This window comes from Ixodes scapularis, unplaced genomic scaffold (genome assembly GCF_016920785.2).
Source record: "Ixodes scapularis isolate PalLabHiFi unplaced genomic scaffold, ASM1692078v2 PGA_scaffold11__112_contigs__length_91849675, whole genome shotgun sequence".
Taxonomy (NCBI): domain Eukaryota; kingdom Metazoa; phylum Arthropoda; class Arachnida; order Ixodida; family Ixodidae; genus Ixodes; species Ixodes scapularis.
Window position 1 is genome coordinate 89,381,893 of NW_024609837.1, and position 144,179 is coordinate 89,526,071.

The 144,179-nt window shown below is 46.1% G+C and overlaps 2 protein-coding genes and 2 pseudogenes across 2 annotated transcripts; 1 reads left to right on the forward strand and 3 right to left on the reverse strand.

Moving 5' to 3' along the window:
- Window positions 1–8,146: 8,146 nt before the first annotated feature.
- LOC120848156 lies at window positions 8,147–102,347 on the reverse strand (annotated as a pseudogene).
- Window positions 102,348–103,204: 857 nt separating this feature from the next.
- On the reverse strand, window positions 103,205–107,842 carry LOC121835109. The gene is made up of 3 exons (XM_042289052.1): window positions 104,302–107,842; window positions 103,633–104,007; window positions 103,205–103,359 (listed from the first exon to the last, which is right to left on the reverse strand). The coding sequence occupies exons 1-3, from the start codon at window positions 107,840–107,842 to the stop codon at window positions 103,205–103,207; spliced, it is 4,071 nt and encodes a 1,356-aa protein (XP_042144986.1).
- Window positions 107,843–107,845: 3 nt separating this feature from the next.
- Window positions 107,846–109,008, reverse strand: LOC121835110 (annotated as a pseudogene).
- Window positions 109,009–117,731: 8,723 nt separating this feature from the next.
- Window positions 117,732–119,204, forward strand: LOC120842414. Its single transcript, XM_042289053.1, has 2 exons — window positions 117,732–117,870; window positions 118,138–119,204. Exons 1-2 carry the CDS (start codon window positions 117,732–117,734, stop codon window positions 119,202–119,204), a joined length of 1,206 nt encoding a protein of 401 aa, XP_042144987.1.
- Window positions 119,205–144,179: the final 24,975 nt, after the last annotated feature.

Sequence of the window (144,179 nt, forward strand, 5' to 3'; positions counted from 1 at the left end):
AACTTCGCCGGTGCTGTAAACACTACAGGAACGCCGAAACGTCCGGTTATCTTTTTGAGATTGTGGGACAATCTGTGAATGTACGGCAAAACCGCCACTTTCTGCTTATTCTGCGTGATGCCTTCCGATTCACTTTCTCTTTTTTTCCACACGAGGCTTTCTGCGATTTCCACAAGACGTCCTTCTGGATACCCCGCGTTTTGTAGGCGGCAGACTTGGGTGAGGAAGCTTGAACCAACAGCGTGTTTACATGATTTTTCTAGCGCTGCGAGCATTAATGAAGTTGCCACTCCTCTCTTTACCAACTTCGAGTGTGCAGAATCGACGGGAAGCACACTTCTTTTGGATCTTGCTCAAATTTCCGGCAGACATGATTTTTCTGAAACTTCAAATTCAAATCCAAAAACTGGAGGTGACCATTTTTCATTCCTTCTTGCGTGAAAGTCAACCCATTGGCATTGTTCGAGATTACTTCTAACGCGCGTTTTATGGACTCTTCATTTGCACTCATGGGCCGATTCACTAAAACCAAGAAATCGTCCACATACCTGAAGATTCTAAAGCCCCCAGTTTCCACTAGCTCCATGCTGATCCCTCTGTCACATTCCGCCAAAAATATGTCACACAAGACCGGGGCAACCCGGGACCCAATACATATGTGAACAGTGCAGTTCGTCCACAGTTCTGTGTTTGTACGAAGTTAACCACGAAGCACGAGAGCTACTCTTCCTTTCATGTGTCAGTAGGTGAAAATGGTTTCGATAAGATTCGAAATGCTGAGTTGTGGCCCGCGCGCTCGCTGTTCAGGCCATTTATTGGCATTCGAAGACCGAGCAGTGACACCCCAGGCCGTGATAGTATGCCTCCGCAGTCAAATGGAGCATCCTCCTCTTTAGGCTCCTAAATTTGAATGCTCGTAATCTGCTAAACAAAGCAACGGCGCTAGAGGCCGTTTTTCTGACATACGAACCAGAAGTGGTCGTCGTCACAGAGACTTGGCTTAATGAGCAAGTGACCAATGATGAGGTGTTTCCTTCTGGTTACAAAATTTTTCGAAAAGATCGTTGTTCGAGAGGCGGGGGTGTGGCTATCGCTGTGAAAGATAGCATATCATGCTCTATTGTGAGCTGTACTTTCGATGCTGAAATGATTTGGGTAAAACTTCTTTTTTCAACGACGTCAATCCGTGTAGGTGCTTTTTATCGGCCGCCTCATGCCGACGTTTCACACCTGCTGGCACTACAAGACTTTATATCTGCATCTTACCATCGTTACAGTCATGTTATACTAGCGGGTGACTTTTATTTACCACATATTGATTGGGATCATATGCAACCACTGCAAAAGTGTCAGCACTTTCATTTGTTGGTTGACGTCGCTTCTTCATGCAATATGACTCAAGTCGTTCGTAGTTCGACACGTGTTACTAATGCCAGTGAAAGCCTTCTTGACATGGTTTTTGTTTCCTCTAAGATTGCACGACAAGGTTCCCAGTGCGCAATAGTCGAAGGTATCTCTGATCACTCTTTAGTAGTATGCACTCTAACGTTGGCTTGTCAGTTATCAAATACTATAGACATTAAGCGGTACCGTGACTTTAACAATGCGGATGATGTCGATATTTTAGACGTTCTGCAGGAAAGTTATTCGCTTTTTTACAATATGTATGATCCTGTTACAAATACTACCAATGAGTTGTGATTACGGTTTAGGGGTATAGTTCAGCACTGCATTCAGAAGTTTGTTCCATTGCGTATTAGGAGAGTGAAAAAGTTTAACCCATGGATTACACGTGACATTCTATATTTGAAGTGTAAAATACGGCGAGTTCGTAAATTTGGTAACAGGATAACATTTCGTCTTTACCGTCTTTGCGCAGACAGATGAGGTCGTCTGTTAAAAATGCTAAACACCGTTTTTTTAACGTCAACTTGCATAACTATCTGCTTAGTGATCCTCGAAAGTTTTGGAGGTTTTTGAAACGAAAGAAATGTTCTTTCTCGGACATGAAACTGTGCAATATCCTAACAAATAACAAGCAGTTAATTTCAAACGCTTTCAACGAGTACTTTACGTCTATTTTACTGTGGAAACGGGAATAGTTCCAAGTTATGAGAGTTCTAGAATAGCGATTCCGGACATCAGCATTCCTGAAGAGGGAGTTTTTGCGGCCCTCCTTAACCTTGACGTTAGGAAGAGCCACGGTCCCGACGACATTCCGAATGTTTTTTTGTTCAGATATGCTGAATGGTCGACAAAGTTTTTGCATTTGATTTATTGCCACAGTCTCGATACGGGAGACGTGCCTGATGAATGGAAAAAGGCAAGGCCGATACCAATATTTAAATCGGGTGACAGTCAATGCGTCGAAAACTACAGACCTGTTTCACTTTTGTGTACAGCCAGTAAAGTTCTTGAACACTTCGTATTCAAACATCTTATAACATTTTTTTGAAGACAGTATGTTTTTTCAGGAGGAACAGCATGGATTCAGACGGGGTTTTTCCACTGTAACACAACTTGTTCGTACAACACACGAACTTGCGGTTGTCATTGATATCGGCGGACAGACAGATGTTATCTTTTTAGATTTTGCGAAAGCGTTTGATCTTGTCTCGCATGACAAACTACTGCATAAGTTACGCTTCATCATCAGTAACGAGAACATATTACGATGGCTCGATTCCTATCTTACTAACCGTGCGCAGTGTGTTAGTATTGACTCTGTTTTTACCCCCGAGTCACCCGTTTTCTCGGGCGTGCCCCAGGGCTCGGGACTTTGGGCCGCTTTTGTTAATTTTTATTAACGATTTAAAGATACAACACCCGAATATACAAAGTCGATTCTTTGCTGACAATTGTGTTTTATTTGCGAAGGTAAACAACCCGTCTGATCAAGAAAAATTAAATTATTGTCTACCTTTGGTTCATGCATGGTGCATAAAATGGAATATGGTTCTGAACTGTAAAAAGTGCGTTCAATTGAACGTGACGCGGAAGAACAACCCTTTGCTTTTTATATATTTTATCAATAAAGTACCACTCGATACTGTTAACCAATATCAATACCTCGGAGATTTAATTACCTCTGATTTGTCATGGAGTGCAGATATTGAGTTTATAGCTCGTAAAGCAATGCGGAAGCTCTGGTTTTTGAAACGAAATATTAACCTCTGTTCACCTGAAACGAAACTGACTGCTTATAAAACCATCATAAGAACAATGCTAGAATATGCATGTATTGCATGGGACCCTCATACAAAGGTGTCAATCGATATGTTAGAAACTATATCCCTACCGAAAAATCCGGTATAACTTTTCGCTGTCCGGATTATGGAACCGGAAATCTATCTGGATTCTATCTGGACTCTATCTGGAATTTAGGTTTTCAGAAATTATTCCTTTGTCTGCAATCTGGATTTCGGGTTTCCAGTAACAAATTTCCGGTTCCATATTCCGGATAGGGAAAGTTATACCGGAGTTTTCGGTGCAAAAAAAAGCATTGTGGTTTGTGTACAACCGTTATGGTTTTATGTCATCCGTTTCAGATTTGTATCCGAGATCGGGATTGAGTGATTTAGCAACCCGGAGAAAAAAATAACGGCTGTAGTTTCTTTATAATATGATACAAGGTAATTTGCGACTGCATCTCTGTGATTACACTTCGTTTAACGAAACAAGGCCCACGCGAGGCAAACACAAACTAACACTTGTCGAACCATTGTGTCGAACCACTTTGTTTAAAGTATCCTTTTTTCCTAGAACCACGTGTGAGTGGAATAAGCTTCTTGAAAGTCTTGTAAACTTGAGATCCATAGATACTTTTAGTGAAGCCCTACTCTCGCACTTTGTTGAGTAGTAACTTTGTCTGTTTGTTTGTACTGCTTCCGCTTGTTCTTGAATATTGTTTTTGTACACCTCCTGCCTGGGCCTTCTACAGAATGCTGGCATCACCAAATAAATAAATAAATATCCCATATTTTTGGCGGATTGTGACGGAGGGATCAGCAGCAGGGAGCTAGTGGAAACGGGGGGCTTTAGAATCTTCGGGTATGTGGACGATATCTTGGTTTTAGTGAATCGGCCCATGAGTGCAAATGAAGAGTCTATAAAACGCGTGTTAGAAGTGTTCTCGAACAATGCCAATCGGTTGACTTTCACGCATGAAGAAATAAAAAATGGGCACCTCCACTTTTTGGGTTTAAATTTGAAGTTTGAGGAAAATCATGTCTGCTGGAAATATGAGCCAAGATCAAAAAGAGGTGTGCTTCCCTTCGATTCTGCACACTCGAAGCTGGTAAAGAGAGGAGTGGCAACTTCATTGATGCTCGCAGCGCTAGAAAAATCATGTGAACACGCTGTTGGTTCAAGCTTCCTCACCCAAGTCTGCCGCCTACAAAACGCGGGGTATCCAGAAAATTATCTTGTGGAAATCGCCGAAAGTCTCGTCTCAAAGTGGAAAAAAAAAGAAAGTGAATCGGAAGGCATCACGCAAAATAAACAGAAAGTGGCGGTTTTGCCGTACATTCACAGATTGTCCCACAATCTCAAAAAGATAGCCGGACGTTTCGGCGTTTCTGTAGTGTTTACAGCACCGTCGAAGTTATCCAGATTATGTCCAAGGGTGAATAACAAGTCACGCAAGGCGGAAGCATGCAGAAAAAAGCATGCCAAAAAATATGTACAATGCGAAACAGGGGCGGTTTACGAGATACCAACGTCATGGCGGGAGAACGTATATTGGGCAGACGGGGATGTCCGTCAACGAAAGGGCCAGGGAGCATGACCTTTCTGTTAGGCAAGCACCCTCGGGAAACTTGGCCGTTCATTGTGATCGGTGCCCATGTTCTCCTGCACTCGATGAAACGCAGGTTTTGGGAAGATATAAAACAAAAACAGAAAGAGAAATCTTCGAGGATTTTAAAGTCAGATGAAGGGCGATGCATGTATCAGCACTTCCTCAGTCCTTTTTTCAGATAAGAAATTTTAATTCATCTCACGAGAAGTTTGATTAAAGCAAACGGTTGCTTAGGTGTGTATATATATGTTTGTCTTTCCGAATAAAAATTCAGTTGACAGTAGCGCATCGTTTCGTCTATTCTTTCTGTTGTCCTTGTTTTCTGGCGCTTTTTTAATCTAAGTTGTACCAACTTGCCCAACTCCAGATTCTTCTACGATTTCTTTTCTTTGTTTTCTCAAAAAGCAATTTTTTATTTATTTATTTATTTTTTATTTATTTAAATACCCCAAGGTCAAGCAGCATTAAAGAGGCGTGTGGGACTAACAAAATAACACACAAAAAGAAAGAAAAGGGCATAGCACATAAGGTATCATGGCGGCTCAGGACAGTAAAGTGTGTTTATAGCATTTTTAAACATTTGGGTATCAATAATATAAAGTACAGAAGTCGGACGTTTTAGGGACGAATGATAGTAGAAATGCGTTGGTATTACATTTACAAATTCCAACTTTTAGGTGATGATCGATGCGAGGTGAAATTTAAAACGGTGGGATGAAACGGCGTTGCTTTGTACGGGTTGGCTTGCTAGATCTTGTGAACGAGACACAAACGAGCAACTTTGCGTCGGAGAGAGAGGTTAGCCAGGGAAAGGTGATTTTCATGGATCACCGTACTGGCAGTACGGTGATAGTCACCTAGAATAAAACGGGCAGAACGGTTTTGGACCGCATCCAGAACATTAATTAGATTAGACTGACTGGGGTCCCGGATAGAAAAAGCATACTTTAATTTGGAGCAAACGATAGATTTATACAGCGTTAATTATAAGGCTGACGGTGCGAGAGCAAAGTTTCTTTTCAGGTAGCCTAGCATGCGGCTAGCGTTATTGATTACATATTCAACATGCAGTTTCCATGAGAGGTTACAAGTAATGTGAACGCCCAAATAATTTTAAGAAGAAACACGGGTCAAAGAAACGTTGTTGAGATAATAGAAGGGCACATTAGGACTATTACGTGATATTCTTATAACTTTACATTTAGTAATGTTAAGTTCCATATTTCAATATTCACACCAGTGGTAAACAGCATTGATATCTGTCTGGAGCTTTAGAGCATCAGAGTCGTTAGAAGATTTAGTATATATTACACAGTCGTCAGCGAAAAGATCATTTAATGATGAGACGCAATTAGGTAGGTCATTAATATAAATGAGAAACAGTAGTGGGTCTAATACGGACCCTTGAGGAACACCGGATGTGAAGGAAGTGAGGAGAGACGCGTTCTCATTAGCAGTAACAAACTGATATTGGTTAGTTAAAAAACAGGCTATCCAGGCTACTACGTTAGGATCAATACTTAATTTGTTAAGTTTTAATAGAAGTAACTGTCGAGGACCTTTATCAAAAGCCTTGCTTAAATCTCGAAAAACACAGTCAACTTGGGACCCACAATCAAGGATAAAATTGAAGATCGCTAGTAAATGAAAAAAGCTGCGTCTCACAAGAATGAAATTTGTGGAAACCATGTTGGCCCTTGTTTAAAAAAAAATTATTCCAGAAAACTAATCAGTTGCGAGTATATTATATGCTCTAGTAATTTACATGGTATGCTGGTAAGCGAGATTGGACGATAGTTAAGGAGGGAATGCTTATCACCTCTTTTGTGCAATGGAATCACCCTGGCTACCTTCCACTCGTCAAGTAAAATGCCAAGTTCGAGCAACTGAGAAAATAGTTTAGAAAATATAATAGATGAATGCATAATTAAGTTTTTTCAAAACTTGGCGTTAATATTATCAGGACCAGCTGAAGACAACAGTGTTAAATTTTCTATTAGTATAACAATACCAGTGGGGTCAATAACAATGGGGTCGGTCCATAGGTATAAAATTATATTCCTGGAGTAAGCTAGATGGCGGATTAACAAGACTTTAAAATGAGTCCGCAAAAACATTGTTCAGGATCTCCGCAAATAGATCACTGGGGATCGCACAACCGTCAACACAAAGCGAAATAGACGACTTGCCTTTACTGTTAACAGTGTTCCAAAATTTTTTAGGACTAGTGGCACTGGCTAGTAATGTCGGCAAGGTGATATTAAAGAAAGAATGTTTGGCGCTTCGAATAGCAGATTTGTGCTCCACAAGAGCGTCGTGATAGGCTGAGCAGCAATCCGGTTTGTTAGAGGACTTAGCTGCCCTAAAGAAGCGATTTTGTTTATTGGAAAGCCGCTTGAGTTGGACACTGAACCAAGGACAATTAGTGTGGGATGTTATCGATCGAAGCGGAATGTGTGTATCCGTGAGTGATTTAACAATATTTTTAAGATGGTTCCAATTTTCTTGAACTGACCGTTGTGAAAAAGGATCGATGTAGCCATCCACAAAGAGAGCGAGTTCATTGTTAATGGCGTCAAAATTCGCTTTCTTATAATCTCAACTGAATTTGATTACTTTCGGGGGAGTAACTACAGGTAAATTTAAGGTGATATGTAACGTACAATGATCGCTGAGCTCAGGAGGATGAGGAATGTCAGACACAGGATCGGGTGAGGAAGTTAATACAAGGTCAAGCTAACTGGCAGTTCTGGCTGTAACACGTGTAGGCTTTGTGACAAGCGGAGTTAAGTTGAAATCAACGCATACATTTAGAAAATCGAGACATTCTGAGGGATTTGGGGCAACAGAGGGGGACACACCAGTCCACGCAATACTAGGATAATTAAAATTTCCCAAGAGAAAGACGGGAGAGTCAGGAAACCTGGAAAAATCAAATTAAGAACGTCGTGTAGCTCATTGAGGAAGGTAGCAGAATAATTCGGCGCTCTATAACAAACACAAAAAAAAAAATACGTTTACGGCTTGCATTAACGCATGCACAAAGAAACTCAAGGTTTATTGAAATGTTCGCACAGAAAGATATCATATTTTCATATACAGCAATTGACACACCTCCACCGGATCTGAATTCCTTATCATAGCGGTACAAATTGAAACGCTTACCACACGAGAAAATTTTGCTCTCACATATTTTAGCAGAGAGCCGCGTTTCTGTGAGAATAACTAAATCAGCATATGATGATTCTAAAACGGCATTAAGTGAGTCATGGGTTTTTTTATGACACTCCGCATATTAGTAAAAATAATCGAAGCTTGTTCAAAAGGCGGACGATGGCTGTTAATCTGCTATGACGATGTTTGTGCAAAGCTAGAAGATGACCTATTAGTCCAAGCGCTCGCCACGGCCTCCTGATGACCCCCAAGCTGAACGGCGGAGTCAGTTTCCAAACAATAAACGAAGACCTTTTTGTTGACTTAAAGCTTGTTCTAACGCAAAGTAAATGCAACATTAGGATACGTACCGTTCGCGAATTCGATTAGCTTACGTCGAGTGCGTGACGGCTTGCCGGCAAAAAGTCCTCGTTTACAAAAACGCAGCTATTTTTTAGTACTGATTTTGAATTCAAAATATCACGAGCCTTTAGGTTTGCAAATTTTACAATTAGCGGACGACAACGGCTAGAAGAGAAGGCACCTATTCTGCGCGCCCGAGCAATACATTCCACGTTCATCTGCAAGTTCGTGGCTCGAGACAACGCCGTTTTTATCTTCTCCTCCGATTGAGCCCATGTTTCACGATCGGAATCCTCAATTGCGTGAAAGATTAAGTTATCTCGCCTGTTTCTATCTTCTAATTCGTCAAGGCGCGAGCGCAGGAGAGTATTTTCTTTCCTGGCTTCATCGGCAACGCGCTGCGTGGCTTGAAGTTCGCTCTGCCATTCGTCGAGCTTCAACGCTTTCGTTTCTACATTGACGAGTTTTTTATTCACGTCAGCTAGTTTCTTTTCAAACTGACTGCTGGCTTTTTCTTACTTTATCAATGGAGCTGATTAAGCTGGCTTGACCTGACTTGCTCTGGTTGTCCTTACTCGGGTTTTCAGCTACGGAAGTCGTGCGAGGGCGAAGGTTAAGCTCGACATCTCCGCTCATAAGTAGCACCAAAGAGCAGATTGCATCAAAGCAATCAGCTAATACAACACTGTACTTCTGGGCGAGGCATTACTGCAGTGCAATGATAATCCGATTTCACTTTTGAAAAATTTTGTAGTTTACCCCTCTGCGGCAGAAACAGCACAGGGGTTAGATTGCGACCGGATTCTCTCCAAGCTGCCTCGCGCACTGGCGATTTCGGTGCCAAGGGGTGGGAGGGGGTGGGGTGGGGTTGTCGTGAAGGTTCCGTCGATGTCGATGGCGATGAGATGACGTACCGTTTAAGAGGAATCGAAGCAGAAAAGTTCAGGTAAACTAAATAATGTTCGCTGAACAGGTCACAAATCAGGAACGAAGTCGGTGGTCGAGGCAGGCATCCTGGGAAGCTGGTCCGGCTGAAGACGTCCACCGGCAGCAGGAAGGACGTAAAAATCTGCAGCAGAAACAGTACGGGGTTAGATTGCGACCGCATTCTCTCCAAGCTGCCTCGCGCACTGGCGATTTCGGTGCCAAGGGGTGGGAGGGGGTGGGGCGGGGTTGTCTTGAAGGTTCCGTCGATGTCGATGGCGATGAGATGACGTACCGTTTAAAGGCCGACGACCAGTTCGCGCTTTCCACTTTTGCCCCGCTTCCTCCTCTCCCCGTTCTACCCTGTCCATCGCTGCCGGTTTCTCCTTCCCCATGGTAAGGAGGATCTTCTGCCTTGTAGAATCTCGAGTCTGGTCGTCGGCCTTTAAGAGGAATCGAAGCAGAAAAGTTCAGGTAAACTAAATAATGTTCGCTGAACAGGTCACAAATCAGGAACGAAGTCGGTGGTCGAGGCAGGCATCCTGGGAAGCTGGTCCGGCTGAAGAAGTCCACCGGCAGCAGAAAGGACGTAAAAATCTGCAGCAGAAACAGTACGGGGTTAGATTGCGACCGCATTCTCTCCAAGCTGCCTCGCGCACTGGCGATTTCGGTGCCAAGGGGTGGGAGGGGGTGGGGCGGGGTTGTCTTGAAGGTTCCGTCGATGTCGATGGCGATGAGATGACGTACCGTTTAAAGGCCGACGACCAGTTCGCGCTTTCCACTTTTGCCCCGCTTCCTCCTCTCCCCGTTCTACCCTGTCCATCGCTGCCGGTTTCTCCTTCCCCATGGTAAGGAGGATCTTCTGCCTTGTAGAATCTCGAGTCTGGTCGTCGGGTGGTAAACTAAATAATGTTCGCTGAGCAGGTCACAAATCAGGAACGAAGTCGGTGGTCGAGGCAGGCATCCTGGGAAGCTGGTCCGGCTGAAGAAGTCCACCGGCAGCAGAAAGGACGTAAAAATCTGCAGCAGAAACAGTACGGGGTTAGATTGCGACCGCATTCTCTCCAAGCTGCCTCGCGCACTGGCGATTTCGGTGCCAAGGCGTGGGAGGGGGTGGGGCGGGGTTGTCTTGAAGGTTCCGTCGATGTCGATGGCGGTGAGATGACGTACCGTTTAAAGGCCGACGACCAGTTCGCGCTTTCCACTTTTGCCCCGCTTCCTCCTCTCCCCGTTCTACCCTGTCCATCGCTGCCGGTTTCTCCTTCCCCATGGTAAGGAGGATCTTCTGCCTTGTAGAATCTCGAGTCTGGTCGTCGGCCTTCAAGAGGAATCGAAGCAGAAAAGTTCAGGTAAACTAAATAATGTTCGCTGAACAGGTCACAAATCAGGAACGAAGTCGGTGGTCGAGGCAGGCATCCTGGGAAGCTGGTCCGGCTGAAGAAGTCCACCGGCAGCAGAAAGGACGTAAAAATCTGCAGCAGAAACAGTACGGGGTTAGATTGCTACCGCATTCTCTCCAAGCTGCCTCGCCCCATCACTAATACCACTAAATAAACTATCTGATTATGATCCAAATAAAATTTAATCAGGGGACTACCGGTATTTTATATGAGTACATTGGCATGCGGTCTCCATTGCTGTGGTCAGGACAGCTGTTCAGGGTGGTTAAGGTGGTACTGGGAGTTGGGCGTGGCAGCGCCCTCGGCGGCTAAAATAGAATCCCATTAATTTTAAGCGACAGCAAATGCCGTAAGGCAGGCCGAGCTCGACCGTTGCTGTTCCTTTAAACAACTTCTTACTTTATGATAAACTTACTTATCGTTTATATATATATATATATATGTATATTTTTACCTTAAGTTCGAGCGCCACGACGCTGCGACCCAAGAAAGCCCATCATGCGGTACCAAAAGCGCACTGTCAGGGCGTTCGTAATATTTTTGTATGTTTGCTATCAACGGATAAACGAATCAAGGACAGCGAATGAGCTGTGAAATTTTGCCGTTGTTTTGTGTGTATGTGGCTGTAATTTTCCCAGCCCCCCGACTGCGCTGGGATTATGATAAAAAGAAGTGCAGGGACGTCTCGAGAAAACGAAATTGTGTCCTTCGGACCGGATAAATAAACTAGGCATCGCAGAAGGCTCATTCTCAGTGGGAATGTGACGCTACCGGTTCGGATAAAACGAGAAAGTTTTTAGAATATGATGTTACCTGCATTAAAAGATAATTGACATGAAATTTCTCTACGAGCCGAGACTACTATCGTCAAAACAAGGAATGCTCCTAGTTCAGTAAAAAATCTTGTCTGCAAAAAAAACATCATTATCTTTCTTGCTGGCACAAGTGTTTTTTGCTCATATAAAGTCCATAAGCGTTCACAAAGTCATTTTATTTTAATTTTATTTAGAGCATACTACAGGCCATTGAAGGCCCAAGTAGGAGTGGGGTACAACATATGCGGTTGGTCATGGTTAAAAACCCCGAGACTGCGGGTAAACGACACAACACTAAAAAGTCTCTATAACATATGCGTTCGCACATACAACAACAAACAAATAACGCGACATTAAAAAGGTTTACAAAAATACACCAGCAAATATAGAGGATATATAAGAAAGGGGGTGGAGAACAGCAACCATCAAGCAGCATGGAATGCAACCATGCAATAAGACAAAATGAAGTACGAAGGTTTATACAATCTTAAAGGGATACTTCAACGACATTTGAAATATTCCCATCGTGTTCAAAAATAGGTTGAAAATGATCCACATTATCCGTAAATGACAATCGCACCTTTTATTTTGAGCCTGGTGGCTGTATTTTTCGTTATAAACGGCCCACTTTGGCAAGCACTTGGAGAAGGCCCAGCGGAGACCACGTGACATCCACCGAAATCGTGACATAGGTCGTTTAGGGACGAGCAAAGCTACGGCGAGGCTGACATCGAGAGGACGGACTAGTCGTTCCAGACACCGAAACGGCTGCTTTTGTACGAATTTTGAGTGACGGGTTAATCTTCTATAATCTTGTAGGGGGACAATAGCGACTTCCGTGACACACAAAAGTCATTCTCGGGAAGAGGGGAGTTCCTCCTTCCCTTGTTCCTTCGTCGTGTCTGGAGGCGAGACACTCACCGTCACTAGCCGTGAAGGTTCCTAGACGGGCATTACAAGCGAGGCGTTAGCGACATCCCCCAGGTGCTCTTTGCTAGTCGTTTAATTCGTTTCGTTTTAAAATTCCTTTTCGTGACTTTTTCTAACAAGATATTGGTATGCTCGATGTGATACTGCTCCTTTGAACACATATAGACGAAACAATGAGCGCCGAAATTTCGTTGTAGTATCCCTTCAACTTGAATCGGAGCGTCTTTCAGCTTTCCTCTAATGAAGCCCAACTTCCTGGATGCCGAGGCGCAAATATGGTTTATATGAGGAGACCATGAAAGTGTGTCTGATATAATTAACCCAAGATATTTACATTCCCACTCCACAGTAGCCGGAGTGTCCGCGATCTCGTAAATGTTTTTAAAGGGTTGCTTTTTTTGGCAATACGTAAAAGTGTTCGTTCACCAGAATCAAGCTTCATTTTCCAGGTATCCACCCTGATACAACTGACCGCAAACTACGGTCGAGGAATAACTGATCCGAGCTCGACTTTATTTCTGTGAAAATAATGCAATCGTCGGCAAAAAGACTTATATAGACACCTGTGTCAATCATTGAAACAATATTGTTTATGTACACCAGTAACAAAAGAGGACCTAAAACGTTCCCTTGGGGGACCCCTGACATTACAGGCAAAACTGGAAAGAGACGGACTCCGACGGACACAGACTGTGTGCGATGTGATAAGTATGCAGCAATCCAGTTAAGAAAACCATGGGGAAGACCAGGTTGCTCAAGTTTAAAAAGCAGTTGTTCATGAGGCACCGTATCGAAAGCTTTCCTGAAGTCCTAGGAAAGCACATCAATTTGACTCCCCGTGTCGAGAATTTGCGCAAACTCATGGATGGTAGTAACGAGTTGGGTCGTAGTTGATAAGCCTTTGCGAAAGCCACGTTGAAACTGTGTTAGAACATTACAGCTATCCAGCAGCTCATTGATTTGACAACATATTATATGCTCTACCAATTTACACGAAGAAGTTACGGAAATGGAACGGTCGTTCTCAACTGCTAGGCAATCACCTCTTTTGTGCAGTACGCCAGTATTCTGGCAGCGAGCTGTTCGAGTTTGATGTACAAAAAATAATGAGAAGGAAACGGGCTAGGGAGTCAGCGTAGCGTCGTAAAAAACCTGTTTGGAATCTTATCAGGACCAGCACATGTTTTCGTTTTGAGTGACAACAAAACAACTTTGCTGTGATACGTTATGACCTCAGAATGACAGTTTGATACGGTAGAAAGGACATAATAATGATTAAAGTGATCGGAAAAAACGACTGAAAATATTCATTCAAATGGCATGCTGCAGGGTCAGTAGAGACTGTGCCTTTCACCATTATTTGCTCAACGGGTTTATTTGTTTCAGTCACGTAGCGCCAAAACTTTTGAGCGTCCTGTTTTAGAAATTTTAGAAGCGTATAAAAGAAGTAGTTGTCCCTATCCTCAGTAATTAGGCTACGAAGATTGTTCTGCAAATTAGTGGCATCACAGTTAATCGGCCTTGCTTTTTTTCGCTCGTTTTATTCTGCATTTGAGATGTATAATTTTTTTATTAATCCACGGATTATCACGATTAAGGCGCTCTTATTTCGTAGCTACAAATTTGTCAAGGCAGTACTCACAGAAGTACATAAATTTTAACCAGAGGGCATCAACACTTTTACCAAGGAAATGATCAAGGTTTATGTCAAGATAGTCGAGTATGCTAGTATCGTCAGCTTGTTAAAGGTCTTTGAAAGGCGAATACATAACTCTTTTTTATGTAAAAAGCGCTTAAGCAAACATGTCAAGAGGACCGAATAGTGATCAGACGTACCTTGTTCAACAGATATGGTGCAATCAATAAGCGAATTGTTTACGAAAGCAAGTTCAAGAATGGAGTGACCGGTACCACATACACTGGTTGGATCCTGTACTAATTGCTTCATATCAAAGGCGAACATCATACCAAACATAATTTCTCTTTGAGAAGATGAATTACAAGTATTCGCCCAACCAACGGACAACAATCAACAATTAAAGTCACCAGCCAGGATTATTTCATTGCTGCTAAATTGAAACAAATGGTCAAATAATTTGCACAACTAGTCAGGAGTCAAAAAGTCAAAAGTCAAATTTGGGGGTTTTACGTGCCAAACCTACGACGGGCATCTGGCACGCCTCAGCGGAGGACTGAGGATTAATTTCGACCACCTGGGGATCTTTTGACGTGCAACCGAAAGCTCGGTTACACGGCGCCTTTTCCGCAATAAGCCTCCGTCATATTGCGGGCAGCTCGGTCGAGATAACTAGTCAGGAGCACCCGAGGGGGGTCAATAAACAGCTCCAAGGATAACTGTGTTGCCCCAGCAGGAAACGCCTAAAAACAAGCTTTCGCCATTTTCTATTTGGGTTTCCAGAACCGCTTCGATGTCTGGTTTGAGTAAAACAGCCAGTTCGCCACCCCTTCCGTCACGACCTTAGCGAAATACATTGCACTGATCTGGAAAAACCTCTCCGTCACTGATGTAATCAGTGAACCAGGTTTCGGTTATAACACAAGCATGTGGGTCATGCACAAGAAGGATAGATTCAAGTGCATGCGATTTGTTGACGACACTTCGTGCATATAAGTTCAAAAGTCGAAACTGTTTACGATTAGGTGCAAGCAGACTTGTACACGTTACTGAAGAATAGTAAGGAATTACAGTTACAATTACTCAAGGCTAAATTGTAATTTTTTACAATTAAAATTACCTTCTCATAAAAGTAACTGACCGTTACCCCCAAAAGTAATTCGTTACTTTCGTGGCGTTACTTTTAACAATATTTTCCTCAATTAAGAAACAAAGGGAAGAAGGTTATTCAAGTTCTTATTGTTGCCAACTGTTCCATTCATTGACCTTGAGTATTTTGAGTAGCAAGTGACTCTCGAAGGTCTCGTCAGACATATTGCGTTATTTCTTACTGAAGATGTCGACTGCTACGCTGATCACCCTTTGTGCCATATTGTGCCTCACGAATATTTAATGCTTTGCAATGAGCTTTTTCAGCGAAGCAATGGAAGTACTATTTAGCTCGAAAATAGAGCAAAGCTTCATCGTTGCAGCCATTGCCTGATATTCGAGTTTTAGTAGAGTTGGTAACATTAAGGTGATAATAAAATAATAAATAAGACTTGGCTGGATATTGTTTTCTTTGGTTCTGAACAGGTTTAAACTCGGTTGAGACGTTGGTGAATAAGAGTTTCCAAAATATAAATATAAGTAATCAAGCAAAAAAAAAAAACCAGGACACTCAGAACAACAATTAATTATAACGTTGGTGAAAACAAGGAAATGTAAACTCACGTTTGCTGCGTGTACCTTCCTTAGTGCCGATCAAAAGCGCACGGACCACGGACCGACTGCAGTTTACTCCGGTGTTGTCCAGACAGACTTCCGCTGATGCCACGGGCAGTGAAGGGTAGAGTACTAATTAAGCCACACCATGGCTCACGAGTTTCACTCTCCCCACAAGCCCAGAATACCAAGTCTACGTCAGCCGCCATTATGTTTTATTTGTAAAAATATCTGCTTGAGATGAGATGCGTCAGGCAGTAAAAGAACAGAAAGAAGAAAAAAAGAAGACCATTACAATTTTCCAAGTGCTCGCAAAAAGGTGACTCACAAAAATGGTGACTGAGACGCAGATAACCTGGCTGGAATTCACAAATAAAGTTGGCCAACCCTAGAAGTTGGACTACAAAAAAGTAAGTAGCTTTTAAAACAGTGTCAAATAAGGTGAAAGAAGCAAAAAACAAATCCTGTTCCCGAAAAGATGATAAGTGTGCAGAAATAAACCAGGATGCTTGTGGCAATAACACCTTCACATATCATCACATCTCTTTTAGTTGATGTTAGGACTTGCGCTCCCTCCCTTTTTCTTTCTTCTTTTTTTTTAGGAATACTTGTTTGGATTTTTTTACAATGTTGTTAGGGCCTAAAAAATAGATTCAGGGGCTTGGTGTTGCAAAAAAAAAAGGGGGGCTTTGGGGGAACCAAAGAGTGTCAAGCCTCCTTTTGCGTTGGTCAATTCGCGTGACAGTGACACTTCGCTCGACTTTACCAAAATAAAAACAACCCTTTCTTTAGAGGGGGGTTGGTCCTGAAAACAAATTGTAACGGATTGCAAGGAATTCGTTACGTAAAAAATGTAAGGGAATTATTTTAAAATTACTCTAGAAAATATGTAATTATTCCGTTACTAAATTACCGATAAATGTAAGGGATTACAAGTAATTTCGTTACTTGTAACGGATTACGTACAAGTCTGGGTGCAAGCCAGTCAGAAAAGGGAGGGCGGTTATATGGGTTGAAATACTTCCGTACATTTTTGTTTTTGTCCCGTACAGATACGTCGTCAATCACGTGAAGCTTATCATTAAAAAGGTAAACACGGGCGCCTTCATTTCTATCGTGCCTGGCACTCTCCCATAACATTTTTTTTCTTTTCATAAGTGTAGCCTGTGAGTAATCATTGTTTATAAACACCTTCGAGCCTTTCAGTTTTTTAGCATTGCGCAGAACCTCTGTTTTCTCATTGTAATGCTGAAAGTATAAAATAATTGGTCTTTTGGAACCACGTTTACCAAACCTATTAGCACGCGCCATGGACGAGCACGCAACGCCCAGTTTATCTTGAAAAAGGTCAACGAGTACTTTTTTTTTAATTGACCATCAGATTCGATAGACATTTCGGGAATGCCGTGGACTAGAGGGTTAGAACGGCGACTCTTGTCCTCAAGATCAGTATTTTTTGCATTTTGTTTCATAATAATTTGCTCAAGAGTTGTTACAGTTTCTTTCAGATAATAAATTTGCATTGTCTTTTTTTTTTTTTTTTCGGTCAGAGTTTTCTTGATACCCGTACATGTAGACGTTAGGTTTTCCTTTTTTTTCTTGTCATTACGTTTGTGTCGAGCCCTGAGTGAGGATATTTTATTTTTAATCGTGGTTCGGTCATCAATGATTGTCTTAAACTTTTCTTCAGTTGTAGGCCCCGGGTTTGAATCCACATCTCCACGCAGAAGAAGCGTACATACTAACAAACAGCCATGCGCGATAACACACAAAGACCGTGGGCATGGCGCAACTACACTCGTGATATCATTACATCTAAATGATCCGAATGAATAACCAACTTGTAGGAAGAGCCAGCAGAAGTTAGACGTCATGTTCGCTCGACAATCGCCGCGCCCACAGAAGATGAAAGGCTGTGGCAGCTCCCCTTGTAGGTGTCTCACAGGTGACGTAACCGCGGAAGCGGAAATCGATCCAAGCGCTGCGATGACCGTGGTGGACTTCAGCACGTGAAGGTGACTGGCGGCCGGCACGAAATTACTGAGCGTCATTGTAGATGCCAGGTGGCTGGTGATGTTGCGTTCCCCGTTGAAGCATCCGTTGAAGTATGACAGCGCCTGTAGGAAGAGCCAGCAGAAGGTAGGCGACATGTTCGCTCGACAATCACTGCGCCCACTCTTTTTGTGCCCACGCCCACTCGGTTCTTGTTTTGGTCATATTAGGCTTGGGCGGACGTCGGGTCATAAAACTATTTCGTCTTTTTCAATTGCCTCTTTATCCGGGTAACCGTCATGTTCTCAAACTTTCACAATATATCCCAACCATTAGCGCCACACTCTCAGGGGGTTTGAGCTATTTGCGGTGGGTGGTTAATTTACCCAGATCGAAACACATGGTTATCTTTTCTCAGGAACGTCCGGTAAATATAGTAAATTTCAGCGTCCCTAACTCGTCCTGTAGAGGAGTTGTATGCCTGTATCAGCCCTCTCGCTTCTTCTGTGCCTCTCAAAACAAAATGAAACCAAAACGTAATGAATTCATTATTTCGTCACCCGAACCCAAATAAAGAAGAAAAAAAGAAACGAAAAAAAAGCTAGTTACAAGTAACGCGTAACGCACATGTCCGCCTCCGACGTCTTCACTTATTCTTATCGATTGGAGCGGCACCGGCGTTCCTTGAACCGGTGGTGGGGGCCCCTGCTCCCAGTCCGGAAATATTGCTCCCGTCAATGTCCTTCACAAAAATATAAAAAAAATAAATATGTAATGCTCGCGGCCAGGACCTTGCTCTTTTGTTCGCGCCCCGTACGCCCTTTGTTGTGGGAACGACACGCCCCTTTCCCCGTCTCGCCAAGACCGTCCAGGCAGGACGGACTTCTTCTGCATGATTGATGGCCTCTCCCTGGGGACTCGGGGGAGAAAGACGCGCCACGTAAGAACATAACGAAGAAGCGAGGGAAGCGTCTTTTTCTTTTTGCGATATCCCATTTTATGATGGACCGCTCGCGAACACTACGAGAAGGCTGCACGGGTGGCCGGGTGTGTTAACGCTCTGCGGCTCGGAGCACAGGGTATCGAAAGTTTGTGTTGCAGAACCCAGGGGATCCTTCACAGAACCCCCACCACTTCCTGTTTCCGGCTGAAATGATCATAGTACCGGCGTGGGATCGGGTATCGCTAACTGCGGGATGCCCCTTGGAGAGCCCGGCCAGTGGTACTGTACTATCATAACACCACCTAGAATTATGGAGAGCCGCGAAAACCCTCCCCTTCCCGGACGAAACCTTATCACAGTCGTGTAAGGTGCAGACGCAGCAATTCGACCCGAGCGCGATACGGAGCGTCCTTCGACGCGTTGATTCGGCACGACGCCCAACCGAGCGCTACCGCAGTTTCGGTATCCAGTCTGCGTCTTTGCTCGATCTCGCTGTGTGATGAGGTCAGAATTTCAACAGAGTCGCGTTATTCTAGGCGGTGTTGCGGGAGGTCGTGTTTCTGCAGTGTGTGATGCACGTCAAATACTCCAGGCTATGCGGAGCGCAAGTTCGTCCGCTTCCTGCACGGGGGTTGCGATGATGTCACAACGCCGAGTTCTTATTGACTGAGTGAAAAAAAATTTATAGTGGATAGACCTCAAGGCATCTAGCATTGAGGTCTACCCACTATCATTTCAATCAAAGCCAATCAGAGATTGGCATCGTCTTCACGTCACCTTATCTCCTGCGCTGGAAGCAGACGACTTGTTTTCCGCACAGGCTTCAGACGGTAAGGATGTTGCCATGAATTTTGGCGCGCTAACCTGACGCCGTTTAATCATACAACGACTGATTTTTTCACGCTACGAGACATCAGAGGCTATCCAATGCTGCGTCAGTGTCACGTGACATCTGTGGTGGGGCGCATAGCCACGTGACATATTCACGGCGCTGGATTGCTGGGATGGCTCGCAGCTTCTGCTGCGGTCCATCATAAGACGACGCGAAGCGTTAAGGTGGCTTCTCCTTTTGGCAAGAGCGGTTTTTGCTTTCCGTTTCTCGAATGTTTGGTGATGGAAACGGCACGTGTGCGTCCGAGGAGGGGGCCTAGGATTGATGCGGAACTAGGATGAGGCGTCGAACCCCAACTTTTGGCAGTTGAGTACAGAAGTTGGCGCATGAATTTTCCGAAACCGGAACTTCTCGTGATCAAAAGATTTAGCTGTTCGTTCTTCTTGTTTCCTAAACTTTGATGTATGCTGCGTAAAAAACAAAACAAAAAAATATCATTTTGTGTTTTTTTTTTGTGTGTGTTAAGATTACTTTTGTATGGTATCAGTGTTTTTTTATCATGAAAATTGACAATAAAGCGCAATACAAGGCAACTCAACGAAACCTCTAGTTCAAAGATGTATGTTGCTATAGGCATTTCATAGGGTGGAGAGCAGGACATGAGCAAATGCTTCATAGTCTGAGAAGCGAGTCCCTATCATGCACAGTCCAAACGCCTACCCTCGAACGATGAATGTTTTCTTGGCGGGGTCCAACTGAATGAGATATATATTTTTTCCCGGCTCCTGGGTATGTATGGACTCGTTGTTTTTGCCTTCTGCTTCTAACTGTGGGTGTAAAGTTTGGTTCTTTGGAAACTAATTGGTATAGTTTGACAGATGCTGGGTGCTTCACATCAAATCCTACAACGATGGCTCAGGTGACGAAAATTTTCGTCATTCTTGTCCAGCTCGCTTGCTCGTTTGCAATAATTGCATTATACTGATGGATCAGGTTTTTTTTTAAGTTGCGTAAAAATAAATGTGATTCCCATGTTCTTGGGATCTGCTGTCAGCTACATATTAACGCCGCAGCTAGCTTTCTTGCAGATATATAAAATTTTAAAGCTCCAGACTGCAAATTGCCAAGGTTTCACTTTGATACATCGCACAGCCTTCAATTTCACGGCCAAGCATGTGCGTAGCAATAATTTTTCTTACTTATTTTATGTAAAGTTTGCATGTAGAAAAACTAATAAAAATTACAAAATAAATTCATCTGCAAAGAAGATATCAAACACGTCAACTAAATATTTCTTGGGGACAGATTCACCAATGATCTAGCATGCTTTATATGAACAGACGAAAAATGTATTACACTTAGAATATTTATTGTATTATGCAAATATTTACAAATGACATGCTTAGCTATTATTGTATTTCTCTAAATATGACAAAATTACACGTCAATATGAAAAAAAAAGTTTTTGTTTTATTTCTTTGAAACTCTCCCTAATTGTCTGCAGTCCCTTGAACTAACTTGTGATGGGAAAACACTCAGTAACATATGACCTCCAAACGGGAAAAACGACAACGAATTATTACTCAATTTGAGTTAGCTTGTCTTCATTATGTGGGCTTTGCCTCACGACGTCGACTAGAAATATCTTTAGAGCCGACAAAAGTTGTACAGCGATGCTGCTCTATTATAGGGTGTAATAAGCCCTGGAGTCCCTAGCTTAGTGTTATATTTGTGTTTCTTTTGCTCTGCCTCCTACACCCTTTTGAAAACGCGTCCAAATTCAGTGTCCTTTTATTTTTTTATTTTTTTAGAACCGCACCATTGTTGCGTATTAAGTTTATCTTTACATTGTAGGTTGACTTAATAGGTTGCGATGATGGCCACCAAGTTCCTAATTGAAATGATACTTTAGATAGATTTAATTACGAAGTCAATTAATAAATGTAACTATTAACCTAACTGTATCAAACACTGTTCTCTTCATAAATTTGCCCTTTGGCCGGGATGAGTTGTTACTATATCACTCTTTTTTTCTGTGCTAAGCGTACTTTCAACAAGAACGAGTTGGCCTACGTTTTGTGAAACATCCGGTTTCCGCATATGAGTGCATCTCTCAAGGAAATGCCTTTCATATAACACATATTTTACAGGAAAATACAATACACGCTCCATACCATTCTTGTATTAACTGACGTCGAAACACCCAAGAATAAAAACGTTGTAGTTATCAACTTGTATCTGTATTCCGTTGTATGGTATACGCATCGATACTAAGATAAAGTAAGCTGGTTTGTTATCTGTCGCACTACATCCCTAGCATTACTTTCGCAGTGGCACTGCATCTCGTGTGGAGGCTTTACGTTTTACGTGAAGGGGTTGTGTGTACAGTCCTGAACTGTCGGCAGCGGTAACGTCCACCGAGAGTCCTTCGTAAGCAAAAAGCCAAGGGATTGTTGATGAGCGGGGTGGGTGGAGGGGGGGGGGGAGGGTTTAATTGGTGTCGCAATGAAATACAAATATCTAAGCTAGAGATAGCACGACTTCCTACACCCTACGATTGAGAAGTAACGCTGCAGAGCATTTTTCGGCTGTAGATGATGTCACTTTGGAGCCAAAGTCGTGCGTAGAAGCCCCTATAACGAAGACAAGCTATCTCAATTTGGGGAAGGCTTGTTGTCGTTTTTTTCTCTCGTGGAGACCAAATGTTACTAAATATTTTGCCATCAGAGGGTAGTTCAAGAGACTGCGGACGCTTGAGGAAAGTCCGAAAAAAAAGAGCAGTGAATATCTAGACGTCCACTTTCAAAACTATTTTAGATATTATTTTAACGTCCGCGACTCCCCACTTCCAAAAACTTGTAGATATACTCAAAATTATTTTGAAGTCCCACGTCAAAAAAACATATTTTGACATCTTACACTTGGAAATTTGGAGCTTTGGAGTTCGTAATAGAAGCTTGATCAAAAATGGAGGTCAAACAAATAGTTTATTTGCATGCGGCGTCGCGAATCAACACGCATTACAAAAAAAAAATACAGTACACTGCAGTTTATTATCTCTTGAGTGATCTGGAATGGCGGATCGCAAAACAACTTATGAGAGTAGTACGTCAGCTGTCAGGCCGCATGCAAATGCTTGCTTTGCTGTGCCCAACATTGCATAATGCAACAGCGTTGTTTTTAGTGTTTATTTCCCGTGTTTTATACAAAGAAAAGAGCTGAGTCTCGTGTCATAAAATTTAGTTGATTGAAAAATTCGTGTATTTCGTACAACCGCCAGAAACTTCGTCCACTCGCATCGGTCAAGAAACATTAAAGCGGCCATATTTTCATTCACAAACTTCATTGCTTTTGTCTAGCATCCCGACCGTTTCTTGGTTAACCCACTCGTGAATACGCACCATAAAAAAGTCTAAACTAAAAAAGAAACTCAGAAAACACGAGTAAAAGCATGGTGAGAGCCAAATGCCAAGCCAGACGGCAACCTTGCGAGAACGCGTTCGCACGATATGGAGGCACGAAAATCGTGCCGAATTTTTAGTGCTACGTAGTGTACGCAGTTACATTTTTTACATGCAGTCAATAATACGAAGGAATATTCAGCTCGCCATTGTTGTATATTTTAAATTTTAAGTGAGACGCGTGCTGAAATGGCCGGCGAGCTCAGAACAACTCCACCGACCGTGCCGCGTCCGAAAGGATCAACTTTCGAGCCAGTCCGCCAGTCCCACACACACGCTGAAGATATTTATACCATTTTCACAGCTAACTAGGAACGAAACGTCTTACGCACGCGACGCATGACTCCGTCCACACGTCAACATAACACTGACAACACCATCAGAAACTAAACAGAAAGACACACGGAACCACGAAACGCTAGTGCGGCGGCTGCATCGATGGTGGACGTCGAAATAATAAAACCACTACTTTGATGTTATGAGGAAATGACGTCAGAAACGTCCTAGTGAATTTATAGATATTTTAACGGTGGACGTCGAAATAGTCACTTCCTTAAAAGAAATGAGAGACGTAGCTTTTAAATATTGGCACGCAATGTTTCCACATTAAACAAAATATATAGTTCAGCTTCTGCATCATTAACGCAACAACAATAATGGCTAAACGTATACTTATTTCTATATTCGTAAAAGTAATTTAAAGACACAATATTTTTACATTTTGTGCATTTTTATCTGAAGTAGTATGTAAATATTTCCGCACCTCTCAAAAATGGGTTTTCTTTACCTGTTTCGTCGCTTTTTCCGTGTATACTAATTTGTATTGTAAATTATAATATTTTCGGCGCATCCTGTAAAGCTTTCATAAAATAAGTATGAAATATTACCGGTACGTGCATTCTTTGCTATAAAGCGATACCAGGGGCGCCTCGCCATGGCGTAAATTCGCCGTAATTAGCCGTTCGCTCATCCCATCGTGCTGCCAGTAGCAATGGCGAGGACCGCGTAGAGGTATTCTGGATGTTGGAAAACTGTGATCATGTTTTTTTACGTAGCGGAACTTTCTCAACAAAGGTTGCTTGTGTGTCACGTCTCCAGAGTGGAGGAATAATAGTCCAGGCATAAGAACATGTGTCGTCTGCGGAGTGCGTCTCGCAGGTGCAAGACAGCGTCGACTGTAACATCCTCCTCAAGACAAATGCACTTTTTCTTCGCGGTTTCGCTTGCTCTTCAAAGTCAGGGCTATTCGGACGAAGATGAGGATCCAATATTGTCTCAATTGCCTTTTCGCGCACAGGTGCGCTGTCGCATGCACTCCTTGAACTCACGTCAGTGATCTTAGAAACTTGGAGTTCCCGGCTGCCGGAAGCATGCCGCGCCTGTTCTAATTCATCCGAATGAAGTTAATTTTATTTATTTATTTATTTAATTTACCTCAAAGCGCCCTTTCGGGCTTTGTATGAGGGGAGAGTACAAGGTTTTCGACAAAAATATTGAAACGATACATATTGTACATATTTGCTTAATAAACAAGAAACAATGCAATACACCCACTCGAAACGAATACACTCTTACACAAACAGGAAACAACGTGCCAACCAGGCTACAAAAAGAGAGAGAAAAGACCATCTTTGCACATGAAAAACAAGAAAGACGCCATCCCGCGATTCATTCCATGGAAAAGTGAAACAAACGTTCACATGATGATTTGAATTCATTTTTGTCTATGATATCTACAACGTGGTGGGGCAAAGAGTTCCATTCTGCAATGGCAAGCTGTAATGGCGAGTTGCGAAACTGGTTAGTGCGACAATTTGATAAACGAATTTTGTGAGGGTGATCATGTCTGGGAAAGATGCGATGAGGGGGGGGTAATAAGAGTTCCTTAAGGCTAACATTATAGTAGGGTGATTTCAGATAAGATCGACCAAAGGGTGGCTGGTCGACATTTTTAAATCAACTGATATTTTTATATGACATTGTCTAGTGTCTGGTATAAACGAATCCACACTTAGTTTTGACCAGAAAAAAAATTTGGAGACAAGAAAAATCGTAAGGCAGGGAGAGGTGGACAGTTGCAATAATGCGCACTGATGGAGGGGGCAAGTTTGAAAGTGAATAATTAAAACAATAAAATTAGGAGAATTTTAAAACTTTTTACAAAAAAACTATGGGTACAACTTGCTTGTAATATAAAGTAATAATATTTATTAAAAATTTATTTAGTTTTCTAAAAATTGCCAAACATGCCTGCTCGAACGACAAATGGCAAACTTTGGAAATCTGTATCTCATGAAATAATTTAATCATTATTACATAACTTGCAGACATTATTTTACTAATATATGGCTATTATCGAAAAAAATAAATAAGGTATCTGAGTGAAACAATAGTTACAATATATTTAGGCAAACATGGGAAAAAAATCAAACAAAGAAAAATTCCAATGCGAATAAAAAAAAAACACCACCTTCGATTTTTTTAAAATTTGGGTACCCTGTTATACTCTATTTCGGCATTCATTTCTATTAAAAACACGTTGCATCATTGCACTGTGAAAGAAGAAACAACTCCCCAAAGTAGGGTCCTTTTTCAAAGCCTACACTTAGCAGTGTCCTATACAAGAAGTGACTCTGAGTTCCAGTTTCATGAAACTTGCACAAATCTTTTATATACATTTATTCAGATGAGGTCATTGATAAAAAGAGCGATCGGTCACACAGTAAAAGGGAGGAGAAACTATATACAGCATTTTACATAAGCGTACAAAGTGGTATCATATTAGAGACTAATGATTTGAGAAAAGATGATGCAGTGTGAAGTTGTACCTTCCGGTATATTTTACATCTAGAGTAAAATAAAGAACTTTACTTCCACACACAAAACCAAAGATATAATAGTAAGATATTTAGGTTGGCTGTGTATTTACGATTACAAACAATTTCAGGTGACGGATGCCATAGTGCCTAACTGGAGCAGCTTCGATGCTCTCGGTGTATGAATGAATCGTGGCAAGCCGATATATTTTATCCTGCTCGAGGATAACATTTTGGGATTTTTTTTTTATAGTGATCAGATAAAAATTATTAGTAACCACCAACAAAAACAGTAGGTTAAATACCCCGTGAAGAAAAATGTGATAAATAAGATGTCCCTGCATTCAAAATGAGCAGTCCTTGGGAAATCAAATTCGGCACTTTACGCTAAGGTTTTCCTCGCTGTACCCATTTAATAAAGTTGCTTCCAAGCAGATCCGACTGTCCGTGCTACATATACGTCACAGGTCCCTTCTGTTGATGACTTGCTGAGCCGCCACGCGTGCCAAGACTAAATGCCAGGGAAGGCGCGCACCGTCAGCCACTCTTCTTTTTTTTGTTCATGATACCGAACAACCTCATTTTCGTCCAGATATACAAGATGCACGCCTTTCAGTTTCTTTGATAGAACGCTCACCATTGTCCTGGCCGTCTGAATTGCGCTTACTGAACGTTCTCTCAGGTTGTTCAGCGTGGCCCGGTGCTTCACGATTCCGCCAACTCCGTCACATGCATTTTTCCCATGTCCAGATGCAGAAAATAACCACTGGGCTTGTGGGCAATCGTCCTTTGCAAATTGGGGAAGCTGGTAGCGATTCTTGAAATGACTGGCGGCGCCGTCACTTACGTACGTCACGTACGAGTATACCGCAACGTTGTCTTCAACCCACTCCTTCACGTTTTCTAGAGCCAAGCAAGCGTGAGCGGCGTCGTGACACAGGTCCTCACTGATGATGGCAAAGCTGTTTGTAGATTTTCTTGTCGTCACTACACATGTAAATATCGAAACTTGTTTTTTTTTCCAGTGATATGCTTGCACTTCGTCAGGAAGCACGATGGTCCAGTTTTCAGCAAAGTCAAAATGAAAGACAATGCTCCCGCGTTGCATGCACTGTTTTTCATCGTAGATCGCTTTACCTTGCGTATGCCGGATATGGTTGTGAAGTACCCAACTTCCAACCGTCACTCGGATGACTTTTAGGAAAGTCTCAGGTTCCAAAGTTTTTTTCACAAGGTCGCCGGACTCCCATGTTGCAAGCACCATCTCTTCATCCTCCGGGATATCAAGTTCCTGGAGTGTAAGAAACTGGCCTTTTGGGCAGTGATCACAGTCTCCTTGAAGGCACAGTTCTGTTGCTGGGTCGCACAGAAATGCCGAGTTCATTTCACCAGTGTTGAATGTTGAGCCTGAAACGTTCTCTAGAGCGGCAATACAAAGATAATAATTGGCGCAGCGCACACAAACGCACACTTCCTGGTGTGGAATACATTGGACCCATCTAGGGCGCAACGAATAAAATTTCGTTAGCCCAACGCCGGAATCGGGATGCTTGTCTTTGTATATACGGAAGGCCTCTCGTATTGAGCGTGTCATGACGCGCTTTGGCACGAACGTTTTCTCTCCGTTGAGCTTGACAGAGATGACGTCCTTCTGGTTGGGACTTTGGCGCGAACATTGTAGCTCGTCTTTCGTGAAGTACTCTAGGGCAGCAGGCAGGTTCTCAGGGCTCACCTTGCACCTCGTGTAAGGATCCGGCTCATACCACACGCCATGCTTTTCCTTGAGTTTTCGGGATTTACTGATGAGGTACATTGAGGCCTGTGGAATCATCTTTTGAACCTCATTCTTCGTCAGTGTTGACGGCAGGAGTGTAAGCAGTTGACAACGTTCCCGGAGAGAGGTGGCGGTTTCAAAGGCCTGCCGAAAGTTGTCCACCCACTCAGTGCATGTGGAGCATGTTGGTTCGGACGACCCCAATGGTGCGTCCCTGTCGTACGCAATACGTAGCCTTGAGCGTATATTCTTGACAGCAACCTGCTCCAGTTCTGTCTGCTCTCTCTTGACATAGGCAGGCCTGTCCCGACTTCTTACGACGCTTGGTTGTCTCAGCGGCGACACATCTGTAGGTAGTATGCTGCGATTTAGATCTTCAATTGCTTCTTCAGCTGGCACAAATATGTCAGGGCACTGCTCTGAGCTTCGCATCGAGATCTCCTTAGTGATGTGCATGAAGCAATGGTAGCACAGGTAGTCCGTCGCACTCACTTTGGTGGAAAAGTCAGGCGGAAGAATTTGCTTCAACGAGTTTAGGTCCAACTCGCCAACACTTCGAAAATTCCGCTGCTTTGGTATAGTCTTTTTGTGTTTGCAAAAGTAATCTGCACAAAACACTCGTTCGGAGCTCCAGGACGTCTTCATAATGTATACATAAATAATAGAAATTAAACCCCAACTGATGGCATATAATTGCCAAGTGAAAGAAGTACTGAATGCACATGTGACAAGTCCGAGGCTGAGGAGCTCACTCACTGCAAACGTACATTTGAAAAGAGAGGTCACAACTGAGGCTGTCGGCAAAGCTTGATCCACGTCAAAGGAAGAAAGAGGGAAAGTCTCCAGACAAAAAATTGTGGTCAGCGGCCTTCGAAAAAGACTTTCCGGAATCGCACTGTCGTCCATCCACGCGCTGATATGAAAGCACCCGAGCTTCTACCACGTGGTTCATGACACAGCCTGAGCCATGTCGGCGACCGGTTCGCGAGGGGTTGGCGGTGGGGTTACGTTGATGGTCACTCGGATTAGCCCTTGCTGTACTGAGCTACCGCCTGCAGTGCCTTATCGCCGGCTGGTGTCAACAACGAGAACACAGACACCCTGTCTACACCAAAACTACAAGCGTTCACCGCACACGCGTCGCCGCCGCTTTTAAGCTTTTGTGAAATTGCTTTCTTTTGCCGCGGAGAACCGCCTTATCTTAACTACGCGCCTGAAATCCTTCCAGGCGGGCGTACACAATATCAAGCGTTTCGAGAAATGCCCGTGGAGTAGAACTATGGGAAAATTCGGAGCCCGCGATGTCGATATCGTCGCCGTTGTGTTAGTACGCCGTCGCGTACTGCAGTCCCCCGTTGGGGGAGGGGGGGGGCGGTCTTACTACGATAACATGGCGACAGCGTTTACACTCTATGTATTTACGCGAGGCTCGAGTATTTGGGGATAATGCTGCCGGTTGGTGTGCCCCTTTGTGCCTGATATTATCGCCCGTGACGCCAGCGAGTGAGACGGCGACAGGCATGACTGCTCAGTAAACAGGCGTCGGCGGCCATGTTTTGCTGGTTGAAGCGAACCCCCTTGTCCTTGACAGCGAGCGGGGAAATGCGAAAAACAGATTGTATCGGCCGTTTTGCCAGAACTAGCGACGAGTGTCGTCTGCGGTTTCCGGCAACTATTTTGCCATAATCGTGAGCTCAGCGAGGAAATGATTTTTGCTAGCCACAGAACACTATCACGCAGAAAGGGAATGCTTGAACATGTTTTTGTTCTGGATATATATCAGGGATATATATGAGAGAGAGAGAGAGATGAAGGTAGAGCGGAAGAGGGAATAGCATATAGTGTCGCAGGAGAATAAAGTAAACAAAGTTCCTAGTGGCCGATGGCTGCATGATCTTTTCTCGGATCACTAGTCCGTAATATGATACCTCTTTGTACACAGTAGTTTCTCCTTAATTTAAGTGTGTGAACGATTTCTTTAGTTATCATTGGCCTCATCTGAATAAAAATATATAAAAGATGTGTGTTGGTTTCTTGAAACTGGAACTCAGAGTCAGTTCTTGTATAAAACACTGCTAAGTGTAGGCTTTGAAAAAGGACCCTACTTTGGGGAGTTGTATATTCTTTCTCAATAAAATGATCCAACATGTTTTAATGGAAATGAATGCCGAAATAGAGTATAACAGGTTACCTAAATTTAAAAAAATCGAGGGTGGTGTTTTTTTTTTTTATATTCGCATCGGAATTTTTCTTTGTTTGATTTTTTTTTCATGTTTGACTAAATATATCCTAACTATTGTATCACACAGATACCTTAGTTATTTTTAAATATTAGCTATGTATTAGTAGAATAATATCTGCAAATTATATCATAATGATTAAATTATTTCATGAGATACAGACCTCCAAATTTTGCCATTTGTCGTTCGAGCAGGCATGTTTGTCAATTTTTAGAAAAATAAATAAATTTTAAATAAATATGATTATTTTATATTACAAGCAAGCTATACCCATAGTTTGCGCCTAAAACGTATTAGAGTTCTCCTAATGTTATCGCTTTAGTTATTCACTCTCAAACGGGCCCCCTCCATCAGTGCGCGTTAATGCAACTGTCCACCACCTCATGCCTTACGATTTTTCCTGTCCCCAAGTATTTTTTCTAGTCAAAACTAAGTTTGGATTCGTTCATGCCAGACACTAGACAATAACATATAAAAACATCAGTTGATTTGAAGATGTCGACTAGCCATCCTTTGGTCGATCTTATCTGAAATCACCCAGTAATAAATATTGAGAATGAAGGTAGACGGGAGACTTTGTGCCTGAATTTTAATAAAGGTAAATTAGCCCTTTGTTTCAGTGCCGAAACGCTCGTGTAAGGTGAATAGTCACTAAATATAAAGCGCGCGGCTTTGTTTTGAATTCTTTCAATTTGGTCAATCAGGTAGTCCTGGTGGGGAGACCATATGATGGTGGCGTATTCGAGCTGCGATCTGACAAAGGACATAAAAGCTAGCAACCGAGTTTCGGGAGGAGCTAAAAACAACTTCCGCCTGATGAATCCTAAAGAACGATTTGCTTTCCCAACTAAGTAGTTAATATGGTCATACCAATTAAGACTATCGGAAATAAAAACACCCAGATACTTATATCTATTTACCTTTTCCAGAGGGACACCGTTGATAGAGTAGCTGCAATTAATTGATGTTTTCTTTGTTGTCACGGTCATATATTTGGTTTTATCTATGTTAATTCGCATTTGCCACTTGTCGCACCACGAAGCAATAGAGCTCAGATCGGTTTGAAGTGTCGAGGTGTCGCCTATATGTACTATCTCTTTATACAATGCACAATCGTCTGCGAAGGGTCGAATCGTTGAAGAAATGCTAACAGGGAGTTCGTTTATATATATAAGGAAGAGAAGGAATCCCAGAACAGAGCCCTGGGGCACGCCAGACTTAACGTCAGTGGACGATGACAACTGATCAGAAATTACAACGGATTGAGTTCTGTTTGTAAGGAATTGTCTAATCCAAAATATCAGTGAGGGGTCTATATTCAACGTTTCAAGTTTTTGTAATAACCGCTGATGCGGTACACAATCAAAAGCCCGGGAAAAGTCTAGAAATATCAAGTCGGTCTGTTGGAGCGAATGAACGTTATCATAAAGATCGGTTACAAGCTCGAAAAGTTGAGTCTCACGCGATTTGCCTTTTCTGAAGCCGTGTTGTCCCTCAAAAAGAATGTTGTTCTCCAAGACAAAATTAATAATATGACTATATATGATATGCACTAATATTTTACAAGGGATGCTCGTTAACGTTATAGGCCTGTAGTTATTTAAGCGTGACGTGTCACCAGACTAGTGAACCGGAATTATTTTTGCATGCTTCCAATCACTCGGCAAATGCCCATCTTCGAGGGATTGCTGGTACAGTAAAGCTAGTATGTCGCTAGAGAATGGCTGCGTAAGTTTCAATAGTTTAGTGTTAATGCCATCTATGCCTGGCGAGGAACGATAAGGAAGGTCTTCGATGAGTTTACTTACACCACGTGAACAAACAGTGATCTTTTCCAAGAAAGCGTGCTCATAGGTCAATTCACAAGAAGGTAACGGAAACGATTCGTTGGTAAAAGCTTCACTAAAACATTCATTAAAATTGTTGGCAGTTTCAAGGTCAGTGCATCTATTTCCCTCCGCATCCGTAAAGTTATGATTACAACTTGTTTTGGGTAGATTTATGCAACTCCAGAATTTTTTTGAATTTGACTTCAGAAGGCCATTTAGGTCATCTCTGTAGAATGTTGTTTTCGCTTTTTTAATTTCGAAAGCACATATAGATGAATGGTAATTATACAAGTCCCGAGACAAATTAGTGTTCTTTTCCACAGCCCTGTTGTACAAGCGTTTCTTTTAGTTCAAAACAGACTTAAGATTTTAGAAAACCACGGACGTAAAGGTTTGTTCGGAATTTTGATTCTTGGAACGAAGTTTATGAGGATAGAATTCAGCTGATTTTTAAATGCGATCCAGTTTTCTGATGACGATGCATGCACAGCCTGATCGCAACTCTGGGTCAAGTTCTAATAAAAAAACAAAACCGAACGTCAATAAGGCCACCGCTCACCTGTTCCCAAATATTTTGAACGAATCAAAAAACAAAATAAAAAATAAAAAAACTCCTACATTAGACTGTTTTGTCGTGGGTAGCGCCATTTTGACAGCGAGAGAGAAAAGGGGAAAGGGCTACCGGCTCTTTTATTCTCGCTGGTTCAGTAGAAAGACTGAAAGTTCTTGATGAGACACTTAGCCGGTGTTGGGTGTATTCAGTGCCCGAACTTCGTTCGCGCTTTCTTCTTTGTTTTAAACTCGCAAACTTAATTAAATCCACGGGCTTCAATGGCGACAGTCCCCCAGACATCGGGACACCATTGCTGGGTGATAAGGTGCACGAATAACGACAGAAAGCCTCAAATATTGTCCGATTACCTCTGGAGCTTGCATGGAATCCGGCAAGGCGAGTGTGGCTCCGATTTTTTTAAGCTCCATCGCTTTTCGCATGACTGGAACTGATGAGCAATTCATCATTTTTTTGCTTGCAAAGCTCCTAATTAAACGTAGCCGTTTTTAGTAATCAACCGACGATACGCGACACGGAACTTCAATTAACTTTTGGAAACACCCGTAGGTGCTGCCGTTCATTTTGCTGCGCTGCTTTTATCTTGCAGGTCCGTGTTCTTATATTCCCTTGTGGATGAATGAATGATATGAGTATATATGAATGTACTCATATCGAACTGCAGAAAGCCTCAAAGCAGCCACAAATTATTTTACTTTTTGATGCTGCATTTTGAGTACTCACCTCCGATCTCTATCGCTGGCGCTTTCGCTGCCGCTGTTCCCCCCGTCGCCGCACTGGCAAATGCCATGACTCGAAGAAAAAAACGTGCACAATGGGCTAGAAAACGCAGATCGGAACACACGAGAGGTACCCTGCAGCAACTATCCAGCGCTTCAAAGCGCCCAATCAGGGGAAACAACTCACCAGCGACACTCCGAGGAGCGCTTTTGCCGGCTCTCTGGTACCACCCCAGGAGATCGCGATTCAGGAGAACCGATAGAACTAAATTTCAACGATTTCCAGCCACACCCGGCGGCGGAAATAAGCTGTCAACTAAGGGTTGTGGATGATAAAATCGAATCAATGTGACTACTGCAAAATATCAATATTAAGATGAATTCAGTTACAACATTTTAGAAGCTGAAAGATCAATTATTCCGAGAAAACTCGCACGCACCTTTCGAGTGTACCCCATGTTCATCGGCGGTACAGGGTTCAATGAATGCTCTATTCACAAGATGTTCCGAACACAGTCGAGAGGATGCGGTTGAGTAAACGTTTTTTCGGCTTACGGACGCAATCCACTGCCGCCGGAGACCGGGGTCATGTGGAAAGCTCTCGCCTTGCCGGATTCTTTGCAAGCTACATAAATCCTCGGTAAGGAATAGACGCTTTCTGTAGTTATTCGTGCACCCTATGACCGAGCTATGGTGTCCCGATGACTGGGGGACTGTCGCCATCGAAGCCCGTATTCCTCTAATTAAGTTTGCGAGTTTAGAACAGAGAAGAAAGACGAACGAAGTTCGGGCACTGCAAACACCCAACATCCGGCAAGCCTCTCATCCGGGACTTTCACTCTTTCTACCGACCCAGCAAGGTGGAAAGCGCCCCCTAACCCTTTTCTATTTTCTCTCTCGCCCCCTTTCTGTAATAAAGTCTACATTGCCTCGCGCGCAGCTGGCCAAGTAGGCAGCGCGCGAGTGGCCTAAAGGTAATTGTGCCTGCCTTCCACGCGAAAAGCCATGGTTCGATTCCTGCGAGCGACGCATCTTTTGTATATTCCTGCAATTTAGTGCTCTGGTAAATTCGAGAATCCTGTTGCTTGTTCTAGGTCCGAATGTTCTGCGCGTCGAACCTCGATCATTCCAGAAGCCCCCGCGTGCACATAAAGGGCTCCGTTTGGCGAGCCAGTCAGTTTCGCCTCACCGTTCGACCCTGTTGTCTCGCCGACTTCGACGCCCGCGACGCTCTGTTGCTATCGTCTTCTTTTTTCTTTTGGGCGCAAGTTCACCCCATTAAACGTTTAGTTTTCTGAGTTATTCTGTGTTTTATTAGCTCTTCGTTCGTGACAATATGCTGCGACACCCTGCTGTGCTGGGGCACATCTGCCGCTGCCGTCGTAGCGGTAGAATCGCAATTCATGATGTACGTGCTTCAGTAACCCACTTATTAGTTACTAGTTATTAGTGAGAGAGTGATCTCCAATCGACTTGCATTTGCGTCGTAAAGCGTCGCCTTTTTTAACCTATTTTTATGTGACTGCAGTATTATAATTTTGAACACTGTTGTGGTTGACTACTAAGATTTTTTGCGACACTATTTGATTTGTTTGCTGCTTAGGAACAATTAAATTTGATAAATCTTCAGTCTTTGTGCCAGGAAAGGATCGCCAATATTACTTCACTCTCTCTGCAAAAGATTATTTAATTTTAAATTTCAGTCCTGAATGCTCAGTTATATAGGCCTTCGACGTGCCCTGTCCTCGTCCTCTTTATATTACTTTCAATTGATACCTCTAACATTGCCAACACAGCCTTATTGGTCGACCGAAAAATGTCCTAGAGTCAAATATTTTGGGGTTCCTTGGAAAGTAATTATGCTTGTTTTAGGTTAACTACATCATTTTGATAATAGATAAGAAAAAGCTAGAGTAGAGCCGTCAGTATAAATTTCCTTTCAACTAGGCTCTCCGTTAGTGCGCAATACGGCATGTTCCTCACTTGCCATCAGGTCTTTCGCTGCTTACTCGCCTTATCTCGTAAGAATCGGGAACGAACTCAGTAAAACTTCAGTGAGAGCGCAGGGCTGGGGGTGTATATTAACAATTTGGTTGAATTGCCTGAGACAGGGGCGAAAAAAAACTAAAAATATTAACCGTGGAAGAGAGATACCTCTTCCTGTCTCTTTTACGGTTGATGGGTCTATTTTTCTTGACAGAGTCTCCACTGATTCATCGAAATTTGCAGGTAAACAAAGTGAGCTGGGTTTTCAAATATGAACTTGTTTAAAACAACATTAACTGCATATACGGGTTTATTTTGTCGACAGCCACGGAAAACCATTGTATCTATTACATTAGGAATATCGTTGCCACCACGCTCAAATTGATCGACCCAGCGACTTTTCGGTGGCTAATTTCGAGAGGCCCTTGGAAAGTAATTATGCCTATTGTGGGCTAACTTGTGGTCGGTTTTTCTTGCTGCATACCCTTCCCCGAGGGGTAATACGGAGTCAACAGTTTCAACAACAAGAAACCATATTTGATTGGACATGGACAAGACGATTAACCTTGTTACCAGCGGCGCCTGAGTTCAGGCAGCGACTGCCCGCGCCTGTCATCCGCCTTATCTAGGTACGATGTTCGCGTGGCCGGCGTGACGTCGCCGCCACGCAGGAAAAGTTCGCCACCTGTGCCCCGGAGTCGGGTAGCTGGGCTGGGGAGCCGCCAGAGTACCCACAAAATACATCATTTTAATAATGTAGAAAAAAAAAGAAGAAAAGAATACAGTAATTAATTTTTTCTTTCAAATATGCGTATAAGTAAGTACGCAATAGGGGCTACGATTATCGGCCCAATTTTTTCTCAAGACTGCCGCTTACCCGCATTCTCTAGTTAACATCAGGGGACAAAATTGGCGGGTAAGCAAAGTGAGCTTGGTACTCTAATTTAAAGTTGTTGAAAAAATGGTCACAACATATTCGGGTTTCTATTGTGGACAACCATGGGGAACCATAATAGTAATTATATTAGGGACTTATCTTAGAACGTCACCATTGAATTACGGGCCCCATGGGCGCCAGTTCAGTTCGCCCTGAAAGTGACGGCTTTCCCAGGCCACGCAAACTGCATGCTCTGGCGTATGATCTACGAAAAGTCCCTATTAACGTGACAAGTAAGCGAAGCTGCATTACTGAATCATACGACGAGATAGAGAGACAATAACTAACCCTGTCCTCCGCACAGCTAGCGATTCATGCTTCTGGTGATCTTTCTTGAATAACCTCTGAGGAACCAATAAAACACTTTTCACGAGACAGATACCTTTCTGTTTAATAGGATGCTATGGCATTTGGGTGCCTTTTGCATTTGGTACATTACTTTACAAAGTGGCAGGCAAGCACGACAAGCGCAACCGCCTCCCGCGTCGTCGGCTCCTCGTGCTGCTAAGAAGTATGGGCGCGCTTCGCCAGGGGGAGGAGTGGCGCTGCGTATGCGCGGCGAAACGTCAGCCGCACAGCCCTATAATAGGCAACTCAAGCACAGACAACTGGTCTTGGAAAACCCACAAGGCAAGACCTCAGAGACACAAAAGACGCTTCATTTTACTATACAATGCCAAGGACGGTTTGCTCACACCCTTGCTTGGGGTCAAAATACGCACAATCTCCTACCATTTTCTTTCTCTGTGTGCAAAACCTGGGTATTCGTTCACTGAAGTTGACAGTCATTACGGTCTACAACATGTTTAGCGATTTTCGAGCACTGTGCCTTATCTTTTACTGCCCTTTTATGTCTCAAGAGCCTTTCATTTAAGCAATGACCACTTTGCCCAACGTAAGACAACCCACACCGCAACGGAACGCCGTATATTACAACTACCTGAACAGTTACATATGAATTTCTATGTTTTTCTCTGAGACCCCTGAGGACCACCCGAAAAGGGGGTTAACGTTTTTAATTTGTGCTGAGCTTTGAAAAATAAATTTACACCGAACCTCTTTGCCATTCATTTAAAGCTATGGGAGATTTAGAGGTAGTAAGGCACACAGACGACTTTAGACATCAAAGCCTTGTACTACTCTGTGGATAAGTCGGAGCTGTTATTGGGGGTCAGAAGGTGGTGTGATGATAATCTAGCTAAGTTTCAGTCTCTCACTGGGATTGATTTAGTTGTTTTTTTTTACCAATCTAGAGTTTTATATAGATGTCATTGCATGAAGCTGAGCAGGTTGGTTATTCATGCTTATGGGATATGCCAGCTGAACAGAGGAAGAAATATACAAGACAGAGAGGGAGAGACACAAGGAACATACACATGCACTCCGCAGGACTAACAACCATTTCCTGAATAACATCTTTTCCTTCGTCGACTTTCATTTAATGAATAACTTCTTTTCCTTCCTCGACTTTAATTACTGCAATAAAGTGGAGATTTGGGCCAGTAGGTTCATTGCAAACAAAAAGCGCCGAAAAGATACAGTGACACAGACAAAGGGAAACAGGACAAGGCGCACTCTCAACTGAGTTTCCTGTTTCCCTTCGTCTGTGTCCCTGTCTTTTTTTGGCGCTTTTTGTTCGTTTTTAATTATTGCCTAGATGAAATAATTGTCCGTCGTCTTCATCACATCAGTTTGAAAAACTTTGCATCCCCAGAGGTAACGTCTTCTTTGGGCTCATACAGGCTATTTTACACAGGGTTTGTTTCCTGCAAATTTTTATTTTCTTTGCATGTTGTTGTTGTTGACTTTGAGTGTTCTCCTTTTATTCACAAAGAGAGAGTGTGTATCTGGTCATCAATTCTGCCATTGTTGTCCGAATTTTTTTTTAACGAGATGGATGTTCACGTTGACACGTTTGTGCGGTCCTTTGTGAGTGGACCTGTCGTTGTCCGTCGCCATGTAGACGACATTTTGATTTGTGTTTTCGAGGAAGGGTTGGGGGGTAGAGGCGGTTAAGAAGTGTAACAGTAGACAGGGGCCAAGATTTGACGTACACGGACTGAAGTACCCTTAAGGGCGAAATGCACTACTTATTAAGTACAAAACGAGCGTGTTGGTAACAGTGCTGGAGGTACGGCAAGGAATCGGCAAAAACATTGTTCGCATCAGACAGCTGTCATTCGAACATAGTTAAAAGGGGTGAAATTGCGTCTGTGGTTGATAACGCCTGAAAAAAGTATTGCATGCATTGAGTCGGACAGGCAGTTGAGTTGCCCAAGTTGCGTCTCTTGGAAGCGGGCCATTGCCGGGATGCAACTTCAAACATTATTCTTAGAACCATCTTACATTTCGCTACGAACTAATCACCATCTAAAAGTGGGCGTCCCCCTGTGTAACACCTCTTCTTTCAATGCCTCCTTTCTCCCTCAGACCTCAATAGATTGGAATCGCCTTCCTGCACCCATAGTGTCGATAACTGATGCTACTGATTTTAACATTGCCATTACTAAGTTTTTTTTATGTTCAATAACTTTTGTTTTATGTCTTGCCTTATATATCGTTATACTCATATGTTTCCGTTTAAAAAAAAACCACTCCTCTCTGTAATGCCTTCGGGCCCTGAGAGAACAATAAATGAAATGAAATGAAATGAAACTGTTAGAGTTGTGCTCAACGTGTTGGGAAGGTTCAGTTTGGCTCCTCTAGAAAAACCGGTTGTAAAGAATGTTGTCTGTGCAATCCCGGACAAAAGCTCAGCGGACAGAAGCTCACAGTCAAAAGCTCACCAATTTTCTCACAACCTCGACAAAAGCTCAAAAGGGGAAACTTTTATGCTGGTCTTAACATGAATGCGGACAACTTGGGTGTATGCGTGCGACACTAAAATTCGACGATAAATTAAATCTGACCGGAGCATGGTTTGTCCACAAGAATAGAAACAATTTCATTTATCGATTGGTTAAAAGCGAATGCAGTTCCTTAATGGCTCTAGCAGCCTTGGTAGATCTGGGTGTACCTGGAACCCCTTGAAAATATTTTTCAAACGATTCTGCAGGCGCAGGGTGCTTTTTTGTACCCGCTTCTCTCCGGGGGTTCACCTCGCCGGGCATGTGCCAATGCCGTGGTACCGAGCGCCTGATTTCGCTGTGGAATTCAATCAGCCTCCAGACACTTGGATGGGCGTGGCCGGCGGGATTCTCGAACCCGGTGTTCCATCCTTCGCAGGTGTTATTCGTCCGGTCTATATCTTGAATTGTGGCGTCTATTATATTCCGCCGCTCTGAGGGAAACTCCGGTCTTCGTCGGCGCACAGTAAGCCAAAGGGAAGAATTCGCTCTGGGTGCCGCCGCAGAAGAGGCAGAAGCATAACGGAAGGGGCCGTTGACATACGTTCATTCAAAGTAGTTCAGCAGGTCCCCGATGTCACCCGTAGACCTTTCTCTAATGTAGGTTAGTCCTTCGGGCACAAGTTGTAGTGGAAGGAACGCCAGCCTATCCAAAATTCCGCACAGCTTTCTAAATTGGTCATCTGTCTTGTACTTGTCCGAAAGGCCATTTCTCTTTCCTTGAAAATATATTTAAAATGTCAAAACTCAATGATGCGTATACTACAGTTTTGCTTCAGTTTCCCTTTTACATCACCCTGTGATAATCCTTTATTTTAAATATAACTCTGACGCTTAATGACAGGAAAATTTCATTTTCTTAGCATTTCATTTTAAATATTACCCAGAACCCCAAGAAAAACAAAGCATTATTAATTAAGAGACAGCCTAACCTTTATGTGCACGTTTAGCGTGACATAAGCACAATGAAAAGGCGAGGTCACGAAGGATGACTTCGTTTCTTCGGTCACTCTTGGCGTTCAAAACCTTCGGTTCACGAAGTTTCTTGGGCGTGACACAAGGGTGCTCCGGCATACCTTGAGTCAAGCAAGCTTGGTCTTATCAGCACAGCTCAGTTTCGGTGACCTAAAAATGTGGTCCTAAATCGTTGCTTATCTGCCTGTTATGGCTTATCAGTCGACACCTTTCCATGGAATGGGGTGCCAGTTCTCCTAAAAACGGTGCAATGTCCATCGCGTCCGCTCTTTATCTCAACCCGTGTGTCTCCCGGGTAGCAAAAAAAGATGAGCTTTTATCCGGGGAATGAAAAAATTGGTGAGCTTTTGTCCCTTGAGATTTTGTCCGGTTAGCTTCTGTCCAGTGAGCGTTCGTCCGGTGAGCTTTTCTCGGTTACCTTGTGTGTCTGCCTTACAACCATGGAATCTTTTATACCTTTAAATCAGCAGCAAAGAGGTTCAGTGTAAATTTAGTTTTCAAAACTCAGCGCTAACTAGAGAGGTCAACCCTCTTTTTGTGTGGTTTTCAGGGGTGCCAGATAAAAAAAAAACAAAAAAAAAAAAAACTTAAAACCCAGATGTAACTTCTCAGGTAGAACTGGTGTGCGACATAACCTTTCGGTGTGGGTTGTCTTATCTTGGGCAAATTTGTGATGTTTGAATTAAAGGCTCTTGATACATAAAAATGAAAGCCGTTTACAACTCCCTGTAACGCCGGATTAGAGCGCAGCTCTTGAGGAGGAGGATGGAAGGGTGCTGAGGCATAGGATGGAAGCGTAGTGAGGGATAGGTGACTCCCTGAGGTCACGTGACCTCAGGGGGGTCACATGACATAAGGGGGTCTCGTGACCTCAGGGGTCACGTAACCTGAGGGGGTAACGTGACCTGAGGGGGATCCCGTGACCTCAGGGGGTCACATGACATCAGGGGTTGTGTGACATCAGGGGGTCACGTGACCTGAGGGGGGTCACGTGACCTCAGGGGGTCACATGACCTCAGGGGGTAACCCTAATGGCCCTCGTCAGGGTAACCCTCACGAGGGTAACCACGAGGGTCACGAGGGTAACCCTCGTGAGGGTAACCCTCGTAACCCTCGTGAAGGTAACCATCGTGAAACTTGGTAGGGTAACCCTGGTGAGGGTAACCCTCGTGACCCTCGTGAGGGTCACCACCCTGACCCTCATAAGGGTAACCCTCGTGAGGGTAACCACCCTGACCCTCGTAAGGGTAACCCTCGTGAGGGTAACCCTAGTAACCCTTGCGAGGGTAACTCTCGTGACCCTCGTGAGGGTAACTCTCGTGACCCTCGTGAGGGTGACTCTCATAACTCTCGTAAGGGTAACCCTCATAACCTTCGTGACTCTTTTAGGATAACTCTTGTAGGGTAACTAACCCTCGTAACCCTCGTGAGTGTTACGAAGGTTACCAGGGCTACTCTCACGGGGGTAACCATCGTGATCCTCGAGAGGGTAAATCTCGTGAGAGTAACCCTTGTAACCCTCACCAGAGTTACGAGGGTTACGTGCGGTTATGCCGATGGCGACGGCCGCCGCTCAAGCCGGAAACGGGCGCCTAAGAGCTGCGCTCTAAAAAGGGCAGTAGAAGATGAGGCACAGTACTCAGAAATCGCTAAACATTGCAGACTGTAATGGCTGTCAGCCTGAGAGGGGGGGGGGGGGGGGGGGGGGAGGGGCGGATAAGCAGGTTTTGCACAAAGGGAATGAAAATGTTAGGAGAGTTCTGAGAGTGACCATGCGTATTTTTACCTCTGGCAACGGTGTAAGCATCCCGTTCTTCGCGGTAAATAGTAAAATGAATAAAGTAGAAGTTTGGGCTAGTTGGTATTTCATGATTAAAGATTAAAACAGCGGAAGGACACGGACAAGAACAAGAAGGTAGACAAACAAGGCGCTGACTTACAACTGAAGCTTATTCGTTCTAACAGCGAGTATAAATACTGTATTGTCACAACAAACAAACATGAATAAAAAGCTTGACCTGGATGCCACGTGCTCACTAGCCATCGCTATGCACTGTCACTGTGTGTCTAAATAGAAACGTTCCTTATCCGATAAAGATAGTGACGGAGTGCTGACACAGTTTTGCCCCAATCTTCCAATTTCGCGCGCCTCAATGATTTCCCGAGTGAGTTTGTCTTTATTTTTCCTAACCACTTCACACTTGTCAAAGTAACTGTTTTACCATACCTCCATAAGGTATCTCACAACCTTAAGAAAGTTGGCCGTAGGGTTGGAGTTGATGTGGTTTTTTCGGCTCCAGAGAAGCTATCTGGGCTGTGCAGAAAAGTGAACTCCTGTTCTAAAGAAAAGCGGGGTTGCACCAAAAAACACAAGGACCAATTCGTAGACTGTGTGGAGGGAGTAGTGTACTCGATTCCCCTCTCGTGTGGCAGGAGATACGTCGGGCAAACGGGGCGATGCCTCAATGATTGGCTGCGGGAGCACAAGTATAACGTGTTTAGAGTTGTGTCAGGTCACCTTGGCCTGCACTGCCGAGACTGTTGCCGCGCTCCCGTCTTTGACAAGTGTGAAGTGGTTAGGAAAAATAAAGACAAACTCACTCGGGAAATCATTGAGGCGCGCGAAATTGGAAGATTGGGGCAAAACTGTGTCAGCACTCCGTCACTATCTTTATCGGATAAGGAACGTTTCTATTTAGACACACAGTGACAGTGCATAGCGATGGCTAGTGAGCACGTGGCATCCAGGTCAAGCTTTTTATTCATGTTTGTTTGTTGTGACAATACAGTATTTATACTCGCTGTTAGAACGAATAAACTTCAGTTGTAAGTCAGCGCCTTGTTTGTCTACCTTCTTGTTCTTGTCCGTGTCCTTCCGCTGTTTTAATCTTTAATCAAGTAAAATGAAGTGATTTTTTTGTCTCTAACGTCTTTCTTTTTTTTTTTTTGGTTTTCAAAGAATATTGAGGGCTGTGCCTGAGCTCCTTGTTATCGCGTGAGTCTGGTAAACCCTCAAAAGAAGTCGTCAGTATGGTTGTTTTGTGTAAAAGGAGGGGGGGGGGGGAGCCTGAATCATCCGGATCAGTCGGGGTGTCCGGTTTTCGGTGACCTAGTAGAGTGGAGGTGTTTTTTATTTATAGTGATGGTCTTAACGTACACATAAGGGCGTTCGTGTTGAAACAAAATAGATGCTTACTTTGAGACTTGTTGTTTTGTCCACCTTTTATCGTTCCGCGTCCCCGGTTACGATGGAATGTCCCATGCTGTTTGCAATCTTTCCTTTAGCAGAGTAAAAAATAAGAAGTGGGGATAGTTCATACTCAGCTCCAAATATATATTTTCATGATGCGGTTATGTCATTCGCGCTCGTTGGTCCATTTTGTCTCACAGTATTTTCGTTACGTTGAACTCGCTGAGAAATGTGCATATGTACGTCAAGCTCATTAGGATAATTTGATGATTTAAGTTTTTCCTAAGATTTGTGGTATAAATGCGAATCTTTAGTCGTTTTAGGTGTTTTATTATAACTTAATTGTTTGTTGAAATCTTGAAATTCCAAACAGAGTTGCGTCGCGGCAACTTTTCCGTCTTGTAATCCTGATGTAATTCACGTATCATGACTCCGAATTCAGACGTTTTGGAAACGGCAATCACCCCTTGCGGGCAGGCGAAAATCTCAACTTGAATTTTATCGCAATCCAAAGTCTAGCGTCGAAAACCTGCTTTTGGGAATCTGTTATGTATATGCTAAGCCTGAGTACATTCATTTTTCTTATTTAAAGTACGCTACCCAATTTCAATGTTTCCTGATAGTTAACAGTGAATTCATCTTTGACAATAGGCCCATTGTGAATAACGGAACTATGGCCAAAGGAAATCACTATTCGTCTAATTTTTCATGTGTACTTTGTGCCATCAAATCCGGGTCTTTCAGTCACGTGACGCTAAAGCAAATTTACTACTAGCTCCCATTCTGATGTCGACCCTACCCAAAAACGGAGTAAATCTTTTCACCATTTGGATTGTGCAAAAAGCAATCTGTTTCTGGAAAACTGAAATCTAGATTGTAGACAAAGGAATACTTTTTAAAAGCCTGAGTCGTAGATAGAATCCAGATAGATTTCCAGTTCTATAATCTAGATAGCGAAAAATTATTCTGGGTTTTTCGGTAGGGGAGACTTCAGAGCGCATGTCAAATATAAGGCCTTCAAATAGACATAAAAACACGTGGACGTCTAGATTGGGTGTTTGCGAGAAAAGTGATCCGTATTCCTTGGACCGGCTAAATAAACTACGCTTTGCAGTAGGCTGAAGCTTCGTGACCAATGGGACAGATGGGACGCCAGTGGTGGTGTTAGAACAGGGACGTTTGAAAACATCCCATGTAGCACACTTCCTCGGCCCAGGTTTGGGCCAGATTGGCGGGAGCTATACTTCGCTTCAGCTTCGGTCTGAGCGCGGCCGATGTTACGAGCCGAAGGGCCAATCAAACAGCGCAAAAAGCGCAGCGGCCGGCGGAGGAGCACGCGCAGAGAGACGGCGAATACCGGCTGGTCCTATCAGCTGCAGAGAGCGCGGCATGACGTTGTGCCTCTTTTGCTGTTTGATCGGCCCTTCGGCTCAAAACATCGGCCGCGCTCGGACCGAAGCTGAAACGAAGTACAGAGCCAACTTGGCTCAAGCCTTGTCCAAGCTTGCGCCAAGCTGGCCCAAGTATGATCCGGGGAAGTGTGCTGCTAGGAATGGACGTCATCTGGATCAAGAGATGAAAGAGAAGGAGGAAACTTTTGAACCAGCCCACCTCCACGAAAGACAAATATCGATAAAAAATACAATGTGGACGCCTGTACCACTTATCTCAAGAAATAATATCTGGTATCAAAAAACAAAAACAATGTTTTATGTCTTGCTGTCAAGTGGCGATACAAATTCGACACTCGCCCACAACGTTATTTTTGTTTTGATGATGTAACTTAGACTTAACTGAATATTGGCTCATGGAGAAATTTAGGTCGTTCTTTTTTATCTCTTAGTCCAGGTAACGTCATGTTCTCAAACTTCCGCCTTCGATCCCAACCGGTAGAGTCACATTCTCAAAGAGTTGTAGCCTTCTGGAATGAGTACTTCATCTACGCGGGACTGGAAAACTCTTTCCTCTCAAACACCCGGTACAAAACCCGCCAGACCATTTTATACGCCGCGTGTCAGTGTTTGTGTGACGTCAGTCACATGAACAGCGATTCAATCATCTATCTCGGTCGTCCGTGTTTAGGGGATCAGAACAACCTACTATTCAGACTCATGAAGTCGCCGACATCGGTTGATTACTCTATATTAAAGAAAAGAAACACTTAAAGCAATACAAGAAAATCTACCATTACTCAGCCGGTGTTTTGACCGCGCCCGCGTCGACGAAGCTCGTAATGTGCGGCAGCGGCGACGGCGGCCGCAATCACCGAAGACAACATTAAAGTTTCATACGTTGGGCGGTGCCTCGTACGACAGTGAGTTGTGCGACCGAGCCGCGCCCCGCGTCTTAGGCCAGCTGCAGGTTTCGGGGAACTTCGGGGGGGAAAAAGGGGAGGAAGTGGGGAGGAAACAATCGACTTGTCCAAACACCACGCCTCCCGTAAGATTCCCAAATGGATTTCTAGCGAGGCACAGGGAGCGATTGCCTTGGCCTTTCTCGCCGACCCTGGGGACCCAGGGGGTTTGATTTAGGCGTACCTGAATTCCCCAATGAGGAATCACGCGGGCGAATACGGGGGGGGGGGGGGGGGGGGGGGGTTGGGAACGAGCCGTTATTCTGAAATCCCTAAATTTAAGCGTGGCGAGGTTGTACCCGAAAATGGGGCGTAATATTTAGGGTGTTTACGCCCTAGCCTAAAGCCGGAGTCATACTGCTATAGCATCCTTCAAAAGATAGTCTGAAGACACTGCCTGATGCGTGTTTTTTTCATTTAAGTGGCGGTACTGTCACATTTGGCATGCCAAAACTCTCTGCAGAAATGTTCGAAGAACACGTACGTTGGAAGCAGAAACACTTCGAAAGAGGCGTGTCCGCAGATCGCTTCTTTCGTCATGTCTCCAAAGAAACTCGGTGCATTGACGTACGAGAAGTTTGATGTCATGCTCAGAATATGTTGGAAATGGGCTGGACACACGCTACGATAAGCGTGTGACATGCGGGACGTCACGAGGGCACATGTCAGTGACGTCCCAAGCCACCGTGATGTCAGGTGACGTCGTGATATCGCGTGGTGCAATGATACCTCGTGACACCACGGCGTCGCAAGGTAGCATAATCTGGTGTGACGTCGCGGTTTCACGTGACTTCGGGTGTCGCGTGACGTCATGGTGTCACGTGACGTCAGGCTGTCGCGTGACTTTATCGAGTCAAACCACTTCATGCCGTCACATGATGCCACGGTGAGGTCATTGTGGCGGTTCTTCGTGAGGACTTCCTCGTAGAATTTGGCTGACGTTAAAAGTAGGGATGCCGCGAACCACCCTAGGTTCGATATCGAAAGGTTTCGATATTTTTAACCGAACTGAGGTTCGCATTCGAAAAATTTTGATATTTTCGACCGTACCGAGGTTCGATTTCGAGAAGTTCGCAACTCTAAAACACCGCGGAGTTTCGATTTCTAAAAGTTCGAAGCTTTCACGGTTTCTAAAAGTTCGGGTTCGATTATTTCGAATGCTTTTTTTTTTACATGAGGTTCGAGAAATTCAAAGAGTTCGAACTTTCCTAACTTGAAGGTCGAGAAAATTCCAAAGTTTTGAATTTTAAAAGATCTAAAGGTGGAAAAAATCGGATACTTCGAATTTATTTGAATCTCAAGTTCGAAAAATCGAAGATATCGATTTTTTTATCTGAAATTCGAAAATTTCGGAAGTTTCGATTTTTCGCAGACGTAAAGTTCTTAAATTCGACCATTTCGAATTTATTTCTACAAAAAGTTCCAAAAGTTTCGGTTGTCTTTTAAAGCTAAATTTGAAAACAAAACAAAAAAAAACTCGAAGGTTTTTATTTTTTTATAAAGTCCAAGTGCGTAAAGTTCGAAGTCCGGTTTGTTATGTTCCTCCACAGTTTTGGTTTCGAATAACGTTTTCACGCCTCAATGGTTTTCACAAAATCAGGTCTAGAAAAGCCCGGTTGTGATATTTAGTCTGCGCGAAGTTGGTCAGGCAATTAAATGAGACGAAGGGTGTCCGGGATGGGCTGGAAAATTTGCCAGTACAGAGTGACGTGTGACCTGTGGCCGCCAGCACGGGGGGAGCGGGGGGGGGGGGGGGGGGGGTTAACGTGCATCGCGCGGTAGTGATCACACGAACGCACTGCTTAACGATACCAATCCAGTTCGAAACGGCCAGGGGTAGGCAGGTGGTTGAGGCTCAGAAAAACCTTGAAGCTATCTGGCAAACTGCCTTCCTAGCCCCTCTCACGCTGGTAGTAATCAGATCGAACGCCGCCAAAATGACGCTGGCATATAGTAAGTTTAGTTTGTACATGATGCAAAACCCTGAGACTGGGAATGAAATTTGAAAGAAAAAGTGTAAGAAGACAGTAAGAAGGGGACAGGACAACATCTCAAACTCAGCTCAGGACAACGTCTCAAACTCAACTCATCTGAAAACTCAGCTCAGTACAATATTTCAAGCTCGACTGAGCCGAGTTTGAGACGTTGTCCTGTCCCCTTTTCTCTGTCTTCTTACAATTTTTTTTTCAAATTTCATTCCCTGTTTCAGGGTTTTGCATCATGATCAATATGCACCAGCTCGCCTCCAACTTGACATTTTTTTTTTTTAATTTGTAATTGTTATGGAAGTTTATTTTATGGGACGGAAGAAACTCCGAGCAAAAGGCACAGAAGCCGACACAACTCGAGGTCGAGGAGAGTTGTACCATACCAGTGGCGTCTGAAGAGGACAAACGGGAAGGGGGGGGGGAGGCTACGGTTCCCCCCCCCCCCACCCCCTCCCCCCAGCCAGGTATTTCGGACTGTTAAAGGAAACAACACGGGGAAAGAGGGCGTGGTCGAGCTTATTTTAAACTAAAATTATTTTTTTATTTATTTTTATTTATTTATTTACAGATACTACTGCCTTCTCAAGGAGGGCGTTGTAGGACGGGCTTGTAAACAATGACTGAAACGTACAATATGGAACAAGGCCAGTGCAACGAACATAGTAAAGAGCAGAAACCGAGAAACCCACAACCGAAATATTACACAACAATGATACGAAACAGTGAGCATCGTTACACTTTACCGTGTACATTTTACCGTTTACGCTAGAAAGCGAACAAGACATTGAACGATGTTATATACACAAACGACCAACACGACTTCAGTTCGAGATATATAGCTGCCAAAATATTTCAGGGGCAGTGCGTTGAAAGATTGGCTAACAGACAGCAGTCACAACAAAATCAAAACAATAAGCAACAAGTAGCCTCGAGGTTATTTAAAGAATGAAAAGAGCGAGGCTTTAAATGATTGGGTGGAAGTCGTGTTTACGATGTGAAAAGGCAGCTCATTCCATTCAGTAATGGTTTTAGGAAAAAAAGAAAACTTGAAGCAGTCGTTATGGCATTGATAGTCTGTAAGTGATAAGGCATGGTAGCTACGTGTGCTTCTCGCAGATTTTAGAGTGACATAGCGTGACCTGTCTATTCTAAAGCCATCGTTTATCAGTGTGTATAGGAAAGTGAGTCTGTTAATTTTTCTACGCGTTTGGAGGGGCTGGATACCGGCTATGTTGTATAGGGCACTCACAGAATCGAATCTTTTGTATTTGTTGTAAATGAATCTTAGTGCCCTCTTTTGTACTCTTTCGAGTTTATTTATGTTCAATAATGTGTGTGGATCCCAAATAATGTCAGCATATTCTAAAAGTGGCCTGATGAGAGATTTGTAGGCTATTAATTTTGTTGCAGATGTAGAGTGTCTTAAGTTACGTTTCAGATACCACAGTTTGAACATCGCCTTCTGACACAGCGAGTCAATGTGGGCATTCCATCTGAGATCAGAAGATATAGTGACTCCAAGATATTTGAATGAAGAAACCTGTTGCAGAGCAGAGTTATTTAAACTGTATGAAAAGACCAACGAAGACTTTTTACGCGTTATTGTCATCGAAACACATTTTTCAAGGTTTAACTGCATTTGCCATGTCTGGCACCAGTCACTGATTTTTTTTCAGGCTCGAATTGAGATTAGCTTGATCTGCGTCATTTTTAATTTCAGAAAATATAACCAGATCGTCGGCAAATAGGCGAAAATTTATGTTTATGTTATCTTTTACTACGTCGTTTATATAAACGAGGAAAAGAAGAGGGCCTAACACGGATCCCTGGGGAACGCCTGAATGCACCGGCAGTAATGATGATCGTTCTTTCTTTACCTCAACAAGCTCTTTCCTATTGCATAGGTAGTCTTTAATCCACCGAAGCACTTTGCCATTTGGTAATAATTTAGATAGTTTTACAAGAAGTTTGGGGTGTGACACACGGTCGAAGGCCTTCGAAAAATCTAAAAATATTACATCCGTTTGCCCCCTTTTGTTAATAATTTCCGAAAAATAATGAACCGTTTCCGTAAGTTGCGTAGTCGTAGAGAGCTTACGCCTGAATCCATGTTGTTCAGAACAAATAACGTTGGTTGTTTCGAGAAAAGACGAAATATGATTATGTACTATATGCTCAAAAGCAGTTTGTTGACCGTGCAGAGCAGAGAAATCGGTCTATAATTAGTAGTGTCATCGGTGCTCCCCGATTTGTGGATGGGAACGACTCTTGCGCATTTCCAATCATCTGGCACTGAACCTTCTCGTAGCAATTTTTCGAATAAACAGTATAAATATTTAGAACACCATTCCGCGTATCTCATTAAAAATGCATTCGGTATATCGTCAGGACCAGAACTTTTTTTAGTATCTAGACTGAGCAGAGAAGCGAACACTCCTTCCTCAGAGACGGCAATATTAGGCAGTGACTGTGCAAACTGGAAATCTGGCGAGCTCGGTTCGACACCGTTGTCTTGCGAAAACACACTGGAAAAGTACTGGTTAAAGGCGGTGGACATTTCTTTGCCCGCAGTTACGTCTACTCCGTCAACAATTATTTTATCTAGCTGTTCCTTCTTTGGAGAAATTTATCGCCAGAATTTCCTTGGGTCTGTTATTAAAAAGCGAGGTAGTGAGACGTTAAAAAAGTTATACTTGGATTTGCGTATAGAATTGTTTAACACCTGCTTTTGCTCCTTCATCTTGTCAGCATATTCTCCTAGTAGAAGATTGTGTTTATTTTTGCGCCATCTGTAAATTCTGCGTTTTAAGTGAATATTATTACGCGTTAACCACGGTTTGTTAGGATTTTTGGAGCGGAGAGTTCTCTTAGGCACATAAAGATTCAAACACCCATGAACTACGTTTTTGAAATACAACCACATTTCGTTAACATTATTTTTTGGCGAAGAGTACAGACTAAGAAAAACGTCATGTTTAATTTCAAATTGGTGAAGAACACTTTCGTCGAGCGCGTTCTTAATATCGTACACTCTGCGTGTGCTCCTACGAGCAGGACTAGCACAACCTACACTAGAGGGATTATATTCAAAAGCAACAATGCGATGATCTGAGATGCCTTCCGAGACCTCACATGAAAAGGTGCGCTTCGCGACATCACTTGAAACAAACACGAGATCAAGAGTATTTGACGATGAACCTTGAACACGTGTGGCTGTAGTGACGGTTTGATACAGGTTTAGATTGAACGACATTTCAGTTAACAAGACAGAATCAGTACAGTTGTGGTTCAAAGGAGAAAGATTTTCCCGGCTAATATTGGGAAGGTTAAAGTCACCTGCAATAATAACGTGCTTATTTTTTTTTACAAGGGGCGTGAGGTGTGAGTATAAATTTTTGTGAAAACGACAAGTCAGCATTAGGGGGACGATAAGCACCACCTACAATAATGGGAGGGGAAAATGAGTTTATTCTAGCCCAACAAGACTCGGTTCCATCAACATCATTGATGACCGTAAAGTTCAGCGTATCTTTTAACATTATTGCGACCCCTCCACCTCGAGAGCACCGGTCTTTTCGAATGATTTTAAATCCGCTGGGAACAATGTCAGAGTCGCTGATAGAGCTATGAAGCCATGTTTCAGTGATGACCAGTACGTCGGGGTCATGCTCAGCCAACACAATGTCAAGATCGTCAAGCTTGTTCAAAAGGCTACGAGCATTTACGTTAATCAGCTTAAAACTACTTGGCCCTGTAAGTTGACGTCAAGGTTGGGAAAATGAAGAAGCTGCATGCAGCCTTTCACGCTGAGCAGTATCACAGTTCCAAACATAGGCGTCACCGTTGATAAGGAACTTATCATAGACGAGTTTAACCTTTTGTTTGTTAGCTCTCTCGGCTTGGGAGCTTTCCCATAAGTTACGACGCAATGACTGTACACGAACAGAGTAATCTTCGCCAATAGCGATATTAGTACCTTTTAGCTTCGTAACATTTTTCAAGAGGGTCATCTTATCATTGTAGTCAAAAAACCGCACTATAACTGGTCGCACTTTGTTTCTTTGATTTTTCCCTAGCCTATGCATGCGTTCGATGGAAGTTACCGTGACGCCTAGCATGCTTTTGAAGATGTTCACACTTACATACTCTTTTAAACCGTAAAAGGTCTCTTGTGCTACCTCAGTAATACCATAAATTGTTAGGTTGTTACGTCGTGATCTGTTTTCAAGATCGTTCAGTTTCAGTTCAATATGCGATACGGAAGATGTTAGACCTGTTATTTTCTCCTCGCAGTCTTGTATTTTCTTTACTTCCATGCTCAGGTTTTCAATCGTTCGTTCGATAGAATCTAAGCGATTATCAAGTTTTGCAAGCGCTTGATCGAATGACGATTTCCATGTTTTGATGTCCGCTACGTCTTGAGCCATCGTGTTTTGACTCTCGAGAATCTGCGAAAGCAATTCCTCAGTTGTAGGCCCAGGGTTCAGTTCTACGTCGCCAGACAAGGCCAACTTGATTAGGAAGTTTATAGCGGAAATGAAATCAGAACATGCCTGGGGGCTTGGCAGCAGTAAAAGACAGATGTTATTGCTTTTGTGAGAGTCAGAATCAATTTGACCAACCTGCACGAGAACGAAGAACAGTTCAGGCGTCATGTTGGTTTGCTGCTGCCAAGCCCAGTGATGGGTGCTGGCCTCAGTCGCTCTTTTATACCCCGGAGGCGCTGGCGCTGTAGTCGAAGATGGTCTGGTGACTTGTGACGATGCAACTCTGGGGCTCACGCGGAGTGGTTGTCGATACGACGTGAAGTTTAAGGACAGCAAGTTCACACGTGGCAAGTGTACGTTTACAATCAGCGCTGTAGCGTGGTTGTTTCCTCGGACGAAGTGACTTGTAGAATGGTAGTCGACTGGCCACGGGGATGCCATGGTCAGCAGCTGCACGAGAACGAAGAACAGTTTTGGCGCCATGTTGGTTCGCTGCTGCCAAGCCCAGTACATACTGCTACTGTCGCTCTTCGCTGCATAAAAGATCGCGTAGATGGTCATTGTTAGAAACTCGTTGTCAGAAGGCCCTACTCGTCAAATGCTTAGTGGTTCAGAAGTTCAAAGCTATGCTTTTTCAACCTAAATAACTGTGCCATTGGTAAAAAAAAGAACAATGAATGCGGGGGTGAAAAGCTGGAAACAAAAAACTGTCAAGAACCCACCGAAAGTGTTGTATTCTTGCATATTCAGAGGCCCAGAAATCTGAAACAAGCTTATCCTACCAAAATCGAGTATAGGCTGAAAAAATACGCCCAGAAAAGTAGAATTAGAAAAAAATTGCTTTGCTCTTTAATGACGTGCAGAACTTGAATAGTATTAGAAATCTTCCCCATTAGTTAATTTATTCCTCAGCGTGAAAATAAAAACAGTACATACACTATTTTCTATTCTGCAGACGGCAATGATATGTGCTGTTTGTGGGGTTAATTTCAATGCAGTGCCTCAAACAATTCAGACGAAAACAATTACTTAGTTTAGGGAATAATTGCCCGCAGATACATGTTTGGACATTCCTTCGAAGCTCATCTTGAACAACAATAATCATATCTTAAGACGACAATTACCTAGGCTTGACATAGATCATTCTTAAAAAGTATAACATCTCTACCAAAATAGTTTCGGCTATAGGGCGCTTCAAATATGGCACAAACGAGAATTGCCAAAAACCCGTCGTCCTTCCTCGATCATTCGGTAATTAATTTCTTTCAAGCTAGGCATGCCAGAACATTGAAATCAACGGCATTTTCTTTCGCCAGAAATGCGGCACCGCATGTAAAAATTCAAAAAAAAAAATTACGAATGTACCTTCCTGCTTGAATCGAAATGATACCGCCCGCCAGATTTTCGAAGTTAGACGAACTTCGAAATTTTACCCTAGAAGTTCAAAATTCTTCGAACTTTTGACTTTGAAAGTTCGAAAATTTTCGATTACTTTAGATAAATAAGTTCGAAAGTCTGAAAATTATCGAATTTCTTAGCGTAAGGCGTTCAAAAGTTCGAAAAGCTTCGAAATATTTAGTGCGAAAAATCGGAAGTTCAAAAATCATCGCGTTTCTTAGTGTGCCAAAGTCGATTTTGCAGCGTGATAAGCTTGAAAGTTCGCAAACGAAAGTCTGAAAATTATCGAATTTCTTAGCGTGTCCTACGCTAAGAAATTCGATCATTTTCAATACTTTGGTTTCAAAAGTTCGAAAAGCTTCGAAATATCTAGTGCAAAAAATCGGAAGTTCGAAAATCATCGCATTTTTTAGTGTGCCAAGGTCGAAAGTTCGACAAGCGTCGATTTTGCAGCGTAATAAGCTCGAAAGTTCGAAAACGATCGAAATTTTTTGTGTAATAAGTTCGAAGGTTCGAAAAACATGGGATTTTTGGAGGTGCGAAGTTCGATATTTCGAAAAGCGTCAAACTTTTAGGTTAACAAGTTCGTAAATTTGACTTCCGTCGAATTTCTCGATATGGAAAGTTGGAAAATTGCGAAATCTTTCAAACCTTTCGGACCGCTTCATTCGATCATCGTACCTTCGGCTCAACAAAAGTTCGCGGCATCCCTAGTTAAATGTGTTAAAAGTAACAATATGAAGACAGAGGACTTACCTATTACAAAAAAAGTACCGTCAATATCCGGTAGGACCCTCTGTGCATGAATTATTGTCATCTCCCTAAAGGTATACAATTAAAACTAGACGACTATTTAGGAATGATAATTGAAGGCCCTAACCCAGGCGAATAATGTTTGAGTATGACGCTACAATATGCATATACCGTATTGGCGACTCCAGCGAAATCGACGGCACCTAGCGGCAAGAACAGAAAGCTGTGGTGGCAATAATTGGCTCTGAGATTTCGCACGCTCTGCGCCGGCCTGTGCAAACACTCCCTGCCCAGCAGAAAAAGCGAGGCGAGCCAGTTCTTTAGATCTCCGCATGCGACGCTTATAACCCTAGCAGAAACGGAGTGTGAAGTGCTCGCGGTTTTTAAAAACCTAAAAAACTGCAAAAGTCAAGACGTAAATGATTTCAATATCAGACCGATTAAGTATGTCGTCGATATTATGACACTTGTGTTAACGTATATATTGTCACGGGTGGTGACCAAAAAAACAATAAATAAACAGGAAGAAACAAACGTTAAATGTGGCGAACTTGTGCCAAAAATGAAAGAGTACAAAAGATAATAACAGAGCGTCGCGGGCGTCGAAGTCGGCGTAGTAGAAGAGTCGAACGCTGAGGCGAAACTGACTCCGCTCGCCTTGCAGAATCCCATGTACCCCGTAGGTTTCTGGATCGTTCGGTGTAGAAGGTTCGACGCGTAGAACATTCTAACCTCGAATCAGCCAAGGCGGTTCTCGAATTCATCAGAACATTACATTACAGTGTCAACAAAACTGTGTAGCCGCGGCCAGGAACCGAACCCTGGCCTTCTGCGTGGAAGGCAAGCGCGATAACCGTTAGGCCACGCGCGCGCTGCCTACTTGGCTAGCTGCGCGCGCGGCATTACTCCCCCTTTAAAAAGTGCATCGTCCCGATGCAACCCCAAAACAAAACAAAGCAAATAAAAAGAAACTAAAGAGTCATTTGGAACACATAAGGTCCACAGTCCTATCGAGCGTAGTACGACTTCAGTCGCACGACGTGGACTTCCGGTTGTGGAGGGCGGCGTGACGAAGTCCGTGTTCCGTCGGGCATCACCTCGTAGTTCAGATCCCCGAGTCGACGAAGCACTTTGTAAGGTCCAAAGTAACGTTTCAGGAGTTTCTCGCTTAGACCGCGGCATCGAATCGGTGTCCACACCCACACCCTGTCTCCGGGCTGGAAGTGGACGTCCCGACGACGAAGGTTGTAGCGGCCAGTGTCGACACGTTGTTTAGCCTTAATCCGGAGTCTGGCGAGCTGAAGGACTTCTTCTGCCCTTTGGGCAACCACCTGGGCGTCGTCGCTTGCGTCAACAGCCGGTTCGTGGGGTAACATAGCGTCCAGCATTGTCGTTACCTTGCGCCCATGCTCCAGTTGAAAGGGTGTCACTCCGGTGGTCTCTTGTACGGCCGTGTTGTAGGCAAATGTGACGTATGGCAACACCTCGTCCCATGTCTTGTGCTCCACGTCGACGTACGTGGAGATCATGTCGGCGATGGTCTTGTTGAGTCTCTCCGTTAGCCCGTTGGTGTGCGGGTGGTACGCCGTGGTGCGACGATGGCTGCTGTGGCTGAGACGAAGGACTTCTTGCGTCAGCTGGGCCATGAATGATGATCCATGGTCTGAGATCAGGACTTCGGGAGCGGCGTGCCGGAGGACGATGGACTTGATCAAAAACTTCGCGACTTCAACAGCCGTTCCTGATGGAAGGGCTTTTGTCTCGGCGTAACGCGTGAGATAATCGGTTGCGACGATGATCCATCGGTTTCCTTGCGGCGACGGTGGGAAAGGTCCGAGTAAATGCATACCGATTTGCTGGAATGGGGCAGTCGGTGGCGCAATAGGCTGAAGAAGTCCTGCCGGTCTCGTCGGTGGCTTCTTCCGTTGTTGACACTCGTGGCAAGATCGGGTGTAGTGGTGCACTGTCTTCGCAAGCTTGGGCGAGCAGTACTTTTCGCGTATCCCGGCAAGAGTCCTGCTGTAACCAAGGTATCCCGCCGTCGGGTCGTCGTGGCATGCTTGAAAGATTTCTTCTCGCAGGCTGGCCGGAACAACCAGCAGCTAGCCAGGGTTGCTCGTTCCAAAGTTCTTCTTGAAGAGCACGCCTCGCCGCAGAATGAAGCTTGACCAGTCTCGGGCCAAGACGCGCGAACTGAACTTCCTTGACCTTCGAGGTGGTCGATCACAGCGCGAAGTTCCGGGTCGTCTCGTTGAAGTTCTCCCATGTCGGTATCTGTGACTGCGCCGAGAAAACGGGTGTCATGGTCGTCGTCAGTGCTTTTGGTAGGAGATTCGACTGGGGCCCTAGACAAACAGTCGGCGTCGTTGTGCTTGCGGCCGGACTTATGCACAATGGTTACGTCGTATTCTTGAAGTCGAAGGCTCCAGCGAGCGAAGCGTCCTGACGGGTCCTTGAGGTTGGCGAGCCAACAGAGAGCGTGGTAGCCCGTGACAACGCCGAACGGGATCCCGTACAGGTACGGACGGAACTTGGTTAACGCCCAGATGACAGCGAGACTTTCCTTGTCGGTCGTTGAGTAATTTTTCTCTGCCTTGGACAGTGCCCTGCTTGCGTAAGCGATCACCCTCTCTGCTCCGTCTTGCCTCTGGACGAGTACCGCGCCGAGTCCGTCGTTGCTGGCGTCCGTGTGAACTTCCGTTTCCGCCGATGGATCGAAGTGTCCGAGGATAGGGGGCGAATGGAGTCTTTCCTTCAGTTCGTTTAACGCTTGTTCTTGCTCCTCCCCCCACTGGAAGTTCACGTCGTCCTTCGTCAGATGCGTGAGCGGTGCAGAAATCTTTGCAAAATCGCGAACGAAACGTCTGTAGTAAGCGCACAGCCCAAGAAATCTTCTGACGGCTTTCTCGTCTGATGGGTTCGGGAATTTAGCAACAGCGGGTGTCTTTGCAGGATCAGGGCTTACACCTTGAGCACTCGCGACATGACCCAGGAGTTTGAGCTCGCCGTAAGCGAACCGACATTTTGACGGCTTTAGTGTCAGTCCAGCATTCTGGATAGCCTGTAGCACGGCTCGCAAACGTTTCAGGTGCTCGTCGAAGTCGCTTACGAATACCACGATGTCGTCGAGATAGACGAGGCAGCTTTTCCATTTCAGGCCGGAAAGAACGGTGTCCATTACCCGCTGGAACGTCGCCGGTGCTGTGCACAGTCCGAATGGCATCACTTTAAATTCGTACAGTCCGTCCGGCGTGACGAAGGCAGTCTTCTCACGATCCCGTTCGTCGACCTCGATCTGCCAGTGCCCACTCTTCAGGTCCATCGACGAAAAGAGTCGGGCGTGGCGCAGCCGGTCCAGAGTGTCGTCGATGCGTGGCACCGGGTAGACGTCCTTTTTTATTACGGCGTTTAGTCGACGATAGTCCACGCAGAACCGAAGAGTCCCGTCTTTCTTTTTCACCAGGACTACCGGTGAAGCCCACGGACTCTTTGAGGGCTGGACGATGTCGTCGTCGAGCATTTCTTGGACCTGCTTCTGGACGACTTCTCTCTCTTTCACCAATACACGATACGGCGACCGATGAGCAGGAAGTGCGTCGTCATCAGTAATAATTCGATGTTTCGCAACCGTCGTTTGGCGCACCTTTGACGACGTGGAGAAGCACTCACTGAATTCGGCGAGAAGGTCACTGAGTTGTCGTCGTTGTGGGATAGGCAGGACTAGTTCGATGTCAAACTGCGAATGCGGCGTTGCCTCGTGTGGCCCCGAAGAGATGTCTTCTGCTATTCCAGCAATTGCGGCTGAGTCCATGAGTTCCTCGGCGTGACCCACGGCGAATCCTTTCGTAAGGTGCTGAGCCTCCTGTCGGAAGTTTGTTACGAGTGCAACAGTGTGTCCGTCTTGGAGCTCCACGATGCCTCTTGCCACGCCGATCCCTCTTCCTAGAAGCAACTGGAGGCTTCCCTCGAGCAGAACGTCGCCGCAGAAAGCCCCGTCGATCCCGATGGGTGCGAACACACTGGACCGCGGCGGTAAGTTCACGTGATTTACGAGGACTCGGACCGCGTATGACGTCGCTTTGGGTTCCTCCAGCGCTGGAGCAGGTTTTCGTATCGTCACCCGGTTTTCTCCGAGGTCGATGACGACGCCATATTCGCAAAGAAAGTCCATTCCTAGGATAACGTCTCTCGAGCAGTCTTGCATAACGACGAACTTGACAGGGCACGTCTCACCGTGGATCTCGACGCGAGCAGTGCAAATCCCGACTGGTGTGATTAGGTGCCCACTGGCGGTCCGTATCTGTGGGCCATCCCATGGCGTCGTAACTTTCCGAAGGCGTTGGGAGAGCCTCCCACTCAGGACGGAGTAGTCTGCTCCGGTGTCGAAGAGGGCCGACGCGTCGTGGCCGTGGATAACGACGTGTAAGTTGTTCTTCACCGTTGCAGGAGCGTCACTTCGGTCTCTGGTGGTGTTTGAGTGGGGGCTTTCGACGTTCGTGGAGGATCTTGGCGTCGGTCGTCTTCGGCAACTCCACCTCCAGGGGTTGCCGCGCCTAGTTTCCCCGGCAAGGAGCGAGGGGCGACAGGCTTTCACATCGGGGTCGGTGCATCGGGTAAGCTGGCCGTCGTGGCGAAGGTGACCGGAACTCTCGGCGGGACGCATGCTGGGGGGACTGAGGTCGTCGCAGGTAATCGTCGTTCTCCCGAGGTCGTTCACCATAACGGGGGCGCGGGTCGTTCGGGTGGAACCCGCGCAGCCCAAGTCGTCGGTATGGGCATCGGCGGTAGCTGTGATCTGCTTCCCCGCAGTGGAAACACAGAGGGCGTCGGTCAGGCGTTCGCCACACGTCGGTCTTCCGAGGTAGGCGGGGCTCCTGGCAGGTGTACTGGACCTGGTCGTCGTGGCGTCTATCGTGTTGCGGCGCAGGAGACTGACGTCGAGGCGGCGCGAAAAAGGTGCGAGAAGGAGGCGGTGGCCGTCGGGCCACTGCGGCGTAAGTCAACGTGGGCTCCTCGGTGGCTGCCACGGCGACGGGAGCCTCTGGTTGAATGGCTCTCTGAACTTCTTCCCGCACAACCTCGGCGATGGAGAGCGTCGCTGGTCGGTTTGCGGCTGGCAGCAACCGGCGGATTTCCTCCCGGATGATTTCGCGGATGTCCGTAACACTAAGCAGACCGGTTGCAGTGACGCTTGGATGCCGCTGGTAGTGGAAAGCGCGCGCTTGGAGGGCGCGCTCGATGTTTGTTGCCCCGGTGACGAAGGCATGGACGGTTGTCGGCGGGTTGTGGACGAGGCCTCCGAAAATGTCGTCTCTCACCCCGCGCATGTGAATTCGTAGCTTCTCCTCTTCGGTAGCCCGAGGGTCGGCGCGGGCACTCAGGCGCAGAACGTCCTCTACGAAGCCGGTGACGCTCTCGTTGGGGCCCTGGGTTCTGGTTCGAAGTAGGTCCTCGGCTCTCTCACGGCGGTAGTAGTTGCTGAACGTAGCCTTGAGATCGGTCTTGAACATGTCCCACGGCGCCAAAGAGGACTCATAATTCTCGTACCAGTGCTTGGCGGTACCCTCAAGCGAAAAATAGACGTCGTGCAGGCGCTGCTCGTCGGTCCAGCAATTGTGGCGGGCAACGCGTTCATACTGGTCAACCCAGTCTTCGACGCCTTCGTATTGCTCGCCGTGGAATGGAGCAGCCGTCCGCGGTACGACGGGCAGGTAAACGACGGCTGGAGCGGCCGGGGTCTCCGACTGGTTGGCCATCGTCGTCCTCCTTGTTTGCCTGGTCCTAGGTGGCAAGGGTCCTAACTCCGGGGGTAGGCCAAGGTTCCGGCGACTTAATCGGATCTCGGTCTGGTCTTGTTGGGTTCTTGGGGGCTTGTGTTCGGACTTGCACTGCGGGAACTCGGAGGGGAGCGCTGCACGGGCATGCGGTTACCCAGCACATCCACCAAAAATGCCACGGGTGGTGACCAAAAAACAAGAAATAAACAGGAAGAAATAAACGTTTAATGTGGCGAACTTGTGCCAAAAATAAAGGGTACAAAACATAATAGCAGAGCGTCGCGGGCGTCGAAGTCGGCGTAGCAGAGTCGAACGCTGAGGCGAAACTGACTCCGTTCGCCTTGCGGAATCCCATGTAGGTTTCTGGATCGATCGGCGTAGAAGATTCGACGCGTAGAACATTCTAACCTCGAATCAGCCAAGACGGTTCTCGAATTCACCAGAACATCACATTACAGTGTCAACAAAAATGTTGGCCCTGGCCTTCTGCGTGGAAGGCAAGCGCGATAACCGTTAGGCCACGCGCGCGCTGCCTACTTGGCTAGCGGCGCGCGCGGCATTGATATTTAATCTATCGCTTTCTTCCTGTGTTTTTCCTAAAGCAATGCAGCGCGCTAAGGTGGTCACTTTGTATGAAGGTGGCGATAAAAAATATGTTTAAAAATTATAAACCTATTTGATTGTTATCCATTTTCTCAGGGTTCTTTAAAAAATAATTCATCAGAGACTCTATTCCTACTTAGAGAGACATTCTGTTATGTCTAATAGTCAGCATGGCTTTCGTAAGAACCGGTCAACGGAATCAGCGCTCTTAGTACAAAAACAGCAGATCATTGAAAGCTTTGAAAACAAGGAACTTATTTTGGGTATATATATCGATTTTTCGAAAGTGTTTGACTTAATTGATCACACAATATTGCTGGAAAAGTTAGAGCGCTATGTTATTCGTGGAACATCTCTGAGTTTATTTAGATCTTACCTGCAGTACCGTACACAATTCGTTACCATTAACAACTATATTTCAACCACTCAAAAAATTGAAACCGGAGTAACTCAGGGTAGTGTGCTCGGGCCACTCTTATTTATTAATTTTATTAATGATATAGAAAATAGTGGTACCACAGGAAAACCTTGTTTCTTATGCTGACGACACAACTATTTTTATTAAGTGACACACAGCGGATGAAAAGACAGCACGGCAATAAGAGTCTTTTCAAACATCGATTTTTGGACGAAAGCAAACGGGCTAAAAATAAACGCGGAAAAGACAAAATATGTGTTATTTCGACCACGAAATAGACAAGTACCTAATTTGCTTCAAATACCTTTAGGGTCTTTAACACATCAAGTGGTAAAGTCGGTAAAAATATTGGGCGTTTATTTCACTGAATCGGTGTCATGGAATGAGCACGTTGATTATATACATTAAAAAGTTCGTAAATCTATTGGTCTCCTTTGCAAGAATCGCGATATCTTTCCAACAGGTGTTAAATTACTTTTATATTATTCTTTGATTTACACTCACTACGTGTTTTCCCATTTAGTTTGGGGCCAGACAACGATACAAAATATAACAAAACTACTGCTAACCCAAAAGAGGGTTCCTCGAATTATCGCAAAAGTACCCTTCTTGCACCCTTCTCGGGAGCTCTTTTTTAAACATAACGTCATTCCTATTGACCACTTGTAAAAATTTCGCCTGCTAGTGATGTATAATATGACATTAAAACATAACATTTTTTTCCTCTTCGCACTGTTGGGCTTAGCAAAACTAGACCATAAATATGTCACACGGCACGGCGAAATTCGGAGCGTTTCAATACCCCGTTCGAATTACGGCTTTACATCATTAAAATAACCATTACCATCTTTACTTAATAAACTCGAAGCCAATGGTATCAGCATCTATGGGACATCAAATCGGATGTTGGCGAAATCATAATGCAGACAGCATAATTTTTACCTTTAGTGCCTGGAGTTTTTGTATCTGTGGTGAAACTTGTTTCTACTTCAAAAATATTTGTTTTGATGCATTCAAGCTGAGTGCAACAATGTGAATTCTCGTGATTGTGTTTTAGTGCCCATTTTTGTTTGTTTTCGTTGTGTTTCCAATGCTGCTTTCCCGCCGAAGTGTGTTAGGGAGCCAGGACCTCGTCAAGCTGCAACCACAGCTTTTTGTCCTTGCGCCCTCCCTTTTTTTACCAACCAGAATGGGAAATAAAATGCATTATTATTACTATTATTATTATTATTATTATTATTATTAGAATCACCTCAAAGCACTCGGTCAAGTGTGAGCCCGAGGGATGAAGCTTGCATTCTCCTTGTTCTCGTCATCAGAATAGAGATGTGTAAGTCAGTCTCTGTTGATTTGTAATTTTTATTCGCTGCTTCCTTCCTTGCGCTGTTTCGCTGGATAATACATCAGAATGCAAGATTTAGTGCGAATCTATATCTGTCCTCTGCGGATACTTTCGGGGCCAGCGGGACGGGTATAAAATATTTTTGTCGTCATGCATGAGGAGAGCTTTCTGAACATTACTTACGTGCACGGACATTTGTTCTGAACCTTTCACGCTTTGAAAAGTTGAACACTCAATTTTCGATCAACCTTAGATTTCGATCCTTACTTTATGTTCTCTGTGCGCAAAAAGAGAGAAAAAAATATAAAAAATACATTTCTTTTTTTTTTTTTTTTTGCGAAGTGTGATTTGGTCGGTCACCTACTCTCCATAGTTTTGTTTAACCCGAGACTGGGGTATTTCGGAAAAGGGACGAGAAGAAAAGAGGCCACAAGGAGGCGACGTCTCAACTGGCCTCTTTTCTTCTCGTCCCTTTTCCGAAATACCCCAGTCTCGGGTTAAACAAAACTATGGTTAACTTCCACCAGCTCGCCTGCACCCTTACAATTTTTTCACCTACTCTCGTCCTCGCTTTTTTTTTTGATATTTGTGTGCGGTTGCCCCGACTTAGAGTTCATCCCTTCTTTAGTGTGGGATTCTAAGTGGTGTACCCCTATCTGTTCTCCCTACGCACTTTGTATGCGAACTCTCTTCCCTCTCAAAACTGTATAATAGAACCACATTTTTCTTGTAACCGTATTCCTGACGAAAACCTGCCTTAGGTCGAAAGGTCGAGTAAAATCCTCCTGGTTTGTTTTTTACCGGCACCCTGCATCTATATATATATATATATATATATATATATATATATATATATATATATATATATATATATTTATATATATATATATATATACGGTATATATACAGGGTGTTTTTTTTTATTCTTACACATTTGTTTAAAAAAAAACCATGAAAGCTACACTAAAGCGGTTTGTGCAGATGGGTTCTACGGCCAGGCGGACATTATGTGGGTGGCTAATCTTTGCGATAAGTCGGCTAATTAATTAAAATTCGTTAATTAACTTTTTAATTACTGAAAATAAACATAAGGTTTTAATTAGAAACTTGTAGAGCATCATCGAAAACCACTAAATCAACTATTTTTGGAAAGATGTAACGCCGGGGAAGCATTTTACGGCATTCTGTAAAAGCGCTCCATTTGGACGCGTTTCTAGATTTCGGTTTCTTATCGGAGCGCATCACCGCGCCCGCGGTCCTGCTCCCCAGTGGCTGAGACGCGCAACACACGTGCGCCCTACTTCCCTCCGTTCTACGAGGGAGGCGAGGGGATGGCTTCGCGCTGCGACCGCCGGGTAGCAGGGCCGCGGACGCAAAGATGCGCTCCAATAAGAAACCGAAATTTAGAAACGGGCCCAAATGAAGCGTTTTTACAAAACGCCGTAAAATGCTGCCCCGGCGTTATATCCTGCTAAAAATAGTTGATTTAGAGGTTTTTGATGATGCTCAGCAAGTTTCAACTTGAAACCATATGTTTATTTTCAGTAATTAAAAAGTGAAGTAACACATTTTAATTAATTAGCCGGCTTATCGCAAAGATTAGCCCCCCAGATCATGTCCGCCTGGCCGTATAACCCACCTGCACAAACCGCATTAGTGTAGCTTTCACGGTTTATTTTAAACAAATGTGTAAGAATAAAAAAGAACGCCCTGTATATATATATACCGTATATTTTTTTGGCTTTCGGCGGGTTCCTGAAAAACTTTGATTCTTTGATTCATTGGATTAAGTACGGTTCATTCATCTGCACATATTCGTTTATATCCTCCTCGGAGACCACGTACGATGGTGTGAAGTGCCCGTGTTGTACATTCAATAACGTGTCTCTTGATTCTCGCAGATGATCATACCGTGTCTCTAAAAGCTCACAAACAAAGAATACTACATGCACACGGGACGAGACAAACAGTGGGAGGATTTCTGGAGCACAAACGAGCACGTACCACGTGACACTAAGCGTCGTACCGCGTTCCACGCGGCGGCGTGTGCTTCCAGAACACCTTCGATTGGATACATTTCGTTTCTTGTGCATTAATAAGACGGGTAGGAAACGCCAGAAAGCCAAGGTGGAGTGGTGTAGAGATGTCACGGAGGCCCCCCAGGAACGAAGGCTACGCCAGCTGGAGCGCAAGTGGAGGATGGTGGCGGGATGGAAGGGCGTAGACAGCCAGCCGCGGTCTTCGTCCCCGAAGGGCCGCGGAAAGCTGCCTCAGTGAACCACCGTAACAGCCCCCGCCCTGTAACGCGACGACCTATGTAGGTAAGAGCCGTACGCATGGTCTGGTCCCGCTAAATAATGGGCTATATTGAAAGACCTGTAAGACTGGCGACCCTCAACGTTCGAGGGCTCGCGGACCGTCGAAGGCAACGGCAGTTCTATGGCCTTGTCGTAGATCAGGACCTTGACATTGTAGCCTTGCAAGAGACCAAGGTAGAGTGCGCGGAACAGACCGAGCGTATGGTGGAGCCCTGCAGGGCACGCTACGATCTCTGCGTCAGCCACGCTCTAGGAACGTCGGCTGGGTGTCTTTGGCTTTTACGGCAGAGTTTGGGGGCAGCGGTTCAAACAGTTACGACCTGTGACTCCGGCCGGTTGATTGTCTGTGGCCTTTTTGTTTCGAGTGTAGCGTGGCGTATCATTTGCGTTTATGCGCATAACAAAGCAGAAGAAAGAAAACTGTTTTTTTGAGTTCATTCGTACCTATGGTGATAGTGGCCGTATAATAATATTTCTCGGCGATTTCAACTGTGTATGTTCTGCGCGAGACAAAGCAAGCGCTACGTCTTTCAGAGATGCGAGTACGAGTATTTTAAATGAAATCGTCAACGAATATGGGTTGGAAGATGTAGGTGACGTTTTGGGGGACACGATAAATGTCCGATTCACCCATTTTCAAGGACATAGCCATGCCCGCTTGGATAGGTTTTATATTTCATCAGAGTTGATGACTGTTTGCTTTAGCTACTCTGTCATGCCTCTCTCTTTTAGCGACCATTGTCTAGTGTCTTTCACGCTGGGTAGAGTTAAGGAAAAGAGAAAAGCTTTTTGTTGGGAGCTGTGGAAGCTGAATAGTAAACTTTTAAATGATCAAACGTTCGTTGAAGCAGTCAAGGATTGCTTGGAAAAGTTCAATGAATGTGATTAACTTAGCTATGCTTCAAAATGGGACCTTTTTAAGCAGGATGTTAAAATGAGAGCTACGGAAAGGGGAAGCGTGATCCAGAATTGCGAAAGAAAACGAGAAGAAATGCTGCGAAACACCCTTCAGATTTTGCTTGGCAAAGAAAGCCGGACGCCTGGGTTCTTCAAAGATGATATCTGCACCGTAAAAGCGCAACTTGAGGCCATCGACAAAGAACGGTATCACGGGGCACTGATACGGGCGCGAGCGGGAAAGATGTTGAGGGGTGAAGCGCCAACAAAAAGGGCACTCGGAATGGAAAAGAAATATGCTAGCCGCAACGTGATAGGGGAAATTGAGTGTTGCGGGGCAGTGACTAGTGACCAAGCGGAAATAGAAACCGTTTTTTTTTCTTGTGATTTTTATAAAGCTCTTTTTTCTTATCGGCCTGTCGACCTTGATAAGTTTAGATGTGAGTATCTGTGTTTATTGCCGCGTTTAGACGACAACATAGTATCAGGTTTAGAAGCAGAAATCACCGTGGGTGTGGTCGAGCGGGCAATCGACGAATTGAATCCAGGGAAGTCGCCGGGCCCAGATGGTCGAAGTGCGGCCTTCTATAAGGCTTTTAAGAGTAAGATCAGCCCCCCGCTGTGCCAGCTATTTTGCGAAGCTTATGAACAGGAAATTCTTCTCCTATCCTTTTCCCGTTCACATACAGTTTTGATTCGGAAAACCGATGACGTAGTTAAAAGGAGGCAAGTATCTGCCTACCGTCCCATTTGTTTGACAGATGTAGATTATAAAATATTTATGAAAATATTGGCCATGCGTTTTCAGTTGGTAATAAAAGATATAGTTGGACCCCACCAGACGTGCGGAATAAAAGGGCGCTCAATCTTGACAAATATTCACGTCGCTAGGAGTGTGCTCGAGTGCTGTGATTGTATGCAACGTGTCGTGGCGCTACTCCAGATAGACCTGGAGAAAGCTTTTGACCAGGTGTCACACGAACTTCTTTTTGCCATCTTGGAGCATGTGAAGGTCGGTTCTGCTATTCTCGAGGGTGTACGCATGGCATACAAAGGGTGCACCACTAATCTGATTACTAACGAATCTGTATCTGAACGTATTTCTGTCCGTCGTGCGGTGCGCCAAGGGTGCCCTTTGTCACCCCTTCTGTGCTGTATTTTCATCGAATCATTTTGTATGAGTATACTAAAGAGCCCACTCATTTGCGGTTTTCAACTACAGTCGTGTGAAGCACGTTGTCTGGCGTATGCTGATGACATTCCCATTTTCTGTGTGGATAAGAATAGCATAAGTGAGGCAGTAAAGGCAGTAAAACATTTTTGCAAATATAGTGGCAGTTCGGTAAACTGGCAAAATGTTTCGGTTTCTGGCGTGAAGAGTGGGACTCTGTGCCTAGTGTATTTGAAAATATCAGCTGGGTCCCAACGCCTACAAAGTACCTAGGAGTTCCACTAGCCAACTACCGTGATAGCGACCCTTACTGGAGAGAGCAGGCAGTCGAGCTGTGCGACAAAGCTGAGAGATGGAAAGGTGGAGACTTGTCGCTATTTGCACGTGTCACGGTTTGTAATTTATTTTTTGTCAGCAAGCTCTGGTACATCCTGCAGGTTTTGCACTGTTCGCGCGTTAATGTCCAAAAACTGCATAGAATTTTTGCTGTTTTCATCTGGGGGTCGACCTGGAAGCGGACTAGCCGAATGAACCTTTTTCGGCCTGTCTGCTCCTGAGGACTGTCGTTAGCTCATTTATTTCTGAGGCAGGTTGTAAACAGGTTTATTTTTGTGCGTGAGGAGAACGGTGATTTTCTTCGCACCATGTGTCAGCTGCGCTTAAGCGGAGCCTTGCCTCAGTTTGTTGTTTCTTCCGAGCATGTCCCCACCGGTGGCATTCACGGCTACTGGCGCGAGGTTGTTCAAGCGACGCACTTTTTGTGCACTCGTTTTTCTTTAGAATATCTAAGCGTAGTCCCGCGGAAAAAAGTGTATAAGGACCTTCTTGATGTTGTCCTCCCTGTGCCTTTGTACAGGTCATTGTATAGTGTGGGCCTGGGCCAGGATGTGCTTCAGCGCGTGAAAAGAATGTCAATACAGCCATGTGTGAACACGTTTTTCTTTAACCTGCATACCGGGGTCTTACTGGTTAAAGCATGGTTGGATGAAAGGGGTTTATTTGTAGTGTGGGGTGTGAACTGCTTTCTGTGCAAGAAACCAGAGACGGTAGAGCATTTTTTTTTTTAGTGCTAGGATGGGGTTTTCTTTTGGGACATTCTACAACGTACATTGAAGAAGGCGCTTCCATTGGATTCACATGGTATTAAGTACCTAGCCGTTGGCAATGATGAAAGTGTGCCGTACAACTTGATAATGCTTTTGGGGCACTATAGTATTTGGAAATCCCGCATGGCCGTGCGACACGCAGACGTTAATGTAAGACAGGTGCACGAATTTTTTTTTTTTGAAATAACGCAGCAAGTGGTAGAGGTGTGGAAGGCCCAGAACTGTGTGCCTGATTGGGAAACTGTGCTGGAAAGAGCGGCACAATTAAATCCCTTTTAGCCATGTTATGTTTGCTGTTGAACGGCGGACATGAATTTTTTAACTTTTTGTAGAGCTTTGTTTTGTGATTGTACGAAACCGGCAATAAAGAAAAAAAAAAAAGTGGAGTGGTGTAGAGGTTAGCACACCCGACCGGACATTGGGAGGCCCAGAGTTCAAATCCTGGCTCCATCGTTTTTTGGCTTTCGGCGGGTTCCTGAAAAACTTTAATTCTTTGATTCATTGGATTAAGTACGGTTCATTCATCTGCACATATTCGTTTATATCCTCCTTGGAGACCACGTACAATATATATATATATATATATATATATATATATATATATATATATTGTGAACGTTAAAATAAGCATTGTGTTCGCACTACACTATTTGAGATGGATTTCTGAATGTGCTATTTGCCTCGATATTTGAAATTAATGCATTCGAAGCATTGCGTAGTTTTTGAACTCGATGCGATGACTCCCTGAATTGAAAACAATCTCTCGACTTGCGGCGAAATAAAAAGTTGAGCTAGTTGGTTTTTCATCTCAAACTGAACGCCTGAAAACAAAAATAAAATGTGAGTTCGTTGTGGAAGAAACTTCTCCTGCACGAAATATTCAATGTTTTCTGCTTAAATGCAAAAATGTCCCCAAATCCGGGATTCATGATCAAAAATGAATACCTCCGACTCGCATAACAATACCAACAATTTATAAGTAGACGTTTCGCCTCCTATGCGGGAGTCATCATCAGTGCGGCCTGGGAACGGGTGTAGGCCCGTTTATCATGTGCGCATTCGTCATAGGCCAACTGGTAATAGGCCCGTTCGTCACAGCGGAACATTTGTCATAGGGGAATTCGTCCCTAGGAACGTTTGTCACTGTGCGAACCGGATATTTGAATTTGCCCAACATATAAATTAGTACGGTATATTTACTTTTTCTAGAGAGACGGAACATCCAGACAAGTCATCGTTGTACTTAGAAAGCAACAGATTTATTGAGCAAATCAAAAAAAGATAAAAATCGATATTCCGAGCTGATGCATTCTTCAGTGTTTCTAGACGATTGCGACCACTGTAGCGGATCACAATGATTTGAAGACGCCGGCTGCTGTCGTCGTGCTTCTTGGACACCCTCGAAGATGTCGTGCCGCCCTCTGCTTGAGCCAGCTTCATCTCTGTTAAGGATAAAAATAAAAAAGAACACACACACTCGTGGAGAAAGCTTTTTGAGTGGGCACCGTACTGAAATTTTGAGCCACAAATGCAAAAATGTACTACAGAAAACGCCCAAGTTCTCAGAGGATTAGGTAAGTTCTTACGTGCAGTCCCCGGAGCCACGCTTCGATGCTGTTGTTCGTCCTTATTGGCCTTTCTGCTAGTGTTGATTCTCTGACTGACCAAACCAGAGGAGGGGAGGTGGCCGACGACAAGCCGTTTCGACGGGGTCTCCCGATATACACGTCCTCGAAGTACTCCGCCACGAGTGAGGCATCGGTGGGGAAAACCTCGAGAAGTTCCTTGAAGGCCTCGGGAATGTCGGCGATCAGCAAGAACGCCAATGCTGGATGCATTCCCATTTGAAAATCAACAAGAAATAACTTAACCAATTGGCTTACCTGAAGACAACACTAAGACAAATAAATAGAATGCCGCATACCAGAACAGCAAACTCGTCATCTGAATTGTAGCGACTCTGGTGACCACTGGAGCACACCTTCCTATGCACCGACTGTGATAAGTGAAAAAAGCATCCCTGTATCGTTGATGGTCGCTATCTTGAAGTCCATGTAAGCCACCTCAAGGCAGTTGGCCCCCCATGTGACTCAGAACGACGTCAAAAAACCTTAAAACGAGCGAACATATTTTGAAATGTTTGAACACATATCCAATAATAGGACCACCGAGCTCTTGAATGCTCACCTTTTGTGGGTAGCTTCAGATTTGTTGGGCAGCAAGCCGTAAACCATTGGCTTTACCACGCCATTGACTGTGGCATGCTCCGTGTACAGTTAGTATATAGAACTGTGCCGGGGTCACTTTAAAGGTCCCGTCCGCGAACCATAGTCGGCTGAGCAAGACAAGAGCGCAACTCAAGTTGCTCAAGTCGCAACTCAACTCAAGAGCGCAACTCAAGTTGCGCTCGGTAGCAAAGATCAGGATTCTTTCGCCGTCGCCCTCTCCGCTATAGTGGAGGAGAAAGGAGTCTCCTTTGGCTGTGGTCTGCAGGCAGGTAAAACCGTCATTATATAATAATATGTCGCGCACTGTGATTTTGCGCTGCACTACACTTTGCTTTGAACTCTGTGGGCATTCGATTGTATGTCGGCTCTGCAAGATGATACGCTGTACTCGAAATTCCAGCGCTGCCTTTGCTTGCGGATGGTGCGCCGAAGTGTTGGCGGTGCGGGAATCTGCAAAGCAGTGTCGTAACTGACACAGGCAACCGCAGCCAGAAGTATTTGGTGTGGTGCTAGACGGCCTTCCACTGGAATAAAGGACATTAGTGACTTCTTTTGGGAATATAAGAGCAGGAACAGATTTTGGTACATACCACCTTTTTTCTTCATCTGATGACGAACCCAAGCACGTTTATCTTGGTGTTGTCAAATACATGCGTATGGTACGTCTCCTGAATCAGAGATTACACGGGTCTTAGCGTGATCGGTGACTATTTTAATTTTACAAACTCCTCTTCGCCGGCAGGCCCAGTACAACGTAGTTCCGTAAACCTTAATGCAAGTGTAGGAATGTCCTTCGTGAAGAAGCATATCGCCACATCTCTTAGTAGTAACTAGCTACCTCCATTTAGAAATCAAGAGATATTTTTATAATCGGAGGGCAACCGGCATAATAAACCCTGAAACGGGGCACAAAAAAAGAAAAAAAAAAGAATCGCGTTTGGTGGGTTTTTTTTCTATTGTGAACTTTATGTTCTCGAAGTTCTTTTGTAAGAAAGGTGACCCAGATAAGACAACATGGAGGCTAAAAGCTGCATGCTGCCTTAACTTGGGGTCATTGGGACATGCTTTTGTTTCCCGTAGTCAACGTCACTGGCCTTGTACGGATTTAATTAGTGGCCCCCTTTTGTAACTTTCCCAAAAAAACAAGATAGAAAAAAAAAGTTTATCAATCTTGAAGTCATTGTGTTACGAACTGCCAGCGTGACGAATCACCCTATGACCAATGTTCCGCTGTGACGAACGGGCCTGTCACCAGTTGCCCTATGACGAATCGACATGTGACGAATGGGCCGTATCCCCTGGGAACACCCGACTAGCTGTCAGCAACCAAACGCTTGCTTTTCCTTCTCTTCATCCGTAGCGCTGGTTCTGCCGACTTCTTTGTCCATGGCATACGGGAGACATCGTTATCGTCGAGAGACATCGTCGGCTCTCGCTTCAACTTTTTCCTCCGTCGTAGATGTGAAGTTAAATGACAAGTTATTTCAGGATGTCGGTGTAGACGTCTGGGAGGGGCCGCGGTTAGAATTACAGGCGGATGGGTCACTGCGAATACACCATAATTCCTGAAATCTTCTGGGGCCCCGACGTTGTTCACATGCCAGGGTCACAGCGTTCGCGAGGTCAAAAGTGTGACCAGTCGCCCAACAATGGTCCACCAGTTTATTGAAAACACACGCAAACAGATGCAGCAGGGAAGAACAAAGTGACTAATAATTACAAAGGTGGCGTGGTCACTAGCCCTTATGTAAAAGGCGTCCTAGAATCTATTCGCCGGTCCTTCCTCCCTTTAGGTATACGAACAACGTTCAAACCACATATACAATTACGTGACCTCATTTCAAAGCCAAAGGACCCAACCCCTCCTGAATCTCAAAGTGGTACTGCACACAAAGAACTGCCAGGACTGTGACAAGTGTAACATCGGAGAAACTGCCCGCAAACGGAGTACCCGACTCAAAGAGGACAGAAGAGACGTGGAGAAGGCAACACACGCCACAAGATCAAAGACTGAACTGGTGGACCATTGTGGACGACTGGTCACCCTTTTGACCTCGCGAACGCTGTGACACTGGCACGTGAACAACGGTGGGGCCCCAGAAGATTTCTGGAATCACGGTGTATTCGCAGTGACCCATCTGCCTGTAATTCTAACCGCGGCCCCCTCCCCAACGTCTATAGCGATATCCTGAAATAACTTGTCATTTAACTTCACATCTACGACGGAGGACAAAAGTTGAAACGAGAGCCGACGATGTCTCCCGTATACCATGGACGAAGTCGGCAGAATCAGCGCTATGGATGAAGGGAAAGAAAAGCAAGCGTTTGGTTGCTGGCAGCTAGTCGTGTGTTCCTAGCCTGCGCTGATGATGTCTCCCGTATAGGAGACGAAACGTCTACTTCTACATTGTTGGTATTGTTATTCAAGTCGGAGGTATTTGTTTTCTGCTTAGCGGACACAGTTCGCTCGAACGACGTCTTGCGAACGTTTGCGGAGTTTGAGCGTAGTTACGGGAGTAAGTGAGTTTTTTTTTTCGCTTCGCCGGTCGCAGTGTGGAGTGTTTTTGCGTCTTCAGCGTGATCGCGTAGCTCTCCAAGACGGCTGCTCAACGATTCTGCCTTCTGCGGTTCTCCCTTTGAACGAGCATCACCTTGCGACCAGCAACTGCTTGCGACACCGTACAAACTACAACCATGATCGCATGTAAAAAACGTTCCACACATACCTCTCTCGTCTTCAATGCAACGACGAGGTCCCAGGAGAAGAATTGACCCCGAAAATTAGGTCAGCTCATCATGCAGAGTTCTCTTGAGAAAAAAAAAGAAGCGAAATAAGGCGCAGTAAGATGCAGCCATTGAAAGTTGGGGAGGGGGGGGGGGGGGGGGAATGGTGAAGGTTTCGCTTTTTATTTTGGATTGATTCAACCTGTCGAGGAAGGCACCTATTAAAACTCTCTAATGCTACAACCACGCACACACGCGCCTTAATATACTGAGCGTTTAACGTATTTTCAAAGCAGTTGTCACTATAGCGCGACAAGACAACACTCGGTGTTGTTAATACAAATGACCTCTTGCAACCATATGTCGTCGGCGCTGCCGAAATTAGCCTTCCCAGCCTTGCCTCACTTAGCCACGGTTGCGCTAGTGATCAACCCACTGTGGCGCGCTGTGGAACCCTGCCCAGCGCCTATGACATGAACAACCCGGGAATGGTCACAATCTTCCTAATGAAAGGTATTATACAATAACAAAACTTGGAGCGAATCAGGAGGCCAGAACCTCCATAAAAACTAGCAATTGTTTTGTTGTTCCAAGTTGCCAGCTAACTTAGTAGTGTTCCACCTGGCATTGCAATCCCTGCTGCCCAGCAGGAGGGTAAGAGTAGTAGACCAGCGACACTGCGCATTAGTGTATATAAAGCCCATCCCAACTTCAAAGGCGGTGTTCTGTATCTTGTTGTAAGGGCCAACTAGCCGCCGGAAGAAAATCCTTTGTTCATAAAGACCGATTATGTTTTCGTGGTTCCAATGAAATAGTGCGCACATTTCAAGACATTTTACGTGGCTTCCTTGTGTACTGGTTTTCGCAATGCATCGAAACGCCCGCTGTTCGGCTAACAAGGCGTGACTTGACCTCTATACATCGTCTCACCGTAAATTGAAAAGTGGAAAAAGCTACACTTTCAGTAAGCCAATCAGCACGTCGAAGGGTCACACCTGACTATACTCTATCTCACTATAGTTGCCGGCAGCGCTTTAAAAGCCACGACCGGGAAAGTGAGGAAAGCCGTTTTTGTACTAATTTGTATTGACGGGCTAACCTTCCAGGGGAACAAAGCGACGTCTGCGAAAACAAAACTGAAGGCCAGGGTAAGAGTGCAGTTCCTCCTTCCCCTCTTCTCCAACTGCTTGGGTTACGTTCTCGCCCCTGTTTCTTTGTTAAGATTTGTCACGTGATTTGCCTCCGCCAATTTGATTGGCTCGAGATTGGCCATAGCGTTCGCTCTTTTGCAAGTAACGGTGAGGCGGAATGTAGCAGTGTCTGGGCTCCTGTCTTGATCCACTTCCGCATCCATTTTGGTTGCTAGAAGCGTCCGATTGATAAGACTGGAAGCCGAAAACAAAAAACAAAAAGGCAGGCGACGAACAAAAGCGCAAAACCCAAGTGAAGTGCCTTAGGAGATGGGGTACTCGCTTTCCAAAGGAAGGCCCAGCAATGTACAAGTCACGAGAAAGACGGAGTCACAAACTAAAGCGAGAGAGAGAGAGGCCAACGTCAAGCGAGTAAGACGGATGGACCGTGCCCTTCGCAACAACTGAGGTCCCTACTCCTCCCCCTAGAAAAGAAAATATTTAGAAGTAATAAAAGCGGACGTTACTAAAAGTAAAGGATGCACAGGAAACTTAAGGACACGAGGGAGCGTTCACGTCGACAGAGATAGATGTCCAGAGCTGGGGGAAGAAGACGAAGCCATTGTTCTAGTTTTCCCTGATTTTCGAGGGGCGTCCCTTCTCGTATTTCTACGTCAAAAGGGTGTACGTGTTTTTTTTTTTTGTTTTTTCGTTAGTGTTGTCATCATCATTGGAGCTCGATTCCTCTTTTTAGATAACCGACGCACATAGAAAGAAAGAAAAAGGGAGTCCGGTTATTTTTTCTTGCACCGTCGTGACAGGTTCGCTCCGTTAGCCTGAGAGTACTTCTGTTACCGAAGATTGGGGACGCTACGAAACGAAGTCAGGTTCTCGCTTTTGTGTACTGGTTTCTTCGATGTTCGTGCAGGCTGATTACAGATGATGTTGGCGTAGTTCGAGTCTGCGTTGCCAAGCCTTATCCGGAAGTAAGGTCGCACGATATCCTCCACTGATTGTTTGAAAAGAGCTTATTGCAGTCCTGTTTATCGGAGAACTGAATTGAGGAGTTATAGTTGTGCTTCATCCAACCATAATAAACTTAGTTACGAATCGAAGATATAGAGGGAACTTTGCGGGTGTTTCGCTTTCTTAAATATCAGTAAGAACATTTAAGAAGCCACGATTACGATAGGTCCAGTAAGATACTTCCGCATTGTACAACGCGGCTGGTTTCAGTAACCAAAAAGTCAGGCAGCAAACGAGCGGGTGAGAGTCAGACACAACAAAGCCCAAGAATGCATGTATGCAAAAGACGCTTATTTTGAGGAAGTAAAATATTGCGACACTTTTTGTGTACGTATGTGTCGTCATTTGCTTACCCCGAGTCTCGGTGTGGTGCGTGCTTTTAGTATTTTATAGTTATTTTAGGACCATACCGGACTGTGCACTGAAACACCAAATTTTGTTTTCTAAATCGGATAGTGAATTTTGGTTACGTCGGAGAGCCTGAAATCCTAAGAACTTATTCGGGTGAAGGCTAAATGTAGGCTAAATGTAGCGGGGAAATAACTCTAGAGAGTTTTTGTAGACCGTTCCCGCCGTCCGGCAACACTCCCCGCAACCCGCTTGTAGAGCGGGTTGCGGATCGGAGCATATACATACGTATATGCTCCGATTCTGGAGCAGAGTATCGCGGTGGTGCTCACACGGCTTCACGTTAGCACATCGGGAAGAGACCGTCGTTTTTGCGGTAACCGGGCAAAAACACACCGGGCAAAAACTCACCGGGCAAACGCTCACCGGACAAAACCTCCCCCGTTTTTTTCAACAAACCCGGACAAAAGCTCACTTCATTTTCTTTTTTTTTTGCTATCCGGGCGAAACACGGGCTAGGATAAAGTGCGGACGCGATGGACATTGCACCAGTTTTAGGAGAACTGGTACCCCACCCCATGCAAAGGTGTCAACCGATAAGGCATAGCAGGCCCGTTTGTCATGTGCGCATTCGTCATAGGCCAACTGGTAATAGGCCCGTTCGTCACAGCGGAACATTCGTCATAAGGGAATTTGTCCCTAGGAACGTTTGTCACTGTGCGAACCGGATATTTGAATTTGCCCAGCATATATTCACCTGGCTGTGCATGCAATAACAATTAGTACGGTATATTTAAATTTACTAAAGAGAGCGAACATCCAAACAAGTCATTGTTGTACTTAGAAAACAATAGATTCATGAAGCGAAATACAAAAAAAAAATTAAAAAACGAGATGCCGAGCTGCCACCCTTAGGGTTTCTAGAGGATTGCGACCATTGTAGCGGCTCACAATAATTGGAGGACGCCGGCTGCTGTCGTCGTGCTTCTTGGACACCCTCGAAGATGTCGTGCCGCCCTCTGCTTGAGCCAGCTTCATCTCTGTTAAGGATAAAAATAAAAAAGAACACACACACTCGTGGAGAAAGCTTTTTGAGTGGGCACCGTACTGAAATTTTGAGCCACAAATGCAAAAATGTACTACAGAAAACGCCCAAGTTCTCAGAGGATTAGGTAAGTTCTTACGTGCAGTCCCCGGAGCCACGCTTCGATGCTATTGTTCGTCCTTGTTGACCTTTCTGCTAGTGTTGATTCTCTGAGTGACCAAACCCGAGGAGGGGAGGTGGCCGATGACAAGCCGTTTCGACGGGGTCTCCCGATATACGCGTCCTCGAAGTAGTTCGCCACGAGTGAGGCATCGGTGGGGAAAACCTCGAGAATGTCGGCGATTGGCAAGAAGGCCAAATGCTGGATGCATTCCCATTTGAAAATCAACAAGAAATAAAGTAACCAATTGGCTTACCTGAAGACAACAATGAGACATATAAATAGAATTCCGCATACCAGAACAGCAAACTCGTCATCTGAATTGTAGCGACTCTTGTGACCACTGGAGCACACCTTCCTAGACACCGACTGGGATAAGTGAAAAAAGCATCCCTGTATCGTTGAAGTCCGTGTAAGCCACCTCAAGGCAGTTGGCCCCCCATGTGACTCAGAACGACGTCGAAAAACCGTAAAATGAGCGAACATATCTTGAAGTTTTCGAACACATATCCAATAATAGGACCACCGAGCGTTTCGTTTCATACGTTTATCAGAGCTCTTGAATGCTCAACTTTTCAAGGTAGCTTCAGATTTGTTGGGCAGCAACCTGTAAACCATTGGCTTTACCACGCCGTTTACTCTGGCATGCTCCGTGTACAGTAAGTAGAACTGTGCCGGGGTCACTTTAAAGGTCCCGTCCGCAAACCACGTAGTCGCCTGAGCCAGACAGCTCAAGTTGCGCTCGGTAGCAAAGATCAGGATTCTTTCGCCGTCGCCCTCTCCGCTATCGTGGAGGAGAAAGGAGTCTCCTTTGGCAGTGGTCTGCATGCAGGTAAAACAGTCATTATTATCATAATATGTCGCGCACTGTGATTTTGCGCTGCAATACACTTTACTTTGAACTCTGTGGGCATTCGATCGTATATCGGTTCTGCAAGATGATACGCTGTACTCGAAATTCGACCGTTGCCTTTGAATTGCGGATGGTGCGCCGAAGTGTTGGCGGTGCGGGAATCTGCAAAGCAGTGTATTCACTGAGGTAATCGGACAAAAGCTCACCGGACAAAAGCTCACCGGACAGAAGCTCACCGGGCAAAAGCTCACCGGAGAAAAGCTCACCCGTTTTTTGACAGACCCGGGCAAAAGCTCAGCTCGATTTCTTCTTTTTTCTTTTCCTACCCGGGCGAAACACGGGCTGAAATAAAGTGCGGACGCAATGGACATTCGACCATTTTTAGGAGAACTTGTACCTCATCCACCATTGAGTTGCGAATTTTTAAGAATACTTTGAAAGAACGGGAGTTGGGCCTTTCAGAAAAGTACAAGACAGATGACCAATTTAGAAAATTGTGCGGGATATTAGATTGGCTCGGGTTCCTTCCACCACGGCTTGTTCCACAAGAACTAACCACCAGGGAAAAGTCTACCGGTGACATTGGCTACCTGCTGGACTATTTTGATTGCACGTATGCCAACGGCCGCTTCCGTTATGCTTCTGTTCCATCTGCGGCGGCACCCAGAGCGAATTCTTCCCTTCGCCTGACTCTGCGCCGACGGCGACTGGAGTTGCAAAATCAGGCGCTCGTTGCCACGGCATTGACAAAAGCCCGGAGAGGAGAGCCCACAGTAAAGCGGGTGCGAAAAACTCCTCTGCGCCTGCAGAATCGTCTTAGAAATATTTGCGAGGGCTTACATGTGCATCGAGATCTCCTGTTAAGACCAACATGAAATTTTCTTCTGGTGAGGTTTTGTCCGGGTCTGTGAAAAAATGGGTGAGCTTTTGTCCGGTGAGCTTTTGTCCGGTGAGCTTCTGCCCGGTGAGCTTTTGTCCGGTGAGCTTTTGTCCGGGATTCCGTCACTGACACAGGCAACCGCAGCTAGAAGTATTTGGTGTGGTGCTAGACGGCCTTCCAATGGAATAAAGGACATTAGTGAGCTTGTTTTGGAAATATAAGAGCAGGAACAGATTTTGGTACATACCAGCTTTTTCCTTCATCTGATCACGAACCCAAGCACATTAATCTTGGTGTTGTCAAATGCATGCGTATGGTCTCCTGAATAAGAGATTACACGAGTCTTGGCGTGATCGGTGACTAATTTAGTTTTACAAACTTCTCTTCGCCGGCAGGCCCAATACAACGCAGTTTCGTAAACCTTAATGCAAGTGTAGGAATGTCCTTCGTGAAGAAGCATATCGCCACCTTTCTTAGTAGTAACTACCTCCATTTAGAAATCGAGAGTGATATTTTTATAATCGAATGACAACCGGCATAATAAGCCCTAAAACGGGGCACACACACACAAAAAAAGAATCGCGTTCGGTGGGCTTTTTTTTATTGTGAACTTTATGTTCTCGATGTTCTTTTGTAAGAAAGGTGACCCCGATAAGGACAACATGGAGGCCAAAATCTGCATGCTGCGTTAACTTGGGGTCATTGGGACATAATTTGTTTCCCGTAGTCAACCTCACTGGCCTTGTACGGATTTAATTAAGTGGCCCCCTTTCGTAACTTTCCTAAGAAAACAAGATAGAAAAAAAAAACGTTTAACAATCTTGAAGTCACTGTGTGACAAACTGCCAGAGTGACGAACCACCCTATGACCAATGTTCCGCTGTGACGAACGGGCCTGTTACCAGTTGCCCTATGACGAATCGACATGTGACGAATGGGCCGTATCCCTTCGAAGAAGCGAAATCACCCTTCGGTGGCCTAGCTTTTTTCATTGTGCTTATGTCGCGCTAAACGCGCACATAAAGGCTAGTACTACGACGCACATGAAGGTTAGTCCATTACTAATGGATGGGTTTTTGGGGGGTGCCGAGTAATATTTGAAGTGAATGGCTAGGAAAATTAAATTCTTTCCGTCATTGTTCGTCGTAAGTGTATTTCAAATCAAGAATTATTTCAGGGTGACGTGAAAGGGAAGTAAAGCAAAACTCGAATATACAAACCATTATGTCGAGAATTAAAAAAAATATTTTGAAGGAACGGGAGTTGGGCCTTTGGGGCAACTACAAGACAGATGACCAATTTAGAAATCTGTGCGGCATTTTGGATCGGCTGGTGTTCCTTCCACCACAGCTTGTGCCCGAAAAATTAACCTACACCTGGGTCTACCGGTGACATCGCGACCAGGGTTGGGCAGAAATACTCAAAAATGTATTTGGAAATACAAATACTGGGATACATTAAAATAGTAGCTAAAATACTGATACTGAAATATATCTGTAAAAGTGTATCGCGATGCGTATCGGAAATACATTTTAAATAGAGGCAAAATGTATTTGGAAATACAAATACTGGAATACATCTTAGGGAGGGCAGAAATACAAATACAGAAATACTGATACTGCAATACATTTTCAAATTTGTTTGAGACACCAAATGAGATGAAGCTTGAAGTTGGAAGTGAAAGTTGTTGATTTTGAAATTGCTTTCCCGTAGGCTTGGCACTTTGCCTTGAAGCTAGTGATTGCGGACGACGAGTAGTCTCCAGTGGGCTCAGAAAAACGTTCTATCAAAGACTGACCGCGGTCCCTTCCCTGACATCCTGTCTGTCTGACGAGGGATGCGAAAAGATTTCGACCTCTATATAAATTCAATGTCATCCTAAATTCTATCAAAAGGTCACCATGCCCCTGTCCAATAAGGACGTCCCTGTCAACATTTATCACATGACGTCACGGTGGAATGAACTGGTATTCTCTGTCTGTAGGTGTGGCCTTGAACATGAAACTTTACCGCGCTGTTGTATGAAAGGACAATACGTGCTTTCGTTGTAGGTTACCTCGTTCAAGATCATGCAGGCAATGTCCTTTGGAATTTTCGAGAATAGTGGACCACATGAAGCATCCTGGAACACATGTCTTCTGTTACGGTTGATAAAACGATACGGTGGCATCCCTGTTGTGAAGGTCCTTCCACCGACGCATGGATTGCAGTCCTCAAGTTTCGTCTTGCATACTCCAGATAGAGACCTCGTGGACTGCGACCTGATATTGCCGGCAGAGGTACGAGCTGTCCGAGAAACAGCGCGCTCAAGACGAGTCGTAGGTGTACGAAGTCTGGGTCGGCAAAGCGAGGCCACGTCTGACCTCAGTCCTGGGTTTCGGATCACCAGAGCAGCGGGTCACTTTCACGTCGGCTGATGACGTACCATTGAGCCGTGCAATATTACGGGCGCAGCCGCAGACACATTCGAATATATGTTAAACTTCACTGCGTGAGTCATCCTACTATTTCAAGTCAACCACCGCCAGGCTTGTGCTGCAACGGACTGTGAATCAGCTTTGCCGGCTGTGTGTACTCTGTACGCTAAGGCGAAAAAGACGGTTAGCAGCGGGCTTTGGATGCCAGCAAAAAATGACTCAAGAAACCACTACCTAAGGACCTGCGGCACAAGATGCTCTGACTCCACTCCTGGCACGCCACCTGGTTCGAGTCCACGACGATGCAACATTTCTCAGAAGAGAGAAGAGGACGCATAAAAAAATAGTTTGGAGAATCGGAAGGAACTTTGGTCAGCGTGGTAACAATGCCTCAGCATCTCCTTGACCCTAATGTCCTCAGATGTAAAAAAAAAAAAAAAAAATCTTTCGGATTTGTATTGTTTTTCCGGGGGGGGGGGGGGGGGTGCACAAAAAATATAACGAAATACATTTCACCCTGATTGTACCGCGATCCAAAGAAACATTCAAAATGTATTTCGATACAGGAATACAGATACTGGTGAAAAAAAGGTATCGCGATACAGAAATACTGATACAAAATGTATTTCTGAAATACTATCGCGATACATTTGTATCTCGATACTGCCCAACTCTGATCGGGACCTACTGGACTACTTTGATTACACGTATGTCAACGGTCCCTTCCGTTATACTTCTGCTCCTTCTGCGGCGGCACCCAGAGCGAATCCCCCCCTTTTCCTGAGTGTTCGCCGACGACGACCGCAGTTTTTCCCGAAACGGTGGAATATGTACGACGCCACTCTCCAAGATAAAGACCGGGCGAACAGGACCTGCGAAGGATGAATACCGGGTTCCAAAAGCTCGTCGGCCACGCCCATTCACGCGTCTGGAGGCTGATTGAATGCCTATAGCAAAATCAGGCGCTCGTTGCCACTTCATTGACACAAGCCCGGAGAGGTGAATTCCCAGAGAATCGGATGCGAAAAACCATTCTGCGCCTGCAGAACCACCTGAAAAGTATTTTCGAGAGGTTGCAGGTACAGTGAGATCCATCAAGACTGCTAGAAATAGTAAGGGTCTTCATTCGCTTCTAACCAATCGCTAAATAACCTTGTTTCCACTCTAATCAACAAACTATGCCCCTGTGAGATTTATTTTATAGTAGCATTTTAGTGTCGCACGTATGCACCTATGCAGCCCGCACTCGTGTTAAGGCAAACATCAAATTTTCTCCTGGTGAGCTTTTGTCCGGGTCTGTGAAAAAATGGGAGAGCTTTGGTCCGGGATTCGTTTTTGCAAAATTCAGGAAAGCACGGCTTGCGCGGCCGTGAAGCGGCGTGGTGCGGCGTGCGAAGCAGAGAAAATAGTATGGCGCCGCGCTGCGCGTGATTCCGTTGTCTGGTAATTTTCCCCTTGTTTTTCTCTATCTCCCCGGCAGAACGTAGCGGCCGACGAAAACTTCGTTCCTTCATTTTCGGTTTACGAGCAAGGCGTAGCTGCGTGTTGCTGTCTAGTCCGAGGTGCCTGGATGTGCTGGTCGCGTATCGCTCCGCGTGCGCCCCAGACGCGAGCAAGGCGATCGTCCTCCGTGCTGTCTTCTTCCCAGGCTTTGGAAGCAGATGTCTTAAGACGTCGCTCTTGCCATAAAGGATCCCGATTAGAGTGAATTCGGTGGTTACACATAATGTACAATGGACAAAGAACCTTCTAGTTGGTTCGATTTTTTGCTGCAATCACGCTGACGTTCGAATGCCAACCGCTAAGCGTATCCGCTCGGGTTCGTCATCAAACGCGCGCGAATTTGTGCTGCTTCTTCGAGCAACCGCGTTCGCAACGGTTTAGCGAATGCGCTTCTGCCGCCAGTGTGAATGCGGCCTTAGTGTAGGATGTATATTATTTCGCAAACGCAAAGCGAGAAACATGGCCCGCCCGAAGTTCGGGGCCTGCAAGGTCGCTCTCCGGCATGAAGTTTGGAACTAATGTCTCTGGATCCTTGACAAGTTGCGCCAAGCTCCCCGTATGGTCGCCATTTCGGTTTATAAAATGAGCAATTTCTTTTTGACCTTTTTATTCTTGGCGAGCCGACCTAAATTCGTTGGGGACGGGCAGCTTCATATAGATGTCCATTTTATACATAGATTTCGTTATCCACTCACAGGCGAAAGAAACGCACATGTTCGCACCACCACCACATGCGGTGTTGGTGCTTGGCGGCATTAAAAAACAATCTTCCTGTCTTTAAAAACGCGCGAATAATAATACGACTGTCATAGGTGGAAATGAGCATGATTGATAAGTTGATTGCATGCACAGTGACAAAGACGCTTTCGGTACAAGGATGATCCATAGCGATCTTGGGGCGACTGGTTCGAAACGACCCTCTCATAGCTTCAAATATTTGAATGGATCAAAATGGCGATTACCTTAGCAAATGAAACCGATTAGGCAATTACTCTGCGAGGTTTGGTCATCTGTATGCTAGCATCTGTTTGTGTCCGGCTAGCAGGCGGGGAAGGCAGTGGCTCCAGTTTTCTAGGGTCCAGTGACTTTAGAACAGGTGCGGCTCATAACAAGCATGTCCCTTAAAAGAAATAGGTGCGGCTCATTACAGAAACATTTCCCACCGAAAACGACCAGACTGGAATAAACATCCCGTGCGGCAGCCAACCATGGTTTCTAATGAATATCAACTTACGAAAGCACAGTGCCATATAAAACGTTCGGGGCAACACTCAACGCTAACTTTTTTTTTTTTTGTTTTTTAGACGAGAAAATGGAATTGAGAATTTTGATCTACTTAAATGCGCCGGCAAAAACTGCCACGATCATTTTATTCCGAGCCCGTATACTCAATCCGCCGGTGAGCGAAGAGCAATATGAGAATAAGAGGAGCGATAAATACGTCTCATACAGGCTTTGTTCGTTACTGGCACTGTTGGCTGGCGTCTTGTAGTAATTTCCGGACTGTTGAGCACACCAATGCTTCGTAGAGGCACATTCCAGTGCAGAGAAACGAAAAACGGTGGGTGTTTTTTTCCGTTGTTGCCGCTTGCAACTACCGGCACACGATTGAACCCGATCTCCGAGCAGCTATTGGGTGTCGCACATACGCACCGCTGAGCCAAGCACTCGGCGATTGTTCGCGCTCGGGGCACGACCTCTTATAGGGTATCAACGCTGGCCATAAGCTTGCAACACAACCGCGCTTTTTTGCTTCTTACCAGTAGCCTGCACATATTTATGTTTTTCAAACGGTAAAGCTGCGAAAAAATATCGTGAGCGTCACTGGGAGTGAGCTCACGATATAAAATAGATCAATATGTATAGCAATGGGAGGTGTATTTTTGTTTTCTTATTAAACTAAAATGCCCGTCTTTCCGCCGCTTTTTTTTCTTTTTTGAAATATATTTTGATCCAAATTGTTAGAAAACCTATTACAAACTAAGCGAAAAAAAATCGTTTTTTGTGTGTCCTGCAGTGAAATAAGAAGCGGTTAAGCTTGGAATTCCTACCTTACCAGCAGGGTCCCGAAACACGTCTAATACAAAGTAGGAGCGAAAATTTGGCAGAGCGCGCCCATTGGACTCCGGCGACACAAGCGCCAAGTCCTCGCCCTGATCGTCCAACCAGTGCGTTCTGTGAACTTCGGCCCATGCGTCGTGTTTAACGAGTTTAGAGCCCCAGGCTGGAGTGAAATCACTACTTTCAAAAAGTCAAATAAATGAATTTACTTCATCGAATTTAGATTTATTTCCTCGAGTCAGATTATTTATTTAGTTGTATATAATGCCAGCATGTGTATAAAAACGCCCAGACAGAAAACAGTGTGATTTGAATTATTGTAGCCCAAAAAAAGTCATTATTTATCGCAAGATGTCCTTTTAAACGTAGCAGTTTAATTATTCAGGCCACACGGTATGTGATAATAACCCAAGAAAAAAGAATTATAGGAGATTGAATTTTTTTTATTAATGTCTTATTGACGTAAACCAGCCAACTAATATTAAAAACAGCTTGATTTCTTTAGTTAGCTAAAAAGTTCGGTTTGCTCGCTATTTCCCGTTCTGATCTGCTTTACTTAACTGACGACCGGAATGAAAGACAGAAATATCAATGCTCGAATTTCTCAGAAAAACACTGCGTTTTGCTCATGTTCAGCCTGAGAGAAATCTTTCTTCCTTTGTGATTATTTGACTTAAAGGGTAACTGCAAAGAAAAAAAGTGTTTTTTTTTATACAGCCTATTTAGGACAAGCCTGACACAAAACAAATCTTCCGCGAAAAAACAAACAAATTTTTTGTAGCAATATTTACGCCGCAGGACGTAATTTAGTCGGAGTCACCACTTTTTCACCTTTAAAACTCCCGCTCTTTTGACGCGCACGGAGTGGCTGCTATACGTCACTCCGTGACGTAAAATACCCATACAGATATTAATTAAACGGTAGAGGCTCAGCTGGCGCTAATGTCTATGGGACGTTCGTTTGCAAATTGAAGCAGACAGCATGCAGTCTACTTTTCCGGTCTCCGTGTGTACTCTTATGGGAAAACGCGCGTGAATTTTGTCTCGTCGCCGGAAAATAACATTAATAGCTTTTGTTATTTCGGTTGTACCGGATAGTATGTACCTTTATTAATATTGTGAAAGTGTAATTGCTTGAGTTACAGCATTTTTTCCTTACCACTGAACGATGTTAAACTTCGCTATATTTCAGGCCGAAACCTCTGTTCCATGGCAGGTATGTAGAAACGAGCGACGATTCTAAACAAAATAGCTATAAAAAAGAAGGTAGAGTGTGCTCAAAGTTCGTCAGCATTCCGTTCGTGCTTATATATTGGTAATATGCCTTTCCTCTCAGTATATGAAAATGACCCCGTCGTGCATCTTTACAAGTGGATAAAAAAATACAAAAAAAAAAAAGTTCGAAACGTAAAGAATAAAGTACGTGGGCTACGAAAGGTGTGTTTTCTTATTATTTCCTATGTTGGGCAGTTTTTATCGCGCACCTGTTCTTTGGCTTCTCCCTATTTGCAAAGATTTGGATCGTGCGTGTGATGATTTGAACACAGAACAAGCATCTTCGCATATATTCATTAGCAGAAAAAATAAAGCAGTACTGATTTATTGCAAATCGGACTATATTACGTGACTTTAAATTTATTTTGATCGTCTGCAAGCACTAGGAGTTACTTATCCAGTGTTACTGCGTAGTTCTTGCCGTCTCTCTTGGTTTTCCACATGTCCTTCGTTCGTTCGGCACGTATATCCCCCATGCTAGAAAGCGCTGACGCCGTGTTCGCGCACACAGTGCCCGACAGTGCACATAAATCAACGAGGTAGAGGGGCTTAGAGTGATAAACCGGCAGTTCGGAAGTGGCACCCCCCCCCCCCCCCCGGGTGGCGCCATGTTTTAAGAAAAGGTGACCACTCATCACGTGACCTCCCAAGATCCGTGACGTCACAGGTAAGATGGCAGCGCCCAGAGCTGGCGGATGCGAGTTTGTTCGGTGCGGCAGCCGTGATGTGCAGCTGCTTTTCGACGATTTCGGGCTTTTTCGTGCTCGCTGACGGAGGTATAATGTGAAAATATGAAGGAATGAGATTTTATACCCCTATTTTGCAAGATCGCTTTGTTTCATCTGGATATTAACACCCGTGAGACAGCATCAGCCGTATCGCCGTACCGGTGCTCGGATTCGGGATCTGTTCGAGGATCGATAGAACTTTGAGTGTTTTTAGCTTAAAATTTTCGCATTTTCTTAGCTTTGTTTGAACGTTGGAATGTCTGAGAATTGACGCGAAATGTACACGTCGCGTTAGGGCCTAGGAGAAGTTGTTTCAGCCCTGCGTCACCGAATTACCATAGCAGCTTTTAGCGAGGAAGCGCATGCGATCTTTAACCCTTTGTGCTAATCGAAGATTCTACATTCGATCGCTTTTCTTCCTTTTTTGGTGAGTGCGAAGTGCACACTTATTTTTAGCTACGAGAATGACGTTTTATTGAGTGTGGGGATGAATAAATCGTTGCAGGCATCTGCTTCAAAGCTATTCCACTTGCAATAAGAACAACTGTTTTGGTTTATGCATAGATTAAGTGCACCTTTTTCTCTTTCGTAGGATTTATTGCAGCAATACTTTTTTCATCAACAGTGCATTGTATTAGTCGGTCAATTATTTACTTGTTCTAATTACCTGGATGAGATGATTCATGTTTGTGTTCATCCCTTGCCTGAAGAGCAGTCTTGTTGAAAAATGTTGACCATTCCTTTCGGTCTTTTTAATAGACTTTTTTTTAAAGGTGTGGGTTGCCTATACTTCGTATCATTGTAACCTGGAAAAGGGCAACCGCCACCGCCCCCTCGAACCAATCAGAGACAGAGCGAAGGCGTGTGACAAATCTGTGCAGATGAGCACTCTGAATGACATGTTGTCATGTGCATCTCTCCAACGTGCATATTGGCTCACCAAGAGTGTAGCCTTTGCCGTTTGCCAAATTGTGATGAAACAAATTACAGTAGCTACTACTCTAATTACCCCAGGCTTTCATACTTAGGTCATTTGTTCGACAAGAATGTTATGTCCGCCATCACAGTGAACTCGGCTCAGCACCTATTGGACTCGAATGCTGCATTAGCATTCAACGTGAACTGGGGCTCATTTGTGTGCTTTACGCCGAAAAAAATGGTAACAGTTTTGTTGCTTGATTGGGATCTGGAAAGGGTATATTGTGCCGTACATATAGGAAGTGTCCTGCTATATAACAATGCATCAACACATACTATTAAAATATATGCTGAGAGGTGTGTTTGTTTTTGCAATTAACAAGTTACAGGAGTGTGCTTTAATGTTATTATCATGTGTAGTTTTAAGTATCCTCTCTGCAATGCGTCCGAAGGCCTCTGGAGGGAATAAATTAATAAATATCATTTTCACATCACTGGGATTGGTTTTCGGATGTGCCACATGCTCAGGAGAAGTGGAATAAGTGCAGCCCAATGCAACAAGTCTGCCAGCCTGGTATGTCCCATTAATTAATATTGAAGGGTCAGAGATGCGAGTGTCCTCAAAAGGACCTGCGCGTGCGGTGAACACAATTCTTGGTGTATAAACTCTCAAAGTGTAAAGGCAAGCGGAAATATGTTTATCTGGTTAGTGTATCAAATATGTTTATTCCCACTGGATTACATAATTATTGATTCTTAGTTAATGGTTCCAGAACGAGTTCTTCCTGCGACAGTCTCGTGTCAGGGGTCCAGTCGTAGTACCTGTGATCCTTGTTGTCGGATGACGCTCCTGGCACGTCGGTGTTCAGTTTGGTCGAGTGGCAGCTTTGACCGAGAGATGCCGTCTTGTAATCATACGTCGTGTGCGGTCACTGACATATGATGCACTGAAGCTGCAGAGCTGGCTTCTAATCCGCAAAATTTTCCTGGTAGCTTTCTGCATCAATACAGCAAGCTCGGGCATGTATTGGTTATGTGGCTGTGCCTTTTGCTGTACCGTTGACTTGATAGCTGGCAACAATGTTTGTTTGCTATCCAAGCCATTTCGCTTCCATTTCGTACTGGCGATTTATTCTGCATCTCAACGACCACTGCAACTTGTGTAAGTCTTGTGTGGCAGAGTGAAGTCTCGTGATGCTTGCAGTTCACTTTTGAGAGCAACCAACCATTCGATTTCTTTAAGTCACTGAGCGGCATTCTCCCTCAAAGTTGGAAATTGAGTGCTTCGTGGCGTGGACGCAGAAAATTAGTGTCAGCAAATTATTAGGTATTTTCCTTGGACGACGACCGACACCAGATCAACACTCCTTTCATTGCCGCTCACCTGCTTTGTTGTGCTTGTCTCCCGGTCAGATGAAGTAGATCACGAGCTTCGGGGTAATGGCGACAACAGGGACAAAGACCGCCGAAGATAATCCTCAACCTTCCGCGGACGCTGGTCGAGGCGTGGTCGACGGTCGTTCGGCACGAACCCTTGCAGGCCAATTCATTGGTACGGGCACCTCCAGCAGACATAGTCGGCCTCATGCAATGGTAGCAGAGTGGTTTTAGGTCGGCCATTCGCAGTACCTCTATTTTCATCAGTGTACATTGTTCAGCGCGGACCTACACTGGTTCTTCCCGATGTCGGAAATGCTTCGGCGTTGGGGTGTCTCCTCGAATTGGCATTGAATAGTAAGAGGTAGCCGGTGGTAATCGTTGTGACTTTCTGGCATAAGTCGCCCTCGGTTGGTCAGATGCCGCTTCGCTCGAAGAAGTTTCCAGTTGAAATGCCTGTCGAACTTCTTCTGAAACAATCTTGGCGATCAAAATAAAAGCCGGCAACTGATTGCAGGAACTAGCTTCCTTATCTCCTCCCGAACACCGTTGTGGATGATGTCACGAATGCCTGGGGGGCTGGCATCGAAGTTGCAGCTGGACGACTCGAGTGTCGAGACGCTGGGGAGTTGTTGATATAGTGACAGGCTCCGGCCTGCGGTGTACATTCAATGTTGGAAGCCTCATTGATACGAACCCTTCGACTGTTGTCGTGGGGTTGCGGACAAGGCTGCCGAAGGTTTTGTCCCTCACATGAGGGGCATGGGATTCTCAGCTTCTTGTCTTCTGTAGCATCAGGGTTGGCGTGGGTGTTCGATCAGAAGCAAAACATTCTCCGCGAAGGTGGTGACGCTCTCGTTGGGGCCGTGTCCTGGACAGAATCAGGAATTCAGCTCTCTCTCGTCAATGTTGGCAGATGAACGTGCACTTCAGCTCGATCTTGCAAACTTCCTACGACGTTAAGGAGGATTCGTAGTTCTCAAACCAGTGCCTCGCAGTTTCTTCCACGAGAAGTATAGGTTCGGCAGGAGATGGCTGTCCATCTACCTACTGTGGCGGGCGACACGGTCATATTGTTCAATCCAACCCTCGACGTATTATGCACCTTGCGTGAAAGGGCATCAGAGTGCGAGGTGCCACGGGCATGCAAACGATGCTGGGAGCGGACGCGGTTTGCTGCTAAAGATTTGTGATTGTTGCCTTAGTCAGCTTCGGTTTTTCTGGGAAAAGACCTAAATCCGGTGGTTCTTGCTGGTAGCAGCGACTGGCTTGGATTTCAAGTTCTTCGTGGTGTATTTCCGAGTTTCGTCCTTGTGGTACTCGCTCATCTTGCGGTTTTTCTGCCGGGCTCGGGATATGACTTGGTTCACGGCTCGCCGGGGGTTTAAGACTTGGGATAATGTGCCACCCATGTCTTGTTATCGGGCAACTCGGCTGAGGAGCCGCCAGGGTCCACACAGAGTGCAGGGCTATGGGTAAAGTGCGCAGCATCTCACCAGAACAGACAATGACAGCTGAGCATGGCCTGGAGCAAGCATCCATGGACTGGAGCAAGTATCCATGACAATATGACAAAACAGGCAGAAAAGAGTCTATCCTGACCACTAAAGAAGCTGCATTGCATTAGTGGCATTCTGTCCGAATAATTCCTCTGCTCGGGGTCTGGCAACTGCCGTGGACGAGCTGAACTGAAATCGGTGTGGGACCACTTTTCTGGTAATGAGCCGCTGCAGACCGTCGTCGCAAAGCGGCGTGAACAGGTAGACTGGGTTGGTAACACGCGCGATGAAATGTCCATACAGCTTGCAATTCGCGTAACGAGTGTTGATGAAACTTTGGTGTCGACGAAACGTACGAGAGACAAGCGGAATCAATACCAACTGCAACACCTGTACTCCGTGAAAGTGCACGTCTACGCCAGAATAATCTAGTAGGCAGCACAGCATCACCTTAAGCACGGCACAGAAGCTACCAGCTTGAAGGCAGTTCTTCGGCGCGCCGCACACCTGTGCTCCGTGAAAGTGCACGTCTACACCGGAACAATTTGGGGCGCAGCACAGTATCATTTAGCACGGCACGGGAACTACAAGCGGCAAGGCAGCTCTCCGGTGCACCACAACACCAAAGTGAGCCTTCGGTCATTTGAACGAAGTGGCACCACGATTGCACACTGCCAAGCACGACTCATGCAATTTCCGTCGCTAAACTGTGTATCCAAATATATTGCACACGCTTTACTGCCGATCTCGAAGGTTCCGATGGTCAACGACAGCACAGAAACGTCGCCTTAAAGGGAAGCTACGGAGCTTCTTGAAAAAAAATGAGTTAGAAGTGAATTCTAGTGTATTTTTACCTCGTGAACCCGAATACCAAAACCATTTGCCGCGCAAGTATTTTTAAACGCGAGAAAAACGCGAAAGATAGTCGCTGTACGTGACGTCATCGACGGATCTTTTGGCTTGCCAAGGCTACGGAGGCGGGGCTTCAGCCCTATTTTCAAATTGCTCTTATGGCTCTCCGGCGCGTCGCATTGAAATATAATTGTGATATCTGCTGTTCTAAAGGCCAAATGAACGCAATTCAAGCGTTGTTTCTCAAAAGTAGAAGTGCCCCATCTTCCCTTTAAATTTGATCCTAGCGGTGTCCGAATCAATCCGAGGTCCGAGCAACGTAGGGCCGATCATCTCTTTCTTGGCAATATCCCCGTCGGTCACTAGCGAAATGCACACCGTTCCTCCGTATTTTCACGTTATATTTATGTCAGACACCACGCTAAACACTGAAGCCGCTTTCGACCGGCCTCATACAACCTCATACGACGGCTTCCACGTCTAAAATCAACTCGCCGAGACGAACGACAACCAACAAAGCATCCGACAAGCTCAGGCACAGCTGGGGCCAGCCGCTGCATGGGCGCTGCCATCTTTCCTGTGACGTCACGTCTTTGGTTTGGTCATGTGACGAGTGGTCAAATTTGCGTACAACGGCAGCCGCCTTATGGGGGTCACTTTCGAGTGCAGACCGGAACCCCGGTTTATCGCTCTAAGCCCCTCTAACTCGTTGACATAAATACATGTACGAAGCGGTTTTAGCTCCGTTTTTTATGCCACGATTTTAAAATAGAAACGCCGTAACTGACCAATTATTTCAACTGCGTGTCTGGGAATTGTTCCAATGTGCCTAGTAGGTACGAATTATTCGTGACATTTGCTCTTAACATCGAGCGCAGAGAGGAAATGCACTCGCTTTTTCCGTAGAAATGCATTACCGGAAGTCAATTTCGGACTGTTTGCTGTCTGCTTCAATTTGCAACAGCACAATAGCGCCAGTTGAACCTCTAGCGTACATTATAGTAACTCTATGAAAATACCAACTTTATGGCGCGCGATTTAAAACGTACGAAATAGCCGCAAACTAGAATGAGTCTCGCGCAATAAATATTACTGTCAAAAATTTTGTTTTTGGCACAACATTTGTTTTGTGACATGATTGTCCCAATTAGTCTGTTTAAAATACACTTTTTTTCTTTGCAGTTACCCTTTAAATAGAAACAAATGCTCAGAGCATGACATGATAGATAAATTGTAAATAAAAATATTTTGGGGATTAATTTCGCGGTAAAGTTTTCATTAAATAATCCTAGTAAAAATGGCTCAATTAAAATCACGATTTATATCATGATTTATCTCACGATTTAAATTCTCTTGCTTTTTATTCCCCACCCAGCTGCTTTAGAAGAATCATCCATGGGAACAGCTGCAAACTGCTTGGCTCATCTACGTGCATGTTTGACTTCCGTCACCAGAGAGTATAACTTCTACCACCAGATGTCACAGTCAGAAAGCGAAGCCTAGAGTTCCCGTATATGCTACCTACGGTAGCAGAGTTGCGCATTCAGCCTCGGCGCGTGGTCGTAGCGCCGGCTTTCCCGCACGAGCTGGATGTTTTGCTCCTCACGTGACTAAATTTGGCAAATAGCGGCGCCGCGGGCGCCGCCGCGCATGGAAAACAGGAGAGGAGGAAAAGGAGGCGGAAAGCAGGGAAACATACGCCGGGGCAAGAGAAACGTCGGCGGAGCGACCGTAAAGGTGGCTTTCTTGCACGCCAACGGATGCTTTGCTCCTCACGTGATGGATCTCGGCGAATAGCGGCGTGGCGGCGCGGGGAAAACAAATGCGCAACTCTGGCTCCCGTAGGGAGCCTATACAGGAACTCTAGCGAAGCCTGGCGAGACCACGCCAGCCGCGCGCTCAGCTTGTACACTTCGTTTCGTTGAGCGCCGTCCTACGGGGTTCGTGTGCACGATCGACCAAGCGGCATTTTGGGTTTCAAGAAGTTCAGTGACGTTGGCTGCGACGCTATGCACCGAGTGCTGCACCGCCCAGTTTCATTTACGAATACCTATTATTTTAAATCCTGTATTGAAAGAACACCACCCCAAATGCGGAGAAAAATACACGAGACTACCGCAAGGGGTTCTAAACAAAACTTGAATTGACTTAAAGAACATAACTCTACGTCTTAGAGCATAGAATGTTTTTCACATCACGTGGCGTTGGAGGATCGCGCGGCTCCATGACTTGAAACCTTGATGTCAAGTCACGTGACGACGTCGTGAAACGTCCATAAACTTACCTAAATTTCCCCGCTAAGCTTAGTTGGGAAATTATTAGACACTGCATTTTTCTTTAGAAAACATTAAACGACTGTACATTAGAAGACTTCAACCAGTGTTAAATTCCTTCCAAACATATCAAAATCGAACGAGCCAAGTAGCGTCCTCGCATGCGTTATAGAGCCTTGAAGATAAACATTGCTGGTAGTGCTAATAGCGAACGGCCAGAACGAAGCAGAGGAAGAAGAGCAGATTTCGAGAGTGAAGGTTATGAGGAACCGATCTCGTCGGGGTCGATTGTTCTAACTGAAGTACTTAAAAATAATGTACTAAAATATTTATGTAGTCTCAACGCTGCATATTGGTGACCGGAAATAAGTAACATCGACAACATTCTTTACCCCAGGTTTAAGCCTTAAGGCGAGCTGCTCATACCGCCGCCTTTTTCCAACGATGGGTGTTCAAGGCAACGCGACTTCTTCGGTCAAGCCCACGGGAAAAGCCACCACGGCCCCGAATAAGATTCCAGAGTTTTGGTCTTCAGACTCTGAGCTCTGGTTCTTAACCGTCGAATCCATATTCCGGAAGCATCGAATAACAGCATAACTTACGAAGTTCCACTACGTAGTCGCCGCTCTTTCGCAGTCGTCGGTGGCCGTAGTCCGCGACATCTTACGCTCCCCACCAGAGAACCAACCTTACGAGACATTGCGCACGGAACTGATACGGCATACAGCAGAGTCTGAACCCCGACGTCTTCAGCAGCTACTGGCATTGGAAGAGTTGGGCAATAGAAAACCCATGGCAATCCATCGACGAATCAAGCAGCTCCCCGGAGGCTAGGCGATGATAATAGATGCATCCATCATGCGTGAACCTTTTCTCCAGCCTCTTCCTCAGCAAGTCCGGATAGTCTTAACCATAAAAACCACGGACACCATTCTGACACTGGCTCGCAAAGCGGACGAGACGATGGGCGTCTACTCGCCTGGTGTTTCGTCGGTTCACCACGAGACGGCTCAGTCCAGGTCCCATCTACCTGCTCCCGACAACGACTTCTAGCGTGAAAGTCTCGATCTGCGGTTGCGGCCTACGCACGTATGGAAAAGAAAATTGACGGCCTCAGTTGCGAGTTTCAAAACATGCGGCACCACTCTCAAAGAGGGACGCTACGGTCGGAAGACGCTACCGCAAGCGCTCGAAACAACGTCGAACAGCAAAGCCCTCGCTCGCCTGGCACATCTACTAAACAACGTCAGTGCTGGTATCAAAGTCGTTATGGGAACGACGCCCGATTTCGCAGACAACCATGCTCTCAACAATCGGAAAACGGCAGGGGCACTCATGGAAGGCGGCAAACGTCTAGAGCCCTTTGTCATCCAGCCGTTTTTTTTAACGTGACGGACCGCTTAACCTAGGTGCTGTACCTAGTAGATACGGTGCCGAGGTTAGCGTAGTACCTCCTACACCGGACGATTTGGGCTCACTGTCGACCTGCGGCAATGCCAGCTCATCGATACCGAGACGCAGCTCCGTGTCCAAGTGTTAGTATGAAAGACACCGTCACTGCGTCCTTTCCTCCCACGTGTGGAGGTGGACTTTTAGTGAAAGCGCATCACGGACGAGTTCCCGTCGGTGCTTGGGCCACACACTGTTTCACAGGAAATCCAGCACAGTATCACCCATCATACTAAGACTACAGGCCCTCCTGTCCGCCGTCTGCCACCGGACCGACTTCAGATAGCCAAACACGAATTGGAACATACTGCTACACGCTAGACGCACCGGAGGATGGCACAAGCTATCACATTAAGATAAGCACGTGACATCGGGCAGTGCCACACGCCAGACGCACGGGCCGGTCGCAGGAGTGTCTGGCGCTCGTGCCATCGGGTGACTGTGAGATGTTTTTTGGGACATTCTTGTTCCGTGGTCGAGTATTTAGTTTCTGCTTTGGACAGTGAGCGGCTGGCATACGCAATCACCCGTTCGACTCCATCTTGCCACTGGACTAAAACGGCTCCGAGGCCAACGTTTCTAGTATCAGTGTGGATCTCAGTTTCTGCGAGCTCGTCGACCTGCGCGAGAACTGGGGTGCTATGTTGCGTTTTTTGGACTTCCAGGAGACTAGGGAGAAGGAAGTGACGACAACGACACAGCAAACGCAGATTGGATGTTGAAAGAAGAAAACGAAATCAACACCCAATCTGCGTTTGCTGTGTCGTTGACGTCACTTCCTTCTCCCTAGTCTCCTGGGAGTCCAAAAAGCGCAACATAGCACCCCTGGTGCCGATTGCAGGCGACGTTGAAGCTCTTCAAAGGCACACTGCTGCTCTTCCGTCAACGTAAAGGGGACATCGTCACGCGTGAGTCGAGTGAGCGGTTCGGCGATTTTGAAAAATTGCTCCACAAAGCGTCTATAATAGGTCCACAGTTCCAGAAACTGTCGTACTGTCTTGTCGGTGGGAGGGGGGAACAATGCGACGGCAGAAGTTTTCTAAGGGTCGGGCAGAACGCCTTCTGCGCTCACGACGTGGCCGAGGAATTTGAGCTCTTTGAATGCGAAGTGCCACTTTCCCAGCTTATGTGTGAAGCCAGCGGTCCTTATGGCTTGCAGTATAGCTTCTAGTCGATTTAGGTGTTCTTCAAAGCTCGTGGAAAACACTACAACATCGTCCAAGTACACAAGGCGTATTTGCCACTTGAGGTTGGCAAGAACACTGTCCATCATCCGCTAGAATGTGGCCGGCGCCGAGCATAGTCCAAACGGAAGGACCTTATACTCATAAAGACCATCGGGCGTAATGAAAGCGGTCTTCTCTCGGCCTCTTTCATCAACCTCGATCCGCCAATAGCCTGTTTTGAGATCTATCGATGAGAAGTACATCGCACCACGCACCCCGTTCAGAGTATCATCTATGTGGGGCTGCGGGTATACGTCCTTTTAGGTGACCGTGTTTAGCTTACAGCAGTCTACGCTAAATCGTAGTGTACCATATTTTTTTCTCACAAGCACAGCTAGTGATGCCCAGGGACTTTTTGATGGCTGTATAACGTCGTCATGGAGCATTTCTTCGACCTGTTGCCGTATCGTTTCTCGTTCCTTGTGAGAGACCCTGTACGGCGGCTGTCGTTTCGGTGTTGTTGCTTCATCCGTGATGATCCGAAGTTTGGCGACAGTAGTGCGGCGCACCTTCGATGATGATAAAAAAACAGTGATTATACTTACGTGAAAGATCCAGCAGATGTTCCTTTTCTTTTTCTGGGAGTTCACGGTTAACGCCAAATGTTTTTGTGGAGGTTGTCGTTATATATCTTGCCTAGCAATGAAGCTTCTACACTACTGAAAAAATTATATGAATCTATGTAAGAACTGGAATGGAATATCCAAAAACCGATATGCGACATATGAAACTCATATGAAATATCAAGATACTGATATTCAATATATGGAACTGATATCAAAATTAAATTTCCCAAAACTGATATGCGACATAAGAAACTGTATGAAATATCCAGAAACTGATTTGTAATATATGAAACTGATGTGAAATACCCAAAAACTGATATGCGACATATAAGAACTGATATGCAACACATGCCAACTGGTACGAATGTGTCCAATAAACATATCAGAAATAAATTCATATACTTTTTTTCAGTATAGGACGCGCCGCGCGGGAAAGCAAACACGTGGCTTGGAACCGCAGTGAAGCGGCTTGATTTACTGGCTTTCAAATAATTACGGCATTAGCGTTTACTTTTTATTGAGAGATTCATCCCCTGAGCCATTGAAAATACTTTCAGAGGTACGACATCACTGAAAAAAAAATCCAACATGATGATAATAACATTTATTGCTTAGGTGGTTAACGAAAAACTCTGTACTTAGAAAAGGACCTGTATAAAACGCTTAGCTCAAACGAAAACGCTTAGCTCAGACGTAGTTAGTGGGTGTGCTGAATTGTATTCATATTTGTTGTGCCGTGTATGTGTATGCGCTCAATGTTTATGTTCAGCCGATGCTAGTGGTATGCATAATGTAGTAATGTATCTACATTTTGGCTTGAGCAAATAAAAATCTTTTTTGTAGCACATGAATTCGGCGGTACTTAGCGACACCTAGTCCAGTGTAACTGATATGTGGCATATGAAACTGATATGAAATAATAAGTTTTGATACGAAAAAGGTGTCCAATAAACATATCAGAAATAAATTCATATAATTTTTCTTTAGTAGGGTAGTGAGAAGGACCCACTGACATCAGCGACGTCCTCAAGATAGGCGATGGTAGTTTTACGAGAAATATGCTGGTGTTCGGAGCGAAAGTTCGTAAGTAATAACTCAGTTTGTCCGTTGTGGAGATGAACGAGACACCTGGCTATGCAGATTTCCCGTTCCAGCAGAAGAGAAGAGTTTGCTTTGGCGATTCCTGAAGAGGCGGTCTCGTCGGTTCTTATTGTGACGAACATGCTGCTACATGGCGGGAGACAAACGTGGTCATTCGTTACTCGGAGTGGAGAACGCTATAGTGTTGATTTCTCCTCTTCAACTCATCGTGCCGTGGAGAATGTAATCATTTGCCTACGTAGGTCTATTGATTGCGCCGTTCTCTCCGAGGAAGTCTATTCCGAGTATTACTTTTCTTGAACACTCCCTGAGAACGACAAAACTGGCGATGAACGTAATTCCTCGTATCTGGATTCTTGCCGAAGCCCTGTCCGAGAGAAGCCCAAACTCCGCTGGTAGGCTTTGCGGTCGTAGGCTTAAGCGAACGTCGGTGCTTAACGACGCGCTTCCTTCAATGTGGCCGTCCCTAACTGGGCTGGGGACACGGCTGTTCGAGGATGTCCTAGACGTGAGCATGTGGAGGACATTACCCCGCACCTCCACCACTTAATGTCACGACTTTATGTACAACACCAAAAGAGTTCGGCCCCATGGAAAAACAAAAAAACTTTAACTTCTTCACTTCAGTGTCAAGCCCCAGCGGAGTAGATGAAAAGAATGTCCCAAAAAACAAAAGGTCACAGTCACCCGATGGCACGAGCGCCAGACGCTCGTGCGACCGGCCCGTACGTCTGGCGTGTGGCACTGTTCAATGTCACGCGCTTATCTTAATGTGATAGCTTGTACCATCCGCCGGTGCGTCCAGCGTGTGGCAATATGCTTGAACTGGGCTGTGTACTCCCATTGACCTCGGGCCCCCTGCGCTGGGGCGTCGGATGGTGTGGGCCGCACCGGCTAGGCTTGACCCAGCTCTGCAGGCAAATAAAGACGTTTATTCCTCCTCCTTCGAGTCCCTGGTCGTCAGCGCTTCACGTGGTGCCGAAGAAGACAGGAGACTGGCGGCCATGTGGAGTCAACCAGTCTAGGATACCTGAACGTTATCCCATACCCCATCTAAGAGATTTCGGCGGGTTGCTCCATAGCGAGGCCGCCACTTGGACTCTTCGAATTCTTGCGGATGCCATCCGACCTCCGCAACGCTGCTCCAACACTTCGAAAGTTTGTAGACCAAGTCCTTCGTGGACTGCCTTTTTGCTTCGCGTATGTGGACGACATCCTGGTTTCAGCTCGACGCCTGATGAATATGCCAGTCACCTTCGACAGCTTTTTACGCGCCTGACGTCATATGATCTCTTTGTAAATGTGAGGAAGTGCGAATTTGGAGTCATGGAACTGCAATCTTTTAGCCATCACGTAGATGCTTAATGCCCATGTCCCACTAGAGCGACAGACAGAGACAAAAGACAGCGACAAGCCTCAAACCCATGCAGCATGCTTGCGATGGTATCTTTGACAGGCATTTAGTCGTTCGGTGCTCGTGAAGTAAGCACGAGAGATTGCAAGCCTGCCAAAGATACGCTCGCGTGCATGATGCTCGTGTTTGAGCATAGCTTCCTTTATTCTACGAAGCCTCTCAAACGCGAAAGACTCTGGTTTGAGGCTTGTCGTCTTTTGTTTCTGTATGTCGCTTTAGTGGGACACGGGCATTAGGAGTACAAACATTGCCTGGCAAAGAGACCGTTATTCGCACTTTTCCACGGCCTACAACGGCTACTAAGCTATTGGAGTTCTTGGCACTGGTCATCTTTTACCGTCGGTTTATTCCCCGCTGCGCTTATATTTCCCAGCCTTCGTACTATCTGCTCCAGATATCGAAACCAAAAATGACACCTCTACAACAAGCGTACGCAGCAGACGACGCTTTCTCTAATTTCAAGGAAGCCATCGCAACCGTCACCATGCTAATGTATCCGAGAAGTAACGCTCCTATCTCTCTCATCGTCGACGCATCGGGCAAGCAGTTGGAGCTGTCCTGTAGCAGCTCGCTGGGGACACCATGTCATCCTCTCTCATTCTTCTCAAAAGGCCTCAGTACTACAGAAACGTGCTACAGCACTTCTGGTCGGGAGCTGCTCGCCATTTATCTTGCCATACGACACTTCCGGCACTTCATTGAAGGCAGTCAATTTTTTGTACTTACAGACCACAAACCGCTCACGTACGCCTTGTCGTCCACCAGCACGGCACATGCACACACCACGAGAGGTTCTGCAAATGCTCTACGTAACTGTATTTATTACCGACATTTGCTTCGTTAAAGGCTCCAACAATGCTGTACCAGCCACTTTCTCTCGAACGCGCATCAACCTCTGCCTCTCCAAAGGTGCTTTGTTTGACTCTGCGTAATTGATAGCTGCTCAAAAAGACGATGCGCAGCTGCAACGCTTACGTACATCATCTCGGACACGTTTTTTAGGATGTCCCCAAGCATGGTTGTTCTGAAACCGTGGTCAGCGACTTGTCAAATGGTTATTCTCGCCCTTTCATTCCCCTCTCGTTTCAGGGTAAGGTTTTTGATGTCACCCACAAATTGGCCCACTCTGGCATACTAGCCACCTAACGACTCGTCAGTTCCCGGTTCGTCCGGCCGCGTATAAACATTGACGTGCGCGAATGGGCAAAAACATGCGTTGACTGTCAACGCAGAAATATTCACCGTCACGCGATAATACCCTTGACCTCCTTCAATCCGCCTGACGCTCACTTTGCTCACTAACATTCATGACAACAATGTGGGCCCACTCCCTTTATCGCACGATTACCGATACCTCCTGACATGTGTCGACAGGTTTACGCGATGGTCGGAGGTCGCCCCTATGAAAGAAATCACGGCACAGACGGTCGCTAGGACACTTATCGATATGTGGGTGAGTCGCTCCGGGGTACCGCAAATCATCACCACAGACTGCGGACGACAGTTTGAATCTGCATCGTTTCGGAACCTGTCTGACTTACTGGGCGCACATCACATTCACACCACCGCCCATCACCCGATGTTTAATGGAATGGTATAGCGCTTTCATCGGCAATTGAAAGCCGCCATCGAAACACAGGAAAATTCTACTGAAAAAAATTATATCAATTATTTTCTGATATGTTTATTGGACACCTTTCATATCAGAACTTATTATTTCATATTTGTTTCATATGCCGCATATCAGTTACACAAGGCTAGGTGGCGCTAGGTACCGCCCAATTCATGTGCTACAAAAATATATTTATTTACGCACGGCACCGTAGATACATTACGCATACCACTAGCTTCAGTTGAACAAATACATTGAGTGCATACGCATACACGGCACAACAAACATGAATACAACAGCACACCCAATAACTACTTCGGAGCTCTGCGTTTCCGCCTTTCATACAGGTCGTTTTGTAAGTACGGAGTTTTTCGGTGACCACCTACGCAATAAATAATATTTTCAGCGTGTTAGATTTTTTTAAGTAATGTCATACCTCTGAGAGTATTTAAAACGGCTCAGGCGACGAATCTCTTAATAAAAAGTAAACGCTCATGCCGTAATTATTTGAAAGCCAGTAAATCAAGCCGCTCCACTGCGGTTCCAAGCCACGCGTTTGCTTTCCCGCGCGACACCATCGTATACTGAAAATAAATATATGAATTTATTTCTAATATGTTTATTGGACACATTCATATCAGTTGGCATATGTTGCATATCAGTTCTTATATGTCGCATATCAATTTTTGGGTATTTCATATCAGTTTCATATGTCGCATATCACTTTTTGGATATTTCATATCAGTTCTTATATAGATTCATATACTTTTTTTCAGTAGGGAGAGCACGTCATGGACGGAGACCCCGTCGGGGCCTTTTATAATGCTCGGTATCTGCACAAAGTTTAAAACTGTCTTGAACTGCAGTGCCGCAGAGCTGGTCTATGGAACGTCTCTCCCCCAATACCAGGAGAATTTCTCCAACAAGCCTCCAGTCCCCCAGCTTTCAGGACCGAAGACTAGGCTCACCGGTTGCGGCTCCAAATGTACGACCTACGCCCCGCTGCTACAAGAATTCCTTCAACACAAAGTACCTTCGTCAGCCCCCACGTGGCAAAGTGCACAAATGGATTCATCCGGCACAACGGTGTCAAGCGCCTCTCGAACTGTACCTAACCGTGGACCTTTTACGGTAGTTTGTCGTGGCACCAAGACGTTCACTATGCTAATCAAATGCAAGGAACAAGTGGCGTCCATCGACCGGGTCAAGCCCGCCCACTTGGATTCCAACACTGCGACTTCTGCCATCTGACTCACGAAATCTCAAGAGGAAGAACCGACCTTAATTTTACGGAAACTGCTAACAGGTACACCCCCTTTTAAACGGTCTAAAAAGTGAAAGCCGTTTACAACTTCCTCTAACGCCGAATTGGAGCGCAGCTCTTGAGGAGGAGGAGTGGAGGGTATATTCCTCCTCCTCCCTCGTGATCATGCCTGCTAGTCCTCCTCCCCTCCTGCTCCCCCTCCCTCTCCTTTACCACCTCCTCGTCCTTCAAGCTCCTCCCCTCCCCTCGCCTCCGCCTCCTCGTCTCTCCTCCCCCCGTCCTCCACCTTCGTACTGCTTTCCTCCTTGCCGCTCAAGCCGGAAAGGGTCGCGTAAGAGCTGTGCTCTGAAATATAGAGTCAGGACAAATAATTTGGAGGGTTGAAATTTTATTGATTGGGGAAAAACCGTGGTGTATATTGGAAACTGCGTTGCATATCCGGCCAAGGTTTACGCTAATAACGTACAAAGCCAACGTACGCAATTGTTATACCAATGTACCTTAAAGTTTGCTCCGCGAGTTTCCAATTTACGTCCTGGATGAAAACCCCATTATTAATTTAACTAAACCGCCATGATCAGCCGCCGTGGCATGATGTTCAGCAGCCTCTCCAGTGTAGCAGCCAACCAGGACATGAAAAAAAAAAAGCATGTAGTTAAGCAGTGGGCAAATGTTCCCAGGGTTTATGCTTGGCATCCACGCTTAGACAGTTAGAAGTTAAAATGCTGCCTACCTTTTTTTGTCTGCTGTGTGTAAGCAGCAAAACTTTTCACTTCTAAGCTTACAAGGGTTTCAAGGTGACGTGATCACCAGACTAAAAGTGTGATGGACACTGGAAGATGGGCACTCGGCCGAGTATAATATAAAACAGAAAACACTTATAATAAGTGAAACAAGCGTAAAAAAAGACACTTTAGAGAAGCTACAGGCAGGCACACCATCTTAAACTTGATAATGGACTTACCCCTAACATGGTGTTGTGATTTGTTTAGATCTGACGCAAGATGAACTTCAATACTTGATGATGAAAGAGGGTCATGAAAGTCGTCACATGCTTGGAACACACCTATAATAAATGTAGGGAAGCCGGTCTGAACTGTGTTAATGACGTTTACAATGTTTTCGTCGAACGTCTTAACAATGCTGTCGGCCATGTTAAATTCGAATGAAAAATATTCAAGCTCTAGGTACTTAGAGTGTGTAGTTCCAGTAGCAAAGGAAGGAAGAGGCCCCGAGCTATGACATTCCCTAAGTTCCAAATGTGCTCCAAGCAAGGGGGGGGGGGGGGGCGGGGGCGAGAGGGAACGGAGGGGAGGGTATGCCCCTCCTCCTCATCCGTACTCTCTCGTCGTCCCCTTCTCCTCCTCCTGTGCTCCTCCTCCTCTTTTGAGGTATCTCAATTTTGCGATATACCGCACTGAACTATGTAATATATTGTGGTATTTTTGCTCACCGCTTGTACGGAGAAAGGGAATATACTTGTCAGATCTGGAAGCTCCAATGTGATTTACGATTGATGAGACCACTTGCTTGCACAACACGTATCTGGCATCTCCTCTCCTCCTCCTCCTCAACCTCACCGTCCTCCTCCTCCTCTTCGTCTTGTACGACTTGCACGCTCCAACTGATAACGAAGCTGGTAGATGCTCCTCCGAGTGGCCCGCCTAACACCTCTCAAGGTACGCAAGACCGTCGGAGGGAACAATTTCCCAGCTTTCGTTCTTCTCCTCCTTTCTTCCTAGCGTGCAGTGCATATCGTCGCCAAAGTTCGGCGTCCAAAATCCCTACAATATATACAAATATAGAGCAAGCTCCTCCTATACTGGTGCTTTAAATAGCACTCTTATCCCAGTCCTTGATTGTTATGAAGGAAGCCTTGTGATCTGAGAAGTGGCAGGATATGTGTTCCAGGTGATGGACCAAAGGCTCATTTTGAAAGACGAGGTCTATGCACGTGTTTCGAGAGGTCGTCACAGCGGTGTGAGCTGTTACGAGGGAGAGAAATGGGAGGTTTTCCTGCATAAGTGGTATGAAGTTCTTATCCTTCTTTAAGTCTGCATTAAAGTCCCCCACTACTAACATGGGTGTGGACCCACGTGTGCTTAACGCAAGTCGCAGAAAATGCACGATATCTTTGGTGAGTGCTGTAGGCGAGATATACAGAGCCACCACTACCAAGCCGTTGTCGAACTTGGCGCCACAAAGTTCTCCAACTTCGTCTGACGTTCCAAATATCTCGATGGGTACGGCAGACAGACCCTTACGCACGTAGATGGCCACCCCTGCCGCTCTGTTGTGCTCTCTACTGACGCCGCAGCAGTACTGGTAGTCCATGATTTCTACCGCCTGTTTTGAATCCATCCACGTTTCCGAGAGGCAAAGTACAGATGCATGGCGTAGGACGGGGTCGTGGTGCACGTCCTTGGAATGCGCCGGCAGAGAGCGAACATTAAGTGCGGCGACCGAGAACAAGTGCGGTTGCTTAATCATTGCGTAGCACTTAGCAGTGACAGTTTGGAGTTTGTGTGACTGCAGCCGACGAAACTCATCAAGTAGTACCCTGTCGGGATTGGGCTTGCCGTGGTAGAACGTAAAGTCATTGTCCACATTGGTGAGGTAGAGCCCGTTGATGTCTGTAGCACGACTCAGTGCCACGTATACCAATTTCTGTGGATGACTTTTGGCATACGAGTACACCACGTTTTCATACGTGCCTCCCTGTGATTTGTGAATGGTGATAGCACTTGCTTGCACAACGGGTAGCTGGCATCTCCTCAGGGATATCCTTGACTTCTTATCAATGACGCAAGTGACTGTGCGTCTTTCGATAGGTGTCCAATTTTGCTGAATATTTCTGTCGAGTGCCCGTAACTGCCGGGATTTTGCGGCCGCCACGGTTCCAATCGCAATTTTGGAACCAAGCTCACCGAAATGCAGCCAGATGCGTTCCGGCTCTCGGAGCGTATCGTATTGTATGTACTGCAGTATTCCAACAGAGCCATTGACCAGACCATCGGAAACATCGACATTGAGTGTGAGCATATATGGTTTTCCAATGCATAGCATTATATTAGCTGGCAGGTTTCCGAGTTCGGCCTTGGGCAGCGTTTCGGCCTTGCGCATTGCCTCTGTCTTCTCCTGCATAGACCTGAATCCAACGATTGTGTCCCGTGCCGGACATGCCACACAATTATCTTCGGTTGCAATGGCCGTGTTCGTATTGTAGTAGTCCGATTCCTTGTTGGAGTAGTACAAGCGGATGCCACCGGGACAACACGTTTCTGCTTGTTGTTGCGTGACGAACCGACTCTGGATCAATGCGATTTCTTCGGAACCCAATTCTGCACCGTCTCCAATTTTGGTAAGTATGGTGGAAAACCTGAGATCGCTTTGCCTTACGACCTTCGTGAGGACAAAGTATGACAAATGGTGCCATGCGATTTCCGTGTTAAACACACTGTTCGTCTTGACGCGCTTGAAAACCTCGGCGGCACGAACGGGGGGAAGCTGGCGCAGGTCTCCGCAGAGGATGATGTCTAACCCGCCGAAAGGCTCTAGATATTTGCAAGTGATGATGCGGAGTCGCGAGTCCACTTTCTGAAGGATGTCGGCGGACATCATGCTAACCTCATCGATAATCACGCACCTGACGTTCCTGAACGCATAGCGGAACGTGTTCAACTCGTTGTCCCGGAGTCCGCCATCCCTATTGATGGTAAGTCTGAACGCTGCATGTACAGTTATTCCACCAAGCGCGACCGCCGCTTTTCCAGTTGTAGCACAGGCAACATAGGCGTTTACATTATCTGAACCAGCAGGGTTGCAATATCTGTTGTAGACGTCCATGATGAGACGCAGTACAAATGTCTTCCCACATCCAGCCACTCCCGTGAAGAAGATTTGTAGTGGCGGAGAGTCCGGTATAGTGAGTCTATGCACGACTTCTCGGACGATCTCGTACTGCTCCTCATTCGTCTTGCGCATTGTGTCCAGGTACTGATCTCTGCTCATGACGTCTTGGCGCGTGCACACGGCGGGGCACTGCTTAAACGGGGCATTGGATTGGACCATACCGATGTCTAGGAGATCGGAGTCGTCGTTTTCCATGGCCATCGGGTGCAGTCTCACATCTGGGAGCTCAGAAGTGGCACAATGTTCCCCGTCATTTGACTGGAGCATGGAATTACAAACGGCACGAATTTGCTCAATGTCTACGTCACTGTGGTACCGTGCCTTGTTCTCTAGAATGACGTCGATGTTTTGCTCATACAGACGCTCGAAACAGTTTTGGTCTAAGATGTCAACTTCTTTGCGGAATGGATAGAAAAGCAGGACATGTTCTCGCTTGAAGTTGACTGAATCGTCTACGGAGTAACCGCGGTAGCGAAGTATCCGTCGCTGATTCCTCTTTTTGTAGGTATATATGTTGTACTCGGTAGCGAACTCTGCTTGAGTAACAGGTTCCAATTCGGGAATGCGGTCTTCGTAGCGCTCGATCATCGTCCGTTTCCATACATCAGTGCTTGATTCTACTAAGCCTTCCTGCGCCATCTGAGCGTTAGACTTCCGAATGCGCGTCCTTTCCTCGGGCCATGCAGAGTTCACGAAGACAACTTTGCGACTCGCCTCCGACATATCCTGGTTGAGCAAACACCAGGCGGCCTCCTGTGCGGACAGTTCAATGGCATTCAACATTTTCACACCTAGATGTCTCAGTGCCTGAGAATAGGAAATATCCCCCTTCTCCTTCACAATTTCTTGCACTGCTCGATTGAGGTTCGACATACCTCGGTTGGCCTTGTTTACATATTCCACCACGTAGGCAGCACACGCGTACGTGTCGAGGACGATCTGAAGATCCATGTTAGAATCGAGAATTGATGCAACCCATGGGTTAAAGTAATTCACCCACTTTTGCTGCACAGTACGGGGTAGCATGATGGTGGCACGAGGAGTGCCTGCTCGGAGAACAGAAATGTACTCCGCCTTGTCCGCGACACCGTGATGTTCCCAAAACTGCTCCATGGAGTCATAATTTGTCGTTTCCAGGGCCTGATGCATGGCCTCGTACTTGTTTAGGAGGCTCTCGATTTTCTTCTTCTGCGCTTCATTGTCCACAGTGGGGAAAGGCACTACGACCATACATTCATCGATGGGCATAAAAGGCGCGTTAAAGCGGCATCTGGTGGTGTTGTGCTTGTAGCAGGTATGCGTGTGTTGGTGCACCTGAGTCCGCTCCCGCTTCAAGCATCCGTTGTCGATGGAAAGCAGAACGTTGGCTATTTCAAGAGTCTGGGGCATGAGCATCGAGAGCTCCTCGTTGGGCGCGTTATGAAGCCAAAGGAGAATGTGCGCGTGTGCCGACCCGCGGTGCTGAAATTCGATCCGCTTAAAGTAGTCGACGACTATGTACGGCCTAAAAGGCGATACACGGGTGTTGCGGAGAATGTTGAGAATGACACGCACCAATCGGTCGAAATATATGGCACACACCACGGGATCGTCATTTACTAGCTGTGCTCGATAAATGCTGTTCATTTGCTCCAGTGGTACTTCGATCTCGCCGGGCTTCAACCGAAGGCGTTGAAGCAACTGCAAAAGGTCGGGCCAGTGCATTTCCGAGGCAGAAAGACTGAGGAACGCGGTCGGCTTACCCAACTGCCGTATCATAGCAAAGAGGTCTTTCTTGCGTTTTGTCCAGTACTGCACGGTGTTGGGAATACCATGCATGAAAGCCATGTCGTGCTCGACCGCTTGCTGCACAAAATCCTTGTCGAGCAACTGTTGCTTCGTTAGTGTTTCCAGTGCCTTTATGTTACGGAAGGCCACACACATGTCACCGGCTACTCGGTGCCTAAACACTTTCATGGCCATGTAGAGTACGTGCTGCGGGGTGGCCCCTCGACGGTCTGATCTGCGGATCTCACTCATGGCGTGTGTGAAGACTGTCGGTTTTGCGCTGGCATCTACTCGGCGCGGCTCACCGAGATAGATCTGTGGGAACGAAAGCTCCTCTGAGTGTTCGTCATAAAGTATGCTCACGGGCCTTTTTCCCTCACCTGGCGCAATCGCTAGAAACTTGTCTTCGTCCCATACGAGAGTGTGCTGAGCCAGAGTCATGGCTGTAGCCACTTGGATCGGATCGTTGAGGTCTGAGCATTGCGGGAGCAACTCGATCTCGTCGTGTTCGTCCACTTCTACGATATCCCCCAAACGGGCAAAATCGCACTTTATATTATAATGCTTGTACAGCGTGCTATCACACAGCAGCTTAAGCCACGGCAGCAGATCACATTTTTTTACTGCCCCTGCCAGGTAGGTCGTCTTCGCAAGCATGCGCCGCTTCAAATGTACTTTGAGGGCTCGGTCTTGTTCGATGGCACGAGGCAACATTGTCACCATGTCGTCCACATCAACACAGACGTTCACTACTGGTCCCTTAATGCCATGTTGACCTGCACCGTGCATCAGCCGTCGCAGTTGCATGAAAGGAATTCGTGGAGATATGAGTCTCTCACTCACCGCGTTCAATTGTGGGAGGTGGGCTGGCTTCGGGGGATATACATAACCGTTACTTGAGGAAAGATGAGGAATATGACCCTTGTGCACTGATTGTATGCAGGTCGAGCGCAGTTTGAATTGGGTTAGGTCCGAGTTTGGAAATGATTGCTCTAGGGTCTCGTGACATCTGTCCGGTAGCGGTTGCAAGTCGTTTTGGAACCAGAGCCGATCACAGACTGAACATACGCTCCCAAACGGGTTGTCTCTAAACAGCCGTTGGAAAATTTTTGTTGCACCGTCAGGCTTAGCGATCCTTGCCTTTTGCTTGGCTTCCGCTGTGGCGGCGCTCACTCCTGGCTGCTCTCGGCGGCGGCGATGAGCCTCTGCCTCGGCGTCGCGCACTTCCGGGTCCTCTCGATAGCGGCTTCTGGCTTCCGCTTCGGCGGCGCTCACTCCTGGCTGCTCTCGGCGGCGGCGATGAGCCTCAGCCTCGGCGTCGCGCACTTCCGGGTCCTCTCGACGGCGGCGCTTAGATTGAGCTTCAGCAGCGCTCAGTTCTGGCTGCTCTCGGCGGCGGCGATGAGCCTCTGCCTCGGCGTCGCGCACTTCCGGGTCCTCTCGATAGCGGCTTCTGGCTTCCGCTTCGGCGGCGCTCACTCCTGGCTGCTCTCGGCGGCGGCGATGAGCCTCTGCCTCGGCTTCGCGCACTTCCGGGTCCTCTCGACGGCGGCGCTTAGATTCAGCTTCAGCAGCGCTTACTTCTGGGTGCTCTCGGCGACGGCGATGAGCTTCTGCTTCGGCGTCGCGCACTTCCGGGTCCTCTCGATAGCGGCTTCTGGCTTCCGCCTCGGCGGCGCTCACTCATGGCTGCTCTCGACGGCGGCGATGAGCTTCTGCTTCGGCGTCGCGCACTTCAGGGTCCTCTCGACGGCGGCGCTTAGATTGAGCTTCAGCAGCGCTCACTTCTGGCTGCTCTCGGCGGCGGCGATGAGCCTCTGCCTCGGCGTCGCGCACTTCCGGGTCTTGTCGACGGCGCCGTTTAGCTTCAGCTTCGGCGGCACGCACTGCAGGATCTTGGCGCCGGCGGCGCTGAGCCTCTGCTCGGGCAGTGCGTTTAGCAGAAGCTGCTTCATCTGACTCGCTCATTTTGTGAAAAAAGAACTGCCTGATTACGTCTCGTCGTCGTCGTCTTTGTGATATCACTCATGCTGGATCACGGCGCCGGCGGTGCTGACCCTCTGCTCGTGCAGCACGTTTAGCAGCAGCTGCTAAAGCCCCTCCATCCTGACAAAAGTGGCTGCATTGATTGTTGTGGAAATGCTCGAGACACGTGCCGTGCACCAATTCTGGGAAGAACATGGCCAGTGTAACATGGCATCTGAAATCTAGTTTGAATGTGCACTGTGCCGCCATGATCTTTCCAAAGTCTGCACGTTGCACGTGCCTTGTGCATCGACGCACCGTGCGCTACTTTTAAGAAATGTACGCAGTTTAGCAGCTTTTAGCTTCTCTTTGTTCTATTATTTTTCTGCTGCAGGGTTTTTCAACCGTGCAGCAGGAAAGCCGAAGCCGGCCGAGGGATAAGAGATAAGAGTCTTTTAAAATAATTTCTCGGAGAAATGAAAATTCGGATTTGTCCGCCCTGCTCATCCTCCCTGCTCCCCTGCGTTCTCCTCTTCCCCTCGCGGGGGCCACGTGATCTCGGGGGGGGGAGGGGAGGGGGTAGTCACGTGACCCTCCCGAGGCCACGTGACCCCCCGCTGAAGTCAGATGACCCCCTCCCCCCGAGGTCACGTGACCCCCCCCCCCGAACCATACTAGACAATGAGGGGAGGAGGAGGAGGGGGAGGAGGAGGAGGGCAGAGGTCCGGGGGGTCACGTGACCTCGAGGGGACGGGATCACATGACCTTGGGCGGGCCGTCACGTGACTTCGGCGGGGGGAGGGGAGTCACCCCCTGGGGTCACGTGACCTTGGCGGGGGGGGAGGGGGGAGGAGGAGGAGCGGAGGGGGAGGAGGAGGAGGGGCGACGCCGACGCCAACGCCGACGCCGCAGAGGCTGGAAACGGGTCATGTGACCCCCTCCCGCCGAGGTCACGTGACCCACCCGGACCATACTACACAATGAGGGGAGGAGGAGAAGGAGGGGGAGGAAGAGGAGGAGGAGGGGAGGGGGAGGAGGAGGAGGAGGAGAGGGAGGGGCGCGGTTACGCCGACGCCGACGGCGACGCCGACGGCGACGCCAACGGCGACGCCGCTCAGGCTGGAAACGGGCCCCTAAGAGCTGCGCTCTAAAAAGAAAAAAAAAAGGCGCCGCTTGGCCGCATGCGCTTCCTCTCTAGGGCGTTATTGGAGTCAACTGCCAGCCCGAAGCGGATGCTGAGGAGCAGGTCTCGAGACTGAAGGTTCTGAGAAACCCATCTCGTCGAGGCTGGTTGTGAAGTACTTTAATATAATGCATTAAGTATTTATGTAGTCTCAACGGCCGGTACATAGCCAGGGGGGGAGGAGGGGGGGCATGGGGCCCGCCCCCCCCCCCTCTCCCGAAATTTTCCATTTTGGTGGGGCTCCTTTCCCCCTCCCCCCATACAGCATTTTGTCTTGGGCGGGCCCCCCTCCCCCGAAACTAAATGATGGCTACGTGTCTGCTCAACGCTACATGTTTATTTTTTATATAAACACTCAGACGTAATGAGGACGCCTTTCCATATATGAAAATACAGTCAGGGCGCAGGCGAGCTGGTGTAAGTTTACCATTTTTTACCACCTGAGACTGGGTGGAAGAAACACGACGACGTCTCAAATTGAGACGTCGTCGTGTTTCTTCCACCCAGTCTCAGGTGGTAAAAAATGGTAAATGCTTCCAAATATGTTTGATGTCTCTACTCCTCAATCACCAAGCTACACTCGGTGCTCCCGTACTAATTTATTTGATTTGCGAAGGTAGCCATGATTTGCACTCGTACCAGAATCAAACCTCTCTAGTTACTTCGCCACCACGCTACACCTTTCTGCACCGGTGTGCGCCGGTGTAGGGAAATCGAACGAGCCCAGCAGCTTCGTCGCGCGCCCCTCGTCATTCCAATCCCATCACCGCGCTCGCCCACCGAACGCTTTAATGAAACGAAATGAATCACCGCTGCCTAAGCCCTTCATCCCCAAAACAAACCAGACGGGTCAAAACAAATACTGCTGTCTTCGCCAAACCGGGGGAAAGTCACGGCCGCCCGGAGCGGTGCCCGCGGGGATTTTCAGGCTGCGATTATCAGCGGCCTGACGCGAGGGGTTGTCTTTTTCGCCTCCCCCCAAACACAGACACATCGCGGTTACAGAGCCCTTCACATAACAAGGCCACAGGTGTCGATTTTCTACGTCATCTCTCCGAGGCCATTGCAGAGGAGAGCTTGAACAAGAGTGCTGCGTCAGGGCTTTGTTGGCCCACGCATTCAATGAGCGCGGATACGAGTCTGAGCTGAACGCTGACGCAGCACTCGGGTCGTTCCCCCGCGCTGGCCTACAGTAGGTGACATCAAAATTAAAGCGTTGAAGCCTTGTTGTCTAGGGGACGTTGCGCCCAGACACAGACCGCGGTTGTCGGGGGGCATGGAAGGGGAGGAGCGGCGTGAGGCCAACGGTTGTCCGGGGCAACGAATCATCCCGAGATCCGCTGCGGGCTCATGCACCCTTCTATCGGCCAGGAGGGGGGGCTGCCCGCTTTCACCCCGCGCTCGAAGGGAAAAAACCGGCAACGGGGATTCCGACGCGATCGAACAGGGCAGACACACGTTCCCGCTGCGCAGGAAGGGCGCGTCCTTTTTAAGCTTCTATAATCCTGGAAATGTGTGCGTCCGTTTGTCGGTCCGTCCGTGCGTACATTTGCCCGTTAAACTTAGCGGAAAATTTAAAAGGCACGTGGCATCATAATGTCTCGTAATACAACAACCTGAAACCGTGATGTCAATTTTCCCGCTATATATAGCGCGGAAAGTTACGTCATGTGGCCCTACGTCGTGTGAGGTCAAGTCATTTGACGCCGCAACGCAGCGGTGTCTTAATTGTGTCACCTGATGGCGTCAGATCACGTGACTTGGCCTCACCAAATGCATGGTCGTGCGACTTCAATTCCACGCTAAATTTAGGGGAATCATTGACGTCACGTGACGTCGGGGTACCCCGTGACACCACAACTTGAATCTGTGATATAAAGTTCCACGCTAAATTTAGAGCAGAAATTGACGTCGCGTGACCTGACGTCATGTAACATCATGGCAGGTGATATCGTAACGCCGCAGTGTCTTTCTGGTGTCACGTGGTACCATGACGTCAAGCAACCGGGCGTCACAAGACGTCGGATCACGTTGCGTCATTTCCTGGCTATATTGAGCAGGGAATTTAATAAGCATTATGTTTTTCAGACAAAAGACGATAAAAAAAACTACTGCTTGATGTTTTCTAAATCAATATCAACTAACACTCCTTAAATGCTACATTTTATACATTATAGAGCTACAATAATAAAAACAGTTGGTAAGTGTTTTCTGCTTGCAAAAACGATAGACTATCGACGACCTGTGGTCAGTGAAAACCTGAACTGCGACCCACTTTAATTGTATTTACATTGGACGCGAGAGTATGGTTGTCAAAGGAACTCCTTCGTTGTAGGAACCTGGCCTCTCGCTTCCAGTTCCTTTTCTACGAATTTCGACCACAATATAAAACAGCACCATTCTTTACCGCAGGGTACTTTTTCCATATATACCAAACTAGACACTAGAGTAAAATGCATTATCTGCAATAGCGCACCCTACTATCTCATAATGTGACATATATTTTCTTTTTACAGCGAATAATTAAATATAATACGATATAATAACGGATCATTGTATACAACTGCCATACCAGATGTGATGACCTGCCGTGCCTTCTATACTATACCATATCAAACATTAAATTACCATACGACACAACCTTGACCGTTACTACATAATACCTACTCCCGCGGGACTAAATGCCTTGACAACCATGAGCTGAAAATCAAGCTGAACTTGTGCCAGAATCAAAAGAAAGGGCAAGCGTCGAAACAGCAACAGTTGACGTCGCAGGGTCGGCGTGACCGCTGGCTGGAGCAACAGTATACGAGAGAGACCGCGTCGTAGTCTGGAGAGTCGAAAGGTCTATTCGCACGATGCACCTTGTTGGCGAATCTTGTGTCGAGAAACTAGGTTTCGGGAAACAGATTCCCCGTCTGAATGCCACCGAAAAAGTGGCGCCCCTCTCAAAAAAAGCGGCGCGTGTTCCTCACTTCTGGAGCAATATTTAGCTGAAACCTCACTGAGGCCTGTCAATCACCCGAAGGAGAAACGCGGACGCTGCCGACGGCCGCTCGACTTGGCTATGACGTCTGACTTTCAAGGAGGAGCGAGCTTTTGGAGGAGTTTGATTTTTGGCCGATTCCGTATCGGAGCCAAAGCCGAAAAAAAAAAAAAAGCAAACATGGCGAACGACAAGCGGAGAAGCGGTGCGTACGGGCGAGGAGTCTTGTTCCTACTTGGTTGCAGGTGTGTGAACGGCGCTTTAGCAGTACGGGTTGGGGGCGCAGGGCAGATTCATTAGCCGTCGCGACGAGTGCAAGCACCGCATATAAACATGATGGCTGGAGATAACTTTCTTCATTAGCGGTGCAAAAATATCCGAAACGCTTCGAGATCACCCGCCTGTTCTTTGACGTTCGCGGTCTTTACCGAGTTTGGCAGGACTTGTAAACCCGGTGAGCCGAATCTGACAAAGTTTATTGAGTGGCATTAGTAAAATAGACTGTCTCTTCACACTGTGCGTACTTCATATCATTTTGATGCTAAACGCTTTGTAATCCCGGTGCAGATGTCAAGGTTTGGCAAAATTCTCGCCAGTCAATGCGTCACAGGTTTCGCGCGTCAACTCCACGTGAGAACGGGCCGATTTCGCGAAATCTCTGTTTCACTAAACGGTGGCGCGTTGAAAAGATGCATCGTGTGAATAAGCCTTAAGTGAGTCGACAAGGCCGCGCTCGGCTGCTTATCTACGGCACTCTCCAATATTCGCCCTAGAATGTTCGGGAGTGAGTTAGGGCGAGGCTGACTCGGCAAAGTCGTGTAGGCCTTCTTATATTTTACACTCGAATCTTCTAGAATTACGAAAAAGCGTTCTTTCTCGGTCAAGCACGCGGCATTATTCCACCTTTAAATGTACATCGTCCATACGCAACATTAAATAAATTAACGCAAAGCTGAACCACGTGAGCGTTTGCATTAAAGTGCGGGGTTGTCTGAAGTACGAAAACACTTGATCGCGGCGCCAGGTTCACGCCGTAAGCGTTCACCCGGACAGCGGTTGACATTTCGGGATAGAGCGTTGACATGCGGTATCTGATGTTTAGTAATTCCAATGAACACAACACAAAACTCTGAACCCTCGAGGCTGTCCAACACCATATCATGTGCCATACAATACATAATATTAAATGATACTGCACAGTACAGATCATAGAATAAGTTAGGATAACATATAATACCGTAACATACAATGTGGATGTCAACACTTCAAAATGGGGTCTAGTCTACGCAAGCTTCAAATTTGCCAATTTTAGTCGATTGCAAAATATGCGCACTTTTTCCTACCGTAAACATCCCCCGTTCACAATCATTATAAAGTAGAAGTTCCACGTCACTTGGTAACTACCTGCGCTTCAAAAGCCATCCTGTCCTTCTACTCGACGATGCAGGTACTAGATTGAGATTAGATCAGTTTATCGAGCTAAAGAATCAATTGAGCCTCAATTTAACTGAGAACTCGATGAATCTGGCTTGCAGGAAAGTTACACGTAATAAAGGGATAAAAGGAATACGTCTTTTTTTGTCTTCGTCCTCCATGGCGCGTTCGCTCTATTTTTATCCCTGAATTGAGACGCAAGTAGTTCTAGGATAGTATACCCTAAAGCTTTGCCTACGTCTGCGCCAATCAAAAACGCGGTTGGGGCTCGGTACAAGCGCGAGGGCGAAGAAGCGACGTATATTACAAATATTTTCTTGTAGTGTCGTCATCGAAAAACAAAAATGATTCCTAGAGTCTAAAACATTTTCCTGGGGAAAGTACACAGCTTCGTTAAATCAACTAAAACGGACTTTTATGGTATTTAAACCCGCAGCCTATTCAGGCCAGCGTCCGTTTTTTTTTTTTTTCGCCAGGTGTGTTTGTTAAATTTTATAGCTGTTTTCCCAATAGATGAAATCAAATGTTTTGAAGTATGGTAATCCTCCTATCTCTCTGCTACTCTCAATTTATTGTTTTCCGCTCTACACAACATTGGTGTGAATTGGCTGTGTGCACGTATTTGAGTTTCGGTTTATTGTTTATCTCCCCTCCTTACGACCAATATATCCAGGATTATTGCTTATTGCCCTCTTCCGCATGGGTTCTCCTGGGCACCTGATGTAACGGCTAGATGTGCCACGTGTTTGTGGCCAAACTTCCCATGGGAAATTTGTAAGGGCCCCCTACCTTCCAGAAGATTCTATCGATCGGGAGAAACTAATGCGCAGCGCGCCATGGCAGCCGAGTCGAGATTACTAACCGGAACGGGCACTGCAATTTAAATCGTAATTTATCACTCGTACAACCTGCGACGTAGGAGCGCCACATTGATAGTTCACTGGAAAGCCTGGCAAAAAGTTACTAAAGATGAGCTTAGGGCTTATATCAACTCTTTTTTTCACGTGGTTCATCTTAAGAAATTGTTAAGAAAACGTCGTACGAAAATGAGGATAGTTTTAGTTCGTCTAGATTCTTTCGAGCAATTCGGTTCTTGTTTTCTTTAGAGAACTAGTTAGATTTCTCTTGGTGAAGCACGAAAAGTAAAAATGTTCACACAATTTAAAATTTTAGAATATTTGCAATAACTGAAGTTTAGTCTTAATACGTTTTTCAAATACGTCGTTTTTCTGTTCTACGGTCCACGTGTCGACCTTCCCAGGTAAATTAGGTGTACATACTAAATGTTTATATGCTAATGGTAAATCCCACGTATATTTTAAGTGTACTTCGCGAGATGTTTTATAAAAGCACGAACTTGGCTTACTTTTAGTGAAATACTTCGTAAGAAAAATAAAAAAGGCGTCTCTTAAGACACCGGAAAGATTGAAGTCAAGTTTCTCCACAAGATTTGCTACCAGCTCCCACAAGCGAAGTCTGCATCGAATTGCCTTTTTTTATTTATTGGTGAAAACGGCTCACCCCTAATAGTGGCTTTGACAGGCATGGGGTAGAACTTCGCATATAATATACACTGTTAGCAAGTCCCGTGTATTTGGTGAATATTTGGGGTGAAAAACACGCTATTTAAACACATTACCATAAGTTTACACGATGAGTAACGGATAATACGTTCAGAAATCATGCGAGGTCGTAAAAAACGTGTTTTGGTTCGGTCATACACGCATAACCGTGTGTGATGATGTGACTTAAATGTGGAAAAGAAGAAGTGCAAGTCAACCCATGGATCGGCCCAGAGGGAGAAAGGAAGACGACGAAGAAGGGAAGATTTTGGAGCGCGTGCTCGGAGGGCGTGAAAGAAGACTGGCCGAAGAGAACGTGCAGAGGGTGTGGAACGACACCATCGACCAGGGCAATCGGCGGCCTCCTACTGCTGACCAGCAGCCTGTTCCAGCGAGGGCAGCGCATAGAAACCTACGCTGCCCGGCTTCCTACTGCGCGAGCACTGGTTGCGGTGACTCTTGGGACCGCCGACGGAAGCCAACCGCACCCGCTCCTGACTTCCAGCCACAACCGTCGGCCGACAACGACAGCTCCAGACGCAAGACCCGCTGCTGCGCATGGTGACTCAAAGACATGGTGACAGTTGCGTTTTCCTTGCTTCAATTTTTTTTTTCTACTAAGTTTTCCTTTTTTTTTTCTTTTAGTATAACCATATGAACTCTTTGATTTCTTTTGTAAATACATGTTTTAAGAAAAACGAAGGACATTGTATCTTGTCAATTATTAACCCCAAAGAACCTCGCAACAATTAACTGGCGTCCGCGACAGGACAAGATATTCTGTTCCTTCGTTTTTCTACGTAACAATAGTTAATCAGAATGGAGGTTAAAGAGTTAATGTCTTTGGGCGCTGAGTTGGGACTGGCAGGAGCGGAGTTGAGGTGTTGGGTGGACGAGGAGCGAGCACGCCAACGGGAAGAGAGGGCTGCTGAGAGGGAAGCACAGCGCCTCAAGGCAGAAAGTGAGCAACGCATTATCGAATTAAAGATTCGTCTTGCAGAGGCTAGCGCAACCGAGATAGGACGAACAGATGGCAGTGAAGGGTCACGTCGCGCATCTATATCGCTATCTCCTAGTCCTCACAAGCTTATGCCTCCCTTCGATGACAAAAGGGACGATCTCGACTCGTATTTGAGGAGATTTGAGCGGGTAGCTCAGGGGCAAGATTGGCCGCAAGAGAAGTGGGCGACTGCTCTAAGCATGTGCCTTGTTGGCCCAGCTCTGGAGGTCATAGGTAGGATGTCACCTGAAGACTCTCTGAATTATGATAAGGTGAAGAGGGCTTTGCTCCAGCGGTTTCGGTACACGGCAGAAGGGTACCGCGAGAAATTTAGAGAAAGCAAGCCGTTGGACGGAGAGACAGGGAGCCAGTTTGCTGCAAGACTAGAAGGGTTCTTCGACCGGTGGGTCAGTATGAACGCATGCCCAAAAACGTATGAGGGGATTCGTGACCAGATGATCGGGGAGCAATTCCTTCGGAATTGTCATCCTAGGCTGGCTGTCTTCTTAAAGGAAAGAAGCTGTAAGACCATATCGGCGCTGGTTGAAATGGCGGACCACTTCCTGGAGGCGCGGGGCCAGCCTAATCTGGCCAAGTTCAGTAAGGAGGCCAAGGAAGCCTTAGATTCCCTGAAGGAAGATGTGCATGGCAGCAAACCCGCTCTAAAGATCAAATGTTTCTTGTGTGGCAAGTTTGGCCACAAGGCAGCAGATTGCCGATCAAAGCCAGAAACACGCGTATTCTGTCAAGTGTGTCAGAGGTCAGGCCACGAGTCTAGATCATGTCCGCTAGGAAAGAACGGAAAGACAGAAGTTTCATGTTTCGTAGAACCCGATGATGATCCTGTTGGTAAGACGGACGCGTTCTTACGGGGAAGGAAGAAAATCTCAAGAAACGCCTTCAGAACGCCCGCCATGAATATGACTGAAAAGGCGAGATCATTTTTGTCGGAAGGTATGCCAATCACAGATGGGATATTAAACGGCAAAGCAGTAAAAGTGTTGAGGGACAGCGGGAGTAACACCGTGATAGTGCGCCGGGAACTGGTCGCATCTGAATATTTTACTGGCAAAGTCAGTCCCGTATTCTTAGTGGACGGGACGTGTCTGATGTTGCCAGAGGCAAACATTCGCCTTGTGTCGCCGTTCCTAACGGGACAGGTAACCGCCAAGTGTATGAACCGTCCTCTGTATGACGTTATCGTAGGGAATATTCATGGAGCGAAAGACTCGACCGAGCAAACCTTGAAGGTGTCTGACGTGGAAGGCGAAGTCGTCGCTGCCGTCGACGGTAGTATGCCGAGTAGGCTAAACCAACTTAGTAACGGTGCGAGTGCCAGGGAACGGGGGGACCTGCGGCTCTCGCAGTGGGGTGACACCGATGCCAAGGAGCGCTTGAAAAGCAGGTCAACGTGCACTCACGAGCAGTACCTGGAGAGGGAGAAGCTGCTGCAGCAAGTCTTCGACATGAAGAAGCCGGTGTACCCCAAGCCCCGCAGAGTGCTCTACCCGAGGCCGCGCCTCAAAAAGAGGGACCCTGAGGCCCAAACGGTGGTTTCGCCACTGGGCCCGACCGATAACTACCCCGTGCCGGAGGTAGATCCTCACGACAGCGTCCCGACCGAGTTCATCAAGGGCTACAGCCTGGCAGGAGCCGACCCTTCCGTCTCGCCCGGAGAGCACACCATAGAGCACGGAAATGGAAAGGCCAAGAGGAAGTGTCAGGATGGACGGCAGGAGTTCCTTGAAAGGCAAGTGGACCGGGAGCAAATGATCCAGGAAAAAGAACTGCAGCTTGAGGAGCGAAGGCTCAAGCTCGACGAAGAGCGGCTGGCCTTTGAGAGGACCAAGTTTGAAGCAGAGGTGGCGGTCAAGGTCAGAAGGCTAGACATGGAGGAGGTGGAGCGCAGGATACGCGACGGCAGAGACAAGATGCACCTGGAGCTCATGAAGATGATGTTCGACGAACTAGTCCGGAAGGCACAAATCGAAAACTGCCAGGAAACACTTCTTCGCGTATGAAGTGCTTTGGTACGATGGTGGCCATTATCACCGAGCGTTAGAAGAAGCGTAGTGGATTCAAATGATTCTTCATTACGATTCATTCATTACGATTGAGAGGAGTGCAAAGTAGAATGAACTGTAATAATTTATCGTTAGAATTTGTTTCTAGTAATATACCTCGGGTTATGCATTTTTGAGAGCGTATTTGCAAGGAAATTTGAGAACGGGTGGAGGCGTTAAAGCAGTTTTTGTGAGAGAATGCGACAAGCCGGTATTACAGTAAACCCATGAAGTGTGAAGTCGGTATAAGGACAATAACATTCCTGGGTCATGGTCTGGTTAATAGAGAAGGTTCGTGTGCATTTATATGAAACGCATTTTGTTGTTTAGACGACCCACCATCCTTTACAATGTCGAGACGAGGCGAAACAACTTAACAGCCGAGTGTTACGCTGGGGTCTGATGCCTCAAGAGTGCTCGTTTCGCGTGGAGTACATTTAAAGAAGAAAGAATGTGGCTGCGGGTTATCTTATTAGGCTGCAATGAACTTGCGCACATCATCATGGTCTTGGTTTTTTTTTTGTGTATGTAATTTCTTTTGGTACTTAAAAAAAAAAAAAACTTAAAGGGGGGCTCCTTGTGATGATGTGACTTAAATGTGGAAAAGAAGAAGTGCAAGTCAACCCATGGATCGGCCCAGAGGGAGAAAGGAAGACGACGAAGAAGGGAAGATTTTGGAGCGCGTGCTCGGAGGGCGTGAAAGAAGACTGGCCGAAGAGAACGTGCAGAGGGTGTGGAACGACACCATCGACCAGGGCAATCGGCGGCCTCCTACTGCTGACCAGCAGCCTGTTCCAGCGAGGGCAGCGCATAGAAACCTACGCTGCCCGGCTTCCTACTGCGCGAGCACTGGTTGCGGTGACTCTTGGGACCGCCGACGGAAGCCAACCGCACCCGCTCCTGACTTCCAGCCACAACCGTCGGCCGACAACGACAGCTCCAGACGCAAGACCCGCTGCTGCGCATGGTGACTCAAAGACATGGTGACAGTTGCGTTTTCCTTGCTTCAATTTTTTTTTTCTACTAAGCTTTCCTTTTTTTTTTCTTTTAGTATAACCATATGAACTCTTTGATTTCTTTTGTAAATACATGTTTTAAGAAAAACGAAGGACATTGTATCTTGTCAATTATTAACCCCAAAGAACCTCGCAACACCGTGTAACCGACCTCGATAACACGCACCGCCCCCGGCGACGACCGCGGCATTGCCGGCTATCGAAGCACCGGAATGCTTGGGGACACACTTAGAAAGGACCGTCGAGACAAATGCCGCGGAAAGAAATATGTCTCGGAGACAGATATGCACCAAAAGCAATTACGCCATGTCGCGGGACGTTGGCGAAACCCGCGCTTACCGTGCTCGCCGCCATTTTTTGGTCGATGGCAATGCGGCTTCCCTCATGTCGCCCATGTTTGCACTTAGTTTAGGAGTCTTGATAATAGTTTCTTACACACCACAAATAAAGGCGTGGGTCTAAATATTCGTTAAAAACAGTTAAAATGGATATAAAAAGCGTGTCTTCGATGTGAACACGTGACATTGAGTTGGTTTCGTTTTTGCTTCAACCTTACTGCAAGCGACCTGGCCACGGCGCAAGCGCAACGCAGTTGTATGGTGGAAGCAAGAGCCGGTTGGCTTTCGTTCTTTTTGTTTGACCGGAGAAAATCTGGCAACTACGCATGGCGCCGCTATTGTTTTGGTTTGACGGGACTCGAGAAGCTTCGCGTAGAGCTGGTAGAGCTTCGCAGTTTGCGAGCACATCGTGAAGACTTGACCGGAGAAGTGCCCCTGTGATGTTCCCGGAAGACGGAGAGTACCATTCGTCGTGTGTGCTTTGAAAGCGAAGGGAGTCACAGGTTTCACGAGTGCGCAACCACAAGCCAAGGTTCACGACAGCGCTGCGTTGACTTCGGCGATCTCGTTCTGTTTGGGACAACACGGCAATGCGAGAAAGAGCCGAAACGTTCGTGGTGTGTGGTGAGGTGCTTGGAGGTAGAAACCCGCACTAACGCGGAGCTCATATTGGTTGTTGTGGGGTTGCGTCTGACGGGTTCAGCCCCGTCGTCGTCAGCTGATCCGGTCCAGCTGGTCCGGGGGGACGCAGCGAGCGTTTTTAAAAGTAAATCTTCCTTCGTTCTGTTTCAAAATGTGGAAGATTCCCGACGCATACCGTGAGTAAAATGCTGCAGGCGTTTTCAACAAAATTACGCCATTTTAATTGAACAAGAGACTTCGGATAGTTGTCCTAACTCTGCCGTTTTTATGCTTCGTGTCGTTGGACTGCATTTGCACAGCGACGTGTTCGCACAGCGACGCACACCGCTCGAGTAGATGATTCGGTCCCGCAAACGACCGGTTATACCGAATTTCAGGGAAACTTAAGTCACCACCAATGTTTTCCTGTGAATCTCGTGTGACTCGTGTGAGTTTGTTGCGCTCATCATGCGGTGGGAATAAATTAGGGCAAGATTTTCTACCTGCCCACAGATGCATGAACTGAGACCAATTTTTTAAGTAGTGAACATAGTGCTTTTTCTTTACTTTGGGAAGAGGCCCGAATTTGTCTCTTTTCCTTCTGGCACTGCCCCAAGTTTCAAGTTGCAGTTTCAGTAGACATACCTACTAACAGGTACAAACTGCTCTAAAGCAGGTAAAAGACTGGGAAGTCAGGACAGTGCGGACACCGTGTTTTGCGCTTCTCGCAAGGTGTCTGATGCTTTTGCGAGGTATGCGGAATATGCAAACGATTTTGTTATGCGCGTCGTTTGCGTGTCCAGAAAAACGAATAAGATTATCTACAAATTTAGGCGCAATCACAAGCCAAGATATACGATAACAGTGCGTTCGCTTCGGTGGTCCGTGTAGTGGTATTATACCCTGCTTTCTGCAACACCGTGTCATGACGAAGAGCTGGAACGGTCACGTTCTGTGCTGGGCCACCGGTTGACAGAAACCCGCATCGCCCGCATCGGCACCGAGTGCACTTGGGCTGCTGATGCTCAAGCCTTCCATACGCGGCTTGTCGTTAGCTGATTTTGCTGCTCGACGGTGAGGAAGCGGCGAGAGTGACCTCTGAAATAATTGTAAATCCTCGTTCATTCAGTTATCCAGTGACAAAGTGTGGAAGATGTCCAACGTGTACTGAGGGCGGGAACTACGAGCGTTTTGCCTTGCTTTTATAACCGAAACCAGAGCAGCGAGTTAGTTGCCTTGCGTACTCCAAAATGACGGAAGCAATAAGTATCAACAGGTCGAGTACGTCACCGCTGATGTAGGCGAGACGGTGCACACTGTTTAAACGCTTGCAGTATCCACGAGTGCTACCAGAAAAACGACGTTAACAGAGAAGGAGCTCGCGATTCAGCATAATGCAGTGCCATGAGCCCGTGAATTTTCAATGTCGCTATAAAGAAATATTTAAAAAAAAAACGCATCAGCGCCACATTAGTGATCATGAATAACACCGGTCACAAACTCCCAAGCCTCACCGCTCCACTCGACACCAACACGACATACGACAACGATCTGCATCAAAACGCCCCAAAAGTGTAGGCGTCTGCTCCCGTACCCGTACTGCGCGTACTACAACTAGCGGAAGTGAAGTGTTGGGCGGATGTCCTTCACAATAATATATATAAAAAATGCCTTGCGAAAGTATAATTTCCATTGATTATTGAATACGTACTGAGAAAATCCCAATCATTTGTTTTTCTATCTGATTCAAGCTAGCCGGACTGCTCATAACACTGGTCAAGCATGAAAATAACAAAAATTTGAACTTTTCCATGGCCGGTTTAATATTTATTGTTAGTACATCGTTGTCTTTCGCAGCGAACTAACTTTATAGATTTTGCCTCTATACTTTTTAAATGCAAACAGTTCTTACATACGGCTGTTCATTGTGCCGTGTTTTATGTCTTCTATAAATCTGTAACGGTCAGCGACCAAAGAGCTCACCCGCCCATGTCAAGCTTATATACGCCGCGGGGAGAGTCCGTTGTTAGTAGGAAGTGTCGGGCGTAGTGTCAGTGGTGTGTTTGTGTATGTGTCGCTGCTGTGTCCTACGGGGTGCTCGTGTTTTCCGTGGTGTATGTTGAGTTGCAGTTTACTCGTGATAGTTCCCAGCGTATTAAAAGACTACTGCTTTTTTTTTTATTGGTTGCTAGAAATCGCACTAGGTGGCGCAAGTTACCTCCCGATTCCAAGTAGTTTGCTTGAGCTATTTATTCATGTAAATTCGATATTCGTTTTTTTTTTTCTGTTTTGTTTGGCGGTTTTGTTGTAGCTGCCGACGCCACCGACCGCCGACGACGCACGTACGTACCTTTGCACGTAGCAACGTCCGCCGCTTGGAGACTGTTTACTCTGCATAAAAGACATCGAACGAGAACGAACGCGTCCTGTGCGCTTTCAGTTCGGCTGAAAGGCGCGGCTCGCTGGGCTCGTCTCTCGCCTGTTCTCGGCTGCTGGCCACCATGTTTCATAAGGAACACGTTGAACCGTGCTTCTCGCAAGGCAAACACGGTGTAGCGTGTTAAGTTTACACAGCACCTCATGTGTAGACGAAAAACACAGATGGCTCCGTGTAAAACGAACACGTTTCGACGTGTCCGCTATGGGACAACGGTTTACACGTCTGGGCGTGTTATTTTTGCTAACAGTGTACGATCAAAGTTCACATAAAATATACGAAAGAAAGCAAAACAAATCCAGAACAATACAAGTTTCTAAAAACAGTAAGTTTAAAAGTGCCATTGAAACACTGTAGGCTTCAATAGTACAAAAACAAATTTTGAAAAAAAATCACCACGACACTTAGTTTACCGCTAACCTGAGACTGCGGTGGGAGCTACGTGCCCGCCGGACCAATCAGCAGCCTCCCTTTCGTCACCGGGCGCGTCTCTATGCGCGTGTTTATGGGCGGGAGTGTGATCACGTGACGAAAGAGTGATCTATGAGGGGTCTAACGAGGATGTAGCTTAAACCGCAGTCTCAACTTAAAGGCCCGTTCACACTCTTGCGACTGCTTGCGACCTCTTAAACCTGGGTTCCTTAAAACTTGTTAAACCAGAAAACACACTGGCGCCATCTATTGGGAAGCAGTGTAAACTCGGCGGTCCGGCATATATTTTTTTATTTCTCAAGCATTATCCTTTCTTTCTTGGCTCGAAAAACTTTTGACAATGTTATAAACGAGCCTTTCTATGGGTATTACGCACATTTCACCTCGAAAATCCCGCAAAACCTTCGCTCTTGTGAAATGCAGTTCCAGGGTCACCGCATAGATGGCGCCACAATGTCAGTGTGTTCCCTCATTCTAAAAACATTTATGAAGTTGTAAGGGATCTCGTCTCTCTCAGTCGTACTCGGTCGCAAGAGTGTGAACGGGCCTTTCGGGTGAACGGAGGAACCACTTCCTGTGACATGAGCAAGAAAAACCAAAACATTTGACAGGTTCATTCTAACTGATAAAACTTTTGAAATCTCTATACCGTTCTCTCCTTCTGATCCTGCATTTGTTTGTACAAGGTGTTCTTTTCCTTTTGCTTTGTATTGGTTATATCACTTTTATACCCGTGCCTTTATATATTTTACTCGAATGCCTCTTTATACTCGAATGCCATTTAAAACGAATGACATTTGAGCGGGCGGCCAATCAGCGCGCGACGGTCCGAGCGTGGCGCATTCCACGCGCGACAGATTGCGGGCTGATTCGCCGATCAAACAAATATCATTCGTTGTAAATGGCATTCGAATGGCCTGTGTGGCACATATATTAGTTTCTATCATGAGCGTACCACAAGAGCGCCTTTACTTTGTGTAACCTAGTTCTCGTTTATTTACGTTTTTTTTTTTTTATTGCTGGGAAATTCTGGGCTAACTGTTTATCCTTAACTAGCCCTCTGTTACCAAGAGGCCACCCCTTTGTAATTTTTTTTCAGAACTTTGAGATTCCCGCGCGAATAAATATGTTACGAATTAACAACTTGTTTACAAAAAATGAAAGCCGTTTACAACTCCTTGTAACGCCGAATTAGAGCGCAGCTCTTGAGGGGGAGTAGTGAAGGTACTGAGGGGGGGTGGTCATGTGACCTCAAGGGGGGGGGGGTCACGTGACCCCCACGAGGTGACGTGACCGCCCTCCCGAGGTCACGTGTCCTGGGGGTATCACGTGACCTGGGCGTGTCACGTGACCTGGGGCGTCACGTAACCTGGAGGGGTCACGTGACCTCGGGGGGGGGGGTTAAATGACCCCCCAGAGAAATTTTGCAGCTACATTTAGAGGGGAAACTTTTCCGCTAGATTTAGCGGGGAAATATTTTCGCTAGATTTTGCGGAGAAATTTTTCCGCTACATTTAGCGGGGAAATTTTTTTGCTAAGTCTAGCGGGGAAATGTTTCCACTAGATTTAGCGGGGAAACTTTTCTGCTAGATTTAGGGGGACATTTTTTCGCTAGATTTAGCGGGGAAACTTTTCTACTAGATTTAAAGGGGAACTTTTTCCACTAGATTTAGGGGGGTTTTCCGCTAAAATTAGCAGGGAAATTTTTCCGACAGATTTAGGAAATTTTTTCGCTAAATTTAGCGGGAAATTTTTTTGCTAGATTTGGCAGGAAAATTCTTCCGCTAGATTTAGCGGGGAAATATTTCGGCTAGATTTAGCGGGGAAACGTTTCCGCTAGATTTAGCGGGGAAATTTTTCCGCTAGATTTGGCGGGGAAATTTCTTTCCGCTAAATTTAGCGAGGAAATTTACCCATAATGCACCGCGCGGTTACGCCGACGGCGACGGCGACGCCGACGCCGACGCCGATGCCGCTCAAGCCGGAAACGAGCGCCAAAGAGCTGCGCTCTAAAATCAACACATTTCGTGTTGAATTGATTCGATACCCGTCCGACAGGGGCATCATTTTACAGGAATGCTAGTAAAACAGAAATAGCTCAACAACACGTGTCTTTTTTGGTACTACTTGGCGTTAGTAACCGGAATACGTGCGAAAACGTGCCAAGTTATGCCTTACGATGTTCCTTTGGCTGGAATCTAGGTGTTTTGCAGACGCGATATTCTTTCTTACTACAGAAAAAAATATTCTGAGGTTTTGGAGCTAAAACTAAAACAACAACGAGGGGACGCAAGCTGTCACCCTATCAGAATGGTTGAGCAGCCCCCGTTCGTCCATCGATCAATTTATCCAACTATCGTACGCGTTTTGCATCATAGCTCTTCAGCGAAGCCGTCATAAACGGATTTAAGGCCGCTCATAATGGTGGCCAATCAATGAAGGGACGCCAGCGTAGCGCTTAAACGTCGACCGCTACACACAATAAGCTGCGTGCCGCGATTTATCAGATGCCGGCAAGAATGGACAATTTCAAAACACGTCGTCGTTCGGAGTCGAAAGGCGTATGACTCTTTGTTTTCAGCTTCTGATTGCATTAGTCTAACTTGAGTAGTAATTAACATGCATCGCGAAGGAGCAAGGCGACACCTGCTTGAGCGCAGAGCACAACTACACTTTGACTATCGCTCCGTGCCACTTTAATTTGCAGGTGACCTATGAATAGGCAACAGAAGAAGAATCATAGTCTTCCAGACATTGTATGCGACGTGCGCATCTTTTATGTAATCAAGGATTGTAGGCTCAGATGTCAAGCCGTGAAATCATTTTATATTCAATCAATAGTTTATCTCGCAAGCCGACTGGAATAATAATCTCGCCTTTATTAAAATATTATATTTTCATGCACAGCAAATGTTTAGCAGGCGTGATATCGGTGTCAAAATCCCTCCGATTTTAGATTTGACTTATTATAGTTAATATATTTCGAAAAGCTTCGGTGTACATCTCGGTAAAACTGAGTGCCATTGCTGCAACAAACTGTAGGGCGTGAAAAAAAAATATAAATTTGCGCTCCGAGTTTTAAGCGAGACGAGAATTGTACCAGCAGAATTTCTAAAGCGTCGCCACTTGTGTCTATATAAAGTAGGTAGAAAACAATTTTGTTTACCTCAAATATTTGCTTGTTTAGTATGAATACCATTAGCTTTAGCTTGAATTTAATTGCGACTTAAGGTTGTTTTTTTTTTAATCCTGTGCACATATGCCGGGTACTCAATGCGCTTGGTGTCTATCCTATTTCGAGGGCAAAACATAGCGTAATAACCTTGCAGCAATGCTCGATGACGTTTTACGGTCTTCAATACAGCATTGCCACATTTTTTTCTCTATATGCGATTTTCGTCCCGTGTTTATGAACATACTTTGATGGCTTGTTTTGACCGCCACCTGCTGTGAATATTTCATTCTCTCGAGAAGGCTGATGGACGAACCTACCGACAAAGCTCTCTTTTCTAGCCGCTATGTGCCGTCAATTTCGCCGAAATCGCCAATAATCCCAAACAAAGACTATTGGCAATACTCCCTGCGGGAGGGACAACCGAAGAACCTGCCTGCCGTTGTTATCTTGTCAGGGTCAATAATTTGTGCGGTATTTTCCAGCTTATTTAGGTTTTAGATTCCCGGCTCCTAGAACCTAGAAGACAAGACATGCCGTTTGCTTCGTAGATCCGCGGCCATGCCCCATGAGGCAAACAGGCTGAAGCTTGCCGAGAGGCCGCGTCACAGCTACGTCGCATTCCCTGGCGGCCACAGCTGTGTGCGCGATTTCTGAGCAAGGGCTGATAGCGAGCTTACAGTTCTTTTGCAACGTGCATGCGAACACTCTCTCGGCCAGGAGCGCGAGCTAGCACGGGCTACTGGCTTTGAGACGTGCATTTCTAGCGCGCGCGCTCGTTCTGCGGAAGAACGCTTCAAAGCAGCGACCTCGAGCTCTCGTGCTTGTGGCGTTGGCTGCATTCTCTGCTAAACGCCCTCAGAAATGGAGTCCAGTGTCAGCGTCTAGCGTCGGGCTTTGCAACCCTTCGCACAGCAGTAAGGCATTTTCACTCCTGCATTTCACGCTCCACGTGAACGTCTATCTCCATTGCATGGTATAGCAACAGACACTCTGTGTAAGCATTTGTTTCATTATCCGATACGCAAACCACGGAAGCAGGCGATGGAGCAGACGATGGAGCTGATTTGAGCTAGCAAGGGGGCGGTGACGGGATCTGCTAGTGACGACGTTTAGAGGAGGAAACGCGCACGCCTTGTTCTCTAGGTGGTATTGAGTAAGCACGCTAATTATACATTCTCCGACCGAATATAAGTTATTGGGTCTGTGTATAACAAGCGGTGAATAACAGGAGCAGGATGAACTGTAGAGTGGTTGTTCCTAGAGCGTCATCCGCTTCAGAATGCCTACATGGATCCGTTTTGCTGTGTCTTTGCTCATATTAGACCATTACGCTCTGACTTGCCTAACTGGTCTCTTAGGCAATCAAAAAGTGATAATATGGGAATTAAGTAGCTTTACATATACCACTTTTTGTTACAGCAAATCTGTCATTGAACCTATAGTCGCGTTTAGCTGATTGCCAGCCGTTCATTTAAACACAGAGATAGCCTTTATAGAAGTTGTTCAACTTTCTGCTGGTACTTTACTCCAAAGTCTCTTAATCTAAACTTGTGCTTCTGCATAAGTTTCAGAGAATCTCAAAATAAGGAGATTATCTGAACAACAAGGGGCAGAGGATTCTAGTTTGTGAGCTGTTTATCGCGGTGCTTTCTTGACGCTGTGTTGTTCTCTCATCTACAGTTCTGTCGTGGTGCCACGTTTATAGCCTCAAGCACAGGGGTCACAGATCCCCAGTGAGTAACGACGAGAACGCTTCAGTCTACCGGCCCAAGCCGACGCCTTGCCGATCTGAACGCAAGGCCAACAACATCAGTACCTTTACTCTATACATAAAAATGTCCATCGGACCTTGTCCTTGTACTACCCCGACTATGCCACCGCTGATCGCACGTAACGACTTTATTTGCACCAAATCGAGCGCCTTTTCACGACGCGAACGCGCGTACGTAATGGATGGAGCTGCTCACAACATGTCCTTTGTTCGGGGCGCACGGCCATTTTGGAGCAAACGCCTCGTCGAAAGACGACGTTCGCCAATTTCTGAACAACGGCGAACGCTTTCGTACGGGAACTTCTCCCTCCGCCACCCTCCACGAGACAAGCGAGTCTCCTTCCGTCGACGCCACCATTTTCCAGTCCCTCTATTGTCTCAAGTTCGGGTGTCTCGTTAATCCCAGTGCACCCCCCCCCCCCCCCCCGGGCTTTGAAGAAGAAGGCATCTGTTAAAGTCATTATGCTCCCCCACTTTCCCTCCCCGTCCCAAACCCCCGCCTCCGCCTTCTTTATTCCGACATATTTAGGGGAAGGGGGAGGGGGGGGCGGGGAAACTAAGCGCCCAACAAAACAAGGACGACATCACCTTCACAATCTGGATACGCTCCACTTGATTATTTATAGAATCCTCGAGATATCTACATCGTTTTCTCTTGGAGATGAAGTGCTGAAAATGCTAAAGCCAGCTGAGCTGCTTTCGTCACGCTGTTTCACACCGAGGAACCAATCGGCTACCGAGAATGTGTCCCGTCGCCGCTAAGGTTGAAAGCCGGCTGACTAGTCAGGCATTGCGGATGATTATTTACGTTACTCATGTCGATTATGTATTAGCGCTGGGTACCTTCCCAAGTCAATCTTAATATAGAACGCAGTATAGGCCCGTGTGGTAGACACTATTGCTTTGACTCATGTAGACTTTTCGCCGCCTCCTTTGCTATACCACGCTTCGCCTTAAGATAGACCGCAGTGGACGTTACGAGCCATCCTAGCCAATACAGCGCAGCGATTATAACACGTGACCATGCACACTACGTGTCGTTGCGCCACTCCCGAAAGCGACATGGTATACACTAGATGCCATTGGCTTCGATGGCGGTTCGTCGTAAGGTGAAACCGAGTAAGACGCTTCGAACTGAGCACTTTGATTTTTTTACACGTTGTTGGAAGCTTGGTGCAGCGAAAGAAAGCTAATGAGGGACCCGGGTACAGCCAGCGTTTCTTAATTATGAATATAGCCCCAGGAGGTTGCGTACTCAAGAAGTGTGTTGTTGACGTGATGTGTTCGCGTGTCAAGTGTCCATGCTTAGAATCGTGAGGGGCCCTTTTGTGGCTGCGAAGAGAATGGGAGTGGTTGAGTGTATCACCTCTAGATCAACTAATGAGGTTTCGGGGAGGGCTTGTGTTGACGTGCGCTCTTCAATGCACCTCCCCCCTCCCCCCTTTGAAGATGGTTTGAGAAGAGTGGTGTGTGGGATGCCTTGCTTTTTGAAAAGACGTTCTCGCCCCGGATGCGTGGTTTTGTCAGCACCTTTTGTCGTTTGGGCTGTTGTTCTGAATGCACTTAGAACACACGGCACAGAGATGCCAAAACCTGTACTGCTAGAGGTACTAGGACCTAACACTTGGTGTAAACTTGGAGGAGGTAAGGCAAGGCCAGGCAGAGATGCCGCTTGTCTTTACCTCCATATTAAGTTTAGTCGGTTAAAATCTAAATAAACTTTCCTACAATGAAACGCCAAACTCTGCCCTCCATGGTTGCAGTATATCATAGTGCCTCTGGATGTAAGTCGTGAAGATATTAGCGGGTGGTGTGTAGCTGATATTTAGCTTGCGCCTGACGATTTTCCATATTTTTGCACATCAACCTTCAGTTCTTTGGTGACGAAGTTCCAGGTTGGTGCGGGGTGAAACCTTAGCAAATAGAAAGCGTTCATCTTTTGTTTTAGATAAACGTGTTATATCAATTAGTCTACACACCTGGTATGAATGATTGTTTATTTATTTCCGGAATCAACCGAAATGGAGACCGGGACTAAAGGCGTGGAGCCTGACAAGGTCTCTGTCCCCAATGCAGCGCTTTCCAGCAGCACACAGTTTACAAAGTTAACACTTAGTAGTACCGTATTTCCGGGCTATAGTCCGCGGACTATACTGTGCGGACTATCTACACGTGCGGACTATACAGGAATTATGTTTTTCAAGATCGTTTATTATGACGAGACGTGACGAATTTTGTGCACGAAAGTGTATGTTAATGATGATTTATGCACATTATAGGCTTTATTGTGAGCTAAAAAACAGACATTTGTAAACGTGTGCCGTCTATGAGAAGATTTTCGTGTCGAGTAAGCACCAGGTGCGGACTATGTACCGGGTGCGGGCTATGCACCGGGTGCGGGCTATGCACCGGGTGCGGGCTATCTAAGCAAAATGTTTTTATTTTTGACTCTAAATTTCTCCCTGCGGACTATACACCGGGTGCGGACTATAATGCGGAAAATACGGTAAACAAAATATTCATTTTAAGATTATACCAGAAAAACAGCTAGTTATGACTAGGGCTCCGTGTTTTCGGAGTTTATTTGTGTGAAATTCGGAGGGTGTTTTTCGGAGTTTATTTTTTAGCGAAAATTCGGTGTTTGTCGGAGTTTATTTTTCGTAAATCCCCACTTCTCCGAAACTCACAGTTTAATTTCGCTGCTTTAAAAAAACATAAAAAAAAAAACAGTGAACCCATTTTTTATTAGACCATACCATTTTTCTTTCCAGAAAAAAAAAAGTGAGTCCGGACATTTTGTCGAACGCCGTTTCATCGAACGCCGTTTCATCGAAGCCGTTTCATCGAACATCGTTTCATCGAACGCCGTTTCATCGAAGCCGTTTCATCGAACACCTTTTCATCGAACGCTGTTACAGCCTGCAATATTTTTGCAATTTATTTTGATTTTTATACATAACGTCATCTAATTCTCCCTTTCTTTAAGTCACAGTATGCAGTGACGAGATAAGTTTCATTGTGAACATGTCCTGCTTCGAGAAGAAAGCCTCCATGAAACAATGACCCCTCTCCATGTCACATGAAACAATTAAAAATGAGACAAAAAAAAACAGAAAGCACGATGTGCTTTCTGGGAAGCGGGTAGTGTTTTATTGTTTGACAGCGTGTATCTGTAACCTTGGGTTATGTGAGGATCCGAAAGGGTTATGTCTTCTTGGGTGACAGAGTACACCCAGGGCTTTACTATTGTCTGGTGCGGGTTGGCCTTCCTAAGAAAGAGTCCTGGAGATGATTCATAGACAAAAGGGTCGGTAATAAAGTTGACGGGATGAGGACGATTCGTCACATGCGCACTCGTCACAGGACGATTGGTCACAGGACGATTCGTCGCATAGGAACATTCGTCACAGGATGACTCGTCATGCGGGCAACTGGCCACATCGATCGGGCAGGGGACGATAGTAAATCACAAATTACAACAACTACCCACATTCGCTGATGAGGAGTTTCACGACTTCCCACTGTCACATAAACCAATGGTTAAGAAAACTAATCTTACAATACTCCGCTTTTACTTTCATTATATTACGAGGCTTCAGCAGGTTGATCTCAGTTGCTGGCTCGAACGAGCAATAATCCCACTCAGCCAAATCAGTTGTTACTTGTGCCTTGCATACCCCTATTCGACAAAATTAATACGTATCGGAATTCTTTCTGCTGCATGTGTACGAGTACCCCTCGTGCAGCTGCATGGCTCCACCTCTCTCTGTTGCGATCACCTCCATCCTTTTGAATGTAGTCCGAGTTTAAAAAAAGTCGCTCTTATATGGCTTCCGCATTCACCTTTTGGGACGGACCCAGAAACTAAAACGTCTGTTACAAATTCTTTGACCTTGAGAAGTGAAAGACATGCTAAGATACGAGGTGACCCACTTCCTCAGGCCGAACCAACATTCAATGTTCGGGACCGAACCAGAAGCTAAAACGTTTGTTACAAATTCTTCGCCTTTCAGAAGCCAAGCACATGCTAAGATATGAGGTGAGCCACTTTATCCGCCCGAACCAAATTGAGCAATACATTTTTCGGGGGACGAACTATTGTGGGACCGGTTGGCCGCGCGACGAGTCATCCTATGACGAATGTTCCTACGTGACGAATCGTCCTGTGACCAATCGTCCTGTGACGAGTGTGCATGTGACGAATGGACCGTATCCCAAGTTGACAGTGAAGGGGAGGTGGTTCCAGTCCAGGTGTAGCCCGAAACCATGTTGGCTGCCACTTTGTGCAGCTTTTGACTTTGTAGAGTTTGAAAACTAAACAAAAAAGCGGAAACGTTCAATCTAAGCATAAAGCTGATAAAAAGAGTATCATTATATTTTATTTCGAGTGCTCTCCTGGCAGAGTATCGTTTTATTATAAGCGTGCTGCCCTGGCGGTTAAATGCTTTTCGTGAATAAACCTTCAACTAAGCGTAAGTGTGCAAATGAGCTGGTGTGAATGGCACATTATCGAAACCCCCGGACAGCCGGTAAAAAAAACGACACAGACATTCAAAAGTGTTTTAAGTGTCGGTCCTTTACCTCCATTGTCATGTTTTCTGACAGGTACATGAGTAAAACTCTTCAGTAAGTCGCATACCAATTTGTTTTTATACCAATGGTTTTTATTTCTAGTAATTTGGCTCCACCCTAAAGACAGTTTCACAAGTGACTACCTTAGTCTTAACAAATGTGAGGTAAAACATCTATAAAGCACTGTTATGCCCCAAAACTCAATACAGAGAAATTCGATGAAACGGCCCTTAGCGATTCGATGAAACGGCGTTCGATGAAATGTCCATTCATTCGATGAAACGGCGTTCCAAGAAATGTCCGCTAGCCAAAAAAAAGGTATGGTCTAAACCAGAAACCGGAACAATTATTAGCACTGACGGGTGCTTAGATTGCCTTCTTTGACCCGGAACTACATTGACCTCTTGTCCTCAGCGAAAATAGGGCAGATAATCCTCCTTTTGTTAATTGTGTTCGTCTTGAAAGAGGGTAAAGTGCCCCTCCTAGGGACCGGTGGCCGTTCGCACCTATCTATCGGACATTTTATAGACCCCTTTCAAAAAATCTGGCAACAGTGAAAATCCGCTGAACGAGTCCAACAACATTGGGCGGCCGGCGCCATTGGGAAGGACCCTGTTGCGGCCGGCATGGTTGTTTTGACTGTAGCGTTCTTGTTTCGTCGATCCCTTCGCCTCTGTATGGCTGCAGGTAGCGTTTTCCCGATCACGGGTTGGGTAAACGACCTTTCCCAGCTCCCAGCCGTTAAAGGTGATGAGGTATATCGCTTCTTCAAGAGCCGATCGGACTCGGAACGACAATTCGACAGAAGTTACAACTTTCTCGTTGAGGGGTTCGTGGTCGCCGCATCTATAAAGGCCAACTACGCAAGAAAAAGATAATTACTAAGATCTTCGTAGTTACGACAACAAACATGTCATAAAAAAAATTATAAGAACCGGTTATAATTTACGGGCTGTAGTTAGAAGTCGCCATTACTCTCCGGATGTGCGACAAAGCAGGCGCAGGGGTCCCGCTTCGCTGTCGCTCGGACAGTCGCGCGATGAAGCACACCGCATAAAAGCGACGAGCGAGCGACCAAGCCGATGAGCGTCGTTTTCTAGAAATCCCACACCAAGCGACGCGACAAGCGACAGTGAAACATTTTCGTTGCTCGTAGCCGACTTTCGTAGCTTGTGCCGTCGCTTGACTCGTCGCACGTCAAATCGCGTTTTTTTACTTGGAATTAAGACCTAAAATTTCAATGCGCAAGTTAACCAGTAAAGGACGTATTCGACACAAGTTCCTACTTGATACGTCGAGTCCCTTTTTCTTGAGGGGGATTTTAGAGTTGGGAAATGTAGAGCAGCAAATTTTGCAGTGAAGCAGAAGTTGCAAGCGCGTGCATGTTGCTTTGCATAAGCACGCGCTGCACAGATGTCTGCGCAGCGCGTGCTTTATGGTTAAAGCGTCAGGTCGTATGGCTTTTGCGGAGCGCGTGCTTTATGGTTAAAGCGTCAGGTCGTATGGCAGGTTAAAGCGTCAGGTCGTATGGCTTCATGCGTACCTAACATATAATTTACACGCGCAAGTTTGAAGCACCGCGAGCTCGTGCATACCTGAAGCTAGGCGCTCGCGAAGCTGTCACGTCCACAAGCGATACCACGAGCAACAATATATTTGTATTTGACGCCTTGATTTCTTCAAGCTAGTAAACTTGAAAACTCTACCTCCAAACGTAACAAAGTGAGATTAAAAACACCTGACTCAAACATCCAAGGAAGCGTAGCGTGAGAACGGTTCGTGTTCCGTTTTTGCACTTCAGCAGGGAAAAGTTTGCGCGGCTACGCCGCCGTCAACCGATAACGACTTGTCCAGATACCCACTCTGCTTACAAAGGGGTACGCAGCAGTACGTTGGCATCGTGGGCAGGAATTGACTAGCGTCTACGGCCAACGCAGCGTATGCAGGGGCGCACACCATCCTGCAGCATGGCGGCTGCCACTAGTTGCTGTTGCATACGACAGGTGGCGCTTTTTTCTCTGATGGGTCTATAGTCCCGAACTTCGACCATCACTTTTTGCGGGATACGGTCCATTCGTCACATGCACACTCGTCACAGGACGATTGGTCACAGGACGATTCGTCACACAGGAACATTCGTCATAGGATGACTCGTCACGCGGTCAACCGGTCCCACAATAGTTAGTCCCCCCAAAAATGTATTGTTCAATTTGGTTCGGGCGGACAAAGTGGCTCACCTCATATGTTAATATGTGTTTGGCTTCTCAAAGGCGAAGAATTTGTAACAAAGGTTTTAGCTTCTGTTTCGGTCCCGAACATTGAATGTTGGTTCGGCCTCACAAAGTGGGTCACATCTTAGCATGTCTTTCGCTTCTCAAGGTCAAAGAATTTGTAACAGACGTTTTAGCTTCTGGGTCCGTCCCGAACGGTGAATGCGGAGGCCATATAAGAGTGACAATTTTTGAACTCGGACTACATTCAAAATAATGGAGGGGATCGCAACAGAGAGAGGCTGTACACATTCACTCGTACACACTCAGCAGAAAGAATTCCGATACTTATTGATTTTGTCGAATAGGTGTATGCAAGGCAAAAGTAAAAACTGATTTAGCTGCCAGTCGGATTATTGCTCCTTCAAGCCAGCAACTGAGATCAACCTGTTAAAGACTCGTAATATAATGAAAGTAAAAGCGGAAGAGGAGCATTGTAAGATTAGTTTTCCTAACCATTGGTTTATGTGACAGTGGGAAGTCGTGAAAGTTCTCATCAGGGAATGTGGGCAGTTGCTGAAATTTGCGATTTACTATCGTCGCCTGCCCGATCGATGTGACCAGTTGCCCGCATGACGAGTCATCCTGTGACGAATGTTCCTACGTAACGAATCGTCCTGTGACCAATCGTCCTGTGACGAGTGCACATGTGACGAATCGTCCTTATCCCACTTTTTGCCACCATGACCTCTAAAATCGGAGTTTATCGGATAAATCCGAATTGTCCAAATTTTTACCGGCGAGTGTTTTTCGGATTTTTTCCGATTTATACGAAAACACGGAGCCCTAGTTATGACATACAGATTAAGATAATTAGGGGTTACCACTGCCCACCATGAGTGCCCTGAGATCCGTTTTAAATTTACTAAAACTGTTATTAAAGTCTGTGTGGTCTTTAATGTTATTGAGAGATTTACTGACTTGATATTACATTGTTTGTGTTCCATAATTTGTACGCGTATGAGGGGGCCGCTTATGAGCGTGCCGAAGAGGGTATGCATGCCTTACATCACACCTTCCTTTACCGCTGGACAGCACCAGACCAGATGCCGATGCATTATATTGTCAGCAGCTCTACAACTAGATTGCATTATTATGAAAAACAACAACAACGAGGTTTTCTAAAAAAAACACCGAGCTTCCCCCCAAAGTTAAAAGTTTGACAGAGATTGCAGGCCCATAACCCATTCCAGTTTCGGAGAAAAAGGGAGCTGACGGAAACTCTGTGAACAGGCGATTTCAAACAACCCCTAATATGAAAAGAAAAAAAAAGTTTATTGTAAACTCACTGCTTTATGACCTCTCAAAAGTGGTTATACACTTCACCGACATACACAGCAAGCACATGACAGATATCCAGCAACATACTACGCAAAAAGACTACAAAATAGTTATAATATTTTGCGGCATAGAATCCTTACCTCTTCGCCATTGACGATGTGCACGTAGTCCCGAAGGATAAGGCGCGGTTCAAAATGTCTCTCGCACACTGTTGATGTCTCGACGAGACGTTCATCTTCTTGATTAAGATTTCTTTTCCCACTGTAGTCTACGCGACTCCTTCTTTGGCGCACGAAACAGCGACGGCATACGATCGCTGGTTTTCCGCCTGCCCTGGTTGACCGGGTAGCCCGACTTGCATCCCGGTGCGAGGCAGTGTGTGTTTGTCTTTTTCCTTGCATTTATGATCGAGCGTACCACCTCAGCTTCGACTTCTTCGCATATCTGCCATCTGCCACAAATTCTCTTAGGGCTCGGAACTTCTGCGCCACTAGTGGCCATCTTCGTGGACGGTCTTCACGCCGCGCCAAGCGCCGCTCTTGCCACTACATCCTCTAGAACACCATACTCCAGTAACGTTCGTTTTATCCGAGGAAGGCGCTGCCCGTGACGCTGCCGAGGATGATCCGAGGTTTCATCCTCCGCGACGACGAAGTTTGAAAAAAAAAAAAAATAATAAATAAACAAATAAGATTAAGGATTATTTAGTATTTTAAACTTTTTTCCCGTTTTTTAAGGTGAGCATAAAGGGGAAACTGAAAACTAAGGCTTTAAAATCGCTGTTAAAAGCCGCTTTAACCGACGGTGCGTATCTGCTTTCTGTAAGCAACATTGGCCATCGCAACGGCAGAAAACGCGCATGTGAAATGAAACCTCGGTATCCGTGCCGCCGCACCGCTAGTGGCAACGATTTGGAAAGCGGAATCGCTGCATGTGAAACCCGCTTTACGGTACGTTTCCACCTGAGAAGAAATCCGCTGCCGCGGGAGCGGATCCGCTCCCGGCGGCAATGAGTGGGTTGTGTTTATATCTATATCCTTCCGACGAAGGCGGAGACGCCGGCTGCGGCAGCTGCTCTCGTAACATCCCGTCAAATATGATGAGAAGGCGCGAGAGTTCCTACCTTGGCTGTCTCTCCTGGGCGTTGCTGCTCCCAGAAGAACGCGTACTCATAACGTAGCATCGCGCTGCGCAAGAATGTCACTTCCGGTCGGCGAAACGCCTCGTTCGGCGAGAGAAATAGGTCCCGGGCTCGCCGCCGCGTTTTCCGCCCAGCGTTTCGCCTCAGCGGCAAAAGCTGGGCGGATTCGCTAGCGGATCCGCAAATCTAAACGTACCATTAGACGTCAAAGCGTGATGTTAGGCCTTCCATTAGGCCTCACGTCAGGCCAGCGCATACCAGCGCCCCCCCTCCCCCCCCCCCCTTTTCCTCACTTCAAACAGCTGCGCGTTCCGGTTGACGACGTTCGACATCAAAGCTTAACGATAGGCCTAACATTAGGCCTTACGTCAGGCCAGCGCATATCTGCGTGCCCCGGAATTTGTTGTCTGTACTGCCATAGCCTTCTCTGTACGGACAAAGCCTGGCAGATCGCCACGAGACGCGGCCGTCGAAAGTGAAAATGTAGAGCGGCAGAAAAGACGCAAGTAACGGGCGCCCCGCTGCGGCGAGACGACGAGACATACTTGTCCCGAACGATGGAATGTCCGCTCGTGGTTCTCGCGTTCCTCGGGCTGCCACTTCTTTAATTGTCGGGTTTGAAAACCATGTTTCGGGACCTCACCGCTGCAAAAGCTGTGCGCTTACTACAGGCTCCCCGAGAAGTGCTCTGTGCTACGAGATCCTTGCGCTCAAAATCTGCGACCGGGCACTCTATTGGTGAATTCGCGTGGTGGTCCCTCGCCTATGACCTCGATTCAGCGAAGCGCCCCCTCCTCGCCGCCAGAGGCACTTGGGATTCTTTTCAGCCGATCACAACTGCTGGATTCAGAGCGCTCTGACATTCTCAGACAAGTCACGGAATTAATATTTCTTGACATTGGCAATGTATTAAAAACAACACGATCTTACAGGGAGCGTACGGTGGACGATTGAGCAAGATTTACGCTCGCAACGTGACGAAATAACTGTTGTGACGTAAATTGTTTTAGGCATCGGCATGCAAAAAAAAAAAAAAAAAGAGAAAACAGCAGTATGCGAATTGATTTTCGCAGAACGGAACGAAAGCCAACGCTTGGAAAGAGTCGTCAACTCATCGCGTTTTCGTCAGTGAACGCGCTGCGATAGCGGTCATGCGTACGACAGAAAAGGCAAATATAAAATGGTTAATAAACCGCATTTTTCTCATGGCAAAATATCGCGCAAGCATCGCCATGTGACACAAATCACACTGCATTATATTTGGCTCTCCCTTTATATTACAACACAAACTTTTGAACGCACTTTTACCAAACCTGGAAATTTCTTGAAGCGACCACAAAACCCGGTAAAACAGCGGCGAGCTCTGCGAGCTGTTTCTTCGTCGACTTTTCCTGTTACGGTCGCAAAGGAATGTGGTCCCGTTCGTCGTAATCCTCGCACCGTCGAATTCACAAGCACTTTGTAGAACCACATATCAATCGCCGTCATGCCGTACCCCACACACCACCACAGACCACTGCCGGCCATTGTCGACAAAACCACGTGATTCCCGTCCAAGTACCACGTGACGCCTGCGCCGCTCCGCACTCCGACGGCTACAGACAGAGTGTTAGGAAGCGCTCTGAGAGGGAGAGGCGCCCTCGGAATGAACCACCCGATCAGGCCACAGCACTCTCTTTCAACCACCCGATCTCGCGCGTCTGCAAAGAGCGCTCGAGAGCGCGCGGAAAGAACAAGTCGAATTCGCCATATGACTCCTTCATCGAGCTGCCAGGCTATGGCTCAGCATCAACCGGGGGTCACGTGACACTCAAGTGGCACCATCTCCCTACGTCACGCACCTTTGCCGGTGAGGGCCACGCCACCTTCCCTTTCTTCGCGTTCTGTCGGTTGGTGCTATTTGGGTTCGTAGATCGTCAAGCTGCTTGCTCCGCTGTTCGCCGAATTCAGTCACGTGAGGAGCAGGCTCAACATGCGGTGCTGCAAAGACCCTCTATTCGCGCCTATCGCGTTGCGACATCAGTCTGCAGCACATCGAAGTAGCTAGTACTGTCTGCAAATGCTGTCATCCCGCCATTACCCAGGCTCGGTAGGCGGCGTTGGCGGCCTCTTTCGTCGCGAGATAATTGAAAGAACCTCACTTGTAACATTTTGTTCGCGACGGTACGCATCGGCAAATTAAAAGCACGACACTGGGACATTTCTAGAGCGTAGATCTCACGGAATGGCTCGCTAGTGAACCGAGAGTCGTTGTTTTTGGGTAAGTGCTACCCAAACACATGGTAAACATAGAAAAACCGAAAGTATTTCTCTCCCCCTGTCATGGCCGCCGGAAGTTTCTCGCGCATCCTGTATAAAAAGTGCAGCAGGCTTTTGCACTCTGTAATTTTTTTTAATTCATTTTACTGTGCTTCGCGCACACCAAACGGAATTCATTTGACCCACTGCAGGCCTTTTGGTGTTTCATAAAGAGCTTTTTTTGGGTATCAGCAAATTTCAAAGCTTTTCTACCTATAAAACGTTTCCCCTGCCCCATTTGACAATGTCACCTCTACGTTTGCCACCTCCAATCTAATAGGAGCTTTTAAATGCTGTAATTTTCACAAGCATTGCAAAGAGGGAACCCGATCTTGGGTTTCATCTCATCTGTTCTTCCGTTAATTATAGGCCTTAGACATTCCTGCGTTTATTTATAAAGGAAATCAGGGCATATTTTTCGGTGTAGATTTATTTGTTAAATAACGGGTATTTTGGTGGTCTTTAAGGACGGACACGTAGAACGATAATCATCGGTGAAACGAACTCATCAACAAACTAAGAGTCTAAATCTAAAGAGAGAAAAAAAAATTCCGACGAAAAAGAAAGAGCTCCAGGTGGAGCAAAATGCTGCAGAAATGGGGGTTTTTCGGACTTAAATGCCTACGTACAACGTCGGTTTTCTGCGGATAAAATGATCTTTTTAGCGTTCCCCTCTCCTAAGCTGTGAGGGGAGCCAAGCTGGGCCAAGATAAAGAGTAAGGAGAATATAGAAAAGGAGGAGGCGGGCAAAAGTGGAAAGAGCCAACTGTGCGTTGACCTTTGACCGATTTTGCATTTCTTAACAGCGGTTGTCTATCAGTGTTTTTCCGCTAAAACCGATTTATATATTTCACACTAATAAATCTTGATCGCTGTTTTTTTTTTTCCAAGACCGGAAAGTGTATGGCTTAGTTCAAATAGCGGCATAAGTATCCGATTTCACCGAGATTTACATAAAGAAATATTCTCGCTGTGGATTGAAAGGTAGTCGAAAAGCACTCACTGCCATCGCCACACTGAACCGTGCAGACACAACGCACGACGCACGCAAAGACTTCTGCATCAACCGCTCCCCCTTCGGACCCCAGTGCCTGAAGGTAAACTCCGTTTTGACTTCAAGCTGAACCGAACTTAAGCCAGACGCACTCACACACACAGAGCCCCTCAAACCCCCCGTGTCAATATTCAGTCCTAACCGGTGTGGACCCTTTCGTCCGGCTCAATAACCGCTGAGTCACGACTGCCTCTCAACCCCCGATATGAATCACTCAACCGGAAGTGACACAGCGCGTTTCACGGCACCCGATTGGCAACGGCAGGGCCGCAGCCTTCCCTTCGCTTCATCTCATTGCGGAACCCGGGTTTGGTTGGGCTCCTATTTGCTCACCGGAAGCTCGCGAAGGCTCCGCGTGTTTACGAGATTAAGTCCTAATTAAAGCTGACGATGCGGAACGCCGCTGCCCGCCGGCGGTGGTGCTGGCGTCGGCCGTGCGCAATTCTTAAAACTGGGGTGAAATCGAGGGGGAGGGTAATTCTTCCGATTGGCTGAGCCGGTTGGAAAGAAACTTGGCTCGCAATTACGGGGGCTTTGGGGGTTAGACACGGCTGATTCTCTGCCCCAAAGCTGCCTCGGAGGACGCGTCCCGAGGAAGCTGTCCTAGTGTGTTTTTCGGCTGAGTAATGAATGGCATACCTAGCGACGGAGTCGTCGGCCTTGGTTTATTTGTGGTTATATGGATAACTCTTTCTGGAAAACCATGTTTGCACCGCTCTCGGTAATAGTTTTTTTTAAAGCATAAAATACTTTTTGATTGCTTTTCCCACAATCCCAATATTTTGTCCCTTTCTGTCCGTCTGTTCGTGCATTTTCCGCTAAATTTAGCGGCGAAATTGATATCACGAGACACATACATAGATTCAGTTTCCCCGCTAAATGTGGCGAAAAAGTGGTGTCGGGTGACGTCACCCGCAATACACCTTTTCCGTTTAACCTCGACCCAGCGCGTAACGTGCGTAGCCTCGACTCGGCGACTCGGCGCACAGCGGGAATAGTTCTTCCGGTTTTAACACTTCCAGTATGCGGGAGCAGGCCTAGCCGGCTGACAAGGTGCTGAAGTGGTGCGCGTTAAATGGGTTTTGAAGCCTTTGACAGCGAAGTGAGTTGTAATAAGGTGGGTTAATACGTCGATGTATCATGTCCGCGCATATTTGGTCATCGGGCTGCCACTGCGCAGTCGTTGGCTGCAGCAGCAATTTCCGAAAACGGAAGATAGCGCGCGACAAATTGTGCACCGAACTCAAGAAGTCGCGAAGGGAATGCGGCTGTAACGTATACACTTTGCATCGCTTCCCCGCTGATATCAGCGGGGAAGCGATGCAATATCAACGCATAAAAAAAGCAAACAGGCAGAATAAAAACGGACATCTACAAGTGCAGTAATAGGCCTCGACAAGTCGAATGTAGAACGAATTTTGCAGCTTGTGGTGCAAATGTAAGACCCTGGGTGTAATGATTGTTATTAACTACTCAAGTTTTGCTTTTCATTCCGTTCATTCCTACGAGGATGTGCACTATAATTTTGTGTGTTGCTCGGTAGCGACGCCTGTTAAAATACGTTAATGGAAACAATACGAAAAGAGGACGCAAAATCGTCGTCGCCCTCCCCCCCCCCCCCCCCTTTCACCCCCATCTCCTGAATAGTTCCGACGCATCTGGACGTCATACGAAGTAGAGATGTCCCGGTAACTAGCGATCGTACCTCGAAGGTGCACCATAACGATAAACCGTTCCGCCCGCGTCGCCAACATCCCATTGTGAATATTTCTACGATTAAACGATGACACTTCTAGGCCCAGGGTCGCCCTCGCTCGCGCATAGAAACCCTCCGTTAGTCATTCGCAGAAGGCTGTCATTCTTCACAAACAACAACACGCGAAGAGTAAACACTGGTAAACGTCCTACGGAAAAGTGAACATACCTCCGATTTCGATTACCGGCGACGCTGGCGACGAACCTCTCGGCGCTGTTGGCGCAACAACGGGCGCCATTAAGGCGAATAAACACGCCAGAACACAAGAATAATTCACACTTTCAATAACAAACAAATTAAGAACTCACTAAAGGGAAAACAATGAAGATACGATGCACGGGTCAATGGGGACAACGCGGGAGCTAGGAACAACGCTGCTCTCCGCATACCAAACTGGCACACAACAACCGTGCGCCAGACGGCGCGGCTGTCGCTGCAACACGCAAGATGGCGACGACTACGCGGAAAAGGCGTATACACCCGAGGAAAACTGACGGAAAGTTACCTATGCGTCAACTGAGTTTCCCCGCTAAATTTAGCGGAGAAGTTCACGTCTTGGGGCCGAAGCATTAATTCAGTCTCGCCGCTAAATTTAGCGAAAAATTGATGTCACGTGAACTACATACGAATTTAGTTACCCGCCAAGTTTAGTGGGGAATTAAAGTCTCGTGAACAAGACACCACTCAGAGTTTCGTCGCTTAATTTATCGAGGGAAATCGACATCAATGACGGATATAACCATTCAGTTTCCCCGATAAATTTGGCCGGAA

What these genes read in the sequence shown, in the direction of transcription:
- LOC121835109 (XM_042289052.1), bottom strand. Translation starts at nt 107,842, where the DNA reads ATGCACGGTGCAGGTCAACATGGCATTAAGGGACCAGTAGTGAACGTC. An exon ending in ACGCATCTGGCTGCATTTCG is followed by an intron (nt 104,008 to 104,301) that starts GTGAGCTTGGTT and finishes GTCGTGCTACAG; the next exon opens with ACATCAACGGGCTCTACCTC. An exon ending in GGCCATCTACGTGCGTAAGG is followed by an intron (nt 103,360 to 103,632) that starts GTCTGTCTGCCG and finishes CCCTCGTAACAG; the next exon opens with CTCACACCGCTGTGACGACC.
- LOC120842414 (XM_042289053.1), top strand. Translation starts at nt 117,732, where the DNA reads ATGGCGGACCACTTCCTGGAGGCGCGGGGCCAGCCTAATCTGGCCAAG. An exon ending in GATCAAATGTTTCTTGTGTG is followed by an intron (nt 117,871 to 118,137) that starts GCAAGTTTGGCC and finishes TTTTGTCGGAAG; the next exon opens with GTATGCCAATCACAGATGGG.